Source organism: Myotis yumanensis, unplaced genomic scaffold (genome assembly GCF_028538775.1).
Source record: "Myotis yumanensis isolate MYYU_CA2020_CCGP unplaced genomic scaffold, mMyoYum1.0.hap1 SCAF_9, whole genome shotgun sequence".
Taxonomy (NCBI): Eukaryota; Metazoa; Chordata; class Mammalia; order Chiroptera; family Vespertilionidae; genus Myotis; species Myotis yumanensis.
The window spans coordinates 49,155,555-49,257,854 of NW_027223760.1; the positions used below are offsets into that span (position 1 = coordinate 49,155,555).

Here is a 102,300-nt window from a genome sequence, read left to right on the forward strand (position 1 = left end):
TTTTACTTTTTCTTTTTAAATTTTATTTTATTTTTAGATCACAAACGTATAATTTCAAAAACATTTTGTTAACCTTAAAAATGAGTTTAAAAGTCTGAGTTAAGGGCAACACTATGAGATACTAAAGTACATTTTTGGGCTAGGAACACATTAAAGGGCATAGTTTTAATGGAATTGTTTTAAAAACTCAAGACTTTGCCATTCAATAGGCTGTTTGTCTTAGATATTAAAGCATCCTTTTAATTTAAGGAAAATTGTATGCTAATAAATAATTCCTAATTATATTGCATTATTTGATAACCAGTGTTATTTTCATTATGTTAAATGGTAGCAGTAAACATGAGAGTGATGCCTCACAGTTCATTGATAAACTATTATTTTATTGCTGGATTTATCACTAAGACAGCTTACATCATTTTCACATCATTTAATAAAGTCAACATGTTTTCAAGGTTACTGACATTTCTGTTGATTTTGAGTGGATTTTAATGTTTATTTGCACTTGGGTAGGAACTGAAAAATCTAATTAAAAGACAATTGCTCATTTCCATTAAGCCACCATGAAATATGGATAGTAATAGTCCAAGGTGAACAGTGAGAAGAATAGTGATAAAACCTGAAAAACCTACCCATTTGCTCAAGAAATTTCCTTACTACTAATAATTTTTATCCATTATTTAACTTCTTTTGAAACATGTGATAATTCCCAGTGGCCAAAGGCCACCAATGGAGATCAACATATTAAAAAATCAGTTGAAGCTTTGTATGCAAAGGAACTGCTGAGCTAAAGCCAGCTCATTTTTGTAATATCTTAATCAATAAAGGGAAACATTTTTAAAAAGCAACAAATAAAGCTGTGTATGTCTTAGAAAAAATAAAAAAATCAGTTGAAATTTAACTTTTGGAAAAAGTTGGTTTAGAAAAATATTCCAGAGTTTCTACAATGTTGTAAAACTTCTTATCATTTAAAGAAAAAAAAATCTTATAAAATTTGATGTGCCTTTATTTAACACAGAGTTTCAATCTGCCCTTAAATGTAAGGATGTTGATCTATAGGCAGACATTTATTTATGTGTTTATTCAGTTTATTTACCCAAGGAATGTTTATTGAGTGCCTAAGTAACTGTGATATAAGGTAAAAAATGAAAAATCCAAAAAAGATATGTATGGATAGAATGCTAATAGGGTCAGCATACCTTTGCTCTAAAATTCATAGTTGGGGGCCTAGGAACTTTTTACATAAGCTCCTGTGAAATTATTGAAGTCCCTCAATTCTTTCACCTGGAAAGGCCAGGTACATTTGCACTGTTGGTACACACTTAAATGTAACTGTAATACCTGAAAGTATAGTCGGAGAATATGTAAAGAAGTTATCAAGGTCAATGCCCAAACTAGCTACTAGTTCACAGTGATTTCTCTCTCTTAGTCTTTGCACGTGTCATTGTAGCTAATATCAAATGCTTCTACCATTTTTTACTAGATTTGGAATTTAGGAGAAACAGTATAAAGATAGTTCTGATTCAGTCCACTGTGTTGGACTTGAAAATTACTAGTTTGGGGGGTATACATGTTAACTGTGTTAGAAAGATAGGTGTGTACAAGTGGGGGATTGTAGGACTTGATGTCTTTTAGTTTTTATGCAAATGTGGATGAAGGTTCTGAATCTATGGAGTGCATTAATTACCTACCTCCCAAACAGCTTAATCCAAGGAAATTCACAATTAAACCCCCTGCATGTGTACGGGCTTGCCTGTGTGTATGCATATGTGCACGTACTTCCTTAGACAAGCTGCAGTAAGTTGAGTGTCCTCAATGAAGGGCTTTAGTGTAGTTTCTTTAGGGTTCAATGTCTTGGTTGCTGGGATTTTTTATTCAAATAATGATTATACTGACAAGGTTTTGTGATTTAATTATGACAAATTCATTTCACTACTTTTATTTTATTTTAATTTCCCCTTTTTCCAACTCTCCCTCCTTCCTTCCCATCATTTTTCTTTCTTCCTCGCCCTGCCCCCTTTTTGTTTTCTTTGCAAAATTTTACCAATAGGGGCATTGTGGAGGTGGGCAAAGGATATTGTCTAAAGATAGAGTAGGGTTAAATTAGTGACAGTGTGAAAATAGCAAAGATAAAACATGCCACCACTTAATTTAGTAATTTGTATCCTACTGCTATACCTTCAGATTATTCAGATATTTAATCCAGAAGTTATTTGGGAACCTAGATTATCTAAGTGATTATTTTAGTGCTCTACTGTATTTGTTATGTGAATACAGTTATTAAGTGAAACTTTAAAGTAAATTTACCAAAAATATATAGAGAATATATGCATCGCAAAAAATGATTATTGAATATATCCATGTAGATAAACATACATTGTACTATGTGTTATTGGGGCATACACAAGAAAGCAAAGAATAATTAGAAATTTCTGGACTGTTATAAAGTACTTATATTTTGTTTAAAAATTAAGATTTTAAATTGCTTTCAATACTTTTTAAAAGGCTATACCCAATATGTAGATAAATTAGACTTGAATGTAAAGTAAGGAAAACCTTTGCTTCAAATTCTTCTTAGTACTTTGCCATTAATTTGATAAAAGAACTTTAAAAAGATGATGTCTACTCTTATAATAAAAATATTTATTATAAAAATTATCACATTTCTCTGTACATAACTTAAAGGCAAAAATACAATTTATACATTAATAATTTAAGTGGGTCTGAGCAGTATCTATTCAGTAGAATTCTAAAGATCTTCTGTAAATTTTACAAGTACCAATGTCATCTATTTCTATTTTATAGAACTCCATTTACACAATTGATGTCATTGAGATAGGAACATTTCTTTTTCTCTAGTGTTTTAATGATAGTTCACGGTGTTTGGGTTAATTAATTAATCAGCTGCTTTAACTCTTTGGTAAACATAAGTATTTACATGCAAAAATGTTTAAAATTTCAGTAAAAACTGAATATTCAAATAATTTATTGGAAATAGTTTTGTGTAAGTAATAAATGTATGAGCCAGAATCCCATCATCAAGAAAAATCCCTACCTAGGACTTCTGATGATGAAATTTGAAATTTGAAACAAATGGTTTGGTGCTTCTATGGCTACTACTAGAAGCACCACAACACTAGGCCACAATAAAATGAAGTACACATGTTAAGTTCAACACATAGATAGTGCTGATTATTTTCCAATGCAGAAAAGTCTCGTTTTTTCTACATCCCAGTTTAAACTTCAATTTGACACATGAGTTTATTATCTCATTACAACCTAGTATCTTGCAAAACTGAGAGAGCATTAAAAAAAAAAGTCATACTGTTTTGAAAGACACCAATTCATCCTTTTGCCAATATGAACCATTTCTTGAAATAATTTGTGGGGGATATAGCAAAATGCCCTTCCTTCCTTCCTTCCTTCCTTCCTTCCTTCCTTCCTTCCTTCCTTCCTTCCTTCCTTCCTTTTTCCTTCTTTTGTTTTTCACTTCTTCTTTAAGGAGTGCCCTGTCAACCTGCATATTATACCTGAACTCCCCAAAAGTTCCATATGCATTGCCGCTGTCATTCATTAGTTCTTAATGCCACTGCTTCAAAACAAAAGTATTCTGGCACGAAATCTTCTTCCCAGGCTCCTTGTTAAAAACACTCCAAGAAGTATTTAAATTCTAATGTTCTTGGATTATTTGATACTTAGGAATTTTTTACACACATGTTAATTCTGGAGTGTAGAGTATAATTGAATATATATAAAAAAACACATCTTTTTTCATCTAGAAAATGGATGTCTTTGGATTGCCACCACTTCAGGGTAGAGAACAGGCCTTCTCTCTGAAATAGGTTCCGAATGCATGATTTCTTTCCCTAATGTCAGTTTTTCCAATCTACCATTTTATTTACCAACAAGATGAGAGATAGTTTTGCTCTCACTTTGGCAACTCTTCTCCCCCTCCAACCACCAACATTCTGAATTCAGTGCATATTTTAAATTCGCCCAAGATGAGGTACCTGGCAAAAAGCTCACTCACTATGTGAGGTGTGAACAGGGAAAGCAGCGTAATAAAGGCCCTGCATTTATCAGAGAAGGTTATCTTCTGCGTTTTTACAGAGGCTCAAGGCCTTGGCCGAAACTTTTAATAAAACGTTTTGACTTATTCGTCATTCAAAGTGAATGTTATTTTAGTCACCAGTTTTTCCTCCCTAGAGCGCATAGATATATACAAAATGTACATTTACATACATTTCTAGTCATTTAGTATGAACTAAGCCCCACTCCTTTGAGTGGCAGGAAAATACTGATATAATTGACACTTGATGTTCAATAAGTACTAATATCTTATGACAATTAACCAAAGGTCTAAACTCTAAAACATCAGTCTATTGAAACTGATAGCCTATATCTTCACTGCCCTTCTTTTCCCATTCCTGTTGACAAAGAGATGACAAATTGAGGCTTATATCTTATTCGGGTTTTGATATAAACCCAAGCATTATTCTCAATTTCAAGAATAAAGAGCTGGCCATGTCTTAACTCCTGCCGTCCTGGTCCTGCTCTGTGCTCTCCTGGGTCACAGGAATGAGCTTTGTTCCTCTTCCCCTCAGTGTCCTGGTCAAGGAGTTCTGTGGCTGTTGTTTGAGGGAGAAGAGTCCGCATGCAAACATTCAGAAAGCAGCACTGGCACAGACCCACTTTGATCCCTTAAAGTGCCCTGAGCGTCCCTCCTCACACGGCCACTTTTTCCTTCGCCAGGTTCTTTGGTTCCTTGCTTGGGATGCACCAGTCGTCAGCCTCGGGGTTCATCTGATAATGCTTAAAGGCTGATTTGTTAAAGACCGGGAGTTTCTCTACAGACTCAGAAGACAAAGCCTGAAAAGGGGATGAAGAAACAAGTCAAACCAAGGGAACTATGCAAGGCCTCATTTGTACTTGAAGTGATTATTCAAAAGAAATTCAGAGGTAAGTGGTCAACCATTCAAATACCTTCCTTTCATTAATTTAGTAATAAGAGCACACCAGAGCCCATAGTATGTCAGGCACTGTATAAAAGAAAATTAAAAGAAAATATGATCTTTACCCTACAGGGGATGAAATAGAATATGTACAATTTAAATTAGGGAATAGAATTTGTGTTCAATATTCACACATAGCCTTTGTTTGGATATTACCAATATGATGGAGTTGAATAGCAAAGCTATCTTGTCCAAGGAAAACCTTTGTATCTGTGACAAAGAGTTCTAATCTGATACTATAAATCTATGAGCTATTAATCTTTCCCAATACTATGAAGACTTTGGCTTATTTAAGAAATGAATGTGCCCTAGGCCGTGTGATTCAGTTGGTTGGACATCATCCAGTGCACCAAGAGGTCATGGTTCAATTCCCGGTCAGGGCACATGGCCGAGTTACAGGCTTGATCCCCGGTCACGGGTGTGCAGGAGGCAGCCAATCCATAGCTTGCTCTCATGTCAGTGTTTCTCTCTTTCCCTCTCCCTTCCTCTTTCTCTCTCTCCCTTCCCTTCTCTCTCTCTCTCAAAAAAAAAAAAAAAAATCAATAAACTATTTTAGAAAAAAACAATTCTGAGAGATAATATGCAATTTTTTTTTTAAAAAAAGAAAGAAATGCATTAGTTATTTCAGATGGTCAAAGACCACTAGGCAAATAATTCCCTGGCACAGAATGGGAGCCTAGAAGCTTAATGTTTTAGTTACTAATATCTGTAAATATATTTCCATTTGAAATAGTTGGCAAATGAGAAACAGAATCAGGACAGTGACCTTAACAAATAAGTTGAGGCTTTATCAGAAGTAGAAAAACATTTACCAAGTTTTAAATTTTAAACAGAAAATGCCAGGTATCTTTCTGACAACTTGTGAGCAGTCAGCTGTCTTTCCCTGGATTTCTAATGTCAGCTTAAGGTCTTGAATAACTCAGTATCAGTTAATTTTGAGGGTGGAACATTACTAGCATCTTTTTCTCACAAATTGAAGTAAAACAAAAGTATAGCTCTTCTCACAGATGCCAAAGGAGTTGCCTTAAAAATTTCACACCAGCCTGCCCTCTTGGGCAACAATTTTGCTTCACTGGAGGCACGTAGCCTAGCTTTACCTCCTTGTTGGTAAGTTACCATATTAAATATTAAACAATATATCTACATCTACCAAACAGAAACTGGAATTACTTCTGGTCATTATTTGCATGAACTCACTTTGGGGTTTTCACTGTGGACCACAGAATCAGGGCTGTACACGAAGCAATCTTTTAAAAAACGATTTTTTTTTTCTATTGAATTTAAAGTATACCTTTAAGTAGATGATAGCATCTGTTCCATATCCTGATAAAGAGTAGAGATTCAGGTCTCCTTGAAAGTACTTGGCATAGAGACGAGAAATGGGCAAGCCATAACCAAAACCGGCCTGGAGAGGAAGGATCAGTTATTAGTAAAAAGGCAGACATGATCATTGAAATACAAAATGTGGGAAGGTGTTACTACTGTGCTTGATAGAATCTGGTTAAATATCTCCTGCTTCCAATCAGAGGCCCCTTGAATTGTTTCACCACGTTTAGTTTGCTTTATCATTCTTCCTTATATCCCCCAGGCCCAATTTAAACTGATGAGCTTGCCTAAACACTTCCTTGTAATCCTGGCCCTCTCTTTAGAGCTAAGTGGCCGGGATGAACTTTGCCATATAATTGTTCTTACCAAAGGAGCATTCCGGGAGTTATCCATCACAGGCGTTGGGGCAGTGGAGTAGGTATAACTAAAGAGGCGGTCAGTGATCCTCAGGGGAACGCCGCCTCCTCTGTCTGAAATCTTAAACAAACAAACGAGTCATCAGAGCCACACATTCAAAACAACGTGCCTTTGTCTCTATAAAAATGTCCTTCCTGCATCGAAAAGTCACCTGGTATATGGCTTTGATCTACTGCTCAAAGCAGAGAGCTGTATGATTGGTGATTTTTTAAATTCTCTCAAGAGGTACTCAAAAGATAAGATAGAGGATGGTTACCTTAATTGTAAGATCTTCTTTTCCCAAGACAACGATCACCTCAACTGGTGTGAGGGAAGGCAAGTTTTCCTGGTGTTCAACTGTTGCCCTCATTGCATTCTAAAGAAAACAAAAACATAAAAAATTGAATGGCAGAATAATGAGGGACAATAAGTACCTGTTTTTTATGTTTAAAATAAAAACAGCACAGAGGGTAATTCAAAGTTCCCATTCTTTTAAGGTAGTAGTTATAATAACTCTGTAAATAGCTATTTATGAATTTGTCATGTAGGGTGTAAAATGAAAAGTATGCATTTACCATGTAATACAGTTCCTGGGAGTAATATCTAATAGGAAAACAATTCTCTTACTTGTCAAGTTCTTATTTGTAGACTTAATTTAAAGGTAAAAATTGATTTTTATAGCCCTCTTTTCTGTCTTTCCATTACTTTTACATCCAAACACTAAAGACTATTACACATCACAAAGGAACAGTGAACCATTGAACCAACTTATTGGCTTTTATAAAATTTGCTGGGAAAAGATTGTTACTATTTAAAAGGATAGTAAACAATTCTAAATTAAATTTCAGTGTACATGTGATTATCATCTTAACTTTTACCAATGATAGCAAAATAAATCTGAGTTGGACCATTCAATTTAAAAGTAAATCAATCAAACAAAGAAGTATCTTTTGTCCTTTAACAGAGAAGAAACTCAAGTTTTCAGACAACTATATGATTCTCATACAGATACAGTTTTGGTTTATTTCACCCATTTTTCTCTCTAACTTTCAGAACATTATCTGCTTTCTGGTTTCTATTTAATATGACGTTCTAATCATTAGCTAATGTGAAATAAAATAGATCAGATGTTTGCAGTATAATCAATACCTCATTGTACTAACATTACTAACATAAGTTAGGAAATACTATGTTTTGAGAAGAGTTACATAAGAATTAGAAACAAATTTCACATTTTTTAGCCGTCCTCCTCCCCAGTACAAAGGACTCTTGGAAGCATCGCAAAGTGTTTCCTATCTTTTGGTGGAAGTACCAAGTTGTAGTTTGGTCTTAGAACCCAGGACAGGATTTGATTCCAGCACCTGGCTACCCCAGACCAGTAACACCTACATCCTCTGAGAGCTGGATAGAAATGTAGATTCTCAGACCTAAAGAATCAAAATCTCTATCTGGGACAGAGCCTAAGGATCTGTTTTCACAAGCCCTCTAGGTGATTCTAAGCACAGGGAAGGTTGAGAAGCACTGCCCTCGAATCTTGCCATGAAACGTGGACGGTGGACCAGCAGCAACACCTGTTAGCGTACTAGAAATTCAGAATCTCAGGCTCCAGCCCAGACCCACTGAGTCAGTATTTGCATTTTCACAAAACCACCAGGTGATTCATATGGACATTAAAAGTAGATCATGGAAGGGACGGACTAGGACTGTCCTCTGACTCAGATTGAGATCCTGCCACTTACAGTGATTCTGAACCTGAACCTGTGGCTTTGGAATTGGACCAGCCTGTGGGGGTGGGAGAAACAAGGCCTCATTCCGTGAAGCGTTCACCCCATGAACTTTCTTAATGAATGCATGAATGAACAGAGCTTTGTTGGACACCTGAACAAATATGGGACTAGGGAGCCCTTGAGACATCATGAATCATATTGTACATTCTCAAATACATGCTGATACTACAAGGAACTCGATGTACCCTTTTAAACATTAACTGTAGCCTCCTGTTAGGAAGGAGCACAGAAGCTTGCTTGGGAGAAGATAGTGGTGCTCTTGTTTAGTCAGAAATGATAAAGGACAGTAAAAAGAAAACAGGGAATTTAAAAAACAAAACAAAATTGCAATCATTGTGAAGTCATACCTTGAATAGTTCAAAGAGCATATGGTGAAGGTGAGAAGGAACGTACACAATGTGAATTGGCTGCCCTGGAGATTTTCCTAGAAGAAAATTAAACTCATTAGAATTGGTACATAAATATTTCATTAAAATAAACTTCCACATCTATTTAACTAATATTTCAGACTTAAAACAGGATTGGAATACTCCCCATCCTCCTCACTACAAAATCCTACCCTAGAACCTTCCTTCTTAAACTGAAAACACAACTGGCTTATTTTCAATATGCTATTACAGTTGCTACCTAGAACTCTATAATTAAGTTTTGCATTTCTCTACAAATGTATAAAGCAGATGAAGTGTTCAACAAGGGTGCTATACATTAGGTTATATGGCTTATTTCTATTTTCAAAAGTTTTGTATCGGACAATTTTAGAATTAAAATTATATGCATTGTAAGGAAGAAAAGTTAATTTGTCTATAGTATAACATCAAAATTTATGCTAGCTATAATTTTCATATTTTGAAATTGAAATAACACATGGGAAATTACTCAATGATGCATGGGAAAATAACACTTCTGATTATTCTTGATTTTTATCATCCAAACATTAAATCTTACAGACTAAATATGCTCAAATTTCACCAAGAGACTAAAGAAAACAGAGGAAAAAAACCTCATAATACTGTTTGAAAAGAAAAATAAAAGAATTATTCTTTGGTTTGCCAGGTCTTGGCAAAGTCTGAATTAGAAAACACAAGGTCTGGCTCAGTGCCCTCTTTATTTTATCAAACAGTTCAAGCAATTTATCTACAAGTTATGCAACAATGCTGTTAATGCTTAGAGATATTTTTCAATCTTTATTTGCACTTTTATTTTTAGTTTAGCAATCAATTGCATTTGCATAACCCCAACCCATGAGCTAGGCTACCCATAATTTGAGCAACTTGATTTTCACTCTCACCACCAACAAACATTGTAACTATTACTTGGAAAAGATGTCTACTTTGAATTGAAAGGAGAATGTTACTGACATGTTTTGAGAAGCAACTATGGAATAGGATAAAAATAATGCCTTGCATTCCTCACGCAATCATTTCAGTCAATGTGGGAAGACTAGTATTTGTTCAGGTACCCCACAGTTGAAGCTACTAAATAAAGTGCGCTCTGCTTCCAAAAGTGGTATATACTTATAGTGCAATTTAAAAATCTTTTGGTGAGAACATTTAACATGAGAGCTACCTTCTTCAGTATTTAGGCGTACAGTACAGTATTGTTAACTAAAAGCAAGGCGTTGTACAGCAGATTTCTAGAAGTTATTCATCTTGCATAACTGAAATTTTTATACTCATTGAATAGTGACTCCCTATTTCTCTCTCCCCCAGCCTCTAGCAACCATCATTCTACTCTCTGCTTCTCTGAGTTTGAGAAATTTTAAATATTTCATGAAAGTAGGATCCTGCAGTATTTGTCCTGTTACTGGCCTGTTTCTCACAGTGCAATTTAAATTATTTTTGTTTCTAGACCTTATGAGTAACCTTATTGGAATTAGGACGGTATCTCCACTACCAAGTGGTGCCTCCCAGATCTAGTCTCCTATCCCCCCCTTTTCTATAGTAAGCAATCTTTCTTCGACCTAAGATATTAGAACTAAGTTGCTACTCTACATGACAAACTGTTCAAACTATTCTTCTTTATGAATTATTAGTAGCAACTGAATGTGCTCAGTGTGAACTTTCCAGTTGAGATAAAGAGAACCTTAGCTTCAAAAAAGAAGTGTACAAACTCTAGGCATGTTCAGAAGGGGAAAATGGAACACAAAAGTTGCTCTGTATTTACAGTATTACTCATACTGAGAGAACACTGACTTTTCCATAGATTAAACTGTATTTTATTTATAGCTTACCGTTCACTTGTGTGAGTTTTAATTCAGGAGATGTTAAATAATACTGATCACAAAGCATCTTTGCACACTCATAGGCATCTGGAATAGAAGATTTTTTTCATAATGATGAAATGAATTTCTGCCAAGTACAATTGTCAAGTGATCTTCACTATGTACACTACCCTTAGCCTAAAATATTCATTAGTGTGCAATGTATGTACAAAAGTACCTTGTAAATATTTTATTAAAGAAAGAATTATGACACTAAGGTATAGCTATAACAAAAGGAATATGCACACTTCAAAGATCAAATGCAATATATACATTAACCTCTGATGTTTGGATTTTTTTATAATACTATAAATGAATGTTTAAACCCCTGACCCTCAAAAGCAAAGGGCCTCCATGACAGTACTTATAAGAATATAAAGGGTAAACTCTGAATATAAATTCATTTATAGAGCCACCTCAACCATATGTCAATCATAGAGTGTACATTTTCAATAAAGGAAATGAAGAAATCTAGAAATTACCTTGGACCACTGCTGCTACATCACAGTTTGGATCAATACTTCCAATGTGGCTTGGGTTTCCTGTCTCTGAGTCACTAAATAAAAGAACTGTTGAAAAATAAATACAAAAACAGTATATAATATTATATAAAAATCAGGACAATCATGATTAGAACACCACTGGCAAAGAATGTGACCCACCAAATAGTAAAACATCGAGTTAGAGTATGGCTTATAGTCTACCCCCATCTCTGTATATCATGATTATGGTTAACTTACTGTGTTGGTTCATTAGCATCCGGGTAGAAATACGGTTCATGTAAAATCGGTCCAAGAAATACTGAAGATTTTGATTGCTGACTGGGTCAAATGTATAGCCATTTTTATATTCTATGATTCCTTGTGCCATTGTAGGAACTACATTATGGTTTCTATTTCGAACTTTGATGAGAGTATCTACAAACCTAAGGCAAAACATATTTATATTTAGTGAAAGTTCAAGTAAGGTTCTGTCACTTATATTTTTAGATTATTAAGTGTACATATCATTTATTAGAGGAGTATGTCTGGAAATAGTCAAAGTTTTAGACACTTATTCTAAGGCATAGAACTTACTCTGCTAATGCTTTCTGGTCTTCTGGGCTTTTATCATGGAATTCCACCAAATCCATCAGGCTCTGGATATACCTGTAAAATGACAAGTGTGCTTTAAGATTTTAAATTGAATAGTCAGATACAAGTGGCTGAAAATATAGTATCTTTTTCAAATGATTTGAAAAGAGAGAGTATTATGTTTAAAATTAAAAACTCCAGGACATTTGGAAAACAGTATCTCTGAAGAAAGAGGGGGGGCGGGGTTTATAACTTTAACTCTTAACTATCTAAGTTAAAATTTATATTTCTTTAAGTATTCCAGATCAATATTCAGTTTTGTTTTGTTTGGCAACAGTTGTGTTATTTTTAATAGCAAAAGGATTTAAAAACAACTTTTTAAGAAAGACTTCATATTTTTTTCCTACTCCCTTCATAGGTGAGTAGAAGTCTTGAACACAGCAAATACTATGGATTGAATATGTGTTTCAGATTGTGATTGTTGAAAGGACATATAATACATATTTTTAAAAATATTTTTTTATTGATTTCAGAGAGGAAGGGAGCAAGAGTTAGAAACATCAATGATGAGAGAGAATCATTGATGAGCTGCCTCCTGCACGCCCCCTACTGGGGATCGAGCCTGCAACCTGAGCATGTACCCTTGACTGGAATTGAACCTGGGACCCTTTGATCTGCAGGCCAACACTCTATCCACTGAGCAAACCAGGTAGGGCAATACATATTTTTCTCGAATCAATGGACAAAAAGCCGTGTATTCTGTGATTAGTGTGAGGCTCTGATGCATATCTGCCTCGGTGCATATCCTGGCTCTATTCTCTGAAAATCTGCTCCTTTGGGTTATCTACTCCCTCTGAGCCTCAACACCCTTATTTATAAAACGAGATGATAACAGACACTGAGTGCTGGCTGTGTGCTATTTTTCTAAGTGCTTTTTAATGGATTACCTCATTTAATTACACTCCAATATCCCTCTGAGGCATATGCTTTATTCTCCTCAATAAAAATGGGGGAATTGAGGCATAAAGAATTTAAGACAATTGCCAAGAATTCCACAATGAGGAAAAGGCAGAGGCAGGATTTGAACTCAGAGCCTGCTCTGTCAATTGGTTTGTAAATGAAAAAGAGTAGGCCCTCTCTGGATAGTAGTCATTCATATCTAATAGGATAGGATTCCTTTCACAGTATCAAACTGTCTTTTATTATTTAAAATACAAAACAAGTTGTAACTGTCAATTCGTTTTCATATTTTTTCTGGAAGTAAAAATTATATTGCAAAAGAATCTTTTTCAGGATAAAAATGTCTGTTTCTGCTTTCATAGCTTTATAACTGTCTTTATAACTTATCTAAATTAATAAACAATTCTTCATATATTTCAAAAGTATTACTATCCAGATCACCTGTTTCCAACTATGATGTTAATATATTATAAGAATTCATAGTTAGATATCTGTTTTAAAATTAGAGACTGTTTCAGAATGGTTCACTACTTACCAGCTTTTAACTAACTGCACTGAAGAGGTATTTACTAATTGATCGGGGAGGATATCAATTTCCTTCAGGATATTGGCAAGCCTCACAGGTAATTCTTGTCTCAAAAATGCAAAAGAAGTTCTTTCACATGCATTTTCCGAACCTGTAATAAATAACACTTATTTAGTATTTGGAAACGAGTATGACCAAATGACATATTTGAATAGCATTAACTATACAATATTAAATACACACATATATTATAAAATTATAGTTTACCCTCATTTCATTTACTGTTCAAAAGTGCCTTCTGGTCTTTTTTTCTAATTTTAAAGTTATCAATATGAGAATTATTGTTTTGTTTGGAAGAGGATTCACTTCCAAAGAGTCCGAATATTCTACAGCTCTTAATATTCATAAAAGAATGCAGGGTTCAGTCAACGCCACAATGTTCAGAGTTCTAGATATGAAAGTGGAGTGGGAGATAAGGGAGTTGGGTGGATGTCATGATGTTTCCAGACTAATAATAAATAATACCACATTTAAATCCTTGACATTTTCCTCGTAAGGTTATTGCAGAATGTCTGTAAATATTTTCAGCAGTAATGCAAGTATACGACAAACTTTAATTTGATAAAGAAACAAAGAAATTTGTTAGGAACGCAGAGATGTACCCTGTGGAGGGTGGCTAAGGGATAAAAATCTCAATTAATTCGAGGCTATTTTATAATATTAGGAACCTTCTCCAAGAAGTACTATGAAAGTTCCTTATTCATTGTTAAATGTTGACTGAAAGCGATAAGTATTGTGACAGAAGCTTTGGATGGATAGAAGAGGAAAGATGAGCTCAAAACACCCAGCCTCAGCGAAGCTGCAAGTGGCCTCTACCTGTAGGCAGGTACCACCTGTCAGAAAGAAGCCAGATGTAGAAGAAGGCAAGGGACGCTGGCGAGGTGCTCCGGGGCAGCAGGAAAACGGGCCCCAAGTTGTTTTGAAGCAGTGAGACCAGCCCTCCTTGCACCGGGACTTAAAGTTCAGGCAGCTCCCCAGCTCCCGCTCCCCGGCCCGAGCCCTGCGCCCTGCGTCCCCGCTCACCGAAGTCCAGCAGCTGCTTCATGGACAGCGGGGACGGGCTGTACCGGGAGAAATGCTCGACCTCGCGGGGGACCAGGCTGGCGCGGCTCAGCGTGCCGGCGCCGCGCATCACGAAGCGGACGGCCTTCATCTTGGTGCCCGCCGGGTGGGTCTGGCCGGGGCTGGGCTGGCTTGAGGGCGAAGGCTGCGAGGAGTGGAGCCTGGGACCTGGGAGCTGAGGGCGCTTCGGACGAGGAGCGCAGGTGAGCCGGCAGGCAGGTGCACCCGGTGTGGGCTGAGGATCGGGGTGTTTGGAGTAGAGGAGTGAATCGGAGAAGCAGTGGCTTGAGGCTCTAGAGCTCGTCTTGCCACCTCCGGCTTCTCGGGCGGTTTTATTTGTTCCCCGGGACGCTCCCCCCAACTCCAAAGGGGAGGAGTCACCGGGAGTTGGAGAGGCGTCCCGGGCCTGGGACCGGGCCAATCTGCTCAGAAAAAGAACTTTGGGTCCGCGCCCGCCCCGCCCCCCCCCCCCCCCCCCATCCCCACCGCGGAGTCCCCGCGGAGGGCCTGGCGCAGGTGCCCGGGCTGTGAGGGGGAGGAGGAAGGCTACGTGGGCATCTGGAGGTAAGTAGGCTCAAGATCAGAGATCAGCCACTTGGGACAGGGCCCCGGATCGCGTGGGCTGGAGGCCTGCCCAGACTCGTCCTTGTTTACAAGTGCAAGGCTGTCTCAATGTCACGCATTCCTAGCCTGAAACTACTTCCAAGAATCTGGGCTCTGGGAGCTCATTGGTTCTTGCTCAGAGCGGGCTTTTACAGTAGCCAGTGAGCTGCGTTCAAAAGTATGGGCTCCTCTGCCATTGGACAGCGAACGGTATAAGCGACCTAAAGAGTTCTTCCAGCAAGAGAACAACACACGTCTGGAACTGGAAGTACCTTTAGCCGAGGCTTGAGAAGCTGCCAAAATACATGAACTTCCTTGTGGCAATAAAAGGCCATTAATTTGTTTCTCTCCATTAGGTTTAACTCTGTTGATTAAAAACAAAATAAAAAGAATCAGTTTGTGTCAGTTTGACTCCCCTTTTCTTCCCCGCCTCGAGAATTTGCTGGCTCTGGTCCCCTGTATGAAATGTCCTTAATCCAAATCTTTGCCCCAAACATTCTTTTCTAACCTTAAATGCCCAGCACGAACTATGAGATCTTTCCTGATTGTTTCTCCCCGCCCTTCCAAATATGGCCTTTGTCACTTACAACATTACATTGCAGCTATTTATGTTCTTTTTTAAAAAATATGTTTTAAAATTTATTTTAGAGAGAGCAGAAGAGAGAGAGAAACATTGATGAGTGAGAACCACCACCCTCCATCCATCACCTGTCTCCTGCACACCCCCACGGGGGATCAGGTAGGCTGTACCCTGACTGGGGATCAAACTGGAGACCTCTAGAGGCATGGGACATGGTACTCAACCAACTGCCACACACCGCTTGCTCCAGCCTGGACCCCACCCCTGAAAGACATTAGGGTTGGGACTATGCTGAATGCATCTTTGTGATTCCTGCTGTTCAAGCTGGGGAAACATGGGGGAAGTTCCAAACTGCATCTCCACTTGGAGATGGGACTTGATACTACTATGATTTATATTTTTGTATTCTGAATCCTTTGTTACATACTTGCATAGCTTGATAAAGCAAAAAAAAAAAAAAAAAAATGTGTTCCAGGATCCAAAAGACTAAATAAAACTCTCTTGGATGAGGAAAGTAAAGGTAAAAATCCCTTCTTTTTCCTGGATTACATCCTAAGAATAGAAGTAATAGAAAATATGCATTTGCTTTTTCTTGCCATGTGTATGGGATCTGGGGTAGGCAAAAATATTTATTATAAAGAATTGTACTCTTTAATCTGCAGAGGATAGACAGTGGAAACGATACATTATAGGAGTTCTAATTTAGGAAAACCTCACTGAGTTCTCGGCCTGGCTTACCCAGCACTATTGCCCTGTGTGTTGGGTGACGATTAAAGGTCAGCTGAAGTCTTATGATGTTCACAGAGATGGCTAAGGGCTAAATGTGAACTGCGGTCCGTCACCAGACTTGTGTCTCCATGTCATCCCATCCACTAATATCAGGTTACCCTCACCGTGACCCCCATTCTTTAATGTCATTTCTATGATGGGAACTATTGTTATAATTGGCAACATTTATGGTAGCTGGACTAGAAAAGCAGGTCAAATGGTTTACCCAGTTGGCTAAAACACCATGTATTACCGGTATCCCCTGCTTTCCGAAAGTTCATGTTAACGTCACTTTGTTTTGATGAAAGGCCTGTACCTGTTTTCTCTAACTGAAAGAAACCTGAAGAGGATTTTCACTTTTCTGAGAAAAAGGGAAAAGCAAAAATAGCATTCAGTGTTTGCTCCCTAGCAAGCCGTATAGAGGCAGCACGTACCCGGAGCAATTTCCCCAGAAACTACACTTAAGCATCTCGGCATCAAGCTGCCGTCGCTCTGAACTGTGTCTGTGAACATCTGTGCGTAATCTTAACTTATTTTATACATCTGCTAGGAAGATGTGTCCTAAGGTGCCAGAAAAACCTAAGAGCGCTTATAAGGGTGTTATGCGTAGCGTAAAACTGGATGTAATGAAGTGGATTTGGTATGATTCTGTAGGCTATTTTTGGGTATGGGAACGCTTAAAGATTTTTCCATGTAAATTAATGGTAATTGCTTCTTTGCTTTATGCCACTTCAGCTTTCAAAAGGTTTCATAAAAATGCTCTACTTTTGGGTAGCGGGGGAAACCTGGGCCATGATCAGTGTGTGACCAGGAAGGGATAAATTTTCAGGCTGGCCACAGATCTTGGAGGTGATCCAGTTGCTACAGAAATAAAGCAAAGGGAATTATTTGGGGGCAATGGGTATGGACAAATCTGTGCATTCATTTGAGTAAAGGTAAACATGAGAGGACTATCAAATGATTTGGTGCTAATGGTCAGGGGGGAGTACCAACGTTTCCCCCTTGTACACAGTGCTGAACGCAGCATCTCTGCTAGAGGCACCCAATTTCTGAAATTTTCGGGGGCATGTTTGCCTAGTGTTAAATGAATTCTACCCAGCTTGCCTAGCAAAATCTAGTAACATAAGGCCACTGGTAGAGTTTTAAAAATGCAAGTCGCATTTTTGCCAGAGGGCTGGGCATTCACAATTTGATAAAATATATCTAGACCCTTAAAGAGATACCTATTCAACTTTTCCGCCTGTAAGAACATATTTCAAGGAAGCAATTAAAAATATATGTTAATATACACATCAAAGTTGCCACCTTACTTCTCAAACTAGAATAGTTCTCTGGTGTTGGGGGTGAGGATGAGAATAAAAGTTAAAGAAAACTTGACAATAGCTCATATGAACCCTAAGAGGGGGTTAGTGTATGGGTCATAGAACTGGAAGTAAATTTCATGGATCTGAGTAAACAGAAAACCTATATCTCAATTCCTCAGGTTTCCCAAACTTGTGTAAACACTTTTGGCTTCTTCTGTGGGTCATAATCTAGCTGCTCAAATGAGGGAGGGGGTCATGGGTTTATAGGGAATATTGGCAGGAAACATATATGGTTAATAATTTGAATATTATATGCACAAACATATGCATAACATATGTAGAAGAAAATGCCAAGAATGTTCATAGTGGTAATTTTGGGGTGGTAAAATTATCAGTATTTATATTTGCTTTTTTTACGCTTTTCCAAATGTTAAAGAATGAAACATGTATAACTTCTTATTTATAAGGAAAATAATTTTTTTTTCTAAAGTTAAAATGAAAATAGATGTAGCAAAAGAACAGGCAGAAGAATCTGGCAGATATCTGTTCAAAACAGGCTTTTGACCAAATTGGAAGGCAGAATCAGGACAGGGAAGTGGGTCAGTTGCTCTTCTGCTTTCTGTTTCTAACCCCTCTGGGCATACCAAGAAGCTTGGAGACTCCAGACCTGAGGAGCCCGAAATCAGGTCTTTCTCTTCCTTATCATTCCTGCCTTTGTCTTCTGTAGACTGACATTGAGCTACCTGTCAGCTGAAACAGTTCTGTGGCTTTTACCTGTTCTCTGATTGCTGATCATTGCCTAGATTTTCTGAGATTATCACCAAGTGGAACATTTCTTCTCCTCTTGAACACACACACACACACACACACACACACACACTCCAAATAGAAATCTCTTACTTTGAAAATTCCAAGTTTTGCTCAAGTCCAGCCTTGGTTTGTATAACACTGACTGGCTGCCTTAGACAACCTTTTCTGGTGTTCCATATACTAAAAGAAACACAATCAGGCACCAGGTCATCTGGAAGGCAATTTTAGAGGTCACTTCCTTTTGTGATTTCTTTGCTTAACCCAGTGCAGGGGGTGGTCAAAACTGTATTTCCATCCCGCTGAATATCCGCTTAAAAATGGAAAAATTTAGTCACTTATACAAACATTCCTTACTGTCTGGTGAATTCAATCGTTGCATGCTTAGTAGCCTATTAGAATGAATGTGCAATGCTCAGTATGTCCACATGCTTTGCCATAAAAGGACGGATACACTGACGTCACACTAAAATCTTCTGTTTGTTTGAAAACACTAGTTTCAGCAAGTACATGTTGTGCAAGTGATTGGTTCCCCTCCAGCTGTGGCTGGCACCACCACCAATAATAGATGGTAGCATCCTCTCCTATTCCATCTGGTTTGTCCTCAGGATTCTTCTCAACATAAGCATCATCTGGAGATCAGTGAGTGAGTGAACCCGGTTTGGGAGATGCAACCCCTTGTTTTTCTTGGGCTGCAGGTCCAAACCTCCATATTATGCCCTGCAGAAGCCCGCCCCCCCCCCCACCCCCCCATCCCCCTTTCCATTAGAAAGAACTGCCTTTAGAGAGACTGTTACCAGCAAATAGGAAAGTCATTCATTCAATCCAACACTTGCACTTGCAGAGGGAAAACTGAGGCAGGGGACCATGAGGTCCCCTAAATCGCACAGCTACTCTTCAGATTCAACATAAATCTTTGGCACACTCCTCTGAGGCTTGGGGAGTCTAAGATTTGTTTTTTTAGCCTTCAGACACTTGCTCCTCCTCTTGGCCAAAACCAGGCCACTGAGTGAAGCCGAGTTCGAAAACAAACCAAAAAGATAACTGGGGCTGAAACCAGTTTGGCTCAGTGGATGGAGCGTCGGCCTGCGAACTGAAGGGTCCCGGGTTCGATTCTGGTCAAGGGCATGTACCTGGGTTGCTGGCACATCCCCAGTGGGAGATGTGCAGGAGGCAGCTGATCGATGTTTCCCTCTCATCGATGTTTCTAACTCTCTATCTCTCTCCCTTCCTCTCTGTAAAAAAAATCAATAAAATATATTTTAAAAAAATAAATAAATAAAAATAAAAAGATAACTGGGAACTCAACAGCTTGTTTCTTCAAGAACACAGATTTCCCCCCTCCCCCCGCCCCTGCCCTGAGGTCCCCTCATACATAGGGCAACAGAGACTTAGAGAGAAAACTAGACTGTCTTTAGCTTTTACAGTAATAACACAAATAGACACACACCCCCCTTACGCCTTCCACTTTGAAAATAAAATTGAAGATCTGACAGTGCCGAGTTTGGGTAACATGTTTATGTTCTTAATTGATGAAAAGGGCCTGGCTGTCTCTTGGTAGTTGGTGCTGAGTCCAAAGAGGGAAAGTGTGGGGCTCCCCTTCTGGGTTCTTTCTTCACCCTTTCCATAGTAGGATTCGCCCACCTCTTTTTTCAACGAAGAGGCACCTCAACATGCACTGTGTCTGGAAACAAAAGGGCTGTTTTTCTTTGCGATGGCACTAATTCATAGATTCACTTCTTGGTTCAAAATAACAATGAAATGATTCTCTCTCGCACACAGTTTTCATCAACATTGTGTTGGAAGGAAGAAACTTAGCTGGTCTTGTAAAAGCTAAGCAGATGCTGGGCCTGGCCGGGCAAAGTGGGGGAAAGGTCAGTCCCACACCCACAGCTGCGCTGCACTGCCTTGGAGGTGGAGCCAAGGAGGGGAAGTTTAGTAGGTGAAGGGTCATTGCTATGAAGCGGTCTCTTTTCTACCCATGAGCTCTCAGACATGTCGTTTCTGTTCAAGGAAATAAAGCTCACTAGGGGAAAGGTCACACAGACCAGAGGCAGCTCTGTGATTACCCAGCTCTATAATAAGCCGGGCTGTGTGTGTCCAAGGCAAGTGGCCAAGTCTGAGGGTTTCCGGGCCTTTAGGAATTCTGCTGCTCAAGTGGAAAAACAGATCATAAAGTGCTTTAAAGATCATCCTGTACTGGCTATGGCTCCGTGATAAACAACCTGTTGACTGGAAAATTTATGTTATGGAAAACAGCTTTACAAGAAGAGATTCTTTTAAAAAGTGTATTGCAGTAAAGGAATTCGATGGTTTTCTATTTAGTGTCTCTAGACTACAGCAATGGTGTTGTTGTTTTTTTAATTAACTGACAGTTTTACTTATTTATTTTTAAATTTATCTTTATTGTTGAAAGTATTGCAGATGTCCACTTTGTTTTTTTGTTGTTGCTGTTTTTCCCCACATTGACCACCTCCTCCCCACACCCACCCCTCCCAAGTTTTTGCCACGCTATTGTCTGTGTCCATGGGCTATGCACATATGCATATAAATTCCCTGGTAAATCTCTTTCACCCCCGCCTTCCCTCTGAAATTCATCCTTCTGTTCATGGTTCTATGTCTCTGGATCTATTTTGTTCATTGGTTTATTTTATTCATTAGATTCCACATATGAATGAGATCATGTGATACTTATCTTTCTCTGCCTGGCTTATTTCGCTTAGCATAATGCTCTCCAGGCCCATCCATGCTGTTGCAAAAGGTAAGAGTTCTTTTTTTACTGCTGCATAGTATTCCATTGTGTAAATATATCTAAATTTTTTTATCCACTCATCTGCTGATGGGTATTTGATGTTTCCAAATCTTAGCTATTTTAAATTGTGCTGCTATGAATTTAGGGGTGCATATATTCTTTCTGATTGGTGTTTCTGAGTTCTTAGGATGTATTCCTAGAAGTGGGATCACTGGGTCAAATGGGAGTTCCATTTTTAATTTTTTTTGTGGAAACTCATACTGTTTTCCACAGTGGCTGCACTAGTCTGCATTCCCACCAGCAGTGTACTAGGATTCCATTTTCTCCACATCCTCACCAGCACTTGTTGTTTGTTAGTTTGTTGATAATAGCCATTCTGACAGGTGTGAGGTGGCACCTGGTTGTTTTGATTTGCATCTCTCGGATGATTAGTGACTTTGAGCATTTTTTCATGTCTCTTGGCCATTTGTATGTCCACTTTGGAGAAGTGTCTATTTTTGTTCCTTTGTCCATTTTTTAATTGGATTGTTTGTCTTCCTTTTGTTAAGTTGTATGAGTTTCTTATATATTTTGGAAAGTAACTCCTTATCAGATGTATCATTGGAAAATATGTTCTCCTATGGAGTGGACTCTCTTTTCACTTTTTTGATGGTTTCTTTTGCTGTGCAGAAGCTTTTTATTTTGATGTAGTCCCATTTGTTTATTTTCTCCTCAGTTTCCTTTGCCCTAGGAGCTGTATTGGTAAACATATTGCTACAAGAGATATCTGAGATTTTGCTGCCTATGGTTTCTTAAGATTTTTATGGTTTCATGACTTAAATTTAGGTCTTTTATCCATTTTGAGTTTATTCTTGTGTATGGTGTAAGTTGGTGATCTAGTTTCATTTTTTTGCATGTACCTGTCCAGTTTTCCCAACACCATTTATTGAAGAGACTGTCTTTACTCAATTGTATTCTTTTGCCTCCTTTGTCAAATATTAATTGAGCATAATGGCTTGGGTCAATTTCTGGGGTCTCTGTTCTGTTCCATTGATCTATATACCTGTTCTTGTGCCAGTACCAGGCTTTGAATACAGTGGCATTGTAGTATAGCTTGATATCTGGTATTATGATTTCTCCAACTTTGTTCTTCCAAAAAATCCAAGAGGAAGGAACACTTCTAAACTCTTTTTACGAGGCTAGCATTAGCCTAATTCCAAAACCAGATAAAGACACTACAAAGAAAAAGAATTACAGACCAATATCCTTGTTGAACATACATGCTAAAATCCTCCAGAAAATATTAGCAAATTGAATTCCAGCAATCCATTAAAAAGATCATGCACCATGACCAAGTGGGATTTATTCCGGGGATGCAAGGCTGGTACAAAATTTGCAAATCAATAAATGTGATACATCACATAAACAAATTGGAAGACAAAAGTCACGTGATCCTATCAATTGCAGCAATGGTTCTTAATTCTGGCCATACATTAGAATTACCTGGAGCACTCTTACCAATGACTTGTGTTTGGTACCAGTTTAATGAGAATCTCTAGTTAGGGACCCAGGCATCATAAGTTTTATAGAGCATCTCAGGCAGGTGGGTCTAAAGAGCAGAATTGCTTTAGAATCTTTACAATATGGATGTTTCAAATGACTCCAGATTAAGACAGAAATTCTCCATGTTCTACAGCAGTGCTTTCTAGATTATGGGTCTTGGACTAGTGGGTCATGAAATTAGTTTAATGGGTCACAGACAGCATTAAAATGAGACAGAGTGGAGAAAAAAAAAAAGCATGCTGGCGCCAAGTGAGATTTTTTGGAGGGAGTCAGACTTTTGTTTCAGATGTATCTGGATCATGATTAAGAGGGTGACTATTGTAGATCCTAGAAATAAATGTTTAGCTACCCTGAGCTCCCATAGCATTGTTCTAATTCAAAGTGGCCGGTGGCTTTGTGAACAGTTTTGCTGATTCCACAGGATGTTGTGACTGTGAATTGGGAAGCCTGCTATGATATTATTTCAAAATGTGCTGTGTAAACGTTGTTGCTTCCAGATGGTTCCCAGAATTGGTTCAGTAAGAGTATTTCCTCTTGGAACTTCAGGGATGAGAAGGGCAATCATGACCAACAAACATCCCAATGTGAATTAATGGTAAAATTCTAATGAGAAAGAAGTTGCTTGCTTACAAGTCTGATGAAATCTTGCCCACTTGAAGAAAATTGAGCTAGCCAAGAAGGAGCCATGAAACCCTTCTGACCTGTGTTATTACAGGGTGATAAATGGGCTGTCACTAACAATGTCTAGAATCAGACAAATGGTAGGAATCAGACTCTGAGGAGAAGGGGCATCTCCACTGAGGATGCTGAGCAAAAGAAGAGGATCATTGAGTTTCTATTTGAGAGCAAACCCAGAAATTATATGGAGGGAATAGTAACAGTGATGAGGGACTCCAATTTTCTGGTGGCTTCTCATGCACGTAATTGACGTCCTTTCTTCTTCATTTTTTAAAAAAATTTTTTATCTTGATTTTCTTTTAAATTGGTGCTTCTGGGTTAGGCTACTTCCTTGGCTGTTAATGGACACTATGTTTTAGGATAGGAGCATCAATTTGAAAGGAAGTGAGAGGCCACAGACCCACAGGGGTGGGCAAAAGGAGGTTTACAGTTGTGAGTATTATTGTATTATTAATTATTATTCATCTACTTTTGCCCAGAGTCTCAGAATGACTGAGGTTTCCTCATTTTGTCTTGATATCTTGACACAATGATTAAAAAAACCCTTATTATTCACTTGCCTCTACATCGAGGAGGAAGAATTAATATAATGTGCCCTTTCCTTTAGAGAAAGCTGCCTAATGGTTTAATCTACTAGTTTCAACATTTTGATTCATGAAAGAATTGCTTTCAGTGACTGGTAGTGTTTATCCTTCTTTCTCAAGAAAGGAGGATTTGCTATGTTCTGGCAACCAAAGGAATAATTAAGGCTAATTTCTCTATGGACCTTAGAAAAAGTGGCAACAAATAATGGCTTTGTCCTTCAGAAAATGTTTCATGCAAACATCTTATCAGTCAGGTGTCAGCTACAAATCCATTTAAGAGGATACCAGGCCAGCCAAGGGCAATTTTTCTCATTAAAGCAGTGTTTAAACTGTTGTTTCCAGGTGGCATAGGAGACATACCAGACGAATAACACCTGAAAAAAGAATTGGTGAAGTATTGATTTTTCATCAGTCGAAAAGTTTACTAAGCAGATGAAAAATAATTTGCCTTCACAGTGACATTTTCCTAAGGGCTGCAGTAGTCAAAGGCATTGTTTTTCTTTAAACACTCCAACTTTAATTACTAGAAAAGGTCAACATCAAAACCAAGGACATGTTGGTAAATTAGAGGTCACATCAGAAAAATAAATTCATTTTGGTTTGGACAGATTTTTCATCTTGTCTTTACCTCCCCCATCAACTTCTCCCCAACATGCCCCTACCGTTCTGTGTTCACACTAATGTGATTTGGGGATCTCAGTAATTTTTCTATTTCTACCACTAAGTGAGCTTGCTCGATTGAAAAGGGAAGCGGTATTTTATAACAGAGAAGGATAGGTTGAAAGCATGGAGACCCTGGGTTTTGTGTTTCTTTTGAGACCGACTCATCGACAGATCCTGAAAAAAAAAAAAAAAATCATTTGCTCTTTCTATGTCAATGAAGATTAATTGTTGTTGCAGGTGACCTATAAGGTGCATTCCACTTCTAAAATCTCATTTGTCCATCATTGATTGAAAGTTCTCACTGAATGAGTAATGGTTGCCTTTCCCACACTGACAAGGAGTCTTTGCTAAGAGTTCATTTCGTAGAAACTCCTTCTCCAAGTAGGGACATCCTTACAGTGTCCCGGCCAATGGCCATCTCATCACTACTTGTTTTGATCTCTGGAAGAACTAAAAATAAATCCTGCCAGGACTGGCCACGTGATTTTGGTCCGACTTCTTGAGTGTTCTCACATGCGGTTTTGTGTTTTGAGTGAGTGCTTTAACTACAAGAACAGGGGGGCCGGTGCTGGTCACTCATAGTGACCCCTGCAGGGCTTTCGGCTGCTCTGTCTCAGGGAGCTCTCTTCATCCTTTCTGAGCCTGATCCTCCCACATCCGGAGGGGTTTGTGAACAACTTTGCATTCTGATTAGGCTTAGGCGCCATCAGAGCTTTTAAAAATAGGCTAGGCACTGGCAGTCAAGATGCCAGAATGACATGCCATGAAATTTTCCCACATATTTTAGAGGCAAAACTGCCTTTATGCCTGTGTATGCTTTTCCCAAGACTTCAGGTGTTCTTTTGCCGTCATTCCCAGACCACTCACCATCTTGTAAATCTACAGTGGAACTTAATGGTCCTCTTAGTTCTTACTGTTCTTGACACCATTCTCTTAATAGAGTGTAGACTAAGGTTGAATTGCCTTTTAATGCTGCAACCTTATATTTCTGGTTGAGCTTATTGTCAACTAAAACTCCAAAGCCTGCTCTCCTCTGTCCCACACAAAACATATACATTTAACTATTTGAATTTTCAAAGCAAATGGAGTTCTTTTTAATCTCATCAAACTTGCCTATCCAGTTCTTCATGAATCAAAATTCTATAACATTGTCTATCTTTTTTTTTTTTTTAGTTTGTGTCACCTGAAAAATTGACAATCCTTTTTTGCCACTTGACCAAGTTATTTATAAGAATAGAATCAAAGATCCAGCTTTTTTAAAAAATATATATTTTATTGATTTTTTACAGAGAGGAAGGGAGAGGGATAGAGAGTTAGAAACATCAATGAGAGAGAAACATCCATCAGCTGCCTCCTGCACACCCCCTACTGGGGATGTGCTCGCTACCAAGATACATGCCCTTGACCAGAATCAAACTTGGGACCCTTCAGTATGCAGGCTGATGCTCTATCCACTGAGCAAAACCGGTTAGGGCAAGGATCCAGCTCTTTGGAAGGCTTAAAAACTGTTTTCAGAAAAAAAGGAACATAACACCAATTTTTCAAGATGCAGTTGAAAAAAAGAGTACCAGGCTCAAATACATGTGAAAAAAATGCTACATACTGAATCACCCCTCTGAGATTTAAAATAAATATTGATGATTAAAAATTCTAAGAAACTTTCCTTCACAGTGACATTGATCAGCTAATTAAGCATTTCCCAAACTGTGTTCTGTTAGGTATTCCCGTGACCAAATAACTCAAGAGAGGGTGGCATAAATAAATATCTATTTGCCACAGAACTTTCAGAACCATATTCATGCTAATGTATAATGTGAATAGATAGATAGACTGAGTCTTTCTACAACCTACTGACCCACAGATACTTTTTCTTCACAGAGCATCTTTCAAGACAGGTATAGTAAATGTTGTAAAACCATGTCAGTGAATATTTTGGGGCTATGGTTGTGATAGCTCCATGACTGCCTAGCTTTCCAATCTAAAATTTTGTGAATTGACCTGATAGGTGATAGACCTCCACTAGTGCTATAAGCAAACATTAAGACCACTTTTTGAAAGAAGCCAGTTTTTAAGAATACTATATGGAGGGTAAGGTATTTACGTAGAATCGTCTAGCCCTGTTCCTTTAGGGAAGCAATCTTTCTTTCCCCACTTTAATGAGAATTGGGGTTCTCTGAAACTTCTATTTCACCCTTTCATGGGTAAGAGATTAATCAAGATGGGGTAATGGGGGAATTATTAAGAAGAGTGCATCTTTCTGTAATTTTTCTCTCCAGCCTTTTAGATGGGCAATTAGCAGCAGAACATTGGTTTTCTCAGATTGTTGCCTAGTAGCATAAACTTGGTTAAAGTTGTCCTGCTGGCATTCTAGAAAAGGGTTTTCTTTTACTGGTGTTTGTCATTCAGCTGCTGAAATTCACACTGGGTGAAACTTGGCATGACAGCTCTCAGCTCAGTTGCAACTTAGAAGAAAACAGACTTTGCTTTGCTTAAATTGTTTTCGATTGACTGGGTAAGAATAAATTAAAGGTTCTTGTAGGTAATAGCTTCTGAATTCAATTAAAATTATCATCAGGCAGTTGCCTTTTTTTTCTGAAAGTAGAGGAGTGATTTGAGCTACTTAATTGATTTTCTTATGAAGTTTTTTGACTGACAGATTTAGCCTAATTCTTCCTCGACATTTTCACTCACGGCAATATAGCAATAGAAAATGGATATTAGAAAAATATTTTAATTATCCTGCTATGGTAAGAATCTCAGAGCTATAAAATCTTAAAGGTCAGTCAATCCATCTCTTCGTTTGTTTATTCATTCAAACATGGATTCATTGACCAACATTTACCTCTTAATTTGGGCCAGGTTCACTGCATACGTTCAATATTTATTGCACTTGGGATTTTTTTTGTTTGCAACTGACCGTAGTTTACGAGTCTGTAAGTGTCAAGCAGGCTGGGCCATGTCTGTTTTATTTATTTCAGGATAGTAAGTAGTAAGAATAGTGGATGGTGCGTGGTAAACTTTTAATAAGTAGTTGGTGGAAGGAAGGAAGGAAGGAAGGAAGGAAGGATGGAAGGAAGGCAAGTTAACAAGACCAGAAATCATGATATGTTTTGTGCACTGCACTCCTTGGGTAGGATAAGGCTGGGAACACACATAGCCAAACTCTTCTTTTCTTTGTCCAATACAGGTCAAGGGAAATTTCACAAGATGCTTTCCCCCACAGCAATGTAGGCAAATCATGTTTTTTTAAATCAGAAGTGGAGTTTGTAGGGTTTCCCACTATGCCTTAGAGGGCCAGGCTATATTCTGAATATGTGAGAGGACGTAGCTGTGCATGGTGGTAAGGGGTCTAGACTCAGAGGTGGGAGTCTGGAACCCTATTCTATCTCCACCTATATAGTTCATTTTAAGACTATGGGCAATTTGCCTAATCACCCTGCACCTCTGTTTTCTCACCTCAAAAGTTGAGGATAATGATGACAGAAATATTTGCTTCATTGAGTTCTGTGAGGCTAAAGTGCATCTATGTGAATGAGCTTGACAAAAAAAAAATGTTATTTGCAAGTAATTTGTACGGATAGTACGGATAAGAATTGGGACAATTTTGCTGCTACAACCACCACCAAAACGGTACCTAATTGACAAAAAGAGGCACTGTGAAAGAAGTTAAACCCAGGCTGTACATATGCTATGATTCCATCAATATCAAAATCAGCAAAACTAAACATTAGTGCTAAAAGTCTAGGTCTGAGGCACGTAGGAAGGGGCATGAGGGGCTGTTGGTTGGTAATTACATGGGTAGTTACATGTGATAATTAATTGACCTGTGCATTTATGCTTTGCACCTTTCCTTTATGTGTTATGCTTCAATAACAAAAGTTTAAAATATGATACAGAAAATGATTCTTAGAAACCACCCAAAATTCAACCACTCAGATATAATCACTATAAGTGGTCTCTGCTCTTCTAAATTTCTTTTTACATACAGGTACATCTATATAGACACTAGCTTTGTCCCCTCTCAAAAATACCCATAAAACATTTATAAATATATATAGTATTGTTTTATAATCTTTTAAAAAATGAATATGAAGCCTGGCTGGTGTGGCTCAGTGGTTGAGCATTGACCTATGTACCAGGAGGTCACAGTTCCATTACCCATGAGAGCACATGCCTGAGTTGCCGGCTCGGTCCCCAGTGGGGGGTGTGCAGGAGGCACCCAATCAATGATTTTCTCTCATCATTGGTGTTTCTATCTCCCTCTCCCTCTTCCTTCTTGCCTTGAGGTCACACAAATGAAAGATTACAGGATACAAGATCAATATAAAAAATCAGTTGTATTTCTATACACTAGCAATGAATAATCTCAGAATGAGTTTTGCCCCCTCTCTCCATTCTCCAGGTCTTATGCTTCACGCTTCTCATCCCCATTCCCTGTTCTCTATTCCTAGTGGTAGTGACTTCCTCACTGATTGCTAGACCTTAGTGAAGAGCAGAAAATCTATTCAGTATATCGTGTTGTGGTGGTTAGTTACATCTAATCTAGAGTCACTGCCAACTATTAAATGTGGATTTTTGCCTTTTTTTTAAAAAAAAATCATAGTTTTCAATATATAGATAAAATATGAGATGGCCAACTCTTGACCAGACTTTGGAGAAAACAGATCTGTAAATTATACAATGTACATCACTCAGAGACTCAGATAATACATGGGTCATTACTCTTCTGATATGAATATTAAGTGGCTAAGTGCCTCTTCACACCATCCACCAAGTTCCCATGCAATTTCCTTTCGGGAAAACCCACAGGTGTCCAAGCAGGGCCTCACGGGATGGTGACTGTTGACATAGTTAAGTATTATTCCTGGCTCAATGACCTGACTCATCGCCTCAAGCCTGATTCTCTTCTGCAGGTCACACTGTTTACTTTTTCCCTTTTATCTTGTGGGGGACAACTGGTTTCATAGCATACCACCTTCTGAGCATTGACGTCAGTGATCTGATGGCTTCCTTGCAGTTGGCGGAGATCAGCTCATAGTCCTATCACTCATCCACTTGAACAGTCACAAACAGAAAGACAAGCAGACCCCTTTCCACTCCTGTGCTATATTTATTCTTAGCTCTCTACTGAGACTTGGCAACAGCCAGTGGAACCAGAAGATATTTTGTTTGGACTAGGTCAACAGTCATCCTCTGAGATTTTCAACTATCTTTTTTGTTACGGTGCACTGGTCTCTGTTCCAACATTCCATCTGAATCATAAATGGCTTGGAACACTCCATCTTGATAAATGACATGGAGAGCTGAATCACTGGTATTTATTTACTTTGAAATTCACATGTAAATCAATCATTTTAATAAAATGACGTTGACATATGCCTATCAACATTATTTTCTTAGTTGCAGCATATAAATGTCGAATAACTATGTTGTACACCCAAAACTCATAAGATGTCAACTATACTTTAATTTAAAAAAGAAAAGAAAATATGGATGCAAACTCTTAAAGAGTTCCAGTTTTTCTAAACAATTCAGAGATGTGCAAATGTGGCTGCTTAGAAAGACCATTTTCACTGCTCTTACAGTTTTGATTACTCTGAAAAAGGCATTATTTTTAAATATATTAAGTTTAGTAACTTTATTTTTTATTTGTGTGTTTTTCAAAAATATGTTTTAGTACCACCAACAGGAGGGTGCCTGCATGGGGTGGTAGGTACACTGGGCTCAGGGTGTGTGTGGTCTGTGAGGAGATGATGATCATTGCGAAGCTGGAAGGAAGGGAGTGGGCTGAAGGCCATCTCCAAGGGGACTTCTCAGATAGAATGGCTAACGGCCTCATGGCAAGCTAATGCCATGCCACCAACAAGATTAAAAAATTCTTGGAAATAGGTCTCTGTGGGGCTGGGCATTTTTGCCATGTTGGAGAGGAGCAAGGTGTGGAGGGGAGCTCTGGCCTGTGGGCAGGGCCTATGTTTAGTAACTTTTTTTAAAAAAAAGAAAGAGACTAGTTATGGAAATTAGGTATATTCTGTAGAATGAGGTAAAGTTCCTTTTATTAAAGTTCCTGTGTTTGTCTAGTGTATTTCCTTATGGAATCGGAGATTACAGAGGCAAATAACATGGCTAAAGTTGTGTATCAAAGAGGTGGAGGAGGGAGGCATTTCTATCCTAATAACTAGTTGCTATTAAGCTCTTATTATGTGCCAAGTACTATGCTAACATATCTATGTGTTTTATTTCCCTGAACCCTCACACTGACTTTATGAAAGAGACACTGTTCTTGTCTTCATTTTATTTTATTTTTTAAAAAATTTCTAAATTGACGAGAGAGAGAGAGAGAGAGAGAGAGAGAGAGAGAGAGAGAAACATTGATGTGAGAAGCATCAGTTGCCTGCCTCCTGCATGCCCGGTACTGTGAATCAAGACTGAAACCTGGGCATATGCCCTAACCAGGAATCGAACTGGCAACCTTTTGGTGCACAGGAGGATGCCCAACCAACTGAGCAACACAAGCCAGAGCTTATTTTCATTGTAAAGATGAGAAAATTAAAGCTTAGAGAAGACAGGTAAAACATTTAAGGTTATACAGTTAATAAATGGCAGAAAGAAAATTCAAACCCAGGCTGCCTATTGTCAAAATGCCAACATACAATCTGTCATTTGATGGCCAATGTTTTTGTTCTGGTCCTCCAACCCCCTTTTTGATCATACCAACAGACTACGTGCCTTTGGGATTAAGTATAAAAGTCCTCATCAAAGAATGATGCCACATTAACTTTAAGACTGAAACTTCTCCAAACTTATATAGAAGACAGATTGAAGTTACTTGTGAGAACACAAGGAAAGCAATGCACAAGCAGGCAAATCACACTGGATTATCATGGTGAAACAGGGTGTTTTCTGAAAGAGATATACGTATTGTCTGTCCTGTGAGAAGTATCCAGTAAAGAACATTAACAAGTAACAGACATTAACTTACACCCACAAGGTAGACCAGTGATTTTCAACCTTTTTTATCTCATGGCACACATAAAGTAAAATTCTGTGGCACACCAAAAAATATATTTTTGCCAATCTGACAAAAATAGGTATAATTCTGATTGAGTTACAAAAATAATAATAGAATTTACCCACCCTTTTTGATCTAAAGTGACTTTTTAAAAAATCACGTGCCTATACTTGTATATAAGGATTGCTGGTACCAAGAATTAACCAATCCAACATACTCTTATTATTTGATGTGAACAATAAGATGCAACTCTATTATATGACCAATATATTTATGGCTCAAGACAGGGCATTTACACCGATGGCTATTGTTGTTTTGGCAATTGTCTTTATATATATATATATATATTTGACTATCTAAGGAAAGGAGGTCAGTGCCCCTAACTAAATAGTCAGGTATTGCATATTTTAATAATTCTTGAAAATCGCTGGGGTAGACAAATGGAGAAAATAAATGTTGCAATATTTGTTTAAGAAGCTAATACTAAATTAAATATCACAGTCATTTCTGTGGTTCCTTTTCTTCTACATGACAATAATACTGGGAGTTTTAGTCCTAATTATTCATATCTATTCATTACAACAGGGTCAGTTGTAGGCATCAAAGCCCAGAGGGTTTGTATTTAAGTTAGCTATTGTATCATCCATGCAAAAGTATTCTATTTTGTTGTTGTTAACCCCCACCAGAGGATATTTATCCATTGATTTTTTTTTTTTTTTAGAGAGAGTGGAAGGGAGGGGAGGGACAGAGAGAAACATCAATGTGAGAGAGACAAATCAATTGGTTGTGCCCTGATCAGGGCCAGGGATCGAGCTTGCAACCGAGGTACGTGCCCTTGCCCGGAATCCCACCCGGGACTCTTCAGTCGGCGGGCTGACACTCTATCCATAGAGCCAAACTGGCTAGGGCCAAAAGTGTTCACTTATGATTAAAAAGACAAAAATAGATTTATAAAACTGTTTCTAATTTAGATTAAATTACATGATGTGTTTAGCACAGCACCTGGATTATACTAAGCAAGCATCTGTTATTGTTATTATTCCATATCTTAGCCAATGGATGCCTACAGAATCAGTTTTTACTCACTTTCCACTTTGATGTTATTGCAAAATTCTATATATTTCACTGAAATGACTGTTTGCTTGATTGAATTTACCAAACTGCCAGGTTTTTTTAGACCCAGCTTGCAATTGTAGGCCACCCATAGGAAGGCCCGGCTCCACGCCGTTTCTGAAACATGTGGACACAAGCCAGGTGAAACATGAGATAATTAATTGGGTGTTGATCCAAGTAAGCGTTTTGGAGGAAAAACAAGTTTCTGTTATCTAGTCTTGATGAAGTCTCCTGGGGAAGGAAGCATGCTGTCCAGGAAAAATCAGTATAGTTGTCATCCAAACTGGTAGGGGTTCCAACTCTTGCTACTAATTTGTGAAGTCCCTTACTTTCTTCAGAGCTGTCTGTGTTTCTCTTTTACTGGTAAAAGGGGTAGTTATTTTAAAAGTCCAATTAGATGATGTATTAAAGGGCTTTTAAACTCATTCTATATTTACATATCCCCCCCGCCCCCCCCCCCCCCCAATGTAAGTGAGGCCTGAAAAGCCAGTCCTGTAAAGTGTAGAATCATTTTTATTGGATGATTCATGAAATGCAGTCAGTTCCAGGGTCCAAGTGTGCCATCCACAACTGCCCAGTACCTGTGGAAGTTTGAAATGTTGAATTTTGGCAGTTAGTTTACCATTTTAGGCCAGGAGAATATTCAGGATTTAGGGATCCATTTTCCTCTCTCTGCTTTCTCCAAATGGCTTGAGATGGTCTGCTATTTCCCTGTTCTTCTTCTACCCAAATAAGTTTTACTTTCCCTGAATGAGAAGGGGCTGATCAGAGGATGGAAGTCATTTCCAATCATGTTATTTATATTCAAATTCTCCTCATAGAGAGATTTTCACTGTGTTTTTTAGAGTGGTTAAGTAAGTTACCCACCGTCAAGGTGTAATGGAACAGAGAAAAGTTTATTGGAAAGCACTGTGTTTATGTGTAGAAATAACTTGATACACTATAATTCATGCTACAGTATATATGAACTGAGAGGAAGAATTGGCATTGTTGCTGAGTGCATGGTGTGACTCGAAGAGGGTGTAGGGGGAGAAAACACCAAAAGGAAAAGCAAGAAAAAAGAGTAGGAGGAAAGGGGCTTAGAGAACTGGTAGAATGCTGTGCTCTAGGCTCCTGATAATTCCTGGATCCTCAGTGTGTGTATAGAATCCTATATAATAAAAGCCTAATATGTTAAGTGTCCGGTCGGCCGGTCGGCCGTTCAACCAATCAAAGCATAATATGCTAATGATATGCTAAGGCCACTCAACTGCTTGCTATGACGTGCACTGACCACCAGGGAGCAGACGCTCTGACCTGTAGGTTAGCTTGCTGCTGGGATCCAGCTGATTGGGTCTGATGTCAGAGAGCCGATTTTGGCCTGACAGTGGAACAACCAGTCGGTATGACGTGCACTGACCACCAGGGGGCAGGTGCTCAATGCAGGAGCTGCCCCCTGTGGTCAGTGCACTCCCACAGGGCACTCAGCCAGAAGCCGGGCTCAGGGCTGGTGAGCGCAGTGGCAGGAGCCTCTCCCGCCTCCCTGGAAGCACTAAAGATGTCCAACTGCTGGCTTAAGCCATCAGTCAGACGTCCCCTGAGGGCTCCTGGACTGTGAGAGAACTCAGGCCAGGCTGAGGGACCCCCAAGGGCATGAATTTTGTGCACTGGGCCTCTAGTCCAAATATAAGTCACTATAATTCTTTCCTTCACTGGTCAGATGGGAAGGGCAATATTTTAATATTAAGATTTGGAATTGGAATGTTATAGATATTAGTTTTTATATCAACATTAAATTTTACATTTACATTACAACTTTACAGTGTAATTTTACATCATATAAAATTACATTTTACAGTAAGGCAATGTAAATTGGCTACCGAGGTTATATCATAATTATTTACTTTTGATCTTCTAATTTGCATTCCCATGGACTTCCAGAAACTAGGCAGCCATAGCAGAGAACAAACCTTAGTCTTATTGTTCCAAGGTATCCAAGACCCTTCCTTTTTTACTTGAAGCATAAAGATAACAGGACATGCATTAACAGGCAGCATTTCTAAGAGGGCAGGGACAACTCCAGTAAACTGGACATGTTCTATCAAAACCATCTTGGACAACCCATAAAAACAAGTGTAAAAATAAGTCAACATACTAAATAAGAATAAATGTAAAGCCAGATCTAAAATAATATTAAAATACTAGAGGCCCAATGCACAAAATTTGTGCAAGGGGCTTGGCTCTCACAGCCCCACCTGCCTCGGCTGGCCCTCACAGCCCCAGCTTTGTCCGGAAGGTCATTCAGCTGTCCAGTCTAATAAGCATATTACACTTTTATTATTATAGATAAGTGGAAAGTTCTACTTACTTTAATTCGTCGGCAACAAAACCAAGGGCAACTATTTTAAACATCTCTAGATTATTTTTGAAAATGCAAATGGGAAACAAATTAATTAGAGAGTAAATTAATCGGCATGACAGTGTTTTAAGTCAGGCAAAGAAGAGGTATAAAGGACAATTTGTCATACCATATGTTTAAATCCTCTCTGGATTTCTTGAAGGAAAGAAAGACTATGAAAGAAGCATAACAAAATAAAAATTAAATTATCTGTAACTAGAGGCTTGGTGTACAAAAATTTGTGCACTCAGAGGGGTCCCTCAGCCAGGCCTGTGCCCTCTCGCAGTATGGGACCCCTCGGGGGATGACCACCTGCTGGCTTAGGCCCGCTCCCTGGGGGATTGGGCCTAAGCTGGCAGTCAGATATCCCTCTGGCAGCCCAGGAGCCCTCGGGAGATGTCCACTTGCCAGCAGGGAGCAGGCCTAAGCTGCAGTTGGACATCCTTAGCGCTGCTGAGGAGGCGGGAGAGGCTCCCACCACCACCGCTGTACTGGCAGCCGTCAGCCTGGCTTGTGGCTGAGCAGTGCTCCCCTTGTGGGAGTGCACTGACCACCAGGGGGCAGCTCCTGCATTGAGCCTCTGCCCCCTGGTGGTCAGTGTGTCATAGTGACCAGTCATTCCCAGTTGTTCTGCTGTTAGGGTCAATTTGCATATTACCCTTTTATTATATAGGAGTGCCTGACCAGCCTGGGTGAGGGGCTGAGGACTGTTTGCAGGCTGGCCACAGCCCCTTCAGGTGGGGTTCCTGCTGGGGTACCTGGCCAGTCTGGGTGAGGGGCTGAGGGCCATTTTCAGGCTGGCTAAGCCCCCCAGTGGGGACCCTCACCCCATGAAGGTGTGGCCAACCTGGGTGAGGGGCTGATGGCTGTTTGCAGGCTGGCCACAACCGCCAGCCACCCAAGCTCCCAGTGGAGACTGGCTGGAAGCAGGTATCTGGGATTTATTTAGCTTCTATAATTGAAACTTTGTTGCCATGAGCAGAGCCCACAGCCAGCTCAGGGCAGGTGGGAAATTTGGCTTCCTCCATCGCCTGTGCAACCAAGCCTCCTGCTTGCTCCAGCTCCATGGCTACCAGCTGCCATCTTGGTTGGGTTAATTTGCATATAGTCACTCTGATTGGCTGGTGGGTGTGGCTTAGGGCATAGGGAAGGTACTGTCAATTAGCATCTTTGTCTTTTATTAGTGTAGATAATAAAAAGGTAATATGCTAATTAGACCAGACATCCTTCCAGATGAAGCCGGGGTCAGAGGGAAGCTGCCTGGGTCCTGGGTGCCCGCCAGCAGGGCCGGAGGGAAGCCGCTGCCAGCAGCCAGGGGAAGGAAGACCTACTCTTGCATGAATTTTTGTGCATCAGGCCTCTAGTTTTATATATAAAACTAACTGTTGTTTCACTAGGTAATGCACAGTTTACTTAGGCTGGTTTTCCCTCAAAAAGTGAGGGCTTGGATGTAGGTAGTTCATTTTGGGAAGTGGTCCCATAGAACAGGAGCAGAGGGTAGTGGAGAGGGGGAGGCAGCAAAGCCAGCACAGGGTGCATTCTTGAGTTGGTCACCGCTGTGAGCAACTGGGATTCTCTGACAAGCAGTGTAAACTGTGCCTCAGAGTGAATCACCCAGAGCATGGAAAAGGGGGCATTTGGCACTTGACCCATTTCCCCATTGGTCAATGGTCTCACTCATATGTGGGATATAATGATCAACATAAACTGATGAACAAAAATAGATCCAGAGACAAATGGCAGGGGAGGAAGTGAGGGGGTTAGAGATCAACCAAAGGACTTGCATGCATGCATATTAGCATAACCAATGGACACAGACACTGGGGCAGTGGGGTCTTGCTCTTGGGGGTAGGAATGGTGGGGGGGGGGGCGCGGGAAGGGGGTGTCAATCGGGAAAAAGAAGACATATGTAAAACTTTAGACAATAAAAAAAAAGAGTTGCCCTATGGGTATTAACTCCCTTGTGCTTCGAGGCTGCAGTTGTGAGGGAGTGTGACAGATTCCCAGAGTCCTTCAAGGAGTAGCAGAAAAGTGATAGGTGAGAAAGGAGGAGATAAATGATGAAGCTAATGTGAAGTACTATCAAGATGCACCTGTGAGCAGAGGTGCTGGCTGTGGCAATGTCTGCGGTAAAAGATGAGCTAAGAGAAAGACAACAGGTCATAGGAGGAGTCCACTAAATCTCACATGCATTCTAGCTGCCTCATAGTGGCTGCTGGGAGTCTATTATTAAGAATCCAGAAAGTGATTCTGGACTTATCAGCAAAGAATCCAGTGTCTGTGAGGTGGAAGTTGTGGTGTTTTTAAAGTTCACCCTCGTTTTACGTCATCTGGATATAGAGAGTCATAACTTTATCCTGGCTTCCACCTTTGAAAGGAGTAGAGTTAAGGAGGAGGATGGCTAATGAAATAACCAGAAATCAATTTAATCCTAAATGCTCTCTCTCGTAGGAAAGGTTTAGATACTTTGTAAGATGTAAAATAAAACAAACTTATTTTCTTGGCGTCTTTTATGAGTTGGACTAGCAGAGAATAACTAATTCATTTGGATTGAAGAAGTAATCATAAGGAGCATGACAATGAGTGTTTTGCAAATAAATATCACCAGAAGGTGAAGCAATATTGACTTTTTAAAAAAGAAAAAAGACATTTCCATTAACAGGTCATCAATATCTGAGTCTGGGTGCATGTCCTATATCCACTACATCCCCCACGCCATGTAGCTACTCTCCTATAGACTTTGGGAGGCTCCTGGGATTGGAGAAGTAGACATTCTTCTGGTTGCTGTTTGTCATCTGTCCTTCATTATTTCTTCTCCTGGCCCTGCCTCAGTCACCTGTGCATGTTTTGCCACTATGCTCACTTGCTATCTGCTCTCTTCTTTCTTCATCTTTGTGCCAAATGTGCACAAACCACTGTTTTCCTCAGTCCCCAAAGCAGCTCCTCCACAAAGTTGCTGTTTGTCACAGGATTTTAATAAAAATTGGGGGATAATAAGGGGATCACAGCACAGGTGAAGATGCTAGCTGGATGGCTGACTTCACTATCCCTCAAGAGCTTGGCCAATCCTTACACTGGGGGATCCATTAGGGGCCGTTTTCTTCAGTCCCAAATGCCTCTGGTTGCTGAGCTCTGCAATTTCCCACCTTCCCACTTCCTCACATTTCCTGACATCCCGAAATGTGGGGGTCCTCATATTTCTAGGACAATTCAAAAATCCCTGTCATTTCATTATGCAACACCATTTGTAGCTCTTGCTTTTTCCTCGGTCTATTTCTTTCAGTCTAGTCCACAGGCAGTTCTTTAACAGAATAACAATAAGACCCCAAAACAAATCTTCCCAAATAAAAGTGATAAATTCTGCTACTCATTCAGAATATAGCTCCAGGGTGTCTACTTTTTTTAAAAAAGGCAATTTTATTTTCCTCATACATAAACAAAAGTTCAATTCTTCAAAATAGGCTTGGAGCTAGTTTGAAGCCTAAGGAGTACGCCACAGAAATATCGGGGTTTGGGATGGACTTGGAGGCTAAGGCTGGTGGAAATAGATTTTTTTTAATGGAGGCATATTTAAGCTCATCTCCAAGCTAGAACAGAGGAAAGATGTAAGGACTTCCTTCCCCCGGCCCCAGTTTATGGGAGAGAACCAAGCACCATAAAATACAATTATGATGACTTTACTGATGAATCTTATGGTTTAGAGATGTCATGTGCAATGAAATAAATAGACATTTTAGGCTACATTGAATATTTAACCAGGTAAAAGAGAGGGTGAGTAGAAGAACCATGAACAGTATTGTTAAAGTCTTGAATTGGGAACTCAGACATTAAATCTTTTACATTGGGATTAGGAGGTTCAGTTATTTGCCCAAGAATTTGCTCCCCACTGTAACTAATGATGAAATAAGTCCCTCACCCCTGGTGTGGGGAGTATAATTTGAGAGGCTTTAGTTTTTCTCAAGTTAAAGGGCAATTGGGGAAAGCAGATCTTTGTTATTAATGCTCAAAAGCATGGAGATGATTTTGGGCAATGCTTATGATTAATAAGAGAGCTTATGAGTGAAATAAAAAAGAACTATCTGTCCTTATCAAATGTAAGCACTCTTTGGTGTCCTGAGGAGGGGATCATATTTAAGCCAAGCGACAGTCTGTATTTCAAGCCATAATGCATGTGTTGAAGTTAATTAAAGCTAAGAAGTAAACCTAGGTGGCTGCAAGCAAATATTTACTGTGTTAGAACATTTCTGAGGTCCTCGGTGAGAGGTAAAGTAGGAAGAAAAATGTTCTTGAAAAAGTTCTGCTGAAATTGGATTAGTTTTCTATTCAAGAAATCCAATTGTATTTCCTTCAAAGTGATTTTCCAAGTCAACAATAGAAGTCTTAATAATACTTTGAAATGACACACTCTTTTCTACAGAGTTCTTTCAGGAAATTGATTTTTATTCTTCAAATATCAAACTCCAGCATAGCCAGGAACTTGGGGGCAGACATCTTCGTCAATAGCATTCTGCACAGTCATTCCTAAGAACTAGTAGAGAACTGGCTCAAGCTGAGGAGTGTGGGTTTGGGATTGGAGCACACTTCAAGCATCAAATCCACTGTGGGCCCTTATTGCCAATCCCTGCCATTCTGAAGGTGGGATGTGCTGGGCTCCTTGCAGATAAAGCCCCATTGTTTTGTAACGGAGGCTTGTAGACCCCTCATTGCAGTATCAAGCACATTCTGTGACTTTGATTGTTCCCCTTCATGTCTTATTTCTCAAGCTTTCACCCCAAGTTCTATAAAATACCATCTGTCGAAACCTTTGTTAACATAAGTATTTCCCTCAGTTTCAAACCTGCTTTCCATCCTAATGCCTAGGACTCTGCCTGGAGGGTGTGGCAGGCCAGCTGCTAGCTTTTGTCCAACCTGCTGTCTCTCAGAACTTTCCCCTCTGCTCTACATACTGTAGCCCCAGGTTAAGCAATGCTTCATCCCCTTGCCAGCATGAATTCCCCAGACATCGTGCCCCAGGTCAACACAGAGCTCCTGAACATTCCTTTCGCAGAGGAGAACATAATTACAATCATGTACTGCATAACTACATGTTTGGTCAACAGACCGAATATAAACAGTGATCCCATGTGGTTGTAATGGAGCTGGAAGATTCCTGTCACCTAGTAATGACATAATCATTACGTCATACTGCAACACAGCTCTGTGTTGACAGCTGGTTGTGATACTGTGGTCTCTTGCTTTGAATTCCGATAAATACACTATGACTTATGCCACATTTTCGCCATCTCGATACCCACCTTACCAGCCCCTCAGTTACATCTGAGGGAGAGTCCTTATCCTGATGACCCATTTCTCGCCAAGTTTCTCTGGGAAGGACTGGCTGTTCTACTTTTTCCTGTCCTCCTTTCCAGTGAATGGAGATATGTCCTTGAGTAGAAGTCCCCATGTCCGAGTCACTGGTGCCAAGGACCAGACCAATCCAAGGTCAGTTTCCTTCCTGTTTGGCACTTCCTCCTTACTTCACCCTAGCCAGCCCCGGGTGGCCATTGACGGCTGCTCCTCCTTGCCACCTGCCTCAGCTCATGACAGTGGCCTTTTGCTATACCTACACTTTCTCCTTGTCCTTGAGTCTCTCTGGCTTCATTCTTAGCCATCCCTGATCTTGCTTTTTAAACAGAATCAACATCCAGTAACAATAATGTTATGTCACTTTTGTTGAACATTCCCTAAGTGGACTTATTACCTCAAAGTCTCATGACATCCTCAAGATGGGTCCCATCACCCCATTTTATAGATGAGAAAAATGAGGCTTGGTGGATCATATATCCAGAAGGTAGGGAAGCCAGAATTAAGGTGGGGTCTGGCATCAAAATCCAAGCTCCTCCATTTTACCAAACTGCCTCCCTTTGAGAAGAGCTGCCATATAGTATCTTATCTCTATATACAGGCAAATATACTGAGACAGACTTCCTCATTAGGGAGCAAGCCAAAAATTGAGTCAAATTCAACTCTGGAAACTTTTGTGTTTTTTTTCTACTACAGGATGCTACCTTCCACCATGGTATTTACTACTTTACAAGTTGCATATTTGCTTTGTAAAGAATAAAGTACACTTGCTACTTTATACTTTATAAGTTGTCTACTTGCTTTGTAAACACTCAGATTTCTGCTTGCAATCAGTTTAAGTGCCCTTTAATAATAAAGTCTCATGTTAGGAGATCTGAAATGTGGCTTTGGATGACAGTGCTTCCCTTCTGCTTTTCTGCCTCCTTCTCTGCTTCCCCCTCCACTTGTCCTTGGAAGATGATTCATCTTCCCATCTTCTCTTCAGCAGGCATACATTGTCCCCTGAGGGTGCTTATAGAACTTGAAATATCAGCCAGAATGCAAGCTTTAAATTACAGCGAGGAATGGAGCTGTCAAGCTCTCTGGTGACTCATGTTTGTTGATCGGTACCCTTTCTCCCTGTGGGCAAATCTGTGTGGGATGTTAAATTCATAATTGGGAGGTGGGTTGGCAAAATAAGATTTAAAACAAGAGAAATTAGATGAGGTGACTGGGTGTGACAGGCTACAACAGTTTGATGCATTGATTTTTGCATTTGGGATTTTACTACTGCAGACTTTGGCTGGTTGAATCCTTGGACCAAGACACAGACTCTCTCAGAAGAAGTTGTTATTGTGGTTGATACACTCAAACAATTTTTAAGAGTTTTTAAAGTGAGATGTTCAGTAACTATAAAAATATTTAAGGAATATGTAGAAGTTATAAAGGATAAATACAGTAAATATCCACTTATCCACTGATTTGACCAGAAACAGAACATTGCCAAGAATGTTTAAGTTTCTTGTGTGTCCCTTTCTCATCATATTCCATTTCTTTTCTCGAATAACTATGATTCAGCATTTTGTGTTTATAATTTAATTTTTTCCCATCATAACATTACCTTTTACTTGAATCTACAAACAGCTTTATATATATATATATATATATATATATATATATATATATATATACATATATATATAATCATGCCATATATATTTTTATCAAAAATTTTAAAGCTTCATGTGTTTTTAAAAATTAATTAAATTTCACAAGTACATAGTAATCCACTATAGTAACACACAATTTATTTATCTTTCCTATTGTTGATGGGCATTTGGGCTGTTCAGAACTTGTTGAGATAATCGATAGTTCTACTATGCACATTCTTGGGTATTTTTCTTGGTGCATATATGCATGGGTTCCCAGGAGTGAATTCCTGGGTCGTAGGGTATACACATCTTCAATTTTAGTAGAAAAAGACAAACTGTGTTCTAAATGGTTAGAGCAACTATAGGATGCTCGCAGCAGCACTATAAAATCCATCCTTTCCCACAGGCTCACCAGCATGTAATGTTGCCAGACAGATTTCCATTGTGGGTGTGATATCAATTCACTGTACTTTGAATTTACACTTCATCATTTCTAATAAAGTTGAGCATCCTTTCCTATATTTATTTCCACTTATGATTATTTATAATGTTCATATTCAAGATTTTTCCCTTTATTATTGAATTGTTTTCTTTTTAATTGATTGGCAGGAGGTTTTGTTTGTTTTGATTAAATATATATTGGATATTAATCTGCTTCAGGTTTTTGTGTTAAAATATCTTTTCTCAGTTTCTGTATTTTATTTGAATTATTTTTATAGCTTTTGAATGAAATTAGAGAAATTTTCCTTTATGTTTTTTTTTTTTGTTTGTTTCTTTTAAGAAATTCTTCCCTACATGGAGGTCATATATCATTAGCTTTTTGTCTTTCTCATCTAAGGCTTTAATGATTTTTAAGTGCAATGTGTGAAAATGAATTTTTTTTTCATCTGTGGATACCCAAGTGTTCATAATAATTTATTGAAAAGTACATTATTTCTTCAATGACCTGCTATACACTTCTTGTCATATATCAAAGATCCACATATGAGTAGATCTGTTTTTGGACTTTCTATTCTGTTTCATTTGACAAGACCCCTCTGCCATAATTATTATGCTTTTATAATAATTCTAAGTATGTGATAAAGTAAGTACCTCTTTTTCTTCTTCTTGGCCCTTTGCTCTTCCATATACATTTTAAAATCAGCTTGTCAACTATCACAAATGCCTGTTAGAATTTAGATGGGAATATCATTGAAATTATCAATCAGTGTGGGAAGAATTGGTATTTCTGTGGCAGCAAGTCCTTTTATGCATGTAAATGATGTATATTTAAGTTATCTTTGTATTTCTATAAAGTTTTATAATTTTTTCATAAATTTCTTGAACAATTCTTGTAGTTATTCTTAGATGTTTTATAATTCTGATGTTATTATAAATATCTTTTAAAGTTTTTATTTTTTGCTGAAATTTATTTGTTGAAATTAAAAAATTTTACTCTTAAAATTTTATTTTAGAAATTAATTTAATTGATTTCTTATGTAAAATCAAACTTGCACTCCTGGGATCAACCAAGTGATGCATATCATAACACACACGCACACACTTCTGGATTGCAGTTGTTAATATTCTAACTTTTGTATTTGTGATCATGAGCCAGATTGATCTGTGATTTCGTTCTCATGCTACATGGGATTTTGTATCAAAGTCATACTCACCTAATAGAGTGAGGTAGGGCTATTCTTCTATACACCAAGATAGGTTGTATAAAATTGACATTATTTTTTCTTCTATGTTTGCAGACTTATTTCTTCCCTGACTATTTGCTGGAAATAGTCTTCTGGACTTTGCTTTTCCATAGGAAGATTTTAAACTTCTGATTCAATTTCCTTTATGGTGATATGACTTTATATTTCCCATTTCTCCCTAACTAAATTTGGTAAGTCATATTTTTTTCTAGAGGTTTATCCATTTCATCTGAGTTTTCAAATGCATTTCATAAAGTTATTCATAATGCCTATTTACTGTCTTTTTAATCTTTGAAACATCTATTTTATTCCTAGTATTGTTTATTAGTGTCTTTTCATCTTTTCAAATAATTGCCTTGAGATATTTATCCATTTTTATTTGCTTTGTCAAAGAATCTTGATATATTTTTACCCTGATATTTTTTCAGGCAATTTTTCTGCCCTCTTATAAAATAACTAGAGGCCTGTTGCACGAAAAGATTCATGCAATAGGCCTTCCCTTCCCCTGGCTGCCTGCACCGGTTTTCCTTTGGCACCGGGGACCCAGGCCTTTGCTCCGGCCAGAGCCGCCTTCAAAGCCTTTGCTGCTCCAGCCAGAACCACATTGATCGCTGCTCCGGCCTGAGCCACCTTCAGTCTTCACTCCACTGCTTCCCACCTACATATGCAAATTAACTGCCATCTTTGTTGGCGGTTAATTTGCATATCTCTCTGATTAGCCAATGGGAAACGTAGTGAAGGTACGGTCAATTACCCTGTTTGTCTATTATTAGATAGGGTGTCTCTGTCAAGCAATGGCATTTAGGATTTGATATTATACTGGACACTAAAAAAAAGTCACCTTTTCTCTCACAAATACTTTACATGCTTCTGTTAATGTAAACAAACAAACAAAAACAAACCCTAAAAAAACAACAACATTCACACCTGTAAAGAACTTTTATGAGTTTATTTGAGCCAAACTATTGACAATTGCCTAGAAGCAAAATCTCAAGGTATTGCAATAGTGCTCTGAGAATGGCAGTTTTCCAGCTTGTTTTATACATTACAATCAAAGGAGGAGATGTAAGTGGGTCACATGAAATCCATTGGTGATACATTAGGGAGACAGGAGAAGGCAAAGTGGGGAAACCTCTGGGATTGGATAAAAAGTAAAATGATACACAGGTTTCCTTTACACAGGTGGGTACAGGATAGTTAACAGTCAACAATTAACACGATAGCAATAGCAATGAGGGAATTTGTGGTCTGCACCCTGGCACCATTTGTTGTGCTCCAAGGGATCCAAGGGGTCCGGAAAAAGGGAAGTTACAAGTTACCTTGACATTCCACAGGTATGTTATCTTAGATACAAAAAGACAATAGGCTCAATAAAGACCGAAGTTGATCTTTGTCAGGGAAGATACTGGCCTAGGACATCACTGCCCACTATAAACTGCTTTTTTAATTAAAAGGCTTTCATTTCAGACCATCTTTTGTGGTTACTTAGGTCTCTTGAGTTTGCAAGGCCGTCACACTGGTCTTCCCTGAGTTAGTCAGGTTAGCATGTGGCCTTTTTTTGTCCACACTTCTTAAGTATAAACTTGGGTAGAACTCCACTTGGAAAAATAATTATGAAACTAGTTAAATTTAGCATTTAGGATATTAATTATTCTCCTGTACAATCTTAAGTAGGAGACAGATTGGGTGCTCATATAAACCTCTCACTACTTTACCTCCCTAAGCTTTTGTAGACAGGTCTGAACTGGTTGGTTTTCAAATCCTCTAAGAAGCAATCCACCAGTTCAGAACACATCAGAAAAGGACAAACAGAACCCTGGCTGCTTCAACCAGGGGGCAAAGATGAAGAGTGGGACTTGATCTAAAGGTCATAGAATCTCTGCATCCAATCTTATTGTGCATTGCACTCCCTCACCTTTGCCCTGCAAGCTAAATGAAATCATATATATATATATACATATATATATATTAGTGGCCTGGTGCATGAAATTCGTGCACATTAAAAGAGAATTAATTAGAGGAAACATTTTAATATTGCTATTTGCTCTTTCTCTATAATAGAAGTGTCAGAGATGAAAGAAAATTAGTAAAATGTATATGAAAATCTCCCTCCTGTCAGAGTCAAGTCCCCACCCACTTGCACCTGCCTCGAAATCACGCGAGACCCAGACCGAGCAGGCCCCACCCCCATCAAGCCCCGTAGGGCCAGGGGCACAGCCTCAGGTCCCCCGTCAAACCCCGCTGGTCAAGGGGTGCAGCCTTAGGTCCCCTGGCCTGGTGCCTGGGTGGGGGGTGCAGACTCAGGTCCCCTGGCCCGGCCTCAGGTCCCCTGGCTCTGGCACCTGGGTGAGGGGGTGTGGCCTCAGGTCCCCCAGCCCCGGCACCGGGGTGGAGGACGTGGCCTCAGGTGCCCTGGCCCAGCCTCAGGTTCCTTGGCCCCGGCGCAAGGGCGCGAGGGCTCGAGGGCGTAAGGGTGTGACAACCATTTGCATATTAGCTCTTTATTATATAGGACAGTGATGGCAAACCTATGACACGCCTGTCAGAGGTGACACGTGAACTCATTTTTTTGGTTGATTTTTCTTTGTTAAATGGCATTTAAATATATAAAATAAATATCAAAAATATACATCTTTGTTTTACTATGATTGCAAATATCAAAAAATTTCTATATGTGACATGGCACCAGAGTTAAGTTAGGGTTTTTCAAAATGCTGACGTCGAGCTCAAAAGGTTCACCATCAATGATATAGGATGTATCCAGATAGGACCCACACTTGCTGGCTTTGCTTCAGTTCTTTCCTCTGGCTGGAATTCTTTTCTTGTATCTCTTTTGCCCAAAACATATCTATCCTGAAAATATGTGATGGACACCTATTAGGGCTCCAGCCTAGCCTATGACACTCCTTTGGATTCCTTTCATTCTCTGTCCACAGTAGTGGTTTCTGCTACTTTGTTTGTTATACCTGACCCCTCTATCTTTACCATTGCTAAAATGACCAGAGCTGACACCTGACCAAAGCTGAGACACTCGGATCCTCTCTTCTGGTAATTTGGAACTGAGATTTCAAGTTTTAGTGAGTCTCCAGGGGTCCCCTTGGGCCTAGATGGTGTAGGCTTTGGGGCTGAGGGGTCAAGCCCTCAACCTGGGCATGTGCCCTGACTGGGTATTGAACCAGCAACCTTGAGGTGCTCAGGACAATGCCCAGCCAACTGAGTCACACTGGCTAGGACTTCTCCATCTATTTTAATTTTACTTCACCACCACAACAAACAGGACCTTTTGTGTCTATGTTACTAAATCTCTGTAAATGTGTGTTTTGAATATATTTTCTTCTATTTGAGCTATAGTACCCCAGTATGTGGAGCAAGAGTTATTAATCTATTTTGTGCCATGAAATCTTTAGCAGAATGAGACAGACACCAAATTGGAAAAATATATTTAAATGCATAAAGCAAAAACAGATTGAGCTACAAAGAACACCAATTATATTAAGATACAGCTCTTAAAATATTAAAAATATTATTTTTAGTATATGAATGTAAACCTAGAAAATGATTTGTAAGCATCTCATATTACTGGTCAAAGCACACTTTTCAAATCTTTGCCAATTTCTTATTACCCCTTTCCTTTGTGTGTGTGTGTGTGCAGACAACTTCTGAACTAAATACATATAAATATGAATTCTTAACTAGTACAATATCTAATGTTGCCTGAGGATTTTATAATCCAAATTGAAATTAACATCAGGGTGGCCTTGCCATGAGGTAAAGAAAAGTTGAAGGGCTAGTAAGCAAGAAGCAAAATAAACAAAAGTAAGTTCAAACCTTTTTTTCAGTGGCCTTTATGGACCGTACTAAAAAAACACAGAAAATATTGAAATTTGGAATTAATCATGTTTTTGAGGCAAAAACTTAATTCAAATTAGAATACACTTACAAATGAGCAAACAAATTAACTGAAGAAATTTGATCCTGGTGTATTAAGATGCTCTCAAATGAAGTTTGTTATTGAGAACGTGGGAAGGATATCTGTGTAGGGTCAGGATTAGAAGTTGCATGTGACATTAACAAATAAATAACATTTTGTCTTGTTTTGTGTTTGTCTCCATCTTTCTTACATGCATGAGTAAAGAAATTAATCAACGAAGTACTCTTGAGAATGTGACTTAAGAGGAGCATTGGGTGGGGTTCCTTGTCCAAGATGTCAATCTCTCTAATTTGTCCTCTGACCTTTATCATTTCATTCTTTTGGATCTTGATTTTTTTTTTTACCTTACCATTTTCCAGATTTTTAAGTGTGGCTTTGAAGCATTAAATATGAACACTGATCATTAGTTATGATATAACTACTAGCGGATTAGTTGATAGGTAGCTGATAGCTGTTTTCTAGGACTATGCAGTAACAGAGAAGTTTCTGATAGGAAAGATATAGGATGTGTATCAGATTACTTAGACCACATTCCTGGCTGCACTGTTTTCTCTGAGCATTAGTTTCATAATTTTTGAAGGAGTATTGATTATATATGTCATATATATAACCTGCCCTATATATGTCATAAGGCCGTTACATAAAACTGCACTGTAATTAATAAATTTTACCATCTTCTTTAGTGCTTTTGTGTGAGTCAAAGAGTCAGGAAAGTGAATTAGAAGTGAAGTGAAGAAGAATGTCACTTTTAATGATTTTGCCCAAGATTTGCCCATAAGGCCAAGTTTGAGGCTCAAAAATGCAAAATAAATTTAAGATGCAGTTTCTAAAAGAAGTTTACACCCGGAGTGTTGTCACTTTTAATTTGCCCATTCATCTAACCAAGCATCAGCAAACAATTACCAAGCACCTACCCTGTGCCAGGTGTGGAAAGAGCAAAGACTGATAAAAACAAAACCAAAACCTGTCATACCCCCACTCTTCTACTCTAGTTTTAGGATTCCTAGGGTTATGAATTGTATTATCTTTATTCATTGAGTTTTCTTCTGTTCAACACTTTCAAACCATTGTTTCCCAAAGTGTTCAGGTCCCTAATTAAAGAGATCTTTCTCTGTCAAAAAAACCCAAATTTTCCAAAGGTAATGAAAGAGATCATTTTTAAATATATATATATATATATATATATATATATATATATATATATATTGATTTTGGAGAGGAAGGAAGAGGGAGAGAGAGATAGAAACATCAATGATGAGAAAGAATCATTGATCGGCTGCCTCCTGCATGCCCCACACTGGGGATCAAGCCCGCAACACAGGCACATGTCCTTGGCCGGAATCGAACCTGGGACCCCTCAGTCCACAGGTCGATGCTCTATCCATTGAGCCAAACGGGCTGGGGCGAAAGAGATCATTTTTGTAAAAGAAAATGATCTGACCAAGTATAAATTCTTACCACATGTGTGCCTGTATTTACGTATTTGGTGGGAGTGGTATGGAAAGCAGCATATGTGACATGCAGAGGGACCTCTGACAATGCGATGTTAGGAATTCAAATTATTGGGAAATCATTAAAAACAACCAATAGCACTTTTTATTTCAAAGCATCTTAAGGTGCCTACACAAAGGTCACAGTAAAATTGTTGAAATCAAATTAATCTTAATTACAGAAAAATATCTAGTGGATGCCACACACCCATCTTAGATGGCTATTCCAGAACGAAATGGGTGAACATAATACATTGCAATTTTATGCAACTTGAAGAACACTATTTTTATGTTTTCTTCTTGTCGCTCCTTTCACTTCACATTACCTTCACCTAGTCATAAAGTCTATTCGAGAAGTTAAGACAAAAAATTTAATAAAGCGGCATAATCAGTGGAATGTTGTTTTCTGCTTTTTGCATAATCAGAAATATTGCAAAGAATTATAGTGGGAATCGGAAAATTCCTGTCAGCTTGGGCAACTCACTTAACCCCTCTAAATACCTGTAAAAATGTCAATAAAGGTAACTTGCCTACCTACCCCATGAAATAGCCGTGAACATCGAGTATAATCATTCATGAGAAAGCTCTGTTTTGTTGTAGTGGTTGTTATTTTTTACACCCCCCCCCCCCAAAAAAAAAATGCCATACAAGTGTAAGATTTCATTAGTTTAGTATTAGTTTGTGCTTCTCGGTCTGCTCTTTTGTTTGATGTGTGTCTTCCTCATTGTGCCCCTATTAGAAGCTGCTCCACAGAATGGAAATAGATATTTTATTGGTCATTATATCTGTGTCATGGAAATGTAGTGCCATGTGTGCCAGTGACACCCCCTCCCCATCATACCGAGGACAGAGTGGTGTAACCTTGCCATGGAGAGTGTCACTGTTCACAGATTACCTGAGGATCCAGCCCTGTCTTCAGTCTGCAGGGTGATTTACCGTGCATGCTAGAATGGGAGGTTATAATGCTGCAATCAGAGGACAGAGCTCTCACTTGCATTACAGAATAGGCCATTCATAATTCTGTCCACAGGACGCACCATCTTCCCTTAACAGTCTGAATAATGTAGTAGCAGAACAGCAAAAGAAAGTAATCTGGGCAATGAAACCAACCTGCTATTAAGTGATGTATAACACCGATCACTCCCAAAGGATCCCTTGTTCTCATTACATTTTTAACTTCCTATAAGACAAATTAACAACAGTTATACCTTATGGATGCCTGCCACAATGCATCGTAATAAAGCAGGAAGGGCATAGTCACATTTTCATTTTATAGAAAGGGAAATAAGGTTAAAGAATCGGTTAAAAGCTTGCTCAGTATTATGTACCTCAGTAGTAGTAATTTGCAAATCAAACTTGGACCTTTGATTCAGTGATTTGGGTTTTCATTTTATTTTCCAGGAAACATGCTCTAAAAGCTTATATAACACTGTAAGTATCCGAGGATGGCCATTGACTATACACCTGAAAGGTCTTTTAGTTTGAAATGGAAGGATTCTAGAGTTTCTCCACCAATGGTACCATCCGGAGCAAATTAAAAGTGATGCAACCACAGTATCACACAAATATAAAAACATCACCGTAATTATTTTTTAAGAACTATCCTGTTAAACGGGCAAAGTTTCTGATTTGATAGCTGGATATATATCAGTTCATTGAACAAAGTATCAGAGATGTAATCGTCTGTTTTGGTTACTGTTTAATAAATTCTTGTCCTGCAGGTGGTACAGAATGTACTCATTTTCAGAGGGAGGGTTGCAGAAGAGTGGCACTGAGCTCAAAGTCTGTTCTCTGTTCCCCTGGTGACAAAAGCCCCAGTCTCTCAGCAGAGGTAGCCAGTTCAGCAAAGCGAGGTGGATAGTACCTTCCAGGTCAGAGTCTTTATTACAGGTGCTTCTAAGGACATCCTGGCAGAGACCCATTCATATTTATCTGTGAACTCTGTCCTTTGTTACATGAGAAGGCAAAGCAGAGGCACTGCTTTTATGGCACCTGAAAAGTCCTGACTAATGGCCCAGTTCCATGCTTATGTAATGTAAAGCAGTTCTCCAACAGCAAGGACATGGCAGAGAAGATTGCTTTAATGTGGGAACGGTATGTTAGGCATCAAGAGACACTGTCCTTCCTTTCACATTATGCGGCATTCACACAGCGAAAGATGGAGATTTGGCAATTATCTAGCAAATGTGATGGATGTTAGTCGACAATCTGGCTAATCTGGCTTTTGAAAGTAGATTTTTAGCAACAAGAAGTGGAATGCCAAGAGAGCTGTTCAATGAGTTTCTTTTTATTTTTAAGTTAAATTGCAGTTTGAGTTTATTTTGCAATTGCCCCATGATGTTTTCAATACTATTTTGGCAATAACAACACTTTGTTCTCAAAGGGTCCCTCACATTCAATCAGTTCAAAGTAGAATCAGGTATATGTAGGTTTTCGGTTCCCATCCTGCTTTCTGATATGAACATGAGCTGCAAACTTTGGTAACTCTGCTCCTTTCACTCTCCTTATTCTTTTCTGAATTCTAGCCAAGATGATTTCCGATTTCCTCAGGCAATTTCAGTTACTGTGTAAATATATATATTTATATACACACTGACAATTTCCAGACATTTAGAGGGATGGAAATTAAAGTCTCCTTACTCTGAAAGTATTAGGTACAACTTCTTTCATGGTTGGACAATATTGCTTATTTTTGTCAAAATGTTTATTCACTCCTTTAGGTGAATATTGGGTACATGCTAATTTTATGCAACTAGGTTTTAGGTTGACTCATTTGAAATTACCAATAAACAACCACTTTTGTCCTATAAAACTTCAAATCAATCTCAGGGTACAATCTGACATGTGAGATTCTATGAGTATTAGAAAAAAATAAAAGGCTAGGCCTAAGAGGGAAGATTTTTTTGGAGGTAGTGACATTTAGAATTTGGCCTAGCATGATTAGATTTCAAGACAAATATAGCAAGACACTATCCCAGAACACAGAGCATCTAGAAGACACGAGGAAGACATCCATTTCTGGGACTAAGGCAGACCAGCGTGTTGGGACCAATCCTTCACTAAGCTAGGTATTCTATATCAAGTATAAAAACCTCCTGCAACTAAAAATTCTGGATCAAATAATAAAAAAAATAATTTGAGATGTAAGATGATAAAGAAGCTTTCCAGATGTAGCCCTAACCGGTTTGGCTCAGTGGGTAGAGCGCTGGCCTGCGGTCTTAAGGGTCCCAGGTTCGATTCCGGCCAAGGGCATGTACCTTGGTTGCAGGCACATCGCCAGTAGGGAGTGTGCAGGAGGCAGCTGATCGATGTTTCTCTCTCATCGATGTTTCTAACTTTCTATCCCTTTCCCTTCCTCTCTGTAAAAAATAAAATAAAATATATTTTTTTAAAAAGAAGATATGCAGATGTAAATAAAGGCAGCAAAGAGCTGACAAGAGATTAAGGATTATTAGGCCTAGGAGGAACATGGGAGCCCAGGAACTCAGTGCTGCTGCCTTTGGGCCTTTGTCAATTTCTGCAAAGTTGGACTTTGATTTTGACATCAAGTCCCCAGTGCAGGCTCCGTGGGAAGAATCAAATAGGATTCCTCTCCCCACTAACTGAGATCCCAAAGGACCGCAGCAGTACTGTGTGAGAGAGGACAAGAGGTAAACTCATTCATTCCCCACCACCACCCAAAAGAACCCCAGGTGTCTGCATTGGTGCTGGGCAGAGCAGAGGGGAAATACAATTTTCCCATTAGAAGCTGTTTATAAACTGGTGCTTGTGAGAATTGGCAGTCTGCATTCACACCATCTCAGTAGTTCATAAAATATCAAACCATGATTTTAGTTGAATTTTCATCTAAATGGTCTTAGACTAGTCATGCCTCCAGGCTCCTGACTGAAATATAAATAAAAATGCCTTCTGAAATAAAGTACCTTCTTTCAAGGCCTCAGAGATTCTCCACATATAATGTTTCAAGGACAATATGCAGCCTACAGTCTGAAATCATAAAGCACATAAGAAAACAAGGTACTAGGTGTGAGAAATAATGGAAAAATAACAGAAACAGAGCCACATGACAATAGATGAACATTATCAACAAATATTTTACAAAAACTTATAGTTGATAAGTTTAAATAAAGGAAAATCTTGCAAGCACCTGCAGAAAATAAGTAACTATAAAAAAATTAGCATAGCAGATTTTTAAAAGAATGAAATATAACTTTTAGAAATAGAGATTATAATAATCATTAACAACTAAATGGACAAACTCTTAAAACTCAACTACAGGAAAGCAAAGATCACAATTAAAAAGTGGGCAAAAAATCCAAACAGGAAACCTTACCAATGAAGAGATACAGATGGCAAATAAGCATGTAAAAGATGCTCAACATCATATGTCATCAGGAGATGCAAATTAAAACAACAATGAGATACTATTACACACCTATTAGAACGGCCAAAATCCAAAGTGCTAGCTACACTACTGCTGGCGAGGAGGTGGAGTGTTCCAAAACTTGGAAGCAAACACACTGTCCTTCACTAGATGAACAGCTAAACCAACTGGTACTTCCATGCAATGGAATCTTTTTCAGAATTAAGAAGAAATGAGTTATTTGGCCATAAAAGGACATGGAAGAACCTCAAATGCATATTGCTAAAATGAAAGAAGCAAGTCTGAAATATATCTTGGAAAAGGCAAAAATATAGAGATAGTAAAAAAAAAATCGGTGATTGCCAGGGGCACAGGGATGACAAGGAGGGATGAATAGGTGTGGTGCAGGGAACTTTAGGGCAGGAAAATTATTCTGTATGCTACTGTAATGATGGATACATGACAGTATGCATTTGCCAAAATTCATAAAACAGAAAACACAAAGAGTGAACCCTAATATAAACTATGAACTTCAGTTAGTAGTAATGTGTATTGATCCATCAATTGTAACAAATGTACCACACTAATGCAAGATGTTACTAATTGGGAAACTTTATTTACATGATTACCTACTGAAGGACATCTTAGTTGCTTCTGAGTTTTCACAATTATAAATAAAGCTGCTATAAACATTTGTAAAGCTTCTTTGGTGAGGTTTCTGTTCAGATATTTTGCTCATTTTTTAGTCAGGTTGTTTGTTTTCTTACAGTTGAGTTTTAAACGTTCTTTGTATATAAACAGTCCTTTATCAGATAAACAGTCCTTTATCAGATATGTGCTTTGCAAATATTTTCTCCCTGTCCATGGCTGGTCTTTTTATTTTATTTTCAGCATCTCTCATAGAGCAGAGTTTTAAACTGATGATATCTAGTTTATCAATTATTTCTTGTGTTGTACCTTCAATGTTGTATCTAAAAGGTCATCACTATACCCAAAGTTACCTAGGTTTTTTCCTATGTTATCTTCTAGGAGTTTCTAATATACTTTTTATTGAAGTATAGTTGGGATAGGAAAGAGAGAACAGAGCAGAGGCAACATTTGGGGAGAAAATGGCTAAAAAGTGTTCGAAAATAAAGGTGAGGAAAAGGTACCAAGGAACAGAATCTCCGCATCCACTATAAATCACTTCCATACAGGAATTAGGAGCAGGAGAATGAGAAGCAAAATGACGAGGACTTTCTCTTATTCCCTTATTGCTCACTGAGAAGGAAAGAGCTACAACAGCTGGTCTGGGGTCCATTTACCTTCTTTGGGAGTGTCGGGAGAAATTCTCCCAGGGGAAAGAAAATAGGAGGTTAGTTCAGTCTAATGTCTTTTTATCAACCTGAACTCCAGATAAATAGACTCATAATATTTGCTAAAATAAAAGATTCTTATCTACACCATGTCTTAGTAGAATGTCCTTGCTAAGGATTACTTAGGAGTAAACCCAGAATCTATAGATCTATGACCCATGATGCCCTAAAGAACATCACCTAAGCTACATAACTCTCTGGAGTATAAAATGGAGACGTTTCATAATTTAAGCACTCCTCCAGTTGTGTGAGGTAAAGCTGCCGAACCTCATCTGAAATCTCCTCTATTATGCTGAGTCAGAGAGTACATGTCTGATGTGGAGAGAAGGGTCCATGGAGCTGCCTTTGATGTCCCAGATCTGTCCACTCTGTGCCTCTTGATCGCCCACATCCTGAAATTATGACTAAAGCTCATTAATGGTTGCGCACCCTTCTAGTGAGTCTGCTTTGACAACCTGATCTTGTGTATTATCCCACTCATGAGATCAGTAAAGGGGCTTTTAAAATTCAATGCTTGTTCTCCCTCTCTCTCTCCCCCTTCCTCTCTCTCTCTCTCAAATCAATAAAGAAAATTCAATGCTTGGTGCTGCAGTGCTTTTTCTGTTGAGCCCTGCGGGTAGACTAGGCAGCAATAAAATAGGCAGCAAATTATTAGCCTTCAGAAATTATTCTTCAACATTCTGGGATCGGTGAATATATTTGTGTTATCTCTGATATAAAATCAATATATATATGCTAGGGCATAAAAACTTAAGAAAATATCCTAGAAAACGATTGGAAGAACATAATGCCACAAGAGTAGCAGAGTAATCTGTGGGTAGTGATGTATGGAGTAATAGTAATTTTTTGCTTTATTTTATCTATTTTTTTCCCAAAGTATTTTATAACTGCAAGCATATTTCATTTTATAAATCATAAAAGATGTTTGAAAACTAGAATCAATCTTGTATGATACAAATTTATAGCAATTATGTTTAAAAGATATGCAGCAAAAAAGTGAATGGAAATACACCATATGTTACCTAAGATTTTCTTGAAATTGTTGGGATTTGAAAGATTTGTTTATATTTTCAGTGTTCTAAAATTTCTATAATGAGCATGAATTATCTTTGTAATTAAAAAAGCTAATTTTCAATGGCACAGTATGTAATATGAAGTAGATTTTGAACAGGGCATTTCTCCCTGTCCTTCACTTATCAACCCACTTATTTCTATATATTTAATGTTTAATAGGTTTGAAAAAAGTACAAAGCTTATAGACCTCCCTCTATAGATCCAGGGACATAGAAGCATGGAACAGACTGACAATTCTCAGAGAGAAGGCAGGAGTGGGGAGAGATTAACCAAAGGACTAATAGGCATATATGCAAAACCCATGGACACAGACAATAGTGTGGTGAAGGCCTGGGTGGTGAGATGCAGGGAGGAGGGGGTCAATGAAGGAAAAAAAGGGGGACATCTGTAATACTTTCAACAATAAAGATACATTTTGTAAAAAACCATAAAACTTAGATGGAAAAAAAAAAAAGACCTGAGTGGTCAAACCAAATAAGTGAGGGAGCATAGAGTGAAGGACAGTCCTAGTGTTTAGGAACTCACAGACTTTGGAATTTTTATCAAAGAGCAATGGAAATCTATTCAAAGATGTGGAACAGGGGAATAACCCTCCTGGAAAAATAAATTAAAATTAATGCCACCTTTACATTCAAAGTAGCCTCATGTCAAGGTTGTAGCACTAGGTTCCATCTCTTTGTAGGCATAACTGCATGTGGTCTGTGCAAACATCAGCATAATGAGTGTATGGAATCAAGTATCCTATCTAATAAAGAGAGAACATGCTAATTGTCCCTCCGCCATTGCAAAGATGGAGGCGCCCACAGCCAATAAGGAAGGAATATGGTAATTGACTGCCACACCCTCAAAGATGGCGGCACCCACAGCCACAAGATGGCTGGCAAGGGAGGACAGTTGTGGGCGATTGGGCCGGCAGGGGAATGATTAGGCGTCGATCAGGCTGGTAGGGGAGTGGTTAGGGGGTGATCAGGCTGGCAGGCAGAAGCAGTTAGGGGCAATCAGGAAGGCAAGCAGGTGAGTGGTTGGGAGCCAGCAATCCTGGATTGTGAGAGGGATGTCCACAGGGATTGGGCCTAAACTGGCAGTTGGACATCCCCCAAGGGGTCCCAGATTGGAGAGGGTGCAGGCTGGGCTGAGGGACACCCCCCCCCCCTTCCAGTGCATGAATTTTGTGCATTGGGCCTCTAGTTTCTTATAAGAAAGTGGTTGTTAGGACTTCAGGCTTTGAAATCAGAATGTCCCAGGTCTACCACTTCCTGGGTGAGTGACTCTAGGTAAGCTTCTAAATATGTACAATGTGAATAAGAATTTGTTGTTGTGTCCGGCTGGTGTGGCTCAGTGGTTGAGTATCAACCTATGGTTCAATTCCCAGTTGGGGCACATGCCCAGGTTGCAGGCTTGATCCCCAGTAGGGGGCATGCAGGAGGCCGCTGGTTGATGATTTTCTCTCATCACTGATGTTTCTCTCTCCGTCTCCCTCTTCCTTCCTTTCTGAAATCAATAAAACAAATTTTTTAAAGAATTTGTTGTGATAACTAAATGAATAATGCATATAAAAGGTAAACATGTTGTCTGGTACATAGTAAGTGTTCAAAAATAATAGCTATCATTTCCTGACTCACTGTTACAGGAAAAGCATAAGATTATCACACAGTGGACCTTAACGCTCCTTACACAAGCTAATGCTGGATGCGTTTTTAGTGAGCTAAATTGTACTCAGTGTTTTCAGACTAATGAGCCAAATACATTAACTGTCCTGGAAACAGATGAAGCCTGACTATTTGACTAAATATAGAGATAATTAAAGTCTAGACTATCTTTTGATAGGGTTTCGGGAGGCATAATGAAAATCATCATGCCATAATAGAATAACACGCAAGGCTAAAACAAATCAGAAATTTTACAACACAGATGAAACACAACTAATTTTATTGATGTCATAAAAACATTGTTAGATGAGTCTTCTTATGTTCTTATGATGTTTGTTTCATGTTGTAACGGCTTCTCAATTCTGTGATCAATTATGCCTTTCTGTTTTGCTACTGAAGCCTTTGCTTTTCTCCACATATAGTTTGGCAAAATTATCAAAAGTCATATGAACTTTTTCCTGTACTTTTATAGTATGCATTAAGAGCACTTATTCTTTGATGTAGTTGAGGATAGTGATGAAAGGTCTTTATAGACACTTTTTTTTAAAAAAAAATCCTCACCCAGGATATTTTTACATTGATTTTTAGAGAAAGAGGAAGACAGAGAGAAATACTGATGTGAGAGAAACACATCGATTGGTTGCCTCCTGCACGAGTCTGGGTCAGGGCTGGGGCCAGGGAGGATTCTGCAACCAAGGTAGATGCCCTTGACTGGAATCGAACCTGGGACTCTATGGTCCGCAGGCCAATAATCTGTCCACTGAGCTTAAACCAGCTAGGGCGGGTACTTTTTATTCAAAGCCAAGAACTGTTTTCTATAGGAAAGGTACTGACTGTTGTGCCTGGTATCCATCCATGCCTGGCTCCAGATTTGCATCTTGTTAGTAAAGCAATTCATGTTACCAGGGAAGCACCAATATTATTTGATAATACACATGTAAATAGATGCATAATTCCATTGTGTCACATGGAAAGGAGAAACGTTCAGGCTATAAAATTATGCACACTCTCTACAGCCTCTGGCAAGAACCAGATGTAAATATTGGAGTTGCAGGGCTCCTATTTATCTCCAGCCACGTGGGAAGGGCTAGGCCATACCCAACGCTGAGACTCTCTTTATTTTATACCTTAGAGTCCAGGTGCAGCCCAGGGTCTAGAATACAAGCCCAAGTGTAAAGCAAATGAAACAATTGAGCTTCACTAGGGCTAAACTTGGAAACATGAGAGTAGGGAATACAGTGCAGATTAATTTCTCACTAGTCCTTGACGAAATGAGAAAGGGAAAGACAATGTAATTAATTTTTCAGAGGATAAATTCTTCTGGGGCTTTTACTCTGAATTTGTGTCCTTCTGTTCTTTTTTTACATAGCATAATAGTGGCAGAAAATTATTTTTTTAAAAAAAGTAATGTTCTTTATTTGGCAGGATAAAAAGTTGCTAAGATTATGTCAACTTGAAAAACATTATTTGCTTATTTAATCCATGAAATTTAAACTGCTAGGATCCACTGGTATTGAGAACATGCAGCAGTGATAGTCCAGAAGGTACAAAGTCAGAATAAGGCCTGGCCAGCATGGCTCTGTGGTTGAGCGTTGACCTATGAGCCAGGAGGTCATGGTTTGGTTCTGCGTCAGGGCACATGTCTCTCGGGCCGTGCAGGAGGCAGCCGATCAATGATTCTCTCTCATCATTGATGTTTCTATCTCTCTCTCCCTGTCCCTTCCTCTCTGGAATCAATAAAAATATATATATTTTTAAAAAGTCATAGTAAACTCTTTAAGCCAAAGTCTGAAACCCCTATACAATCAGATTATTGTGATACATACATTAAAAACACCAAAGATTGGAACCTGGTGGCTTTGGTTCAATGTAGGCCTGATGGCACAGACTAGGGCAACATGCAAAACACTTAATCAGTGGGACAGCACCATCCTATCAGGGCTCTGGGGCTGCTGTAACAAGAGTTCATTTTTGTTGTGTAGTCTTGTGGCTTGGAGGGGCAGGGAAACTAAAAAGGGACTGTGTAAGCCAGGGCACTTTGTATACCCAGGGCAGCTGGGTTTTTTTTTTTAACCAATTGATATAGTAGAAGTCTTTCCATATCTTAGCAACTGGTATGGCTTTAAAATTGGCTGAATAAAATCCTTGGGTATTTAGAATGGGGACAAGTGCCTTAAATACCAGCAGGGAGCAGGCCTAAGAGCTTTAATAAGCTGGCCCTAATATTTGGTAACGGCTCTTTTCCCAGACTGAGTTTTGTGAATTTATCCTTAATGTTGAGCCTTACTTCCAAAGGCAGGTCTGCCTTGAATTTGAACTAATTCCGGTTCTAGAGGACACCAGGAAAGTCAGTTTGATTCCATGATTATTTGAAGGCTTAACCTTCCCATGGATGTAAACTCCCAAACAGACTCTGCCTTTGTGTATTATAAACAAGTCCAGCTCAGTTTCTACACTCACCTTCTCCAAGCACTAACCACGTTAGATTTGACCTCATAGCTAATAGCAAATAATCTTTTCAATGAATCTTGTTTTTCTTTATTTCTGGAGGAGAGGGGGAAGGCAAGGGGAGAATATAATCTATCCTAGAGCCAATTGGGATATAGCAAGATAATAAAGATACTCCTGGGCCCCCAACCCCAATGTTTATACTGCCTCTAACCAAGATTGTTTGTACATATAACTCCTTCTCACTTTTCTCAAAACTGTTCACCCTATAGGAATCATCTTTGAAATAAACCACTATAATTATTCAACTCATGTCCAATAAAAATGCCCTTCATTGCACCAATAGTAGAACATTCTAGAAATTGTACTTATAATCTTTAAAAAGGAGTCAGTAATACTTAATTTGCAATCAAATTTCAAATGGTCTTATTGTTCTATGGTTGCTGGGTTAGAAAAATTCATGATCGCTTCAAGAAATTATGATATAGTTATAATACACTTTAATGCTCTCAGACAAAATGTGCTATATCAATGCATCATAATTAAAATTCATTATTGGAGAAACTCTATTTGCTTCTGCTATATTTAACATTTTTAATTTGCAACATATTGCTATCTCTAATTGCTCTTTCGCAGAATTACTTATGAGATGAATGAGAATTTTATTTGTGTACATCATCCTTTTTAATAGGAAAGGAAGGGAAATTCAGCAGACTTGTTTAGGTCACACAAATGAAAGACAAAAGCTGGCTGTGTGAGACTTCTGGTTGAAGCAATAAGGTAACACTTAGAAGACCTCAAAGACCCTAGACATGTTGGACAGTTGATTCAAAGAAAGCAAATGAAGTTCCTCTCTTCCAGAAATATAGCTGAAACAGGAGACCAGAGCACTAAGGGTGTGAGCTAATGCTGCAACAGGGCATGGGGTGAGGGCCTTGCTCCTGGTAGACTAGAAGTCTAGCTTTATTACCCACAAAGGGACAGTAGACATAGGATTGAGCCTATTTTGGACTGAATGTGTCCTCCCAAACTCATATGTTTAAGCCCTAACTCCTAATGTAATGGTATACAGAGATTTGGCATTTGGAGTTATTTATGGTTAGATGAGGTCTTGAGGAAAGAGCCTTGGTTTGATGGGATTAATGCCCTTATAAGAAGAGATACCAGAGTGCTCCCCCCTCCATCCTCCACCCACTGGCCTCATCCCCTGCCAAACCTCTCTTTCATCCATATGAGGACATAACAGCCACCTGCATGCAGGTCAGGAAGGAAGCCCTCACCAGAACCTGATCATACTGACACCTGCTATCATACTTCCAGTCTCCCCAACTGTGAGAAAATACACTTTTGTTGTTTAAGCCACTCAGTCTATGTTATTTTGTTATAGCAGCTCAAGCAGACTAATACAGAGCCCCACATAAAGAAGAAATTTGGAATTATTTCCTCACATAAAGCTGATGCCCTATAAGGACTGCACCTTCAGTGATAAGGTGAGCCAAAAAGATAAATTTACTCCCTGCCATAGAGAGACAACAAATATATTTATACATATTTCTGCCTGGGCTCTGGGTAAAGAAATCAAAACAAAAGAGTTATTGCTCATAAGTTAATACTGCAGACCTGTGCTTCAAATAGACTTAACCTATACAAGTAGGTTAAAACCTCAGCCTTAGGTTGGGAGATTAGCATAAAAATTGGCCCTAAGCAAAAATACTCTGAGATTCTATCAAAAACCAAGCATTTTAGAGGGACGTTTCCACAATACAGGCTACATAGGGTTCTCATAGGAAGAAGTAGTTATGCTAGAGAAGAGAGCTCATAGTAACAAATAAAAAATAAGAAAATTACAAACCACACAAGGAACACATTCACTGTGAGAATGAGCAAAGCAGCAGAATTATTAGAATTATTACCCCATAACTTGAGATAATAAATGACAATCTGAAGCAGAATACAACTTATGTTTAAAATACATGTAATAATTGAAACCTTAGGAAGGAACCAGTAAATATATTTTTTAAGTAGACATATTAGAAAAAAGAACAGGAAAGAAAAACATAGTAAATAGTTCATTTAAATTGATGAATGAACAGTAGATTGACATTTAAAGAGCTGGTGAACTAGAAACTCTATCTGAGGATGTTATATATAATGTAGCAATGGAAAACTATGAAATGGAAGCAGATTAAGATTTAAGAAAAATGTCCCTAACCGATTTGGCTCAGTAGATAGAATGTCAGTCAGCCTGTGGATTAAAGGATCCCAGGTTCGATTCTGGTCAAGTGCACATACCTCGGTTGCAGGTTCCCCAGCCCTGGCTGGGGTATGTACAGGAGGCAACCAATCAATGTGTCTCTCTCATATCACTTTCTCTTTGTCTCTCCCTCCGCCTCTCCCTTCCACTCTCTCTCACTAAAAAAAAAAAAAAAAAAAAAAAAAAAAAAAAAAAAAATCAATGAAAAAATATCCTCAAGTGAGGATTAGCAAAACAAAACAAAATAAAAGATTTAAGAAAAATGGAAGGTAGAATTCAAAGTTTCCCATATCCCTGATGAAAGTCCAGATAAATAAAATAAAAAGTGGAGATGCGCTCTTGAAAGGCTTTAAAAATTTTCCCGAGATGATGAAATATATGAATTCATAGAGTCAAGAACACATGATTTCTAAGGATGATAATTAAAAAGAACTCTACACCAAAATACATCACAGTGAAGCTATAGAACCTAAAATCTTAGAAGCAACAACAAATAAAAAGACTCTTGTCAATAGCAAAAGTAAATATCAGGAAAGTGTAGAATAATACATTCCTAGTGCTAAGGGAAAGTAACTATCAACCTAGATTTGTAACTCAGCTAAATTTTTATTTAAGAATTTGTTTTAAGCAAAGAACTAGAAACTTTTATCCCTTAAAGATCTTGACTAAAAAGAACTTAATTATATACTTCAGAAAGAAGGAAATTTAATTCATAAAGGAGTGGATAAAAATAACAGTAATGAGCAGTCACATTCATAAATGTATGGATATATATAACATTAGCGATGGCAAGAGTGACAAACTTGTGGATTTAAAAATAAGATGGAAAAGTCCTAGAAAATGATAGACTGTAAAGAAAAATCAAGTTTAGAGTTAAAAATTCTAAAGACCTTTCAATTTTCAGGAGAGAGTAAAATATTGATTGAGCCTAGACATTGTTACATCAAGAATTCATGTTAAAAGTTTAAAGAGCACTAAAAGAAGAGAAATAGAATGCACAACTTTCAAACCAGGAAGAACGCCAGATAAAGAAAACTATCAATTAAGTAGAAAACTGAAAGGATAAAGAAACACAAGAAAGTGTGCCAAATAGAATGCATAAGGTGGCAGAAATCAATCCATGTATATCAATAATTGTAATAAATATAAATAAACTAAAGTCAATAGTTAGAAGATAGGGAATTAGAGTGGATTTTTTGAAAATCATTTATATTTCTTATAAGAGATGCATTTAGAATATGCCACACCAAAAAGCTGAAAAAGTAGATGGAAAAATCATTCCAGAAAAATGCTAACCAAAAGAAAGCTGGGATAGCTATAACATCTGACAAAATAGTCTTTAAATAAAATTAAAGTATATATATTAGGGGAAAATCCACACTGTATTATGATATAAGGAGCAAGATCAACAAGAAGATACAAAAATTCTAAATTTAAAAATAATAAACTTAGGATAAATTGTGATGAAAAAAATATTTAAAAATAGATAATAACCCTATTTTGAGTTAATTTTTGTAGATGGGGACAAACAGCTAGTCTAGTTTCACATTTTTGTATGTAGCTTTCCAATTTCCCCAGAACCATTGATTGAATAGGGAAAGGGGGTGACTGGGGTAGTAAAGAGTAAAGGGGGTCAAATATGTGGTGACAGAAGATGATTTGACTTTGGGTGGTGAGCACACAATGCAATACACAGATCATGTGTGATAGAAATGTACACTTGAAACCTATATAATCTTATTAAACTACTAGTAGCCGTGGGCATGAATCCGTGCACCAGTAGCTCACCAGTAGCTCGCTGCAGCCCTCCAGTAGCTCTCTGCCTGCTGCCCCAGCCTCCTGTAGCTCCCCCGGCCCCCCTTCCCTTCGCCCCTCCCCTTCGCCCCCCCCCCCCCATAGCTTGCTGCCCTGCCCCCTCCTGTAGCTCTCAGCCGCCTGCTTATAGCTCACTGCCCCATCCTCCTGCTGATCCGTGATGCAGTCGTTATGCGATCGGTCATTATGACCATTTGGTGTAATGAACATTTGCATATTACATCTTTATTATATAAGATGTCACCCCAACAAATTTAAAGAGGAAAAAATTCTATGAAAAAAATAAACCTAAAATAATAAAAAAATACTTGACAAAATTACAATTAAAATATGACAAATCCATAATTATATTATAGTATTTTAATACAGTTTTTCTATAATTCAAGAATCAAGAAAATAAAAAATTATGAAGATTTAAAATATGTTTCAGGAAAATTAAAAATTTTTATGTAATATACTTATATAGAACCCTATACCCAACAGTTAAAGAACACATTATTTTTAAACAACTATACCTCATTTACAAAAACTGGCCACGTAAAGGTTCCAAAACAAGTCTTAATAAATGCTAGTGGATCTAGATTTCTACATCTCGCAGATAATAATCTCAATTCTCAATGCAAAAAAATAAAAATGAATGGCCAAAAGTTAGTCAGCCTTCTCCATTTAGAAATTTTAAAACATACTTCTAAATAATTTATGAATCAATACAGGGATTTTTATATCATAACTCATAGTTTGGATAAAAGAAAACTTAATTTTTAAAGATAATATTCTAGTCAAACATTTTTTTACCCAACAATTCACCATAAAATTGTGGTTTTCATTTCAAAGTGGGATCTTCTAACTGGTCTTTCCTAGCACTAATTATATCTACACTAATAAAAGGAAAACATGCAAATTGACCATACCTTCGCTATGCCTTAAGCCATGCCCACCAGCCAATCAGAGCAACTTTATGCAAATTAACCCAATCAAGATGGTGGCCGGCAGCCACAGAGCTGGAGCAAGCAGGAGGATTGGTTGCCCCAATGATGGAGGAAGCCAAGCTTCCCAGCTGCCGCAGTCAGCTCTGAGCTCCACTCAAAGCAACAACGTTTCAATTACAGAAGGTAAATAAACCCCAGATACCTGCTTTCAGCCAGCCATGGCCACAGAGCTGGAGCGAGCAGGAGTGGGTTGCCCCTGGCTGTCCGCCCTGGCCAGCTCTGAGCTCCTCTCAAGGCTACAAAGTTTCAATTATAGAAGGTAAATAAATCCCAGAATAAAAAAAGAAAAAAAAAAAAGAGAAAAAAAGGAGATGCTGGGAGCTTCCATTGCTGGAGGAGCTTGGCCAGACTGAAAACGGCCCTCAGCCCCTCACCCAGACTGGCCAGGCACCCCAGTGGGACCCCCACCCTGATCCAGGTCACCCTTCAGGGCAAACCAGCTGGCCCCCACCCGTGCACCAGGCCTCTATCCTATATAATAAAAGGGTAATATGCAAACTGACCCTAACAGCAGAACGACTGGGAAGACTGGTCACTATGACACACACTGACCACCAGGGGGCAGATGCTCAATGCAGGAGCTGCCCCTGGTGGTCAGTGCGCTCCCACAGGGGGAGATCTGCTCAGCCACAAGCCAGGCTGATGGCTGCCAGTACAGCAGCGGTGGTGAAAGCCTCTCCCGCCTCCTCAGCAGCACTAAGGATGTCTGACTGCAGCTTAGGCCTGCTCCCCGCTGGCAAGTGGACATCCCCTGAGGGCTGCTGGGCTGCCAGAGGGATGTATGACTGCCAGCTTGGGCCCGTTCCCCCAGGGAGCGGGCCTAAGCCAACAGGTGGACATCCTCCGAGGGGTCCCAGACTGCAAGAGGGCATAGGCTGGGCTGAGGGACCCCCCCTGAGTGCACAAATTTTTGTGCACCGGGCCTCTAGTTTTGATAATAAATACCTCATGAAACTACATATGGGGTTATTGGGAACCTTAAAGGAAATAGTGTACAGAATTACATGTGCCTGGCCCATAGTAAGCATTCAATAAATATTAGCAGCTCACGCTCCTGTGCTAAGTCATGGATCACAAAAACTTGATAAAAAAAGAAACCACCTCCGTGCAAACTCTCAATGTACTTTTCCAACACTGTTGCCCAATATTGTTCTTCATAAAGCTCAGTTCTACAAATTAGACTCTTCTCCATCTTCCATACATCTCTAACAGTCCACCTCATGTTCTTTCTTTGTCCCAAATGACTTTCCTGAAACATCCAAATTCTTCAGCCTAAATAAAACTTCTTACAAAAGTTTCTCTCTAGCACTTCAATGACAAATACTCCCTCCTTCCCTTGTATTCTGTATTCTAACATTAAAATGTATAACTCTGTGCTGGCACTTATTACCTATTTCTGAAGAAGGGTTATTTATATCTGTTTCCTTATTAAATACACTCACCATTAACAGCAAGTTTCCAGATTCATCTTACTATCCTCAGAGCACCTTGCACCGCCACTGGCACCTAATATCCCTTCCTCCACTCATTCGTTCACAAACATTTAGGGAATGACAAAAACAGTCCAATTTAATTACTGCACAATCATTGAGTGAATGGATTCAAGATACAGCAGTTAATTGAGCGAGGATAACAGGGACGTTTTCTCTTGGCTTGCCAGCAGTATCTCTCCCCAGCCTTCTCTGAATTTCTAGAACATACAGGATCCTGGATGTATGCTGTTCCCGAGATGCGCTTGAGGGAGTAGCATGTGTTATTCATTACATCACATATAACCTTTTCAAGTTTACAATCAATCTTGCTCAGAAGGCTGGTGTCATTTAAAAAGTACAGCCGTGTGCCGGAAGGAGAGACAATCCGAGCTAGCTACAGCCTGTGAATTCAAACACCCTATTTAAAGGTCCAAACATGAAGAAGGAGGATGTACTGAACACATCATTTTCCCTCCCAGTGATTGAAAAGGGATGGGACATTGAAGCTTTGTTGGGTTTCAATGCATTGATTTTCTCGCTACCTATTTTTCCTCAGGTTTGTCAGGTACTTAAAGAGTCTATTTCCAGTTGCCTGCAGACTCCTTTTCTCCTGCTTCTTAAAATTATTTGTGAATAAATCACCCACATTGTCTCCCAGGCTCTAATGATTCTCTTCCTGCGGAACCTGGTTGGTTGGTGTGTTTTACTTCTTTACTTTGTTCTCGTTCTCACGTCTTTATTTGCCAATCCACTGCTTGCTTTTGGCATCCCCATCAATTTTTCTGTTTCTCAATTCTCTGAACAGACTCATATTTGTTCACCTCTCTGTCTATTCATTCTGTACTCAGCTGCTGAACACCTTCCAGAGTCAGATAGTGCTCTGGTCAGAAATGGGGTCCCTATGCCAAGGGAGATTGCCATCTAAAGTGCAGATGGGAGCCTGGGGAACATAAGGTCACAGGACATACTGAGCAAGCACAGAACACCACTGGGCATATCACCATGTAGTCTTCTCCACCAAAGGCTAGAGACGTCCCTTAATTATGGAGTAGAATCGATAGCTGAGGATTCTTGGTAGGAATTAATATTAAACTGGGATTTTTCAGTCCACAGTGGGTAAAAAGAGGAATTCCAGGTATACCAAGCAGAATAGTAAACACTGTGGGTGTTGGTTGCAAAGGGGCCTGGTTGAGGGCAGTATTTCTCAGTGCTGTCATGGACCAGCTGCATCAGGGTCATCTGGAATGTTTTAAAAATCACAGATATGTGAACCTTACCTCCAAATCTATTGAACTGGACTCTCTGAAAGCAGGTAAAACCTGTTGCCGGAACCGGTTTGGCTCAGTGGATGGAGCGTCGGCCTGCGGACTGAAGGGTCCCAGGTTCGATTCCGGTCAAGGGCATGTACCTTGGTTGCGGGCACATCCCTGGCGGGAGGTGTGCAGGAGGCAGCTGATCAATGTTTCTCTCTCATCAATGTTTCTAACTCTCTATCTCTCTCCCTTCCTCTCTGTAAAAAAATCAATAAAATATATTTTTAAAAAAACACACACCAAAAAAACCCTGTCTTTAACAAACACCTTAGATTATTTACAGGCATGGCAAAGTTGAAAAGCATTTTACTGAGACAAAGGAGCATGGGTGGGTAAATGGTATAACGACTTAACGGACATAAAGTAAGAGGGGTTTGTAAGTAAAAGGGGGCAGCTGGGCATGCCCCAACCATTATTAACCTTATTTCATATCATATCTGGATTCCATTTGAGAAGTAGATGTTAAAATTTTGGTGGGCCTTCTAGGTCCAGGCAATGCGTTAGGTATGCTGAATGAAATCAAATTTGTTTGCTCAAATCAATTAATCCATCATCTACGTTTCTGGGCTTCTATGCTTTAGGATACTGAGTGCCGTTAGAGAAAACTATAGGACCACACAGATCTACCACTACCAGTACGTGGTGTTCCCCTCATTTAAACCCTCTATGCCAGTGGTTCTCAACCTTCTGGCCCTTTAAATACATTTCCTCATGTTGTGACCCAACCATAAAATTATTTTCGTTGCTACTTCATAACTGTAATGTTGCTACTGTTATGAATTGTAATGTAAATATCTGATATGCAGGATGGTCTTAGGCAACCCCTGTGAAAGGGTTGTTCGACTGCCAAAGGGGTCGTGATCCACAGGTTGAACGTGCTGCCTGAACATTTTATAGTTTCCTAGCCTCTTTCATTATTTACCACAGCTATTACAAACTTTTTCCATTCTCCTCAAATATCCTACTGTACTGCCTCTACCTATTTTTTTTTTTTTTTACTTACTAGATAACCAGTTTATTATGAAAGGCTATAACTCAGTAATTACCAGATGGAAGAAATGTACAGGCAAGGTATGTGGGAAAGGGTGTGGAGCCAGCCACTCTCCCCAAATCTCCATGTGTTCACCGACTCCAAGGCTCGGTCATAAGTCCTAGCAGACAAATTCAAATACTACCGCACTGAGAGCGGGAGACGTGTAAGAAAGGACTCCTCGACTTCTTTCCACCCTCCCTACGAAATAACTGGCTCTGCACCCGGTCTCATTACCCACCCCACCTCCTGCTGAGAGTGAATCCTTCCAACCTGAGATCTCAGGCAGCAGCAGCAGCAGCAGCACCCCATAACTTGTTAGAAAAGAACCTCAAACCTCACCCAAATGACTGAGTCAGAATTTGCATCTTAACGAGATGATTCAAGTTTGAGAAACTCAGCTCAAAAGAGTGAGCACCCCTCATCCCTCCCTGCCTCTTTAGGTGCCTGGCTTCATCAGATTTCCTTGTGTCTTCTCCACCTACAAGTCCACTCTTTGTTGGGCTCTCTCAACAGCATTTAAACATGTTTTAGACTCTCCCTTTCTAAATTAACGAACAAACCGTGTTTTAAAACTGTGCTGCTTTCTCCATCTTAATGTCTCCCACGTTCATTCATTCCTCTCCATCGTCACTGCCATTTTCTGGTTGAGGCTAGCATTTTTTCTTGCCTATACTGGCTTCTCTATAGAGTCTTGCTCCCTTCCAATCTTTTCTTTGCACAGCAGCTAGAGTGAACATTTTAAAACACACATCTCGTCATGACACTTATTTACTTAGAACCCTTCAGGACCCCCCTTTGCTTTAGGATGGAGGCCAAATGCCTTTGCCAGGCCCACCAGACCCTTCATGATATAACCCTGCCTTACCTCTCTAAACTCATGGCTCATTATTCCTCTCCACCCCATGCTACTGGGTAGGTATAGGAAATTGTTGGTAGTTTCCCAAATTCATATTCTTACTTGCACCCACTTCCGGTTGTACTGAAATGTTCTGCTTTCTTTTCCGGTTGACCAAATAGTTCTTAAACTTCCCTGCGTGCAGGGAACTGTCTTGGTCACCATTTGCACACATTAGCTTTTACACAATGTCTAGGATATAGTTGGTGCCACAACAAATACTATTGCCTACCTCCTGTGTCCCAAATGTCATGGAGCACACATGATAGTGGACTCAGTATTTACAGAATGAAAATCGATTCTTAATTATTTCATATATGGGCTTATAGAGTTTTACTAATTTACCAGATATCACAGGGGGGAAAAACATGTTTCCAAAGCTATTCTTGAGCTATGCTGGCTCCAAAGCTCATTTTGTTCCCATACTAACATATACAACTTCTACTCAAAGATGCTTTGTGAAAAGACAATAATAAGATGGCAATGAAAGAACTCCTCTAATACTTTGAAATGTTTTCTAGGTTATCACGGATTTCCTGGCTTTTCTAAGTCATCTGTGGCTTATAACTAACTTTAAAATAGCAGCCTGAGGTTGTGTTTATATAAAAGCAAAACAATTGGTCAATTAAACCATCTTAGTAGAAAGAAATAAACAATTCAATTTCTTGGAGGGACACCAGTTTTCTTTTTAAATAGTTAGTTGGCATCAAGGAGGGCATAGTCTTACACTCCAGAATGTCATTTCCTCTTTCCATTTGGACTTGAAATGTCAAAGTGTGGCTTTTCTTGTGCTTTGCTTACTCAAATCACACAAAAGATTAACTATAGTTCACAAGGACAGACACTTATAGAAGCCAGGTAAGTAAAGCAAATGAAGGGAGATGGTTTTATATAATAAATACAATGGCATACACATGATGATAGGTGTATATTGTGGTGATTTTGAAGAAAAATACAAGGCTATGGGAGGTAGAGGGAAGAGATGAGTGGAGAAATGGTTGAGCAAAAAGGAGAAAAGAAAGATTCTATTCTGGGAAAGTGAGCAGAGGAAGTAGAAGAGTTTTGGTAGAGACTGCTTCTGCTGGCTTCAGGATAAGAAGAAAACCCTCCTGCGGTGGCACGAGACTACAGCAACGGTCTTTAACTGAAGTCTGGGGTTGAGGATGTTAACTCTGGGAGGAGTTTTCTCTACAGGGTGAGGAGAAGCAAAGGAATGGGTAGAAAAATTGACTTCTATCTAGAGCCAGTTATGTGAGGAGCTCGTTAACACCTCCATACAAGCCGCTTAGCCCAGAGTCACACGTTTGATAGTGACCAGTCAACAACAGCCCCAGGACCAGGGGGTCATCACTGTCCCCCAGCACAGGGGCTGAGGGATAGACCGAACCTAGACTAGATGCTTCCCAGATATTTCTTTTACCTACAAGCAAGGCCCCAGAAATCTAAAAGGTGAAATTAAGTATCTACATGGTCTTATTAAAAACAAACAGAGAAACAAAAAAACATTTCTTTTTTTCTTTAAAACTTCATGGTATTGGGTTTTTCTGGTGCTTTCGCTGGAAAAAGTCCTAACTTTTTCACTTCTTCTAAATTTATAAAAAGCTGTTCAACCTTACTCAAAACAAGTGATACCATTTTTTAAATCTATCAGATTAAAAATTAAAACATTCAACAAGCTGTGAGGGTCAGGCACCCTCATACACTGCTGATGAGATATGGTAGTAGCAATGTTGATGAAAGGCAAAATAAAGTTAAAATAAACTGTAAACTTTTATCCCAGCAAACCCACTTCCAGAAATTTATTCTACAAGTGTACTCACACTTGTGAAAAACAAAACATGCATAAGGTTGTTCATGGCAGTATTGTTTGTAACAATAACAGATAGGAATCAATCTCTTGAGAGATATGAATAAGCCCATCAAGAGGTTAAATGAAGTATGGTACATCCATATGGTGGAATATTATAAAGACGTTAGAAAAAAGATTCAAGAATGTTTATTTTGATGTGTAATATTCTAAGATAACTTGTTTTATGAACCGATTCATTTTATGCTGTCATTTGTATAAAAAAGAATATATATTCTTATATACGTAAGTCTCTGAAAAGATATGCAAGAAACTAATGAGTCATTACATATTTGGGAAGCAGACATGGGGACTTAGCAGATGAGGAACAAGGTTGGAAGGGAGAATTTTTGTTTCATTGAATATTCCTTTTTTCTTTTGGAGTCCTATAACTATATTACTTATTCAAAAAAATAGTAAATTATTTTTAAAGAAAATAATAGAGTTCTAACTAATTCATTAAACTAAGCGTATGTGCAGGGATCCTGGCACTGAAGACATATGTTGGCTTATCAGGCTTCTTCCACCTTCTAGAATTTCTGGTCTGTTGCGGTTCTGAAAGATCAGGGCTGCAGTGCTCAGAAGATAGTCTATGCTTAAGGTGGCCCCTACAGGACGAATGGAGAACTTCTTGTTACTTTGTTCCTTTTTAGTGCAGGAGAGGTTCGAAGTTGGTTGGGAATTGTGACCTTGGATTTCTCTGTGGCTAGACATAAACGTTTTGATAATTACTGACATAAGCACTGCAGACAGCCATTTTATATAGAGAGGAGGCTGGGATGGCCGAGTGCTGAAGAAGGAAATACATGTGCTTGAATCCTGACGCTCTCCCTGTCATCCCTTTACGACTTTAAGGCATAGGTCCCTAACTTCTTCCAGCCCTGGTTTCCTCACTTAAAAAATGTGGATACTACTGCCATCCTTGTGAATGTGCTGCTCACTAAAGGTTTCTTTAAAAACCCAGAGCTACAACAGGTCAGTGGTGTTAAACCCTTAAGGTAATCCCAGGTCCCCAAATTCACTCCAACAGGAAGTGAGCTACTAAGGACCCCCACCCAACAAAGAGCACCTCAAACAAAGAAAATGTTTCCGGAGAAAAGAAGAATGGCCAGATTATATCACCAAGCAACTCTGGGACACAATGTGGGTGATGTTCTATTTACCACTGTGTGTTTCCCGTTTTCTATGTTTTCAGTGGAGTTTTTATTACAGTTCTATTGTCCTTTCTCTGTGAGTAGTTTGTGTATTGATTAAGGGTGATTACTATTTTGATTTACTATAAATTGCTACAATACTTTGAATATTTACTTGGAAAAAGTTCAGAACTTTTTTGCTAATGTTGGAGCTGTGAGGTTATGACCCTGAAACTGCCTATCTAAGATAGAGAAATGCTGAGTGTTGGGGAGATTGGGCCGGGGGTGGGGGGGTGGGGGAGAGAGAGAGAGAGAGAGAGAGAGAGAGAGAGAGAGAAGAGAGGAGAGAGATATTTTGAAATGCGAGAACACTCATGTCCAGCTATGTGAATAATAAATTTCTTCTTTTTACTTCAGCCACTGAGTTGGATTTTGTAACCTTTGCAACTGAAAAAAAAAACACAAAAAACCTTAACTAGCTACACTAGGTCTTCATTCGATGAAAAGATACTTAACCTAAAATATCTCTCACACTGACATATCAGTTTTCAACTGTCAGATGTCTTAATAACTCACTATATGGAACAACTCATGGAGAAGTAGGAATTATCATATTTTGTTAGTCACAGTGCTAAAACGATACAATCCATGTGGTAGGTATCAAAATTGCAAATGAATTTACCTTTAGCTTAACAATTTTGCTTCTAAGATTTATTCCACAGTTAAACTTGTACACGTAAAATGAAGAAACATTTATTCATGACAGCATTGTTTGCAACAGTAAAACATTGCTGTAAATGGCCATCAATAAGGGTCTGGATAAATGAAAAATATGGCTCATCACAGAGGAGAATGTGTGAAGCTGTAAAAAAGAAGGAACAATTTCTATTTGTGCTAATATGGACATATCTCCAAGACAATGCTGTTAAGAGAAACAATTTTAAGTGCAGATATTTGTGTAAAATATTTGTATAAAAATCGGGGGGAGAACGAAAATATCTTTTCATATTCGTTTGTATGTATATGACTACCTCAGGAAAGATAGGCAATAAACTGAGAGAAATAGTTATTCGCTGGGTAGGGACACTGGAATATGTGATTTAGGAAAATAGATTGGGAGGGAGATATTTTTTACTGTATATCTTTTTACTTTATTGTATTAAATTTTTTGGAACGATATAAACTCTTTACAGATATTTTCAATGTATACTTTCTGAAGGACAATACCATTACAACACAGTGAAGTTCCAGAATTCTGAGTTGTACGTGGGATGCCGGCGTTGAAATGTCAGCCGCATACGCTGCACAGACAGGATTTCTACCATCTTCTAGAATCTCAGCTCCAGGGAGCTGTGTGGCCCAGATAAAAAAGAGAGAGCCCAGGGCAGTGGCGCCACCTGGAGGACACACAGAGAACTTTCCGTTTGTTCTCTTTTTCTTTTAATGTTTGTTTTTCTGCAGTAAGGCTTGAATAAGAGTGGTGCTTGGTTTTCCAGTGGAGTGCCTGAAAAGAAGCATTTTGCTAATTAATCACTGTAGATTTACTGTCAGATATCCCTGGATACAAATACTGTCCCTTTCAATTACTGTCTGTAGCTTTAGGCAAAAGCACTTATATGTTTTAAAAGCCAGGGTGTCGGCCAGTCGGCCTGGTGGTCAAATCCCTCTAGTGTTAACTACAACAATTAAGGCTTGGCTAGAACAAGACTGCGCACAGAGACCACAAGGGGGTGCACCAAGAAAGCATAAAAGATGCGGAGACAAAAAAACATGACAGAAATGGAGGATATGGAGCTAAGAATCGCAATTTTGAGGGCTTGCCATAAATTTGTGCAGAGCCTCACGAAAACTAATGAGACCCTCGATGCTACGATAAAGAAATTAGAAAGTAAGCATACACGGACTGAAATAAAGAATATTATACCCAATAGCAGACCAGAGGAGCACAAGAATCAAGTCAAAGATTCGACAAAAAACACCCAATTGGAAAAGCAAAATGAAAAAAGAATCCGAAAGTGTGAAGATAGTGTAAGGAGCCTCTGGGACAGCTTTAAGCGGACTAATATCAGAGTCATTGGAGTGCCAGAAGATGAGAGACAGCAAGATATTGAAAACCTATTTCAAGAAATAATGGCAGAAAACTTCCCCCACCTGGAGAAAGAAATGGACTTACAGGTCCAAGAAGCGCAGAGAACCCCAAACAAAAGGAATCCAAAGAGGACCACACCAAGACACATCATCATTAAAATGCCAAGAGCAAAAGACAAAGAGAAAATCTTAAAAGCAGCAAGAGAAAGAGGCTCAATTACCTACAAGGGAATACCCATACGACTGTCAGCTGATTTCTCAACAGAAACTTTGCAGGCCAGAAGGGAATGGCAAGAAATATTCAAAGTGCTGAATACCAAGAACCTACAACCAAGATTACTTTATCCAGCAAAGCTATCATTCAGAATTGAAGGTCAGATAAAGAGCTTCACAGATAAGGAAAAACTAAAGGAGTTCATCACCGCCAAACCAGTATTATATGAAATGCTGAAAGGTATCCTTTAAGAAGAGGAAGAAGAAGAAAAAGGTAAAGATACAAATTATGAACAACAAATATGCATCTATCAACAAATGAATCTAAGAATCAAGTGAATAAATAACCTGATGTACAGAATGAACTGGTGACTATAATGAATCAGGGACATAGAAAGGGAATGGACTGACTATTCTTGGGGGAAAAGGGGTGTGGGAGATGTGGGAAGTGACTGGACAAAAATCATGCACCTATGGATGAACTTAGTGGGTGGGGAGTGAGGGTGGAGGGTGGGGTGGGAGCTGGAAGGAGGGGAGTTATGGGGGGAAAAAAGAGGAACAAATGTAATAATCTGAACAATAAAGATTTAAAAAAAATAAAAAATAAAAAAATAAAAGCCAGGGTGTCTTCACTTATAAAAGGTGAAAAATAATAATACCTACCTATCATGTTGGTACCTCCTAATATTTTAAGTGAATTGTGTCGCCTAAAAAATACCAGTGCTGACCTTCAAAGTGACCTATGTTTGCTCAATGCCTAAGGCAACCCCAGACCTCTGAGCCTGCCTCAATAAGAAGCGAGAGATTAAATAAATGCGGCCCACAGAGGGGCAGGGAGGGTGCCCACCTGGGGCTGGGAGTCTGGCGCAGGTGAAGGGAGCCAGGAGAGAGGAAGAGAGACTGAGTGCTAGTGAGAGAGAGAAAGAGAAAGCCAGCAGGGCTTGAGGGTACCCCGGCCGGAAGCTCTGAATTTACCCCTGACTTTTCAGTTGTAAAGACTATAAATATATTTTTCTAAAAGCCAGATTGAGAGGTGTCTTTTTCTTGTTGTTGTGATTTTTTTTCTTGTAATTGAAAGACCCCTAACCATTTCCAATGCCTCATATAAAAGTTACTCAACCTCACTCATAATAAAATGAATTTAAAACGAGATAACGTTGCTCAGTTGGTGTGGCTCAGTGGTTGAGTGTCAACCCATGAACCGTTCGTTCGATTCCTGGTCAGGGCACATGCCCAGGTTGCTGGTTCAATTCCCAGTAGGGAACGTGCAGGAGGCAGCTGATCAGTGATTTTCTCTCATCACTGATGTTTCCATCTTCCTCTCCTTCTCCCTTTCTCCCTCTGAAATCAATTAAAACACACACACACATACACACACACACACATAAACACACACACACACACACACACACACAAAACCCCCGAGATAGCTTATTATATTGACAAAAAAAGAAAATTAACATTGATCAGACACTAAGCTGTGGGGGAAACATTTGATTTCACTGGTGAGAGTGAGAGATTAGCAATCCCTAAAGAAGGCAAAGGAGACATATTTATTAAATTGCAAATTCATGCAGCCTTTGACCCAGCAATTACGCTTCTGTGTATTTTGTCCCATAGATATATATCCACACATGCGAAGTGAGGCATTGTTTGGAAGTGCAAACAATAGGAATCAACCTAAATGTTTTATCACAAGAGAATCGGTTTTCATTCACACCGTGGGGGATTCTAAATCCCCTAAAACAAGTAAGTTTTCTTAGGAACTGAAAATGGAAAGCTCTGTAGAAAGAGAACCCAAATAAAGGAACAGAGAAGTGCAAATAGCATTCACTGGCATTAAAACTGATGGGGGAAGGAATCTATGTTCATATTTAGTTGCAACTGTATTAAAATCTCTGGAAGAATAGATAAGAAAATGAAAGACCATCATATAGGTTACATAGAGGAAATTGGTGGATAAGGGACAGGGATGGAAGGAGATTTTTTCAAATAAGATTTTTTTGGGTACATTTTAATTTTTGAACCTTTTATCTGTATAACCTATTCAAAATTGTAATAAATACAGTGGTCGGGAGAAAAGAGTCCTAACATAAGGTGAAGCGATGGAACTCGAAATCCATCAGGAGGGCTCGTTAGACTAAATTTTACGCAGACTGGACGCCATCTTCTAGAAATCCTGTTCTTTTCCAGCCTTGAGAATCGGCTGCGGAGATGGAAATAGCCTGTGGTTACAGCGGCACCTATAGGACAAACAGAATATTTCACTTTGTTTTTTTGAGCTTGCGGAGGAGCAGGGAATCAGGAGTTAGTTAGCATGGCATGGGTGAAGAACGGTTATTTTTCCCATCAGAGTTGCTAGTTTTTGCAAACATAATTTTTCATATAAGCATACTGGAAGCTTAGACCTTAGAGCTAAACACCCTGATTAATAGCGGCTTTGACACTCACTCATTGTTATTCCCCAGCTGTGTGGCCTTAGCTAAAGGAACTTAACATTTCTGAGCCATAACGTCTACTTCTGTAAAATGTGAAATATGTTATCTATGTTGCAGATTAATGCTTCACAGCATTTCAAGAGACTTATCTTGCCAGAGAAACCCCATGTCTGACAAACAACAGCCTGTGATCATCCAACCCTTAAAGCAATTCTAAACACTTTAAGTCTATCCCAATCGGACGGACGAGAGCTGCTGAAGAGATATAACCCATAGAAGGAGCCTCCTCCTCCATAGCTTACAGCTCCTGGGGCCATGGAAAGACAGGACAAAGGAGATCCTTCCAGAGAACAAACCGGACCGGCCAGGTTGGCTGAGGAGCTCACATTACCTCCAGGGCAGGGACACCTTGCTCTTCCGGTCCTACCAAAGACCACTTTATGGGGTCATGGACCAAAGACCACTTTATGCTGTTTTCCCTTTTCCTTCTTACCCAATGGAAGTGTTGTCATTATCCTGTCCTTTCTCTGTCCCTTCAGGTGCGTGTTATAGTTATACTGGAACCATAGGTTGTCGGGCCACGAGGAACCACATCAGAACCTGACCAAGAAGACTGCGCATCACTCAGAGATCTTGAACTTGGAGAAATAACTAGATGAGTCACTCTGTAGTCACCCTGTGGGGAAGGGGTGATTTTTACAGCATGTCATTATAGCTTCGTTACAGTTATGATCTGGGTTTTTTTAAGGGACATGTAAGAGGAGAAGGGTACGTGTGTGGATGTTGAGCTAGCAAATGGGTGCATTCATTATGGCACAGTCTGCTGCTCACCAGCCAGTGCTGATCCATCCTTCTTCATAGTAGAATCCCCTCTCACCCAGTCCATCTGGTTTGGGGGATTTCAACTCTATCACATGACTCAGGCCTGACCAATCAGAGCACTGCCTCCCCTGTCCAATGCAGTTCAGTGAGAACTGGGGTGATCGAAGACTGTCTGAGGATAAAGTCAAGAAAGAAAGAAGTTGAAGCAAGAGAAGGAGAGGGAGCAAGCAAGGGAGCAAGATAGAGAAAGAGAAAAAGAATGAGCGAGGGGAAAACCACAGGCCTTGGGGACATTTAAGCCTTTAGATGTAAGGCCCATTGGAAATTCTACTTCTGCCTCCAAACGTTTTGTCATGGAAACATATACAATATGTCTTCTGGCTGATGCCATGGAGTTGGACTTTCTATCACTTGCATTTAAAATGATTCTAACTCATTCAATTGGCTCTTAAGCCAAAAGATGCTCAAACTCACATAATAAGAAAGATAAACAGTTAAACTGAGATGCCACTACTTTTCACTCTCATTTGAATGGCAAAAATCCAAAACACACTGTGTTGGCCAAGTTGTGGAGAAATAGACAATTTCATACATGGCTGGCAGAACATAAGCTGGTACAAGCCCTGTGGAGGGCAATTTGGAAATGCCTAGAAACATCACAAATGCATGTATCCTCAAATATTTCCAAATATATTCACATGCATAAAATGAACTATATATGACTACTTATTTTAGCAGTGATTTTCATAGCAAAAATTGACTTAGGTATTCATCAGTAAGGAACTGTACTGATAAATTTTGGTTGCTTCCATAAAGTAGGAATACTCTGAAGTTAAAAGAGAGAGAATTACACCTACTCTGATTCAAGACATAGTGCTAGTATATGGAATAATCAAGATGGAGAAAAATGTTATAGTACACTATCATGTAAAATAAAGGAAGGTGGTTTAAAAGTATTTCTTATATATGAATAAAGCATACTCTGAAACTATAAAGAGCCTAATAACATTGGTAAGTTTTGGCATGGACTTAGTGAAATGAACATTTTTTTTCCACTATATTCTTTTTATGCTTTCTGTTTTTGAGCCATATGAATACACTACCTTTCAAAAATTAAATGAATTAAAAATGGAAAATGCCCTAACGAGGACCCAGGAGCTACAGAATGATAAAGGAAGGTTGTGGGTGCTGGCACTGAACTGCATTAGTTACAGGAGCTGGCTTCTTGCATCTTCTAGAACGTCTGGTCTATTGTACCCCTGAGAGATCTGTGCTGAAAAGCTGGAAATAAATATTCTACGGGGAGCATGGCACCTGCAGCACAACATGAGAAGTTTTCTGTGTTTTTTTTTTCATTATTTTTTTCTGACTGACATGTAGGAAGGGCAGTGAGCATGAATTTCCCTCTAGAATTGCTAGATATGAAAGTTTTGCTAGTAATAATAAAGATATTGCAAACAAAACCTTTTTTATATAAGGTACATAGAGAGGTAGAGGTAGAGTTACAAATATTGGTGTTGTCACTGCCCAGCTGTATGTCTTTAGGCAATGTCACTTAACGTTGAGCTATAGATTCTACATTTAAGAAATGAAGACAATAATACCTTCAGGCTTGTTGCCTCCTGAACAGTTTTAGGGACATTCACTGCCTGGGAAACCTGAAACCCAACAAGCAGTAGCCTGCAACAGTTCAGTCTCTGAGGCCATTCCAGGGCCCCACTAGTCCTTCAGGAAATGAGGTGCGAAACAGAGGCAGCCCAAAGAAGGGGCACCCTTGCCAAAAATCCCCAAAAGGGGCCATGGAAGATAAAGGAAGACAGAGAACCTTCAAGGGTGGCCACATTGAATGACTAATGAGCTCACATCACCCAGGCTGGGGACTTAGTAAGTGTTTGAGGCCAGAGACCACTGTGGGTTGTTTCCTGTCCTCCTATTTTCCAAGTGGAAGCTTTTATTTCAGTTGCCATTACCCCTCTCCATAAGTGTAGAAAGGGAGTGCGGTTTTTATTTAAACATAGTTTGTTGTACTATGAGAAGCCATATTAGGACCCAACCAGGACAATTCTGGATTGGAGCAATAACTAGTGTATTTATGAGTTTGGGTTTTTGCTTTTTTTTTCATCTGGGCTGTGTGGATAAGCAGTTTTTATTGTGAGTAGTACAGCTGTATTATATGGATATGGTCATCTTTGAAGATACATGCATGGGTAGAGGGTATGGTGTCCTATGACTCATATCTGGGCAAATGGAGCAGCACATTCCCCTGTGTGCAGTGATGGTTCAAGGGCAGGTACATGATTCAACTGGTCACCGAGAGTCAGGCCTTGGTCTTTGCACTGAACTTGCAGCTGTAAGGATGAAAGTCTGGAGCTGCCTGGGGCCCCTATAAGAGGGGAAATGGTGAGAACGGAGCCAAAAGATGGGGAAAGGAGAGAGAGAAGAGCTGGACTTGGGCTTGATGACACCTTTGGAGTCCTTGTATCAAGGTGTGTCTCTATGTGACTGACCTTTCTTCTATGTGACTGTTATTTTTTTCTCTGTTGCTAAAACCAGATTGAGTTTTCTACCACTTGTATGTAATGACTTCTTACTATACGGAAAGATGTTATACCCCCTCATAAAAAAAGACATGCATGATAAAACTACACAGAGATAACACTTTTCACCTACCATATTGACAAAAATCCCAATGTTTGATAGAAAATGGTTGGACAAGCTATGGGGTAAGGGCATTCAAACACAGGACTGGATGGAATGTAAATTGCTGTGATCCCTCATGGGGGAAGCTTAGAAATTCTATGAAAAATTATAAATGCATCTATCCTTTGACCCAGAAAGTCCACATCTATGAATTTTATATATATACTCTTGTACCAGAGAAAGACCAATGTTCTGGTTATTCTCTATTTCTCCACCCCATTTCAATTTTCAGTCCTTTTGTGCCATGCTGTGTTGTCCAGGAAGCTGACCTTTATCTAGGGCAGGGGTGGGCAAACTTTTTGACTCGAGGGCCACAATGGGTTCTTAAACTGGACCGGAGGGCCGGAACAAAAGCATGGATGGAGTGTTTGTGTGAACTAATATAAATTCAAAGTAAACATCATTACATAAAAGGGTACGGTCTTTTTTTCTTTTTTTAGTTTTATTCATTTCAAACGGGCCGGATCTGGCCCGTGGGCCGTAGTTTGCCCACGGCTGATCTAGTGTATCACACAGGTTCCTCTACCCTCTGCTTCTTTTTAGGTTGGGTTAACTGAAGGATGCAACACAGCTGGAGATTGAAAAGGGAAGGAAAAGAGAGGTCAAGAGATTTATTCCACTGACTCCTGCTTTGACAGGAGTGATTCTAGAAGAGGGTTTATTTCTCTACCACCACAGTGTCTCTACCACCACAATGTCTCTACCACCAATGTCAATTGACTTTTTCAAGGGCTATAGCCATCACCAGATTTTAATGACACCAATTCTTCCCCATGTGCAAGCAGGCCAAATGCTGGTAACAGATTTCTGCTGCAGCTAATTCCTGGGTGTTTACCATCCCTTTTCAATTCCCTTGGCCTTACCCATCTGTGATGGTTAATTTTATGTTTTAACGTGTCTGCGCCACAGGGTGCCCAGAAATTTGGTCAAACTTGATTCTGGGTGTTTCTGTGAAGGTGTTTTTGGATGAAATTAACATTTAATCAGTAGACCGAGTAAAGCAGATTGCCCTCTATAATGTGGGTGAACCTGAGCAGAGCGGAAGGCCTGAGCAGAACGAAAGGCTGACCCTCAACCGCAGGTAAGAGAGGTTCTCCTGCCGAAGGTTTTCAAATTGAAGATCACCTCTTCTTGGTTCTACAGCAGCTTCTGACCTTCAAACTCGAGCTGGAACATTGGGTCTGCAGATTTACCAGCCTTTATATCATGTGAGCCAACTTCTTATTACATATACATATAGTTTTGTTTTTCTGGAGGACCATAACTAATACATTATCCCTCTTAAAACATTTGTTTTCCATGGGGACCCTGGTATTGGTATAAAAAAATGGCCCAAGGAAGCAAACCCTCAAACTGGGATTCTGGGATTCCATTGCCCACGTCTTTGATGAACTCACCGATACCCTCTGCCAGGGAAAGTAGGACACTAGTTATCTATGATATGTAGCAATATCGTGATTACTCAAGTTATCACTGGTGTAGGATGCAGTATAAGTGGATGGCAAGACATGATCTAACGAATATGACTCTTAATTGCACTGGCCAAAATGATTACAACTGTGGCCGGGCTCCTCCTGACTGCCTTGGAGAACTTACAAAAAGAGAGGGGTGGGGATGTAAAGACTTGAACTATCAACTTAGTCTAATTCACCTGGGCTTCTAGTATACAGAACTGTGAAATAGTGACTAGGCAATGTTTAAACAACTAAGTTTGCCATAACTTGTTATGGCAGCAATAGAAAACTATGCAAATTGTTGTTGTTATCATTAGTAGTAAATAATAACAAACAATGCAATTGGGAACAACCTACATATCCATCAATAAATAATTGCATGTTGGTATGATAGAATACTATGATGTTTTTTTAAAGAAAGTATACAAGCTCTTTATGTGTTGTTATAAGAAGCTCCTGAATATATGTGAAACTAAATACTGGATAGCCGGTATAATATGTTGGCATTTGTGTAATCACTTGGGTTGCGGGTGAATTTCCCGCCAAAATATAAGATGGCGCGTTAAAATGCCTATATCTTTTGAAGTATGGGTTCGATTGAAATGAAATATTTGGTAATACGCAGTTACAATCGGCCCGAGTTTACACGTTTACCGCACTCCACCGCAAATCTATATGAACCGAGTTTAAGACGGCTCCCGAGGAGTACGCGCAATTCACGCGAGCCGACTTAACTCGTTTCCCGCAACCCAAGTGTAATAAAAGTAGGTAGTATTGTGTATTTATATTTGTGAATATATGTGTGTGTATACCATATAGGCATTAAGAGTCTCTGGAATGATATAGGAGGCTAATAACTGTGGTTACTTATTTTAAAGGGTCATAAATAAAAACTGGCAGCTGGGAGCCACAGTGGGAGGTAGATTATTTATTATATACATTTTTATACACTTTCTGTTTTTTGAATCATGTAAGTACTCTCTACTCAAAAACTTAGAAATGCTTTTTTTAAAAGAAAAAATATAATAATAAATATATATATTGGAGCTATAAAACTAAAACACAGGCATGAGTTTACCAAGTTATCCCTGGTGTAGGACACATACATTGACTTCTACTATCTAGAATTTCTGTTCTATAGCAGCTCCAAGAGATCAAAGCTAAAGAGCAAAAAAAGAGATATTCTATGGTTACGGTGGCACCTGCAGGACAAATTGAGAATTTTTGTATATTGGTTTCTGGTGTTATTTTTTAAATGTTGATTTCCCAAGTGGAATTGGTAAGCAGAAAAGTTTTAATAATGACTGATGAAATTGTAACCAACGATATATTTACACAGGTCACACTGGCAGGAAGTACAGAGGGGTGAGGTAAATGTAGGTTGCAGAGCTTCATACCCTTGGCCGCATATTTTCTCCCTGTCACTGTAGGTAAATGAACCTCAGCCTCTCTGAGTTAGTTTCCTCCTGTGCACAAACCTGCCCCTTTGCGGAGTTGGTGTAGTATTAGAGAGAGTGCGTGTAGTGTGTGGCATTTAGAACCTGGTTCACGGTCATTTTTCAATAGCCACGAACCAGTGTACACTCAGTATACACCTTGAGTATAACCACAGTGTCACTGCACTCACAAGGCTAATGGCCCTATAAGACTCACCCTATTTCAACTCAACCCCACCTTGATGCATGTTCAGCTTTTCCCAACTTTCCACAAGCAAGCTCCTCACATCAAGCACCATTTCGCTTTCTTGAATCTCTTAATATCAAACCAGCACAGCCTCATCTCCCCACTGCTCAGGACGCTCATGATGTGGGGCCAATTTTTTAAACTCTTGCTGGCTCTGTTTCATTTTTCAGGAAAAAAAATGTCACAAGTTATGTTTACACATTTTTAAAACATGACACTAACATGTATTTATCCACATCATGACATGACATTTTCTCCTCCGGGACTAAGGAAGCTTGAGCCTGACCTTTCTTCACCTATCAGAAGATAAAGGTTCGTCTGAGTCTCTGTCGACCTTATGTTTTCAGAGTGACGTGCTCCTGCATGTGACATGCTCCTGTAAGACTAAAGCAGAGTAGAATTTGAGGTCAAGAGCTGAAAGAAATTAATTAGTAATTTCAAGCCATGAATAAATTCAAAAGGTTTTGTAACTCAGTAGAAGGAATATTTTCTAGGATAAAAACTAGACAGGCATGGTTTTTTAAAAATAATCCAATAAGCATTAGAAAATAGATATAAACCTAAACTAAAACCCTGCTTCCATAATGTTTAGACCAAGTAGAGAAGGAAAAATGAGACAGTGAAGGATGTGATGACTATGTTTCGAAGCAGAGCAGGATCCAGACAGAATTAGGAAAAAAAACAAGGAAGAAAGAACCTTATGTTTCCAAACAGATGGTGCTGCATATCATAAATATTGTGGTGCAAATAATGACCCAGGGGGTTCTGGGCCGGTCAGATGACACTCTAGTGGGGATTTCAACAATCCAGATGACGGGAATTATAGAGTGACTAGTCACGATTACTAAGAATTCTATGCTGTGGTGGACATAAGATAGGCTCAAGCACAGAGTAATGAACACATAATTTGGCAGATAGATGGGTAATCTATAATATTGATAATTGCAAAATATTGCTAAAGAATTCAGACACCAAGTTGGAGAATTTAGAAACCACATGGCTAACTATGAGTATATAGATACCATGTTCTCTGATACTACTAAAGTTCAAAAAAAAGAGAGGGTTGACATTCAGACAGTCATCACTGAAATGGATATTTACAGGATGGAAAATTAGATGTCCCACCCCAAACAACAGTTTAAGACCTTAAACCAAGGAAAGATCATAGGAAAGCAAAACACTACTGACGGAGCCAGGAGAGAGAGTGTAGACATAATGCCCACATACAAAGCGAATTGTTGTTCAGACAAGTGTAAATGAAATGAAGATTAGAACGCCATGAGCCAGGATCTCACCAGGAAAGAATTACAACGATGAGAGCAACTGAAAGTGCAGGGAGGCTGTAATGATATCCCAGTTGAAATAAACACAGGCAGGACACAGGCGACTGAAAGATATGGAGAGAATTAATTTGCATACCTGAGTGGACTTGAGAGAATTAGGAATAAAAGTCATATCAATAAATCTGTTAGAAAAGAAAAAGAAGACCTACAGTTTATTTTGGACATGAAAATAAATAGATTATACCCATCTTATGGACATGAGGCAGAAAAATAGAACACATAGGGATAAATGGCTGTCGTGTAGTCCTAAACCAAAGAACCTGTCTATTTCAACAAAGACAGAAAAGGAATTGGCTGTCCCCATAAAAAAAAAAGAACAGGGAAAAGCTCAGAACAAGGCTAAAGAAAAAACCTAGAGCCCTAGTCCTGGCCAGGTGGCTCAGTTGGTTGGAACATTATCCTGTACACCAATGGCTGAGGATTGATTCGCTCTCAGGGCATATGTCTAAGTTTCAGGTTTGACCCTTGGTTGGGGCAAATATGGGAAGCAACTCCTCTCTCTCTCTTTCTCTCTCTCTCTCTCTCTCTCTCTCTTATAATCAATAAGCATATCCTCAGGTGAGGATTAAAACAAACAAAAAACCTAGAGCTCTAAACTAGAAACTTGACATTCTTTTTATCTTCCCAGCTCAGGAGATTTGCTCTACCTTATCTATTAAAATATAATTAAATAGAAAAGTTAAGATTATTAGATACAAGATTATAAATATCAGTAATTCCAGGAGAAATGCCCAAGTATGTATAAAGGAAATAGAAAGGAAAGATTTACAATGTTAGGAAGCACCACATCTACAGGAGTCCCGGTAAAATGAGACCTAAGATCAGCTAGCTATGTGCCTTATCAGAATTTATGAAGTATCCTTACTCTGAATGAAATGATGAAGTCTCCAAATATGGAATGAATCACTGGAAGAGACATAATTTAAAAAAATTACAAGACCTTGGTTTGGCTTATTGGATAGATTGTCAGCCTGTGGACTGAAGGGTCCCAGGTTCAATTCCAGTCAAGGGCACATGCCCAGGTTGTGGGCTCGATCCCCAGTGTGGGGCATGCAGGAGGCAACTGATCAATGATTCTCTCTCTTCATTGATATTTCTATCTCTCCCCCTCTCTCTTCCTCTCTGAAATCAATAAAAACATATTTTTAAAAATTTTACAAGATATTGGAGAAAGCAGAATCCATTTATCAGTGTATGTTTCTATTTGAAAGGCAGAATTGGCACCTGGGACATTCCTCACATTGGGTTGTGAAGTATATCTTTATTTCTTTGAGTAAAGTTTATTCTTTTTTAAAAAAAATATGTTTTTTTTTTTAATTTTAGAGAGGAAGGGAGAGGAAAAGGGAGGTAGAAGGGTTGATGAGAAAAAAACATCAACATTGATTGGCTACCCTCTTCTGTCGACCCAGCCTGCAACCCTGGCAAGTGCTCTAACTGGGAAACGAACCATGACCTCCTAGTTCATAGGTCGATGCTCAACAACCAACCACTGAACCACACCGGCCGGGCTAACATTTATTCTTAAAAGATATATAGAGCCTTGGCCTGGTTGCTCACTAGGATACAGCTTTGTCCCGATATGCCAAAGTTCCGGGTTTGATCCCCACTCAGGGCATATACAAGAAACAACAATGAATGCATGAGTAAGTGGAACAACAAATCTCTCTCAAAAAAAAAAAAAAAAAAGGCAAAACAGCCCAGCCAGATCGTGTGTGTGTGTGTGTGTGTGTGTAGTTCTATGAAATTTTATTTCTTGTATACATTTGAAAGGAGTTTTTAGGAATAAAATAAGCAGGTTTAGAAAGGTTTAGGAATTAGGGGGTCCATGGGGAGAACCATGGGGCTGCAAAGCTGGGAGCTGCCCAAAGATATACATTCACAGAATAGTAGAGCTGCAGAAGGTATACATTCACAGAATTAAAAAAAGGGATCCACTCATCCAGAGAGGGAAGAGGAAGGCCAAAGGGAATAGAAAAACAGTAAGAGAGAAGAAGAGGGGAACTTCATGTAAGGCTTGAACTCTGAAGCTGCTATAATGACCAATCAGAGGGGATATTGTTACAGAAGACCGGAGAAAACCAAGCCACTCTTAGAGAAAGGGGAGTTACATTTTATTATTAAATTCTGCGCAGGCCCAGAGAAAAATGTGTCTTTCAAATTCTGGGCCCCTCCAACATGGAGGAAACTCTCTCTATTTATACTTTTTCCAGTCCTTTATCTCCCAAATTTGGAATGAGACTTCCGGGCCTTCTGAGAAAGAAGGCCTGTGTGCTGGGAAGGGGCCATGAGACCATATCTCAAGGCCTGGCCTGGTGCCAGCACTGACAACTCTGTCTGGGGCATAGTTGATGGCCTCTCTGGAATGGGAGTAGTCTTATTTTCCTTATTATTTAATTAAGCAAGAGTTTACAGAAGCCAAAATAGCAGGATTAAAATTTCAAACAGCAGTTTTTATATAAGATGGATGCTTCAATATCAAGACACAAAGAACTGCAGCCTTTATAAACCTAAGAAAGAGGGACTTGGTGGGACTCTCTCCCTGTTCCCACATGGGAGTCTGTGCTTGTTTCTCAATAAATTTCCACCTTTTCCTATACCACCTTTTGTCTGTGGCTTCATTCTTCGAATCCACCTGGACAAGGACCCGGGAGGCCACCTTTGCATCCTGCCCAGGAGACCCCACATGTTCCAGTTCAATTTTTGCGTTTCAGATCATGTAGCTGCCATCACAATCAAGATAGACTGCTAACTGTTTCATTGTCACAAAAGCCATCCCTCATGCTACACTTTTATAATCATACCACCTCATTCACCTAAGTCCTAACCCATGACAACCATTGATCTGTTCTCCATCCCCCAAATTTTGTCATTTCAGCCCAGCTGGTGTGGTGCAGTGGTTGAGCATTGACCTATGAACCAGGAGGTCAGGGCACACACCCGGGTTGTAGGCTCTATCCTCAGTGTGGGGCATGCAGGAGGCAATGATGCACTCTCATCATTGATGTTTTTATCTCTCTCCCTCTCCCTTCCTCTCTGAAATCAATACAAATATATATTTTTAAATTTTGTCATTTCAACATTACATAAATGGAATCATATGGTGGGTAACCTTTGATATTGGCTTTCCCCACTCAGCATAGTTAGTGATATTGAACATCTCTTTTTATCCTTATTTACAACCCTTAATTTCTTTTAGGTTTAGTGTATGTTTTAGTCTTTTACCCTTTTTCTAATTGGGTTGTTAGTGTTTTTACTGTTAAACTTAGAGTGTTTTTCATATCTTTTGAATATAAGTCTTTTTTTTAAATGATCTTTATTGTTGAAAGTATTACAGATGTCAGATGTCCCCTTTCCCGCCCCCCCCCCCCCCCCATTGACCCTTTTTAGTGCACACCCACACCTCCCAGGCCTTCATCACACTATAGTCTGTATCCATGGGTTATGCATATATGCATATGAGTTCTTTGGTTAATCTCTCCCTCCCACTAACCCACCCTTGCCTTCCCTGTGAGATTTATCTGTTTGTTCTATGTTTCTATGTCTCTGGATCTATTTTGTTCATCAGTTTATTTTGTTTATTAGATTTGAGTGAATGCGTCTTTTATCAGATATGTGATTTTTAAATATGCTTTTCTAGTCTGTGGTTGTCCTTTCAACATCTTAACAGGGTTTTTTACAGAGCAAAAGTTTTTCATTTTGGTGAAATCAATTTTATTTTATGGATTGTACTTTTGCCATCATATCTAAAAACCCTTTGCTTAGCCCTAAAAAAACAATTTTTCCCCAAGTTTTACTATAAAAGTATTATAGTTTTACATGTAGATTTATGTTCCGTTTTTTAGTTATTTTTGTGATAGGTGTGAGGTTATGTCTAAGTTGATTTTTCTTCCTATGAATGTCCAATTGTTCCAGCACCATGTGTTGAAAAGATTCTTTCCTTCATTGAATTGCCTTTGAATCTTTGTTAAAAATCTGTTGGCCATACTTATATGGGTCTACTAGTATTTCTATGTATTCTATTCTGTTCCATTGATTTATATGTCTCTCTCTACTTTTATAAACCTGTCTTGATTACTTTAGCTATATTGTAAGTTTTATACTGAGGTAATCTAATTTTCCAACTTTATTCTTATTTTTTAAAATAAGTTAGCCTACTCTAGTTTACTTACTAGTTCATATAAGTTTCATATTAAGTTGGACTATATCTACAAAAAACATGAGGATTTGTATATGAATTGCACCAAATCTATAAATAAATGTAAGAAGAATTGACATTTTACCATGTTTAAGTTTCCAGTTTATGAGCATGGTATGTCTCTCCATTTTACTGGTGTGCCAGAGGCTAAAACCAATAGTAGTTAGCATATTAATGCAAAAAGACCCATTGGAAGGCTAATGGACTTTGGTATTCAGCAGGGCTGAAGATCAGCATAATATTGCCCTGCTGTTGGTTCAATGGCTCAAGGCAATCCCCTAACTTGATAATCCTTTTACTGTTTACCAAACTTTACCTTTGATATGCCTGCATGCATTCCTAAGGGGCAAATGTGTATTCAAGTAAATAAAAAGCAGACCGGCCAGAAGTCGGTGAGCTTCTCCACTAGAGAGAGGTCTCCACCTGGCCCCCATGCCTTCTAAATTCATACTTCTTGTCTAGTGTTTTCATTTGTGCGTCTGCCCCTTCTTCAGATCCTGAACCCTAGCCGTGCTGGACGTGGTACTAGTGCTTCTTCTATTCATTTCATCAGCATTTTATACTTTACAATATATAGCCCTGGCAATATTTTGTTAGACTTATGCCTCATATTTAATCTCTTGAGAGATTTTAATTGGTTTTATCTTTGTAATTTTGGCTTCCAGTTGTTCATTTTTAGTATATAGAAATATGACTGAATTTTTGGTGTTGGCCATGTATATTTTGATCCTGTTATAAACTCACTTATTAGTTCTATGGTTTGGGGGTGATTTTTATGCAGACCAGGGCTCTCTGAACTAGCCTGTGTGACAAATTTGGCCCATTGTCTGTTTTTGTAAATACATTTTTATAAGGACATGCCAATTTATTTATGCTCTCCTGTGGCTGCTTTTAAGCTATAATAGCCAAGTTGACCAGTTGCAACAGAGATTACTTTGCCTACAAAACTGAAAATATTTACTATCTAGCCTCTTACAGAAAAAGGTCACTGATATCTGATGTAGGCACTCATGACATAGACAAATAGGGATAATTTCATTTCCTCCTTTACTGTTCGTATGCCTGTGATATCGTTTTCTTCCTTAGTGCATGTCAGAGTAGGCCAAACATGGAGCTGAAACGTTCATCCTTTTTTAAAATTATTATCAGGTAATATTTATTTGTTTATTTATTTATTTATTTTCTTAAATCTTTATTGTTGAAATTATTACAGATGTCCCCTCCCCCCGCCTCCCCCCCATTGATATCTTCTAACCTGCTTCCACCCCTGCGCCAGGCCTTTACAACCCTATTGTCCGTATCAATAGGTTATGTAAATATGCATACAAGTTATTTGGTTGATCTCTTTCCACCCACCCACCCACCCTCCCCCACTTTTCCCTCTAAGATTCCACAGTTTGTGGAACTTTCATTCTTATTATCCTGTAATGAAATCCCCTCCAACAAGGTGTCAGGGCTGTCTGGACTTCTGCTACCACCTGCAGTCAGCAGGCGCTCTCTCCCCCCTAATTGAGGGGGTGTCAGAGGAGGCTTGATGGAGAGTCAGGACTTTCACATTGCCCATAGTAACAAGGTCAACTTCACCATAGCATTGGTGGAGACCACAGCGGGGAGCTGAACCCCCACTCCTGCCCAACAGTAACTATTGACATCCATGGGTGAGTCGAATAACCTGCTCTTCTGCCTCCACCCTGCAGCAATGAGGCAATGCCCTCCTTATACTGACAAAGTGAGGCCGGAAAAGCCAGTTCACATAGAACATTTAAATAAGACCCAGCATCTCATAACCGAATATGAAAATGTTCAGGTTTAATTAGAAAATGTCTTGCCATACAAGAATCAGGAAGACCTCAAACTGAACAAAAGAAGACAGTTCATAGATATCAACACCAATATGACAGCAATGCTAGAATTGTCCGGGGAAAGTTTTAAAGCAGCCATGATAAAATGCTTGAACAAGCAATCACGGACCTGCTTAAAATAAATTTAAAAGTATAGAAAGCTTTCGAAAGAAAATGAAAAGCAAAGAAATAGAAGATGCAAAGAACAAACGGATTATGGTAATACTAGAACTGAAAAAAATACAATAATTGAAATAAAAAAGTTCAGTGGATGAGTTCAAACCAGAATGGAGGAAACATAGGAAAGAACCCGTGAACCTAAGATAGTTAAAATTCACCAAACTGAACAGCAGAGAGAGAGAAAAATATACAGGCATGCTCTCCAACCAAAATGGCATTAAACTAGGACCCAAATGGGCAGTTGAGGCTTATATGCCATCTTAACCTAAGGAGAGGAAGGTAGTAGTTTGGGACTTGAAAGAGGAAGGAGGCAAATCACATGGAGATGGAAAAGCAAACATTTGGTAAACAAAAGTCTTCTGGACCGTGCAGAGACAGGGGGACGGAGTGGCTTCGGCTCCCAGCCCCTGCCAAGTCTCTCGCACCGCACCTAGCCCAAATTCTCTGAAGACAGTGCTGGTGATTGCTCTATTTCCTGGAATAGGACCCCTGTCTAAATTCTTTTTTAAAAAAATATATTTTATTGATTTTTACAGAGAGGAAGGGAGAGGGATAGAGAGTTAGAAACATCGATGAGAGAGAAACATCGATCAGCTGCCTCCAGCACACCCCCTATTGGGGATGTGCCCGAAACCAAGGTACATACTCTTGACTGGAATTGAACCTGGGACCCTTCAGTCTTCAGGCTGATGCCCTATCCACTGAACCAAACCGGCCAGGGCCCTGTTTAAATTCTTTTAGGTGATTAAGAGGAAGGTTAAAGATTCTTCCTGAAGAATCTTGAAAATAAAGTTATTCTCATGTCAAGAGACACATTTTGGGGTGGCAAACTTGGCTTCCCTACACTCCCTTCTCCCAACCCAGCACCAAGTTTGAGAAAGGCAAATCTTTTTCCTGCTCTCATTTGTAGAATGTCTTTGATTTTTAAACTCACGCTTTCAACTGAGTGTTTACCCCATTGGGGTCCTGGCTTTATGCAATGGGATCCTGTCTGAATTTCCATCTTGTGGAGACCTGAAGGTTTGCTTTCTGCTCTCATGTCCTGTGAGGCTGTCAGGTAGGAAACTCAAGGTCACCGTAATTCTGAGATGCCCTTTGAGCAGTCTCTGCCAATCAATTCCTCACCTCATTGATTACCCTGCTCAGTCCTTTTTATCCCCTGAAATGTTCTGTTTCTATTCTGCCTTCCCTTAAGATATTCCAACTTTGAATTTCAGGAAATTAACTTTCTGGGATTAAAATTTGTTTTTAAATATTATATCTAGAATATTTAGGGTCTTTTTCTAAGAAGTTATTTTTTCCTCTTTTTAAAAAAAACTATTCTGGCCCGGCCGGTGTGGCTCAGTGGGTGAGCATTGACCTATGAACCAGAAGGTCATGTTTCAATTCCCTGTCAGAGCACATGCCTGGGTTTTGGGGTCAATCCCCAGTAGGGGGCATGCAGGAGGCAGCCAATCAATTATTCTCTCTCATCATTGATGTTTCTGTCTCTCTCCCTCTCCCTTCCTATCTGAAAACAATAAAAATGTATTATAGATAAATAAGTACATAAATAAAAACCATTCTGAGCTCTGACTGGTGTGACTGGGTTGAATGTCGTCCCATGTACCGATAGGTCACTGGTTCAATTCCCAGTCAGGGTACATGCCCAGGTTGTGAGATCAAGGGTTGTGAGTTAGATCCCCAGTAAGGGGGTGGGCAGGAGGCAGCTGAACGATGTTTCTCTCTCTCTCTTCCTCTCCCTTCCTTTCTCTCTAAAATCAATAAAAGACATTTTTTTAAACTCCTTAAAAAAAAGAAAAAGAAAACCAGGAAACAGGAATGCTAACCTGTGTTCTGCTGTTTATAGCTATGTGACCCCAGACAATGTGCTCTCCTTTCTGTGCCTCTATTTTTTCCCATTTAGGGATGAAAAAAATGAGCTAAGTGATCTCCAAGTTCTCTTCACTGAAGAGAAGGCATACTATTTTGATTGTAGCATATTAGAACAACTGCTGGCCTGGGAATCAGAGTCCTGAATTTTAGATTTCTCCCGGCCACTTTCTAAGTTTCTGCTTTTAGATACTAGTATATCACTTTATTTCCTGAGTCTCTGTTTCTTCATTTACAAAATGAAAGTGAATAATATACCATCACACACACACACACACACACACTTAGGTTGTCTCTATGAGTTGGCTATTGCAAATAATGCAATGAACATAGGTGTGCAGATATATCTTCAAGATACTAATTTTATTTCCTTTGGATATATGCCCAGAAGTGAGATTGCTAGATTGCTTGGTAGCACTATTTTTAATTTTTTGAGGAATTTTCACACTTTTAGCTATAATGGTGTACCAGTTTAATTCCCATCAAGAGTGTTCAAGCCTTCTACTTTCTCCACATCCTCACCAGCACTTACCTCATCTTTTTGATAATAACCATTTCTGACAATATGGGTGAACCTGGAGGACGTTAGTTAAGTGACACGGGAAGATTATGTTGTATAATGTCACTTATATATGGAATCCAAAAAAGTTGAACTCATATAGAACCAGAGAATAGAAGGCTGGTTGACAGAAGGTGGGCAAAATGGGGAGATGCTGGTCAAAGGGCACCAATGTTTGTTGAAAGATGACTAAGTTCTGGAGATCTAATGCAATCGTGGTGATTATCATTAATAATACTGTCTTGTAGTCTTGAAATTTGCTGGGAGTAGACCTTAAATGCTCTCATCACAGAAAAAATAACTATGTGAGGTGATGGATGGGTTATTTAACTTGATTGCAGTAACCATTTCACAATGTATATGCACATTAAATCCTCACATTATATACTATAAAAAATCACAAAGTGTAACCCATGGATACAGACAATAGGGTGGTGAAAGCCTGGGGTATGGGGTGGGGATGGGCTAGAAGAGGTCAATGGGGGGAAGGGGGACATATGTAATACTTTCAACAATAAGGATTAAAAAAATAAAAATAAAAAGAATTTTAAAAATCACAAAGTACAACCTAAATATACACAATTTTTATTTGTAAATTATATCTCAATAAATATCAGAAAATAGAATAAAATATAATAAATTTAAAAACAAAATTTAAGAAATGAAAGTCATAATATTTACCTCACAGAATTATTATGAAAACCAAATTAGATATTATTTATAAAAGTGCTTGGCATATAAAGGGTGAGAAATAAGTCTTAGGAGGATCCAAGTATACCTAATTAAATTCTCCAAGTGTCTTTATTGTTTCCAAAACCTATGATGTCAACCAAAGTCAAATCTTAAAATTTATAATATTAATAATAATAATAATAATAATAATTTGCTGCAGTTCTAACATAAGGCCTCTAGAGGTCGACCTTGCCAAACAAATCAGCATAATGTTTCACTGCTGCTGTGACCTTCAGAAGCAATCTAATTCAACATTCTCCAACAAGATTTTTTTTGCAAGTTTGAGGCTACATCCTTTGATTTTCTGATCATAGCAATCTCTTCTCACTCAGGTTATTGAAGAAGGATATTCTTCTAATGCTTATTAGCAACTTTGTGCTGGGAATTGATAAGGTACCATAGATAACCATATTGTATATGTTTTTTTTTTTAAGGTGAATTTGTTCCTCTCTCACTCCCTCTATTTCAAAAACTATTAGCTCCAGAAATTCCCTAGTTTTTCCAAAGCCAATGTTTTTCTTAGTCACTGTTAGCCACAGTAAGCTATATATTTCAGGCAGTGACCACAGTATTCACATGTATTTAACTAAAACAATAGCTGACAGTGGCTACTGTAGGGGAGCAGAATTTGGCACCCCAAAATGTCTCTTTGACATGAAGATTAATTTAGGACGATTTTTTTTACATTTAAAAATTTTTAAATTAATTTAAATTACAGTTGGAATGCAATATTATTTTATATTGGTTGCAGGTGTGCGGCATAGTGGTTAGACAATCATATATCTGACAGTGTTCCCTCTGATATTTTCAGTGCCCAACTGGCACCATGCATAGTTATTACAATAGTATTGACTATATTCCCTATGCTGTCCTTTGCATTCCCGTGACTATTTTGTGACTACCTATTTGTACCTCTCAAACATTCACCTTTTTCACCCAGTTCCTTTGATAACCTCTTCCGCTGGTAGCCATAGGCTGATTTTTTAAAAAAATATATATTTTTATTGATTTCAGAGAGGAAGGGAGAGGGACAGAGAGATGGAAACATCAGTGATGAGAGGGAATCATTGATGGGCTACCTCCTGCACACCGGGGATCGAGCCTGCAACCCGGAGCATGTGCCCTTCACCAGAATCGAACCCGGGACCCTTCAGTCTGCAGGCCGATGCTCTATCCACTGAGCCAAACTAGCTAGGGCAGTGGTCGGCAAACTGTGGCTCGCGAGCCACATGCAGCTCTTTGGCCCTTTGAGTGTGGCTCTTCCACAAAATACCAACTTTTGCACACGGGCCATGAAGTTTCAATCGCACTGTACATGCGCGCCCACACGTGGTATTTTGTGGAAGAGCCATACTCAAGGGGCCAAAGAGCCGCATGTGGCTCGCAAGCCGCAGTTTGCCGACCACTGACTAGTGATGGCGAACCTTTTGAGCTCGGCTTGTCAGCATTTTGAAAAACCCGAACTTAACTCTGGTGCCGTGTCACATATAGACATTTTTTGATATTTGCAACCATAGTAAAACAAAGACTTATATTTTTGATATTTATTTTTTATATTTAAATGCCATTTAACAAAGAAAAATCAACCAAAAAAGTGAGTTCGGGTGTCACCTCTGACACGCGTGTCATAGGTTCGCCATCACTGGACTAAGGCATAGGCTGATTATTTTTAAGAAACAGAAGACTAAGTATGTTTTTTTTATTACCTTCCCCATTAACTACCTAAAATAACTTAGAGAAAGGACCTGTTTCCCCCAGTAGAGCTATCCCCAGAGATACTGACAAAGAATAAGGTCTAGGTGTGGTGGGGGAGGCTCAGCAGGGCCTCGGTGTGGCCCAGCAAACTTTTGTTAACCAAACGTTTGCTTTTCATCTTCATGGGAATTGCCTTCCTCTCCTTTGAAGTCCCAAACCACTACACTCTTTCCTTAGCTCATGATGGCATATAAGCCTCAACTGCCCCATTTGTCCCTGTCCCCCCCTCCCTCTCCCCATATTCTGATGGAACCCTCGGAATGTATGAAATTAAATTGGGTTTTCTCTCCTTCTTCCCAATTGACACTATTAAAAATACCAATAACCATTAGTAATCTAGAATATGTCAGGAGCTGAACAATGGACTTCATATACTTCATTCCAAATTCATACAACTCTGGAAAATGGGCCTCATTCCCCATATCTTACAACTGTAAGAACCATATCCCTGGGGATTTTAAGCACCTGCTGAAAGATACAACTAGTGAGTAGAAAGTGCCTTCCTGGACACCCGATATAAAAACGCCATCAGTGCTTATCCAGCGGTTCTCAACCTGTGGGTCGCGACCCCTTTGGGGGTCGAACGATCCTTTCACAGGGGTCTCCTAAGACCATCCTGCATATCAGATATTTATATTATGATTCATAACAGTAGCAACATTACAGTTATGAAGTAGCAACGAAAATAATTTTATGGTTGGGTCACAACATGAGGAACTGTATTTAAAGGGCCAGAAGGTTGAGAACCACTGGCCCAAACTCTTTGTCAGTTTCGATGGGAAATCCATTCTCACCCACCTTAAATCATGCCCCAAGTGTAGTGCTCTTCTGCTCATGTAAGTAAATCGACTAATTCTCATTTTGTCCTGCAGGTGTCACCCTCACCATAGATAGGTCTTTGAGCTCTCAGAACTTATCTCTCCTATTACAATTTCAGGATAACAGTCACACATGGATTTAGAGTTCCATAGGGCCAATGAATTAGTTAGAATTCTTTCTTTTATATTTTAATTTTCAGGTATTTCTTGTGTTTTTGAATAGATAATACATTTACGCTGTTCCTAAAGTGTAAAAATACAGTGAAAAACCTCTCTTCCATCCCTGTAACCTATCTGCAAAGTTTTATGACCTAAGTAGAAAGACTACTATTATTAGCTTCTCCTGGGCTTTCCCAACAATGTTATGCCTATGCAAGTGGCCAACTTGACAACCCATCTTCATATTAGTTCTCTATCCTTACCTGCTTTCTCTCCCTATCTCTCACCTTGGCATTTAAGCTTTGTCTCAGACTCTGCAATGCACAGTACTAGCAGTGGCCCTTGAAACCAGACCCTCAGGATGGGATTCTGAAACTGGTTCACTCACAAGTCCTATGGCAGTAAGCAACCCATTCCTGGAGTTATGTAGCACAGTGATAACACCTGGCCTGCAATAGCATTTCAATTACTAAGGTTCTCATCTATGGTTTAATGGAGTGAGATACATGGAAAGTAAGATTTGGGGGTATACTTTGGTTTTAGCACTTGAATGATAGTGAAATAAGGATAATTATATGAACTTTTCCCATTTTTTTTAAATTGAGCTTTTTGTATTTTAAGATCATTATAGATTCACATGAAGTTGTAAGAAATACAGAGAGATCTCATGTACCCTTACCCCTCAATGATAATATCTTGTAAAACAGCCAAAATATGGACATTGGTACAGTCAAGTTAGAGAACATTCACCACAAGGGTACCCCATGTTGCTTTCTTCGAGCCACACCCATTGCCCTCTTCACCCACAGATTGCTTATCTCCTGGCAACCACTAATCTGTTCTACCTATCTATAATATTGTCACGTTGAGAGTGTTTTATAAATAGAATCATTACAATATGTAACATTTGGGACTGTTTTTCCACTTAGCATTATTCTCCAGAGATTCATCTAAGCTGTTGTGTTGGTCAATAGTTTGTGGTTTGTTTTTTTTTCATTGCTAAGTGGTAATCCATGGTATGGAAGTACTAGTTTGTTTCACCATTCACTTGTGGAAGGATATCTGAGGTCTTTCAGTCTTTGTTATTGATTTTTAATTTTAATATTGTTGTGGTCAAATACCATATTCTCTGAGAATTTAATATTTATTTTTTAAATTAAATCAGATTAAAATAAACGTAAAATGTAATATTCCAAGTGATCTCATAGGATTGAGCAACCCCATGGTGATAAACAACTAATCACACATCTTCTCTTTCTTTGCTGTAGTACTATTTTCTCTCATTCTTGCCTTCAGGGACACACTTCCCAATAAGGTATTGGCACATATACCTTTTCTTTGGGCTCCGCTTTCTGGTATACCCAGGCTAAGACAAGGGTTGGGTGTTAGCCTCTTTGGGTTGTTAGCCATACTCTCAGGACACGTTCTGTGTACTCATGTCAACAGTCCTATAAATGTGGCTGGGAGCACAGAAGTGTAGAGGGCTTTCAGATACTACTTTTGTCCTTGGTAATTCTTTAGGGCCCAAAGGATACAGGGAATTATTAAAGGTAAATCTGTATTCTAGGAGAAAAGGATATACATTTACAAAACAGGACAACACAATAGGTAATATATTTTAGAAAAACCACCCTGAGAATTTTTCAGTCTTAAAAGAGTGACTCAGGGTATTTCTAAGGCTCGCCATATTTTAATAGCAGAAGAGGATATGAAACATTTGAAACTTACGATGTCCTTATAAGGACTTTGGAGGAGGTTGAGTATGGAGACTACTGCAGGAGGTGGAGGTGGGGTTGGAACTGACCTTAATAAAGGTTGGCCCTGCTTCAACTTTGTGACATATGAGGAACACATTGTTTCTCAACAGGGGATGATCCCAGAGCCAGGGAATATTTCTGAATTTACAGTATTGAGGGCCTCTAAATATGAGAGAGAAAGAGAGAGAGAGAGAGAGAGAGAGAGAGAGAGAGAGAGAGAGAGAGAAAGAAGCCTGGGAGCTGTCATGCCGAGTATTGTGTTGTATATTGAATTTTCTCAACATTAATACTATTTCACATAAATGCCAACTTGAAAGGCTTAAAGTAGTATCATAACAGGAGTACCTTCGAGTAGAATTAGCTAGGTTGATTCAATCTCACAATTAGAGTTGCTACCTGATTCATAAATTAATATTCTTTTTTTTTTTAAAAAAATAGCCTGTTAGAAACTACAGAAAGGTGCTATCTAGGACCATGAAATTAGGTCACCCTTGAATGGTGACAATATGAAAAAAAATAATGACAATGGATGGGAGTAATCTTTGGCAGAAGCCACCCTGGCTAAAAGCAGGAATATTGGGTGTACTGGAAATGCACCCATCTGAGAGACAGCTATGGCACCAACGTAACTAGAGAAATAGAAGAAGTAGGAGTGTTCTGCATGACAGGTAGGAGGAAGCATTTCAGAGTGCTAGAAATTAGTATGTCACCATTTCTGGCCAGAAAGGGGTATCTTCCTGTGCTAGGAATGGTTGTATGCAGACTCGGCTCTGCAACACTTGCCATTCACGTTCTCCTGCCTGTTCATGGCCCTGGAAGAATTTTACTTTTCTGTTCTACCCTTATCTTCCCCTCCACACAGCATGGCCCTCTGCTTTGGTTTGTCACAAATCTAAAACTGCACACCTGACAGTGAAATCAGTGGGTTTTATTCTGCATGAAGCAAAAGGGACTCGGTGCTACAGGAACACCATGTGTCTAGTCGGTGGCCTCTTAAGTCTTTCAAGTTCTTTTTTTTTAAAATTTAAATTCTTTATTGTTTAAAGAATTACATAAGTCTCCTCTTCCCCCCACTGACCTCTCCCTGGCCGCCCCCACCCCCCAGCACATGCCCTTATCTCCCCCCCCTCCCTCGTCTGTGTCCATTGGTTATGCTCATATGTATGTATACAAGTCCTTTGGTTTATCTCTTACCCCCTAATTAATATTCTTAGATGTGACAAAGATTACATTTTAAGATTTATATGAATAATAATACCTTTTATAGTATAAACTATATCAAACCACTGCTAATGTCCTAACCAGTGCTAAATTGGGCATGAATAGGCAGCAATGGATAGCAGCTCTAGAAACTGTACTTTTGGCTTTTATGGTTGGTCAAGGCTGAGAAACATAAATGTAGATGCTCCATTACATTACCAGGTTCATCTCTGATACCATCTCTGTGAGGGAATGCTTGCCATTTGGGATGGAAAACGCTTGCATCCTGAACACTGTACTGTCTTTCAGCCACGAAGTAAGTAACCTAAACTTGCATAGTCATCCCACGTGAGAGTGGAAGTCTGAGAAAGAGCCCAACTGAAAGAGTCAGGGTGACAGAAGTGGTGGATTCTTCAAGTGAGGAAAAGATAGGCCTTTTCTAAAAGCCAGAACCCTACTCTGGAAATGGCAGCAACTAATGCTAATTAATGAGGGTTTCTAGAAGGTACTGCAATGCCTCATGAGTGGGCTGTGAAAGGCACAAGTACTTTCTCAGCAACATCACCTCAGCTTACTAAAGAAATGCATGGTGATTGACCTCTCTGGCTACACTACAGAGAAAAGGAATTCATTACGATACTATGATGTAGCTCACAAATTTTAAAGATTTTGGCTCAGATAATGGGAAGGATTCCAACAAGACTGGGAAACAGAGAACACATCCAAGGTTGTACCCATAGGGACAGTCTGTTAGGCCCCAGCTGCAGTGCTTGGGCACCATGCTGACTCTACCACCGCGAATTATCTCTACATTTTTGTGTCTTTGTGTTTCTTCCTCCACATTCAAAAATCCCAGGTATGGAAGGAAATATCTGGTGTTCTTTATTGTTTTTTTAAATAGTGGGATAAAGTCTCCACCTCTTACAAAGACTCATGTGCTGTGAGTTGTTGTTGTTTTTTTAAAATAATATAAATGGTCTGATGATTTAACTTTGGGTGGTGGGCACAATGCAATATACAGGTTATGTATCATAGAAATGTATACTTGAAACTTATATGACCCTATTTATTGACCAGTATCACCACAATAAACTTAACAAAAATAACAGACATGGGAAAAATTTATAATTCACGTTTAAAGATAGTTATTATAATTTACTCAAAGAATATCAAAATATTCTATTGAAGTAAATACTTTCCAATGTTTGGGTAATTTTTATCCTCTACTTTGAAAATTCTATAAAATTAATTATTTTCAATATGTATTTTAGAAGTCAAAATTTAAAATCGTTGAAATAAATATGATTTTGCACTTATATTTCATATGTGGTTTAATTTTTCTGCAAAATATATGTATGCATTTATTAAAGATGATGATTGAAAAATAATTGGACTATACAATTATGCAAACTGAATAAAAATGTGAAAATAATGCAATACCAATAACAATATAATAATGGGATTTATTTGCTGGACAGTCAGAGATCTCTGGCAAATGTCTGTTCTCTACCATCCGATTGGCTGCCAAATATT

At 39.1% G+C, this 102,300-nt stretch overlaps 1 protein-coding gene and 1 long non-coding RNA gene across 4 annotated transcripts; one reads left to right on the forward strand and one right to left on the reverse strand.

The window, feature by feature from the left end:
* Positions 1-2,620: 2,620 nt before the first annotated feature.
* Positions 2,621-14,778, reverse strand: PDK4 (pyruvate dehydrogenase kinase 4). Its single transcript, XM_070424304.1, has 11 exons — positions 14,421-14,778; positions 13,347-13,488; positions 11,855-11,926; positions 11,519-11,703; positions 11,261-11,347; positions 10,749-10,826; positions 8,866-8,942; positions 7,009-7,107; positions 6,702-6,812; positions 6,301-6,414; positions 2,621-4,866 (listed from the first exon to the last, which is right to left on the reverse strand). The coding sequence occupies exons 1-11, from the start codon at positions 14,548-14,550 to the stop codon at positions 4,723-4,725; spliced, it is 1,239 nt and encodes a 412-aa protein (XP_070280405.1). The 5' UTR covers positions 14,551-14,778; the 3' UTR covers positions 2,621-4,722.
* Positions 4,201-81,034, forward strand: LOC139016365 (uncharacterized). 3 transcript variants are annotated; one of them, XR_011472661.1, is made up of 5 exons: positions 4,201-4,956; positions 12,385-12,560; positions 43,953-44,089; positions 77,815-78,065; positions 78,237-81,034. It is a non-coding gene; the product is annotated as an uncharacterized lncRNA (long non-coding RNA). The 3 variants fall into 3 exon arrangements; XR_011472660.1 differs by lacking the exons at positions 77,815-78,065; positions 78,237-81,034 and adding exons at positions 72,856-72,968; positions 74,152-75,240; XR_011472662.1 differs by lacking the exons at positions 43,953-44,089; positions 77,815-78,065; positions 78,237-81,034 and adding an exon at positions 14,062-14,922.
* Positions 81,035-102,300: the final 21,266 nt, after the last annotated feature.

Bases quoted from the DNA above. Each gene is read 5' to 3' on its own strand.
- PDK4 (XM_070424304.1), bottom strand. From the start codon at position 14,550: ATGAAGGCCGTCCGCTTCGTGATGCGCGGCGCCGGCACGCTGAGCCGC. The intron at 11,704-11,854 runs GTAAGTTCTATG...GTTTTGCCTTAG, and splicing joins GACCAGAAAGCATTAGCAGA to GTTTGTAGATACTCTCATCA. The intron at 6,415-6,701 runs GTAAGAACAATT...CTTCCTCTCCAG, and splicing joins ACTCCCGGAATGCTCCTTTG to GCCGGTTTTGGTTATGGCTT.